This window comes from Larus michahellis, chromosome 10 (assembly GCF_964199755.1).
Source record: "Larus michahellis chromosome 10, bLarMic1.1, whole genome shotgun sequence".
Lineage (NCBI taxonomy): Eukaryota > Metazoa > Chordata > Aves > Charadriiformes > Laridae > Larus > Larus michahellis.
This window is the reverse complement of record NC_133905.1, coordinates 10,389,745-10,511,054: the sequence shown is the minus strand read 5'-3', so window position 1 is coordinate 10,511,054 and position 121,310 is coordinate 10,389,745. Positions and strand designations below refer to the sequence as shown.

Here is a 121,310-nt window from a genome sequence, read left to right as displayed (position 1 = left end):
ATTCTTTGATGCCTCTTAATTCATTATTTAAGCAGCCTGCATTCTGCTTTACAAAACGCCCTCCTCCCCGGTAACTTAATGTTATCGGTTATTCTTGTATCTGTGTCAGCAGCTTTCCGGCAGGCCAGGGGCAGGGTGGGATGCTCCGGTCCCTCTGCCCTCGCTCCCTGGCGAAAGGAGCTGGGCAGCCAGAACTGGAGCGCCACAACTCCAGCCTGTCTCAGAGGGGGAAAAGGGTTTTAGGGCAAGAGTTGGCGGGGCTCATTGACAGGGCTTTAAACTAGATTTGAAGGGGGATGGGGATAGATCCATGCTTGCTAGCAAAAAGCCTGGAGGTGGCATGCTGGCACTAGACTTGGAAAAGATAGGGGGCGTAACCAGGCTCCTTAGGAATAAGTCTGGGGGTGGCAGAATTTCGGCTCCCGCCAGTAAAAAGGAGAAAGGACCTATAGCCCAGCTGAAGTGCTTATACACTAATGCACGTAGCATGGGTAACAAACAGGAGGAGCTGGAAGCCATTGTGCAGCAGGATAATTATGATGTAGTCGCCATCACAGAAACGTGGTGGGATGACTCACATAGCTATAGTGCTGCCATGGATGCCTATAGGCTCTTCAGGAAGGATAGGCAAGCAAGGAGAGGCGGGGGTGTGGCCCTGTATGTTAAGGAGTGTTATGAATGCTTTGAACTTAATGATGGTGATAATGAGACTGAGTGTTTATGGGTAAGAATCAGGGGCAGGGCTAACAAGGCAGATATCGTAGTAGGAGTCTGTTATAGACCGCCCAATCAGGATGAGGAGGCAGATGAAATATTCTATAAACGGCTGGGAGAAGTCTCAAGATCGCGAGCTCTTGTCCTCGCGGGGGACTTCAATTTGCCGGACATCTGCTGGGAATACAATACAGCAGGGAGGGAACAGTCTAGAAGGTTCCTGGAATGTGCTGGGGATAACTTCCTGACACAGCTAGTGAGAGAGCCAACTAGGGAAGGTGCCCTGCTGGATCTGTTGTTTGTAAATAGGGAAGGTCTTGTGGGGAATGCGAAGGTTGGACGCTGTCTTGGGAACAGTGACCATGAAATGATAGTTTTCGATTCTGCGAGAAGCAAGGAGAGGGGTCAGCAGAACTGCTACCTTGGACTTCCGGAGGGCGGACTTTGGGCTTTTCAGGAGCCTGGTTGACAAAGTCCCCTGGGAGGCAGTCCTCCAGGGCAAAGGAGCCCAGGAAGCCTGGATGATTTTCAAGAAGGAAGTCTTAAAGGCGCAGGAGCAGGCTGTCCCCATGTGCCAGAAGACAAGCCGTCGGGGAAAAAGGCCGGCCTGGCTAAACAGGGAGCTAGTGTTGCAACTTAGGGAAAAAAAGAGGATCTATGGCCTCTGGAAGGAAGGGCAGGCCACTCAAGACGACTACAAAGAGGTAGTTAAGCTATGTAGGGAAAAAATCAGGAGGGCCAAAGCCCAGCTGGAGCTAAACCTGGCTTCTGTTGTCAAGGACAACAAAAAAAGCTTCTATAAATATATTAGCAATAGCAAGAGGACTAAGGATTATCTCTGTCCTCTAGTAGATAGGGCCGGCAACATAGTGACCAAGGATGAGAAAAAGGCTGAGGTACTTAATGAAGTCTTTGCCTCAGTCTTCAGCAGTAGGACCAGTTGTTCCCTGAGCACCCAGACCCCTGAACTAGAAGACAGGGATGGGGAGCAGAATGAAGCCCCCGTAATCCAAAGGGAAATGGTGAGGGACCTGCTTCAGCACCTGGAGGTGCACAAATCTATGGGGCCAGATGGGATCCACCCAAGGGTATTGAAAGAGCTGGCGGAGGTGCTCGCCAGGCCACTTGGTATCATTTATGAGCAGTCCTGGACAACCGGGGAGGTCCCAGCTGACTGGAGGTTAGCAAGTGTGACACCCATCCACAAGAAGGGCCGGAAGGAGGATCCGGGGAACTACAGGCCAGTCAGTCTGACCTCGGTGCCTGGGAAGGTCATGGAACAGATCCTCCTCAGTGCCATTACACGGCACATGCAGGAGAACAGGGTGATCAGGCCCAGTCAGCATGGGTTTGTGAAGGGCAGGTCATGCCTATCAAACCTAATATCCTTCTATGATAAGGTGACCCACTTAGTGGATGAGGGAAAAGCTGTGGATGTTATCTACTTGGATTTTTGCAAAGCTTTTGACACTGTTTCCCACAGCATTCTCCTGGAGAAACTGGCTGCTCATGGCCTGGACAGGTGTACTCTTCGCTGGGTAAAAAACTGGCTGGATGGCCGTGCCCAGAGAGTGGTGGTAAATGGAGTTAAATCCAGTTGGTGTCCGGTCACAAGTGGTGTCCCCCAGGGCTCGGTGCTGGGGCCGGTTCTCTTTAATATCTTTATCAATGATCTGGATGAAGGGATTGAATGCACCCTCAGTAAGTTCGCAGATGACACTAAACTGGGCGGGCGTGTTGATCTGCTTGAGGGTAGGTTGGCTTTGCAGAGGGATCTGGACAGGCTGGACCGATGGGCTGAGACCAGTGGTATGAGGTTCAACAAGGCCAAGTGCCGGGTCCTGCACTTGGGTCACAACAACCCCATGCAGCGCTACAGGATTGGGGCAGAGTGGCTTGAAAGCAGCCCAGCAGAAAAGGACTTGGGAGTGTTGGTTGACAGCCGGCTGAATATGAGCCAGCAGTGTGCCCAGGTGGCCAAGAAGGCCAACAGCATCCTAGCCTGTATCAGGAATAGTGTGGTGAGCCGGACTAGGGAAGTGATCATCCCCCTGTACTCGGCACTGGTGAGGCCCCACCTCGAGTACTGCGTTCAGTTTTGGGCCCCTCCCTACAAGAGGGACATTGAGGTGTTGGAGCGTGTCCAGAGAAGGGCTACAAAGCTGGTGAGGGGTCTGGAGGACAAACCTTATGAAGAACAACTGAGGGAGCTGGGGTTGTTTAGCCTGGAGAAGGGGAGGCTGAGGGGAGACCTTATCACCCTCTACAACTACCTGAAAGGAGGTTGTAGAGAGATGGGGGCTGACCTCTTCTCCCTGGTGACAAGTGATAGGACGAGGGGAAACGGGTTCAATTTACGTCAGGGGAGGTTTAGATTAGATATTAGGAGACATTTTTTCACTGAAAGGGTTATTAAACATTGGAATAGGCTGCCCAGGGAGGTGGTGGATTCACCCTCCCTGGAGGTGTTTAAAAAAAAAGGTAGATGGGGCACTGAGGGACATGGTTTAGAAGTGGCTCTTGTCAGGGTAGGCTAAAGGTTGGACTCGATGATCTTAAAGGTCCCTTCCAACCTCAACAATTCTATGATTCTATGATTCTAACTCCAGCAAAGCACTGGAGTGCTCAGGTGATGCTCAGCTGTGTGGTGCTCTGGAGCCCAGGAGCTCTTCTGAGTAGGAAGTGTCTTGGTGGCACTTTAGGGAACGGGGCACCGCGGCTCTCTGTACCCGGCCGGCCGGGGGAACCGCGCTCCTGCTGGGACCTCCAGTCCTGGCACATCGCGTCCTGCAGCAGCGGCTGCATTATCACCGCTGAAATGCGGGGGATTCCGCTTGGAGTACAAAGTATTCCTTGCCTTGTCATTAATTACAAAGTTGGATAACTGTCAACAGGAACCATTGCAGCTGAAAAATGCGTCTGTACATTTTGAAGTCTGAGCGATGCTTTGATTTGAATTCTTGCCAGCAATCCGTTTGCTCCCTGGGCGTCGTGTTTGAATTGATGCCAAATGTGCCATTTCTGCCCCCCCCCAGTTTTGTGTGTAATGTCTACATCTGGGAATGGTGAGTGAGGAAGGAGTCATGCTTATTTGTAGCACTACTTTTCCCTAACAAAGAAAACTGTGTACTTAGATCAATGCAGAATATTAAAACATTTCATTAAAAAAAAAAAAAAAAAGCAAAGTAAATCAAGAGGAGCACAGATACTCCAAACGTCCTTCTAGTGCCCTTGGTTGCAAAACTGCCCTGGATATTATCTATTCGATGTCTTTAACATTCCACCCAAAGAAAAACTTGGGAATATTTTACCTTATGCTTCAAAGAAAACATTTCCCAAAGGTATGTAATAAATCAATCATTACTTAATAACCATAATGTTTTCCTTTCAAGTCAGGAACTCATGAGAAAGTCTAGGATTAAAAAACAAAATTGACAGCTTTCTGGTCATTTAATGTAAATTGTATTTTATTGATGAGATTTGAAAGCATTTAATGTTAGCTAGGAGCAATGACATCAGCTGAGGATGCTGTTGTGACTTGGAGACAATAGTGGGAAGTACAAACCCCGTCTGCCTGGCAGCGGCTTGGGCTCAGCAGAAGGGACTTGGCTGAGGACACCTCAGACCCCACTGACTCGAGTCCTCAGCTACATTTTTTTGCCTTATGTTTTACGAACACTTAACAATTTTGCTTATTTTCAAGACTTTCTGGGATTTGTCTCCTCCTCATAAAACAATGTTTACTTGTTATCATATTTACTTTCTAACTACTCCAATATCGTATTTACACAATCGAAACTCTTCTGTTGGCAGATTACTTTTAACCGAGGAGTTTGTTAAAGTGTTTTTCACGAGGATGTGGGCATTGCAATGCTGTATCAGAGCGCTGCTGTACCAGAAAGGTTTCTCCTGAATGCAATAACACAGCGACTTGCTCATCAGACTTTGTGCGTGGGACGTTTAAATGAAGAAGGATAAATAGGAATGTGGCTGCGGACCCTGTGTAGATCCTTGTGCAAATCCTGCTGTGGGCGAAATCCTGCTGGACACCGATGTCTTGTAAAGTAAGTAGAGCACGTTCCGTGCGGTGTTGTTGTCCCCCAGTGTATCTTCCCGTTACTTTTTAAATTCCTGTCATTGAAGTTCTTTATTTAAGTCTTTTTTTCTTATTATTTTTTCCCTCTTTACTAAGAAGAGATGCTGAGTTTCTCTCCCTGGGGGCAGGTGTCAACTTACCCCCAGGATATTCTGTCACCTGTCTCCTCTTGGAGTTAACCAACCTGGACTGCTTTTTGGTAGGTGTGGTTTTTTTTTTTTTTTCTTTTTTTTGGAAGGGGGTACACTTTGGATTTTTGCCATCAGTCCGAGCTGGAGGGTGGGGGCTGGCACAGGCCACACTGAACTCTACAACTCGCCCCTCCTGGGACGTCAGCGGTGCTAAGATTGCGTGAAAGGAAGGGGCTGATGTCATTTTACATGGTAACATTTCTAGCAGCCACTCTCCCAGCCAGCACGTCACAGGAAAAAGTTTTGGCAGGGGTATTGAAGGAAGCTCAATTTCATTTTTTTTCTTTTTCTCTATTAAATATTATTGAAAGCAGCTTCCAATGAATTAAGAGACTAATGTCTACCGGGGAGCAGGGCTGCGTCGTGCTCTGAGTGTGTGTGTTTATTTTTCTGTATTTTCATGCAGATTTCCCGAACCCCTGGAGTTTTTCTAGCTTCTCTCTAGTATTTGACATTTGTTCTTTGTGTGCTTTTCTAGCTCATTAATTTATAAAACATCAATGGTGATGCAGGTATTTGATCCCCTTAAAAATTAACCAGCTATGCCTGTCTCTTAACCAGTTCTTGAGCCACGGCCGTACTCCCTCTCTCCTGGATACTTCAGCTCATCAACAGACCCTCGCCACTGCCTTTGCCCAAGACCTTTCCAAAGATCACACGATTTATATGTAAGTTGCCCTTATTTTGCAGATTAACTTGCGGAAAGGTGCGGTTTTCCTCTGCAGAAATATATTGCACACCTAGGTGTGTGTAACGACCTCTCAAAATAATCAACTACTTTGTGGAAGGTAAAAAAAAAAAAAAAATCGTGGCTGGGAAATGGATTTGTCTCGCGCATTTCTCACTCAAAAAAGGGCGACACCTGATGATAATGAGAAGGGGTCTCCGTGCTAGCGGCTCACTTGCTCTCTCCTTGCAGAGCTTTTGGGTGAAGCCATTTGGCCCTGGAAATCTGCACTTTCCTCTGCGCTGCTGGCACCTCTCCTCTGCCCGAAACGCCTGGGCATCCCCGATGCCCAATCCAAGACTTGAATATCCTCATTTACAGGACTGCTTGATTCCTGTCCACGTTCCCAATTTTTTTTTTTTTCTTTTTAGTGTGATCTCTTCCTATGGGAGGTAAATTATGTCAGTGTAATATACTGCAGCCCCTAAAGCCTAATGGTCCGGGCAGAGCTTATTGCTAAACTTTGGTCCCCAGGAGATGGGAACTTCCAAAAGCTGACTCCGAGTTGCTAAGAAACAGCTTGTCACTCTGGCAGGGCTGTCATCAGTTGCATACAAGTAATTAGGAGTTACTACTGCTTTATTATTAACTGTTTGTTGATTTTTCAAAAATGATTTTCCTCTCTGTCCCTGGAGCCCCCCGTACAACGCATCTGGTGCATCTGCATCAATTAGGTGTTGTCTGTGTGATTTTTTTTCTTCCCTTGGAAACTTGGTTTCCAGAGGCTCTTTCTGGTGCTCTAGCCATGACCTAACCCTCCTTTGCTGAATAATTCCTACCGAGACAACACAGTTTCCCTGCTGTGTTTTCCACGCTACCGTGTTTCAGCAAGGCAAATAAATCAGGCTGTCTCCCATCACCAGGCAGCCTTCTTTGCTCAATTTTGCCATTCCATTTCTTGCTTTATTGAATAAGCATGTATTTATGTACCTCGTGTCCTTTTTCTGCCTGCCCGTTTTTATTGAACTTCTCTGTCGGCCGCACGGTTGGGTCTTCCTGACAGGGGTTTGGATCTTAAAATGCTATTTCTTCTGACCAGCTGTCACTTCTGTCCTAACCTTGTCCCATGAGATCTCTGTGCATCACTTACGTGTCTAGCTCTGCCTGCCTGATCTAAGTGCCCCCTCACCTTCTCCTCAGCTTTTAGTTCTAACACCTAAATCTCGCTGGTCTTCCTCCCCCTTCTCTTTAGTTAAGGTGACCCTCTGCTTTTTTGGCACTCTCCAAAAACCAGCAGCGACGCAAAATGATACCTCCACAGCTTTGTGCTTGAACTGCTCTTTGTGCCGGTCTCTCATGCAGGCAGTGCCGAGCCTGTGTCCACAGGGTGGGGGGGGACCATCAGGGAGGACACTACTGCACCGCCCTGGGCTTAGATCTTTTCCCCAGTAACAGAAAGACAGTCTCCAGGCACAGACCTACGGGTTTGTTTTGACACGTGTCAGTCTGCAATAGAGCCGTAGAGTGAACTGCCAACGGTCCTTGGCTGGGCGGGTGGAGGGAGCCTCGTGCTCCGCTTTGCTGGAGCAAAAGCCCCTTTATAGCCCCTTCCAGTACCTAAAGGGGCTACAGGAAAGGTGGGGAGGGACTCTTCACTGGGGAGTGTAGTGATAGGGCGGGGGGTAATGGTTTTAAACAGGAGGAGGGTAATTTAGATTAGGTATTAGGAAGAAATTCTTTACTGTGAGGGTGGTGAGGCACTGGAACAGGTTGGCCAGGGAGGTTGTGGATGCCCCATCCTTGGAGGTGTTCAAGGCCAGGCTGGACGGGGCTTTGAGCAACTTCGTCTAGTGGGAGGTGTCACCCCCCATGGCAGGGTCTTGGAACTAGATGGTCTTTAAGGTCCCTTCCAACCCAAACCATTCTGTGATCCTATGATAAACACCCAGTGGCAGCGTGGGGGAAGATGTACGAGTGTTACCCCCGCAGTGGGGATCTGCTCTCGGCTGATGTTATCCCCCACCTAACGAGTTCAAATTTTAGGACTGGAGGGGAAGATTTTTCCGTGGATTCACGAGTTTGGGAAAATGCCACTTGGTGGGATTTCCCCCCTCCATCCCAACTCCCGATGTCTCTTGGGAGAGGACTATGGAGCTTTTGGGGATGTAGGAAAGCAGAAAACCTTTTCCCTAATGGCTCGTATTGCTGCTTAGTGGCCACCTGCCAAATTTGATGTCGGGAGATGCCGAGATCTGTAGGGCTGAAAGTTGGCGTATAATGAAGGAACGTCAGGATGCGAATGAGGTTTCTTGTCCTTGCACAGCTGAACGCGCGGATGTTATTTATAGCTGCTCACTTGCACCATAAGCACCTGTAGAGACTTTACTCTTCAGCCTCTCAGTGGAATCACAAATGACAGAAAGAGCTGAAGATGTAATGACCCTTGAGGTAGGAGAAATTATTTACCAAACCATAGATAAGGCAACTGTTATCTCCTGTACTGTGTTTAGGGCACCCAATCTATTGCAGATGTTACCATAGTCATGCTGTTTAATTTAAAATTGTCCGCATTCCTTATGTCTCAAATACTTTTCTTGGGAAACTAAATCCTTTCATAACCTAAATGCAGCAGAGGAGATGAAAACGGCTGGTTCGTGGATGGATATGGCCATTCCAAGGGAGCTTTATGTAATTGTTTTTTAAATAGAAATGCTTGCTCTGTTTTTTTGGGTCTGGTTCATCCTGGTTTTGTTGTTTGCCATATGTTTTCTGACATATGCTCCTTGTCTAGCAATAAAAAGCTACCAAGACTAAGAAGCCTTCGTTAATTTGTAGCAGGCATAGCAAGAGCTCTTCTCATTTTACTGACTTTGCAAACTCGGTGGCAAATATAATATAATAGAGGGATTATATAAAGGAGTTCTTACCAGTGGTTTCCTGGAATAATTTTCTTTGTGCATGGGTCAAAAGGATAAGGATTAACAATACTATTAGGTATTGGAGACAGTAGCCCCATCTGTTTATCTTTAGCTTTTAAAATTTGTCTCTTAAAAGAGCAGGTGATTCTGGAGTGGGGCGACCTGGCACTCTCTTGAATGGAACGTGGTCTCTACTCCCCAAAACCTCATTCACTGCAGACAAATCTCTCGCCACCAAACAGCCAAGAGGTCTGTCTCCTCAAATCGGACAAGGATCCCAGCTTCGTCTGAGGAAACTGATTTATACTTGCAAGACATTATACGATTGGTCACCTTTTTTATATTTGCATTCAACTGCAATGCCGGGCAGCGAGCTGTGTATGTCTGTCCAATGCGAGCTTTATTTATCCCTCACCAATCACATGTGAACCCTAATTTTAGTTTTCCTTCTTCTGAGACAAGGTTTTGGAAGCACTTAAAGGATGTTGGACACATACAGCCGCAGACAGCCCTGGGGATGAATTTCACCCACAGCTTTGTCAGTCCTCTGGCGAGACCCACGGTAAAGAAGAGGGACCATTTACCCGCAGATCCCGAGCTGTTCTTCCTGCGACTAGCACTGCTGCGCAAATCGGGGCGTTTTCTATAAAATGCTACTGTACAGTGGTAATCAGTCCCAGGCTAATGGAGTGGCAATCAAAGCTGTCAAGGAAAATGATCTACATGCAATGGCTTGATTATATTTGTCCTGAGATACTTCTATGCTAAAGGATTTTCAAGTTTTAATCAGTCTGCATTAACTGTGATGCTCTTCCAGTTGATCATGGAAAGAAAGCAACTGTTGATTGTACTAAAAGCATTAAGTGACCTTTGCTAATTAAAAGATAATGTCAGTGCAACTAAGTGGAGTGCCTGGGTCTTCAGCCTTTTAGATAGACATTAAATGAAAATCAAAGAGTTTGTAGGAAATAAATGTGGTAAAGGTAAGAGACTTGTTTGTGGAAATAGCAGGTCATGTTTCAGTAAAAGATGTTTAATCCATTAATGGTACCTAATATGCCATATAACCTGCAATTTGTTGAAAAAGAACAAGCTGCCTCCCCAGTTGTGAGACATCTTCACTTACTCTATCTTGACTGGAGCCTTTCGCTTGGGAAAGCCTATGATATAGTGAGTCCAGTGTGTCTCTGTTGTCCATAAATAAACTAAACGCGTTTTCTCACAAATGCGTGTCACCTTTTAAATGACCCAGACGTTCAGTGTTAAGTTCTGTGTTCAGGAATAATGTAGTCAGTGTCTACAAATGCAGTCTTACTTGCCTTTTTTCATTAATCTTCGTGTCTGGGAGAGAAAACAAAACAGGTGGAATAACTATGTGCAAGCACATCCCTTATTCCTTGGAGACTGTAAATGGTAAACAGCCTCTTCAGCTTTCTACATTAATATAGATGCAGAATGAAACCCCTTTGGACAGAGAAGCAACGGCACAAATTCTGTATGGAATTGCCTGAAGGTGCTGCCTACCATTGTCCTCCAAGGAGCCACGGTGGCCAGAGAGCTCTTGGAGGAAATGCCAAAGCAGTTGGTAAAAGTTTGGTATCATTCTTCAGGTTCGTGCCTCACTCTTTGACTCCTTTCTCTGTGAGAAGGAACAGAAGAACAGTTAAAATAATTTTTTTTCATGTGGAAGAAGTTAAATCACATATGGGAATAGAGAGAGGAATGTAATGGTTCAAACTCTAGTGCTCGAGAATGAGCTTGGCTCCATGCGTAAAGCAGAGGCTTCACAGGGAGGAGAGGGGAGGTCTCTGCTTCTCTTCAGATTAGAAGAAATGTTCTTGAAACCGAAGGTAATCTCTTCCCAGGCAGTTTGTAACTGAGCTTTACAGCTGCCAAACTGTATTTGGTCACATTCAGCATCTCCAGCTGAGGAGGCTGCAGGGTGAGGAGCAGCCATGTCACCAGGGTGTGAAGGCATCCAAGCCAGCCCTGGCCTCGGTCTCTGTCAGAGGCTTTATCCAAAGTGTCTTTCCAGGCAGAAAATGCTCGTTCAGCCACCGTCCTGAAAGCTACAGGGCGAGGTGGGCTGAGTCTGCCTGGTGCTGCTGATCTTTTGGCCAGGAAACCTGTGCTGGGATGAGCTGGTGAGCTACAGACCCAGCTATTACCACTCCGTGCCTTTCATGCCATCACACTGTGGGTAAGAGATCCCCTTTGCCGGCACGTGGCCCCTCCTGCCCTCGGTGACAGGCGCGCGGGGCCAGCTGGCTGTGGGAACAGCACCTCGTGCACGGCCATATGATACTCACCTCGGATGAGGCAGCTCGGTAATTGCCTCTGACAAACGCAGCCTGGGCCCATCGGTGCCGCCTACGTCAGGCTACCGAGAACAGGACCAACGTGCAGTTCTCCGCTCCGTCAGGCTGGAGAAAGTCGGAGGCACGGACTGGTTTTGGGGTGCAGGGGGGAGAGCAGCAGCACCGGCACCGTGCCTGGCACCCGGCCTGCGTGCACAGGGGGCTGGTGGCTTCCGAGCAGTGTTTCGGGGCCGGGGGTATCCTCTTGGTCAAAGAGACTAACATGATGAGGGGGAGGTTTTCCAAACAGAAAATAGGGATATTTCTCAATGCCACCTATCCTTCTTACAAAAAATATCATCCATCTGAAGGGAAATCTAAAAGGGGGGTTTTGACACAAATATTCCCTTTATAGAAGCCTTTTTTTACCCTCCCAGCCTTCTTGGCAGGTGAAATTTACATCTAGTTATGGGAAGCCCTGAGAATTTCACTTTGGGAAAAAAAATAAAAAAATACCCTTTCTGTTTACCCTGAGCACTGAATTTCATGGAATCCACCCCTTTGTTGTACTGTGGTCAGAGGCCACTGCCGATGGGCAGTTCTCTAGTCTCAGCAGTGCCTGATGCCTCACTTCTCTCTTTGATGTTTTACAATAAGCTCTTATTATCAGTGGTTTTTTTTTTTTTTAAGACCAACATGTATACCTGAAGATATTTTAAAGAAGCTATTTAAAAGGTTGTAAAAAATAAAATAAATACTTGGCATCAAGATTCTTGGAGTGCATGATGAATATTTTAATAGTTAAAAATGTAGCCAGAGAGAAATGAAATGATTTAGTGCTCTAAATAAATCTCTTTGTGGGTTTTAATGTGCAAAAATGGACAACAATGGCTTTAAAACCTCTCCACAAATACATCTGTGCCCTGATAGACTTTGTATATGTTATATCCGTAGCCAGTAATGGTCTGTTCTATCTTTTTAGATGCCAAGGGGAAGGTATTACACCAGTTTTTCTCCTCTAGGACTTTGCGTAATAACCTTTAGGTTCTGAGCAGAGAGTGTAGACCTTTGGGAAGATGGTCATGGTCGTAAAGCTCATCCTCAGCACCTTTGTTCTCAGAGGTTTTGTATCCTGTGTTGGAAAGTGGAAACCAGAGAGAGGAAAATTTTGGGGAGGCTGGAAGGGGAAGGGAGAGCTGGGAGAGGAACGTTCCCGTACAGAGTGGCTCAGGCAGCAAAACATTTTGGGTATCTCTGTGCTCGCACGACTTGTAATTGTCTTGTGACTGTAATAAGTTTCAGCCCAAAATAGAAAATATTTGGTTGTGTCGCTGCTTAACATTTCAAATTCTCTGTCTCATGCGCACGTCCCCCTGTAAGTGGAAAAAAGAAGCTTTTTGTAATATCAGCTATGACAGAGGTGGAGCACTGCTTGAGATGTCATTCGTGTGACTGATCAACGTGCTAGCTAAGAAAGCCTTTAATTTTTTATTTTTCTTAATTAACCAAATGTATTAGTGGCCATGAAACGTGCATCTCTGAGTTCCATTTCTGTAAAATACTCTTTCACCTGAGCACGAGTCCTTCAGTCCTGCTGCAAGGCTGCCTTTCTGGCAAATCTTCCTGCTAATTGAGTCTTCTATATTTTCTTCCTTGCTTCTATAGTAATTCCTGTTGCTAAATGTAGCGAATGCAGTTGCTAAAATGACGGTGCCAGTGTAACTTATTAAAATTACATAGAGTAATAAAAATGTGTTGTGTATAAAAGGATACGGAACAAAGCAGTAAGACACAATCTTTTAAGTTACTTCAGAAAATTCTCTAGTATCTATAACATGGGCAAGCTATACATTAAATAGAGTTGGGTTTTGTCTTTGCATGTTCTCTAAAGCAAAATGTTCTGATGCCATACTTTTTACGCTTCCAGCTTTCCTTGAAAAAAATGAGACGGTGAGAGATCTGCTCACAGGTTTTTGATAATTTTGGAAAGCATCTTGGGTTTTTGATAATTTTGGAAAGCATCTTGGGTTAGATGCTTAAAAACATAGTGTCCGCAATCATAAGTCACTTCTGAAAATGTATGTGGGATGTTTGTAACAAGGAGCACTGAAAAGATTAAATTGTATGAAGTCCACTCTGTATCTAATCTATAAATTCATTAATTTAGCTCATAATGTCCGTTTCCTTTTTTTGTTAAAACAGTAAAGTAATTGAGAATCAATGCAATAAATAGAGCTTTTGTCACCTGCTGGCCCCTCGAACTCATAGTAATAAAAATAAACAGTTTGAGTTTTTTCTTTCTTGTAGCAGGCACTCAGAGGCTGGATATGGGAAGTGTTATGGGAAGTTGGAAGAGGCACTAAACAGCACAGATGTAAGGTCAGTGTTACACAAAAAAAAGAGTTCAGTGCATAATCTGAGCCCTTGATGGAGAAGATATGGTGAAATGTTGACTTTAATTGCCATGGGACATAGATTAGCAGATGGTCCCATGGATAGACTGCTCTCCATGTCTATAAATAACATAAGTTAATTTATGCAAGATCTTTCTTTTCTTTTATAGCTATCTCCCAACGTGTCAATATCTTTCTGGCAAGGAAGTACCCAGCACTGGAGCTAGAATATAGGTCCTGTCTAAAGCCCTGGCATCATGTGATTATGTTACAGCAAAAAAGCATCTGATCAAGTAACTCATGATTGAAAAGACAGGCTGTGACAGCCTGAGCTGAATGCACCTTCATTTCAAAAATAACTATTGGGTATCTGTAAGTCAGCTGGAATAATAGCTCTGAGAAGTGGGGAAGGCAGCACGGCTCCAAACGGGGTCAGGGATCTTCCCGCGGTTTCCCATCTCGGACTGGCTGAACGGCGTTTCGCTTTGCAGATCTCATCTGCCTTCAGCTGCCACCTCCCCACCGCTGGATGAATTTCTCTGCTTGCAGATAAACCTCATTGCCACAACCTATTGCTTATAGCTGCTCTTTCCAGCTGGTCCTGCACAGCTTTGCTTGGTCGCATCCTTCCTCTCCCACTGCCAGTGTGCTCAGGTTTTGGGACTGGTCCCTGAAGCTGCTGTGCTGGGAGATGTTTGCCCAGTTTAGGGCAACCATGTTAACCTAACGCTGTTGGGGTCCTGCTGCTCCTGTCCAGCAGCTCGATGTTCAGTGGGACCAGCGCCTGCTTTCTGCCATCTCACGGGTCTGGACCTTGAGTTGCACTGTGGGACCAGCCACGACTGGAAGAGGTGAGTGGTCCTGCTGTAGCTGGTGGAAAAGCTCACGTCTCCGAGTACCCTCCATCGCTCTGGCCGAGCAGCAAAAGCACTCGCAGGTAAGTGGCCGAAGGGCTTTGGATTGGTAGCAGGTACAGGAGATGCTGCTCCCCTAAAAAGGCACCTGCCATCTCCCGCACGGGTTGGTGGTGCAGCCCCTGCTCCTGCCCGTGCAGCAGCCGCCAGCCTCCCGTCTCCAGCCCTCTGGATCCTGAGTTTTGCCTCCCTGTCACGTAAAGCCCAGGTGTTACACCTGCCTCTCAGCTCCTTATCACAGGAACTCATTTTCCTTGTTACTGGGCTTTCCCAGGCCTCCCATTCAGAATCTCTCTGACAATAGTTCCTGTAAGGGAAACCTCACTTTTTGGTTCGTAGCTTTGTCTTCTCTGTCATTCAGGAAACCTCACGTTGGCAGGCTTGGCTGCAACTGTTACCTAGCAATCGGGTACCAGATTCCCACCAATATTTATACCTTGTGTTTTTGTGCCTCGTCCAAAGAACTCTTAGAAAACCCCACTTTTAAGCACATACATCCATTTTTGTGCAACACTTAGCATTATAAATCAGCTGAGTCCAAGCAATCTTTATGTCCAGTTCTCCCTTGCTATTACCTCGAATTAAAGAAGTACTAATAAATAAGAAATAAGCAAAGAATTTGCTAAGCTGCATGTGTAAGTACAGGGAACATTTTAAGAAAGAGCAATTTCTTTCCCCAGCAGTAGCACAGGACTACGCAGCAGGAAGGCTGAGCCATCCCTTTGCTCACCCCCTGGACAGGTAAATGAAAATGTAACAGGGGACCTGCCGAGTGACTGGCTTTGTGCCATCTCAAGCCCGATGCCCATCAAAATCAGCCACCAGAAACAGGCATTGGAGGATCAAGGTCCAGATTCTGCTCCACGATAAATCTAACGCCGCTTTGGTTCAGTGGGGATATTCTAGATTTACCTACATGTAATTTAGAGCAGATTTTGGACCCCGCTCAAGAGCATTATGCCTTTCCCTACCGGAAGGAAGATTGTTTCTGACCTTACTTAAACTAAGCAGCTTTAATCGTTGAGTATGGAAACACCAAGACTGGGCTGGGGGCTGGGGACGCAGACATGGGAATCCTATAATCTTTGGTTAAGTTGTAATGAAATTGTCCAGGATGAGAGGGAAACAGATGGAATCTGATTAATTTCTCACAAGTGTAGACCTCAGCATCCGATGGAACATATGTGGCGAGCAAATGTCACTCATGCCTCCAAAGTGCAGAGAATATCACTATTGTCAGGATATATTCATTGGCATATTGGCTGCTGAACTCCCAGGGGTATAAGGATGCTGTGCATTACATTTAGTCCTGAATTAAATATTCAGAGGCAGAGATACCTAACCCTTTCCTGTACGCCTCACTGGTTATTGCAGTTGAACTTAATGAATTGAAAGAGGGAGGGGAAGGGAGATTTTCCTCCTCCTTTGTAAATCGTTATTTACTGTGGAAGGAATATCAAGACGGCTTGATATTTCTGCTTTACAGAGTTCAGTCGACTAGCAATACAGCCCGAGTTAGGGAAAATAATGCATCTTTGAGCTGTAAATGAGCAGCTACGCTACTTTGATCTCATACTGATAGAAATCAGAGCCCAGCTCTGTGTTTGCGGAGTTGTTCTGGGTTTTGTCACGTCTAAAATCTATTTCATGTAATTGCATATTTAAAAAAAATGAAGTTCATTCATTGATTGCCACTATATTGTTTAAGGCAGGTAAGATAAGAGGCCAGAGCCACTTGCTTTTGTCTCCTTGTAGTCTTAGGAAGGGGAAGAAGCTCTGCATGTGAGTAAAGTGAGGCCCCATCTGTGCCGAGGAAAGAGATTCATTACAGCTGACTTGTCCTGTTAGAATTACTGCCCCAGACTGTTTCTTGGGAAAGGATGTCACTAAGATATCTATTAGAGTATTTCATCACCAAACTTGGGAAATGAATTTTGAGCAGTGGGGGGTCCCGTGTAGCTCAGGCTCTGCCCCTAGATAACGCTCCCCCCTTTCAGTCAATCCCTTGGCAAAACCAAGCAACGTGTACATTAATGTCTTCTCTTTAAAAATTAATTCCTTGTTAGAAAAATGGGAAAAAATAGGTATTTGGCTCTCTGCTTCACTGTGTGTTGAAATTATATCTGTCTTAACTGGTGCATTCCCCTGTCCCCTTTGGCAAACACCTCTCTGGCTCACATTACGGGCTGGTTTGTTTGGCTTAATGATCTCCTTTTTAACAAGGGAATGTACATCTTTGGGGGAAGCTGAATCGCCTCAAAATTATTTCTGATTGAGGCAAATGGAGCTGATAGGGCTGGGCAAAGTTGGAGACATCCACGTTTGCCACTGTCATAGACTGTCTAAAGCGTGCCCGCTCGCTCTTTCTAACGCAGCGGTTTTTGTTCTAAATTGAAGCTGCAGCAAATCTCGGTAATAGCTGGGACTATACTAAACGGCACCCATCTTCTAAAGTCATGACCTTCATTTTAATTAAGACCCTTAGTGTTGGAAAACTTGACCTGAGATTCTTGTTTCCCTTTTCTACCGTTTAACATTGCGACCTGTGTTGGCCTACAGGCTCCTCTCGGCTTGTGAAGCACCGCAGTACTTGTTTGACTTCTGCGCTCATTAGAGACAACTAGTAGTCTCTATGCTTAAACCTTTAAAAATTCTAATAAGACAATCAGAGTCTCATTCCTCAGGAAGATGACCGAGTGTTGGTTTTGCTGAAATTCCTGAATTTTTGTTGACATTGGTTGTTTTCAATAGCTTTCACCTGTTGTTGCCTTAATTATGTGCCAGATGGGAGGGAACAACTTGTGCATCTGCAAAATTTTTGAAGAGCAGAGCTATCCCTTGTCGGTTGGAAACTTCTTTTCACTTTTTGTGCTTTCGACATGGTTCCTGACAATGCATGACTTGGAGTTTCCTCCATGAAGCTGTTATCAGTGCTAATGGGTCTAGGTTTGATCGTTGCTTGTGGCATCAAGACTGCACAAGGCAAAAATCACGTAAGTCCTCCACTGATCTCCAAAATCACTGGACAAGGTCAGATTGGCTCTTTTTTCCCTTGTTTTATGACCTGGCACTGGAATTTCCTTGAAATGTGCAGTCCCCCCTTTGGCATCCTGGACACTAGAAGCTGCGCTGGGACTCCTTGGCCCATAAAAGTGGTGACATTGCAAAGCTACAGCGGGACTTTTTTTGACCCAGTTCGTGTTGCGTGAAAACCTCAGAGGCTCATGATGCCATCCCAGCTAAACACATGGTTTGCTGAATGAACCTACCTGCTGCTTTGCTTGGCACAGGGTTTTGTGGATAACCAGGAAAGCCTGAAGCCGCAAGAAGAGGTGAAGTCAAGGAGAGAGGGGGAAGATGGATTTATAGGCAAGCTAAGATGGTGGGTGTGGAGATCTGTATTAATTAATTGTAAAGCTAGAGAGAAAACGAATATACAACCAATACAGAAATAGCTTGTGGCTAAAAATAGTTCCCTAAATCAGTTTAACTGAGATAAACTCAGTCAAGTGAAGCCATTTCCAAGGTGCGGCATGATGAGAGAGGGACCTGAGTGCGCGGTGCCTTTGTCTCTTCAGCCGAAGCATCGCACATGAAAGTCCCAGTTGCTGCTTCCTGTGTACAGAGGACCAGTACAGATATTAAATTGGGGCATAATGATGAATGAAACTGTGGGATGTGTCTTGATTATCCCAGGTTTCTAATGTATAATTGAATTATTTTGGTAAGTATATTTCAAGCCCTTTGATTTCTGGCCTCTGTTTTTAATTACTCAGCCCCCTCTTGCCCTTGCGCATTATTATGCTGTTCATTAGCATTCAGTGAGACTACAGAAGTTTGACTTCTGAATAAAGTAGCGTACAAAAGAGAAGGGATGCTTTTTATCTTACCACTTAATAATTTAAATGGAACTCTTTTCTTTAATCAATGTTTAATAGTACAATAGTTGTTTATTTAAACTGCGCATTGCCTAATTTTGCAAACAAAAAAGAGAGGAAGGATAAACACGTTTAGAAATGATGAGCTTTGTAACCATTGTAATCTTCAAAAGATTTAAAATATCTACAGCACTTATAATGTCAGTTCATCTCAACAAGACAGTAACACGGGCCTTGAATGTATCTGTATCTTTTAGGCAGCACTAAGTAGTACAAGCCTGTTTTTTATTTGAGGGAAGCAGAAAACCTTGCTAATTGCAAAACTGAAAGCTACTCAGCAGCGTTAATATTGTTGGCATGACCGCCAGCTGTGACGATTAGGATGTGTGACAGAGGGAGAGATAATTTGATCACAGGCCTCGGGACTAGAAGCTCCTGCGTCCTGTTCCTTCCCAGTACACCTACAAAGGCAAGGAAAATACAGAGAGGGATTTGGGTCAGCCCCACAACGCCCACACTTTGTGGGGGGGGTCCTGCAGGGTGCAGCGGATGCCAGAAGGACACATGTAACACCAGGTTGCGGGAGGGGCTGGGAGCTCAGACCCAGGCATTAACATGTCAAAGGAAACAGCTTTATGGGGGGTTAGTAATCAGGGGTGGATACACTGCAGGTGTGATGCTTGTTCTGCATCATCCGCAAAATGTGGCTTTGGACTGGGACTTGGTCACTGTGAGGCAGCAAGTCAGAGCCTGAGCCATGGCAAGGTCAGGGGGATCCGCAGGACCCAACATAAAAGAGATGGACTAAAGCATCTGTCCCTCTGCTTGGCTTCCTGTAAAACAGGAATCGATCAGGGATATCTTGAGGATTTAGAGATATCTGGAGACCGCTTTGGAGGCATTAAAACTAGCGAGCATAATATCTGCATTTCAAAGTACTCTTTGGACATTACTTAATTCATTTTGACAGCAACCCCGTGCAAGAAATGTGGCTGCCTCCATTGTCTGGATGGGAAAACTGAGTCTAAGAGACGGGCCTGAGACAGAGGTGGTTGGGGAGGGAAATGTGGGTGCGGGACAGCAGCAGGTCAGGGGGAGCAGTGAGCTCCTGTCTCCCACGGCTCAGCAGCCTGGTTGTAGGAGCACCCATGGCAGGTAAACTGCTCCGTCCGCACATACCAGGGGGGTGTTGAGCCTGCGTAATCCCTGTCTGATGTCCTGACCAGCCTGCTTTCAACAGATTGTTCCCCAGGCAGCAAGACCAGACCTTTTTCCTGCTGATCTATGTCTCCTGTCCTCTAAATCTTTCCCTTTCCCCAGTACATCCAGTTCTCTCCCTTTTCCCCAGATCTACTTCTCACAAGCCTTTGTGCAAGCTTGGAGCTCCTTCCCTTCTCTACCCATTCTCCGTCACCTTTTCTAGGCTCGCTAGAGGACTGGAGGGGTGTTAATTGTCAGGAGCACTGGGCAAGAAGGTGGTAGCTCCACATGTAAGAAATGAGATGGAGAAATGTGATCTGATACTTGTCCCCTCCTGTTTTGACTGTATTGTAGCTCCTGTTGATTAAAAGAGCACAGATGAGTCATGCTAACGTGAAATGAGGGAGAGCTGAGGCTGGGGGTTTGGATCCTTTCTTTCAGGGTAAATGAATTTATCCAAGATGTGAGAGTCTGTTACTGTATTATTAATTTACAATGAACTGTGATATAAAAGCTACAGAGATTTTTACTGGTTTTCACACGTACACTAGAAAAGTTGCACACGGACAACTTGAAAGGCAATATGCAGTTCCAAATCAGTAGCTGAAGAGTGATTTCCTGTGATAAAAGCAGCCTGCCCCATTCCACAAAGGTGTATTTTCAGTGGTTCTTCCAATTTAAGGAAGGTTTGTCTGTGATGGTGATGATTTGTTTCAGTACATCGTTTAGGGAATATAGCCAAGATCAGCCTCCCGTTGCACTGAGCTCCATGGTCACTTACGGTGAGACACTGCCCCCTCTCATGGAAATGGGACTAATATTTATAGGTATTTAAATGCCTAACTCCCACTGAAGCATATATTTGGACAGCACTACTTAAACAAGCACCAGAGCTATAGAAGAAACTGAGGGTATGAAGTGAGTTGATAAAGGTTGTACAGAAACTGTGTCAGAGTGAGAACCAGGATCCGTTTCCCAGTGGCTGCTCAAAAGCCTGTCGAAGTGACCCCGGCTTTGTAGTCTGTGAAACACCATCTTTCACTTTTTCCATTTAAACTGAATTTTTGAAGGGGGTAATTTATTGATAGCCCGTAGGACTGCGGTGTGCAGGGCAGCAGTGATCAGACACGCGATAAGAGGCTTGGGGAGGTCGTGGCCCTGACCCTCTGCACCCTTCTCGAGTTGCGGTTGTCTCCAAAAAGATGCTGCGAACTCTGTCCCGGCTGCGAGCTGAAGAAACATCTCCTTTCTCTTCCCTCGGCTGAGCAGCGACCGCTTGGATGCTAAAATAAGGTGAGGGCTCAGCTAAAAGCCCGGGCGGAGCAGGGCGTGCGGCTCTGCCTCCGGAAGGCAGCGCGATCGTCCCCTGCTGCATCCTGGCTGCCCGGAGCCGAGGGAGGAGAGGGCACTTTGCCCAAACAGTTTTAGCTCCTGCACTTAACGTGCGCGGTGGAGTCGTGTCCTGGGGGGGCGGGAGGAGGGAGGGTGAAGGGAGGAAGCAGGGAGCGGGAGAGAAAGAAAAGCCGTAACACTGTGCGTGTGCTTCCTCCCCCGTCTCTGAGGAGGAGGAGGAGGAGGAGGAGGAGGGGGAAGCTCCGAAGCCACTTCGGGCGATGCGCCGCTCCGTGCGGGAGGTTGTGCGGAGCATCCTCCTCGCAGCTTGAAAGCCGGGTGCGCTCCCCGCTCTGCCGTGGGTGATTTCCCCCCCTTCCCGACACGTCTGTTCCTGCCTCCCTCCCTCTTCAGCGCAGCATCTCCTCGGGCGCAGGCGGCGGCCAGGTAAGAGGTACCCGGGGAGCAGAGCTGGGGCCGGGCGGTGCGGGGTCGGGCTGCCGAGCTGGGGGGGAGGCTGCCGAGCCGGGGTCCCCTCCGGCTGCCCGGGCCGGTGCTGGGCTCTGCGCGTCCCGGGCGGGCTGGAGGGGGGCGATCCGCGCTGGGGCTGGCGGGGAAGCAGCTGCGCTGGGAGAAGGAGGGCTTAATCTGCGCTGTAACTCGTATTTAGGAGGGCAATTATCGGGAGCTCGGTGGATAATAGTGACTCATGTGTTCCCGAAGTGGCCATCTGGGTCTGGCAGGTTGCCCCAGCTGGGCAGCGGGCTTCTCTCGGCATCAGGCAGACCCCCTGACCGGCAAGGGGCTGGGGTATTTGGGCTTTTAAGTAGGTCTGTAGGGAATCCTGCGGGCTGGGCGAGCTCTGGCACTGTGAGGTGCCTGCCCGAGTGGCAGTCCCGAGCACTTCAAGTATTTGCGTTGTAGTTAAATATATCTGTGTACCACTCTCTGTGCATGCAACTCATTTACTGCTGTAGCTACTCTAGTGATAAGGATGTCACAAGCAAACGGACAAGCTTGCTTTGTAGCTATCTTTGTAGCTATCGCTCTTACCTTTTTTTTTTTTTTTTTCCTTTTTGAAAAGTATTTACTTTTGGCTACTGATTTTATAGCTGCTGAAATACTTTTATTTCCCAGATCAGTTGGTTTCTCACCCCTGGCACTTTTACCTCTTTGAGTGGGAGATCTTGAAGCTTTCCTTTTTTTAAAACAGAACTATAACAATACACATTCCTTTCAGTGAGGTATATTTGTCTTCTGACCCCGCCAACTTCACTTTGACAAAAATAAAAAGCTGGAAATAATCACTTAAGAGATCCGACTTTCCCTGTTTCAACAAGTTGCTTTATTCTCTGCTCCAGTAATTTCCTCTAAGACGCGCGTTCATTGTCGTTATGTAGGTGATGTGGTGATATGAGCGATGTTAAACCTGCAGTCACTGGGGATTAATGCATGGGCATGACATCACCGACAGCCAATGAGGTGATGGTTTTGGACATGTACTGACCCAAACTGGCTTCCAAACTGATGTGGCGATCCTGCCATACTCCTAAGGAATAACGCAAGTTTGGACAAACGGAGCGGTTTCCTAGCACGGTTTCATTGTGTTTCTCAGTCTTGTGCCCTCCTCTGGGACAGGTACGGTTCATTAAACAGCCACGTGCATGTGGTTAGTCTGGCTGATCAAAGGTTTCACTTCTTGGGAAGAGGTTATTGAAAATGGACATGTTAGTTCCCTGGTATAGAGAGAGACGATGTGACTGAGCTGGTTGCTGGCAGAATACAAACAGCCACAGAGTTCTCAGCCTCTGTGGCAGGAAAGCTGCCAGAACAAGGGGTTTGAGCACACAGTGGATTTACCTGTAGTAAATTGCTTAGTGCCTGGAGTAGAGCCGCTCACATGAAGGTAGGCACAGACTCCGCGGCAGGGGAGCGATGAGGGAACCCGTGCAGGTGGGTGGATGCTGGTGAGGCAGAAAAATGTGTGTTCCCAGCTGCGCTAATGGCTCCTGCTGCGCTCTCGCCTTCACCCCAGGACCTTGGTGCCTCCGTGTTGCCAAGGTCTAGCAGGTTTGAAGCCCTTGGCCTCAGTTCCTGTTACACTGCTGTAGGGTTACTCAGAAACTCAGCTGTCTTGGGTAGCTTTTGCAGACTCACACCAGATGTTGCCAAGCACGGTCTCTGAAATGTGCATTTCTGAGTTCAGGTTGCCTCCTCTCTCGAACGTTTCGTTAACCTCCCTCATTTTGCAGCAGACTCATTCAAGTCCCCCGCAGGTCAGTCAGGGGCTTCCCCGCAGGCTGTGTGCCCCCGCTTTGTGTCACCATCACAAATATTTGCACACAAATCACTTATATTAGCTTAAATATTTTCTGTTTGCCCGAGACCTTAGTGTTGAATGTAGATTTTTGGGTCCAGATTTCACCCCTGAAGCCTTTCAATATTTTTGTTTGTAATTTAAATATATGTTCAAATATGCCCTCCCTTATCAGTGCTGCTACACTGATAGCCATTTATATTGAGGGAACTACGTAGAATATTAGCGGTATGACTGATGTGCCTCAGAGGTGTGTATGATTCTTACGCCTTCAATGCCAATAAGACATGACAGAATACATCTAATGAATTACCTTTAAATTAGAAAGCAGTAAACAACCCATTATTGGATTAGAGGAATATTAAAATTAGAAGAACGTTACCGTCTTTTGATATCCTGTGGCATATTTTTACTAGCTAGGAAATGACACGGGTTACTGCAGAGAGAGAGAGGGTCTCTAGAGAACTGTAATGATTTTCATCTGTGTGAAATAGATTTATTTTTTTCTAATGCTATTACTATCTTATGTTTAGATGATGCTGTAGCAGATTTCTTTTTTTTGCCTTCTAGTTTCACATTGATGTTTACTATCATTTTTCTGAGTGACTTCAGTGCTTGTGGAAGGTACAGGTTTGATGTACTCTGATAGCTAAAAGCTTCTAATTATTGAAGAAAAACACAGACAAAATGATACAAGAGGCTTGGTGATAGATTTCAGTCCAATACTGAAGAGCCTTCTGCCTTGCCAGGGTGCAGAGATAGTCTGGGTCCATGCCACTTATTCCATGGCCCCTTTTCTTGGCTGCCTAGAAGGCTGCTCCAGCTCTGGTAATTCTGGGATATGATTTAAATTGCATAAAAAGATTTCTGTTGACTTCGCTGAGATTTCTATAATTTCCTAAAAACTAGATTAAATCCACCAGTTCTCCCGGTCGTACACCTCACTTTGCAGGCGTTACCTGGTGTCGCCTTCCAGATGTGACTGCCCTGGATTAGATCTGAATTGGCAACTGGATGGTGGTACTTGTGTGGCGCAGCTCCTAATCTCCCCACACCAATCTTTTATTAATCTAAGGCCAACACCTGCTGTCCTCTCAGGCAAGCTGCCCAATTAAGGACTGGGCTTTGACTGAAAAGGGCAGAATTTGGCCAGTACTCCTCAAGTGTTAGAAAAAATGTACATTTAAGAGATAAACACTAGTATATTTGATGGAAAGCAGTTAATTCTCAGGTTCATCTATAATGAAATTTCTTATAAAATCTGGTTCTTGCAATAACACTTAGCTCTGGCCAATGAAAAATTAAGCCCTTAATCTACAGCTAAACTTGAATTTGTTGGTGCAAGAAGTGGTTTTGTTGCAATATCAATCTTAAATAGCACTCTAAGTCAAATTTTTTATCCTTTTTAACTCACTATTGATATGAATACGGAGGAACAAGATTCCTTAGAGTGCTAAGCCTCATTCCAGTCTCCTGAGGAAAGTCTTGAGGATACGGTTTTGTCCTGGAGTTTGGAAGCATATTCAGAATAAAGAGCTCTCCTATATATATACATAAACTTTTTATCCAACGTATTGGATTTTGCTGGTCTCACTCTCACAGTTTATGGCCCTGGGACTCCTTGCCCCTTCTCAAGGTCTAGTAGAACTCCCTCAGCATCTCTTTATCCCTTTGAAAAATTTGATAACCGTGATGCAAGCGGTTGTTTTGAAGCCAGTGCCAACCCTGCAGATCAGAAGATCGCAGCACGCTCTCACCTGAGGTTAGGCAGTGCGATCTGAGCTGCTTTGCACGGGCAAAGCATCCTGAATACTTGCAAGCTATGGGGGTTTCTATTGGTCTGTGTCACTGAAGACTCTTTGCTATTCTAAAAAGGCTTATAAGGAGGAACGAAGGACTGAGGATTTCACCAATTTTGCTTTATTTTATACTTTCCAGCAATTATTTCGAAAAGGCTGTGAGCTGAATGCCCAATTTTCTTGGACTTGGTGCAAGTATGCCAGAGTAAAGCTCAAATGAAGGAGTATCAGGTATCTCAAATGGTAGCCTGTTGCTTTTATTGCCCCTTCTGTTGTGTTTCAATTTCAGTTACACTTTACAGGGAACATCTATGGAATAAAAACTCTAGTGGGGTCAGGCCTTTATCTTCAGAGAATATTCCCTTCTGCACAGCATTAGTACAAATTTTCTCCCTCCCTACTTTAAAATAATAGGTATGTTACTAGTCAGGAGAGATATAACAAGCAAGTATAAATATATTTAAGAGGCAGCACTCCCAGCCGTGATGGTAAAAGTCTGGGTAAAAAACTTATCCCCAACCCTTGAAGCAGAGCTCTTGCCCCTTTCTGTTCTCCAACCAGCCACTCCCAAAGCTCTACTTAGTCATGCCATACATCCTTGTGAACAGAAGGATGCGGTATAACTGGAGTCAGCCTGGCCTTGCTCGTTCTGGAAGCAACTAACCTCTTTAAAAGGAGAGAGCAGGACTGTTTTTGTAGCCTGCAAGAAACTACTAACTAAACTAGAAGCATTTGAGTAATGCCTGGATATGGATAAACTGGTTAATACAAGTTCTTTTAGCTTTTTAAAACAAATTGCAAGTCTCAGGTTCATATTTGCATAATTCAGGTTATTAATTCATGTGTTTACATTTCCTAAACCGTGTGCCAAATTCCCATTTGGCACAAGTTTCCGAGTGCTAATCTGAGTGTAAAGGGGAAAAGGAGAAAACTGAGTTGTTGTAGGCAGCACTGAATGGTTAGTGATTTTTCTTTTCAAAAAAATTAAACGAGCTTCTTTTCTTCTGAGTCATTCCAGTGTCACCTCAGGTATTCGGTGAAAAATTTGTAAATTCTTAATTGATAGGGTACCCAGCCTTTTGTATGTGCATCTCTGGGATTTATATATATTTCAAGTTAATAAAGCTTCCAGCATACATCCTGTGCATGTGTAATTAAGGAGTGGCTGTATTTGATGTCATTTGCTCTGTTATCTAGATTCCAGTTATGGGGGCGATGGTATTTTATGTTGTCATCTGCAAGCAGGGAACGTCCCTGCGTGAATGAATCTGTTTGAAGGACCAGGTTGTGGCTGTCTTAGTCTAGAGAACATAGTTACTCACAGATTTCTTTGCTGCTTCCATTATTCAATGAGAATTATGTGTGTTTATGATAGTCCAATCGGCAAATAGAAGTGCATTGCAGATGTAGATATATTGTGAAGTACAGCGGTTTACATTAATAGGGAGGATTTATCTTGTTGCAATATTGAATTTATGATGCTAAGCTGCGATATTTTCCTGTTTCAAGATGTTATATTGCAGTGAGCTGATATCAGGGTGATAAAATAAATGTTTCTTTTTTAATTTAAGCCACTGTAACATGCTAATAATGTTGGAGACAGGAAGAAAAATGCCTTACTTCAGAAATGAATATAATGATTATTATGATTTCCTACCAAAATTCATGTAACTTAGACTCCTAAATGAAACTTCTTGTTTTGTTTAATCTCAAAAACAGACGTGGTTGAGATCTTTAATGGAAGTATGCTTTGGTTACAAGCCATGGGGTTAATATGCCCTACTTAAATTAGTCTTTAAGACTCTCTCTTCCCTATTATTCCGAAAAGGAAATAGAGAATGCCATAGTTGGTGGTGATGGTCTGGGCACTCAGGCAGCCCACACTCCTTGCTGGTTTCCTTCCAGTTTCCCGGCAAATGCTCAGCAGACAGGGTTACTAGGAAGGAAGGAGGGGTCATCTCTTCCCCTTTGCTTTTATCTCCTCTTCTGGCCATTGCCAGGGACCGTGACAATGCCGGGGCCATGTTCAGGATACCTCATTGCCCTGTTCCTAGAAAATGCGATAGAATGTGAAGGACATCTTCGCAATGCCCCACACCTCTCTTCCACTGCCACCTGCGCACTATGAACATCAGGTCCCACGGGGAACCGGGTGAGCCTTCCCCCCACTGCACAGATACGCTCCTGGGTTGTGCCCCATCGAGCACGTAGGGAAGGGGATTCTTGTCAGCCACACTCCTACAGCTGAGCAGAGGGAAGGCTGTTGTGGCTGGTCCGCTCCGAAACCCACGCCACTGCTTTGTCCCCAAGGAAAATGGGGATGCAGCGAGCCAGTGAAGTTAATGTTGGTCAGCTGGTGTTGTTATTATGAGGCTAAACCTTTTCCTCTTTGTACATATGCAGCTGTGCCTCACTCCATGAGTGTTTTACTGATTTCACTGGAATTGGCCTAGTGTGAATACAGGTAGCTGTAAAAGACGGATCCTGACCGTGCGGTGGGCTCGTGTTGTCTGCATTGCCATTTGTACTGAGCGTTGTCAGTTTAATGACTTTGAAGCCCCACGGTTAGAAGTCAAGAGCTATAAAATTTTCCCCAAATACATGTCTGCAGCAGTGAGTGGACTTGCACATAAAACAGGCCATTGAATCTGAAAAAGGGATTAGTAATTCTGTGCAATATAGAAAGACAGTCATATGTGTGTATTCCTGTTACATTCTCAGTCAAACAGTGTCTCAGAACATTTGAACTAATATCTGTTATTTGAAAGAATATAAGAAAGTGTTTGACGTTGGCTTGTTTAGCTGAAAGGTGCTACTGGAGTAACAGTTGAACTGTGGAAATATTTAACAGTTATAGGGTGTATAGGCTTAACTGGGGCTGAAGAGGGAAAAGCAAAATATTTTAGTACTAAATTGTCCCCATATTTTTGGTGTGCTGCTAAAATGATGCATTCTGCTTTTCTTTAATTAGAGATGTGCTTCTGTTCAGGGCAGAAAAAAAAGAACAAAATTTTGTCAGAAAAAGTTACTTTTAAAAACCTGCATCAATTGTCTTAATTTAAGAGAGTATTGGATAAAAAGGATTCTCCCTCCTTTTCTACACCAAGTTGACACAGAGGGATGGATCTGAGGCGAAGCAGAGCAATTTCCGGCAGAATTAGTGTAACCTTCCGCCTGAGAAATGAATAGGTTCATTTGGTTCATTAACTGTTAGAAATTAATTGGTATTGAGCTTATCCACATACTTAATGGCATTTCCCTCCAGAACATTTCCTTCCTGTAGATGTTTCTAATGTATTTTTGTGAGATATATATCAGTTTAACAATAGAATAGACATAGAAGCCCTAAATCTTTAAGAATAATTACTGTTTATAACTCTGGAAAAGGTGCAGCAACTTTAAATACGGTTACTTACTTTGCCAGTGTGCATCATTTCCCTACGACATGCTTCTGGATGTGCTTGCGCTCTCCATGCACCCCAGACGGAGATGAGCTGTGCTCTTGGGTGGATGCACAGGTAGCTGTGTTTACCCGGTGTCTTCACAGCTGTCTATAGAAATGAGAAAGAAATCAGATATTTTCAGCAAACCTTTTGGTTTTCACATGTGTTACACATTCTTCTTGAACAGAATTTGCAGCCCTGAATAAACTATTGTTGTTAAATCTTGCTTAGAAATGTAGTGGATACAGGCAGCTATTTGTAATTAGCATATTTGGAATATATATAATTGTATTATACCTGAAAACTTCATACACCTTCTGTGTTTTCCTCATCTAAGAAGAAAAATAAAGACTGAATAAAGCCAAACTGGTCTTGTTTTAAACGCCTTTTTCTACAGAAGTAACATCTTCTGTTACAGTTAATGAGCATTGTTGTCTTTTGTTTAAATTCTTTGTTACAGAGGCTTAGAGCAAGAGGGCTTTAATAATAAAAAGGCCTTCTTCTCTGGAATGTCTGTCTGATAATAGCCTGTAAGATTTAAGAATAATACTGTAAAATAATTGGTTTTCAAATGAATAATTGTGTATAACTAATTGGAGGGCAAATGGAAAATCTGCATCCTCCAAACAAATGTAGTGTGTCTCTTTAAATATCCAAACAAATTCTCCTTCTATTTTTCCCACCCTCAAGATGAAAAATAATATCAAATCTCATTCAGGTTGTACTTAAATATGACCAAACTGATAATTAGATTATTATAGAGAAGGGCAGGATAGCTGGAGGATATGTACAAGGTGCATTAGTCCCGCAAATAGACGCTGATTTACTTATTGATAGTAGAGACACGTTTTAGTCACTTTATAGAATTAACAATTGATCAGCTTGTTAGGTTCTAGTCCTTCATAAGCACAGCATGTTTATTCATTATTGTCATTACATAGTGCAAGCGGCTGAGGTCATGTTCAGTAAGGCAAAATCTAAAAATATTTAAACTTGCTTAAATATAACTTTTGCAACAGGCAGTTTTTGAGCATGCACTGATTCTCACTTTTCAGAAATAAATATAACTTATACCTGTCTGGTTAATTGGCATTTCATTTACATTTTTCAGAACCGTCAGGGTATTTGTTTTCCAAATGCCAGTGATTCAGGCTTGTAAAAGTGTAATAAGATGGGCAACATAAAAGCATTACTTTCAAATTGCCTCGGTCACTGTAAATATATATCGATATACAGTACTGCAACTGATAAACTAAACGCGCTGCTGCAGGAGAATGGAAAGATGTTATTCCAATAAATATATTCATGATTGTTTGTTACTAAGCGTAAGTTATATTTTCTAAATCAGCATTGACTTAAGCTTGAGCAAGCTCGATAGCAAAAATTCCCACAGAGGCTTCTCCTGCTACATATGACTAATATATTAAAGAAGATAAATAGTCATTTTTAAAATTTATTACACAGTAGGATTGAACACAAGAGGAAACCATTTTACAAATCTGAAAGTTAAGGTCACCCTGAGAAGAAAAGGACACTTAAGATGACTAGAAAAAGTCTGCTTCCTCAAGAAATTGAGATTCAAAGTTTACTCTTTTCATGGTGTCTTTTATAAAGCTTTACAATCCCAAGTGTAAAACCAGAGTCTGTTTTGATGTGCAAATATTTCCAAACTGTGTAGTGGATAGCTGTTTAGACACTCGCATCTAACCAGTGCCGCAGATTAACTTCCAGTCTCATTCATTACAGACTGTGAAGTTTTTTGATAGTGTTTTTTATAACATAATTCAGTATTAGGAATGAACTCTCTAAAACATTTCATTGAACTTTTCTAATAGTTTTTAATAGTTTTCTCACTTTTCCTTTTCTATTTAAAAGCTTTTTTTTAAAAAAAATCCATTACGTATATTTTAGTCATACTGAACACCCTTAAGCTTTTGGTTCATAATTCAGACTTCTAGGAGTATGAAAATGTGCTCAATAGTATTTTCTTAGGGCTTGTTAATAAAGTTAATGAATTATTTTTCTATTAGACTGTCTTATCTTAGCTAATACTGCTCGCTTGTTTGAGCTGTAGCAAATCAGGACAACATTGATTTTCTTTAAGAGATGAATAATGAAAGATCTACATTTTTAAATATGTAGATAAAGATAAGTGGCTTAATTAAAAAATTATCAGTGGAAGGTAGTAAGATGAATTACCTGTTTTAATTTGTTGTATATGTCAATATGCTGTAACATAACCTGGACTATTACATAAAACCAACTTATGATATCCTTTTCTTTAATTTTTAGTGTGATTTCATAGCGTCTTCAGATGCTTATTCTTTTGAAAATTGCTTAAATTCTTGGAACTATCTACCCCAACTTCAGCTTAGGTAGGCCGTGACCCTGCGGATGTTTAATGCCCAGTGCAATGCAGCCTGATGAAAATAGTGCTGCTCTGATCAATAGCAATGTTTGCAGGTGTTGCCTTTGGTGGTGGAAGTCAGGTTATGGGCCTGATTGTTCTTCCACTGACTGGCAAATTCTGCTCTTTTATCACATGTGCTATGAATACCAGGGCTGGCAAAATTCCAGGCTAAATTGCTTGCTATTTTTTTTTACTAGCTTTACAAATTATACATGATGAAAAAGGGACATCTCGGGGCCTCTGTCTTTCATCCAGTGTTGCTTTTGGTATTGTGTAGCTCTCTCAGAGTACACGATGTAGAGGAGGAGCTGTTAGGAGGAGCTGCTCTATGAAGACATGGTAGTTGATCTTATCAAAGGAGGAGATAAACAGCCTTCTGCTGGAAGGGCTGCTCTCTGTCGCAAACTGGTTTGGGTTTTTTTTGGTCTCACGTAACAGAGAAAGCACCCACACAAGTTCCACTGGTGGATTCCCTGGTGGGAATAATTCTGTGTATAGTACTGTGCTTTCAATAAGAGTTTCACAATTCTCATGCTTAAATTTTAAGTGACTCCCAAGTCATGCTGGTTTTCAAGCTTCAAGATCCTGTTTTTCAGAATATATTTTCTCAGATCTCAGTGCAGCTACAAATACATCGTTTGACAAGCATGGCTGAGCTTCTGGTTCAGGTCTTTGGGTCACTGCCTTTCTGTTGCAAATGCATTGTCCAACGGTTGTTTTGAAGGTTTGTTATTCCTATCTTTTCTAGACATCTCTGTTAGCTTTCTAGGGTAAGACAACAGCTGGTTCATAAAGATTTTTGGAGTTTGCCTTCTCCTAATGCTAAATTCATGGCTGTCCTGTTTGAAGTAATTCAGGTGGGTGATGGGAAAGAGGGGTATGTTGTAAGTAGGCTATTCTTATAATGGGAAGGGACCGGAGAGACACTTTATAAAACCTCTGGGTAAAGTATTGGTTGGTAGATAGGACATGAGCCGAGAAGTCTGTTAGGGTGTCTCTGTAGAGCTTCCATGGGTCGGTTTGACAACTTGTGCAAGCAGATTTTACTCTTTGAGATTCTACCCAGCAACACCCAGACAAACTGCAAAGCATTGAGGGTAGACTGGTGCTTCAGGCTTTACTTTGTTTTATCTTTGTTTTATTCATTTTGTCTTGCTTCAGCTTTTGATTAAACATAATACTTGTGTCAATGAAATGAGTAGCAAACACCTGCCACATTATGGATTTTGCTACGTTACAAGTAATGAATGGGAGCCAGTGTTCCTCTTTCAGAAGAGGAAGACTGCCAGAATCAAAGATGTAAATAAGAGCCAAGGAAAATTAATTGCAAACTTGTCAAGTCTGGTCTGTCTGTATTTTTATTATATGCTGCTCAGCAGATCTTTCTTAGAGATGTTTAAAAAATAAAATCCTGCTCCTTGTGTGAATTCAGCTGAAACTTACTCAGTCACAGCAGAGATACCGTTACTGGTCTTCTGTGCCAGCGGAGCAACCTCTGGATTTTTGCTTTCACTCTGAAATAGTTTTGCTCGACACTGTACAACACACAGACAGGATATGGCTGTGGTTTTGTGCTTTGGGACATGAGTCTCAGGACACAGGGTGGCCAGATGTCTCTGGTGGAAGAAAACTTCAAGTGGTCTCAGAAAACCTAAAGCCGTGTCTAGACTGTTGCACTGGAGCTTAAGCCAAGCTTGAGCACCATATTCAGAGAGCTCTGCTAACTTCCAAGCAATGCTAAACCCAGCCTGGTGTGTCTTCTCAGTTCAACACTGCTGCTTCTAGCCCGAATGCTGACAAATAGCATGCGGGTCTTGGCTTTTAGTGCGATGGCCAGACTGCTCGTGATCTCTCCCCACACTTCTGGGTCTCTGCTGGAAGGGGATGCGCTGTCGTTGAATGATCTATTTGACCATACATCCTCCTGAGTGAAGAACAGGAAGCTTCAGAAAGTAATACTTTCCAGTTAGGGTGAGTATCATAGGAACATTCCATTATTAAATTAGAAATTTTTCATATTCTTGAAGACCAGATGTTGATTCCTTCAGGTTAAAAAGGCAATAGATTATTTATGCAATACTGCTATTCTCGGGTAATAAGTTGGATGGTGCTATTGCAAGCAGAGAAATAATTAGGAATCCTTGTACAATGGAGTAGTTAAGTTAAAAAGGACAAAATCATGGTTTAAGAAACCAACTGTCTTTGGCTGGAGTGCAAAAGTAACTTAAAATAATAAACCACACCCTCCAATGGCCATTTATTCTGTTTTACGCAGTAGTGTCAGTATACCGAACAAGTTATGCCGTCTTCCTGACGTATAGATGCTATAAAGCACTTCATACTCACAAATACCTCCTCAAAATCGTACAATTTGAATGAAGCTGAACAGATAAATGCCCAAATCCTATTTGCTTAAAGCCATCGGCTTAGAAAAAGAAAAAAAAGGACCAAGAGGGTAAAATAAGGGTGGTTGCATGTTCTGAAAAATGTCCTTTGGGTGCTTACCGAACTGTATCTGTGAGCACAGAAAGGAATTTTGACCATGCCCGCGGATTTTAGGGGAGCATAGAGGTGGGCAGGACTTCATCCCTGGTTTAAAAACATGCGTTAGACTAAACTGTCAGGAAATAGCTGTGTGAAAAAAAGTGAGGCTTGCCTGAAAATAGTGCAAGGCACAGCTCTAAATTAAAAGTCTGTATCTGTATTTTTGGATGCAGTGGTACCCTCAGGTGAGTTCAGTTACCTGCAGCCTCTCTTGCTAATCTTGGCCAAAACACTTGTCATTTGCGAGGAAAGGATTTCACTTGGAGAGGGGAAAATATAAATCTAGTAAGTGATTTTCCATTTCCTTTTTTTTTTTTTTAATTAGTGTTGCTGTTTTGCATTTAATTAGTGGCCAGTATTAAAGTAAAAGGCCTAACAAATTCCTGCTACAGTCCTTGAGATGTAGTACATTTTTAATAACAGCAGTTTTTAATCTAAAACAGACCTGTGACTGTCTTTGCTAACGGCCTTTCTGTTTGTGTGGCTGTCTTGCCTATTGCCAGGCTATGAAAACGCTTTGTGTGATAACCCTAGAATTTGAATCAATGATGCAACCACTCCATAGGCCTCTTTAAAAATGTATCTCACAGTGCAGGAAACTCAGATGGGAACAGTTAAAGTGAGAGAGTTTCACTTTTGTGTTCCAGTTCATCAATCTTTAAAGAGACACTAGTAGGTCAAATGGGTCTAACACTGATCGATTTACAAGAAGAATCCCTTTTTAAAGTGAATCACAATTCATCTCCAATGGGCAGTTGAAAAAATAAAATAAAAAGATACAGCCACTGGGGTCCTGGTGGGGGAGTACTTAATTAGCTCAGCCCCTCACACACTCTTTAGTTAGTCGCCCCTTAGAATCCATAATCCAGTCTGATCTGGTTTTTACAGTCCTTTACATTTTTGTTCAGTTAGCTCTTACTGGATCTGAGTACGTGTATTTGACTAATGCCTACCATCGAGAGGGGCATCCCTTCTTGGCTTTGAGGACAGCTTCCCTGCAATGTGATAGAACAAAGCACGTCTGTCCCCGAGTCTTCTTACCAAAGGCTGCTTGCTAATTAACTGCACCTTAGGAGTACACATAGGACATTGCCCGGTCACCACCCCGAAAGGCAAGTATCTGTTGAACAGCAGTTCAACAACAGCACAAACCAGCAGTTGTCTCAGGATCTAGCGAAGTGCTCGTGATTGATCTTGTTTTCCTGTAAGGATGACCGCATTTGAGCTACAAGCAGCGTGCTGGTAAAGGTGTACGTGGCAACAGGATGGAAGGAAATGAGGCACATTGAGGGAATATTTTCATGGGATTGTTGGTGGGGAAAGCTACTGGAAAGTTGTATGTGAGATGGAGGGACTCTGTTTAGTTATGTTGCCTATCTGAAATCACAGAAAGGTAGTATCTGCTGAGACATTTCATACCTGTTGCTAACTCTAATAGGATTGAAATTTGGAGGTTGCTTTTTTTATTGCAGTGAAGTTTGAGTACCGTTTCCCTCAGGACAGTATTCAGAGTTCATCTACTCAAAAATGGAAGAAAGGTGTATTGTGGGGATCTGAAAGACAAGATTCCACGAATAGTCAGAGATCAGAGAAATGGAAGACTCCTGCAATATATTTCCTTTTAAAAAAAAAAAAAAAATCAGCAGAAATAACTGAGTGTCTGCCCAAGGTGGCTGAAAATATTGGTTCTTATTCAGATGCCAATATCCACAACATCATACAAGCTCAGGAAGTGCAATCCACAGAAAGAGCAATTGCAGCTACTTGCTTTAGCTCTGCCATTGTGAACATGACTGCAGACAACTTTTTTTGGGGGGAGGTGAGGGGAAGCCAACTGCCAGTATGGGACTAAACCTGGAGGTGGGAAAATCTTCAGAGGGAGATTTGGAAGGGGGAGAGCAGGGCAGTGCTGGCTGTGACAAGGTGGGCTCAAGGAAGGCTTTGGGTGACTATCTGTGGGAGCCTTTGTGGAAAAATATTAAGTATGGTTCAGTATTTTCTATTTTGTTTCCCTACCTCTCTGGCAAACAGTATCTCATTGTTTAAACGAATGAATGGAATGTGCCACCAAGTTAACTTTTTTTTCTGTGAATCTTGAGATTTTTTTTCATAAAGTCCCAGTTTTCTGAATGAAAATAATTGAAGGAGATTTTTCTTTTCTGTTTTCTAATTATTTTAAAGAGAGTTAATAGCTCTCTAGTGGTGATGAGAAGCTGATTAAAAGCTGATTGTTGTCTACCCTGAAAATAAACAAACAATCAACAATTTATTACTTTCAACAGATCTCGCATCTTTCAGGCAGTTGTAATTGTCTTCAAGTGAGGTAGGAAAAGTGGGGGGATCTCATACTTCATTTCCAACCCTGAGCATTTCAAAACATAATCAAAATTATGCTGCTTACCCTCCCCTCAGCTCCTCCCATCAATCATGCACATGGTTATGTGATCATGAAGCAGCTTGTGCAGGAATGAAGGGGCAACAGAAAAACAAAAATCCATCCCAGGCAGATTGGGAACTGAAAGGCTAAAGCACAGCCTTCTCTGAACTTTGTGAAAAAGACTTTTTTTTTTTTAAATGAATGAAGAAGATGGTTCCTAGCTTTAGCCATGAAAAGCACATGCTGTTACTTATTCAAAGCAGTGGTCTTACTTCAGACACACCAACTGACTGAGCCTCCTGTATGGAAACGTGCTGTTACTTCAGCTGCGAAGGAGGATCCTCTGGCAATTCAGGTGCTTAGGGGGAAATACCATGCTAACACCTTCTTCACTGTTTCTGAGGAGCAGTTATCAGCTTGTTGGGGCTGCTGCTGTGCTGTCTTGGTAGTGCAGTGACAGGAAGGCATCTAGGACTGTTCTTACCAATCCCTCAGCACTTTTTGGTGTTTGCTCCATTTTCGTTGCAACAGTAGCTCTATCTGGCTTCCTCATGCCTGTGAAATGATGAAACCAGCAGCCAGCAGATGATTAACCTGCTCTAAACAGGGACACCTTTTTTCACTGTTGATCAATATATAACTCAAGTGAGGTGTCTTTCCCAGAGGAGGCAGGGAGAGATGCTGGGCAAGCAAGAAACAGAAAGTGCTGAGAAGGGACAGCGAAGGCGGCCTGAAGGATCGGGCTGGAAGAGGAAAGGGTGAAAGGAAGAAGGAAATTCCTTCTGGAGGTGAGAAGGCAAAACGTAATTTATGGGACTTACGAAATTCTCTTGTATCAGGGCATGCAGTAGCTGGTACTGCTGGAAATTAAAATACCTGAGAATGAGTGTTACCTTATGCATTCATATTGGAATTTGGAATTTTTCTGGTTAGAAGGAGAAAGATATAGGCCTTCAGGAGAGAGACAGAGTCACTCCATGTACATGTCAGTGGTCTGCCGGGGCAACCAAACCAGCTGGGGCATGCTGCTTACACATCACAAATGATAGATCTTTCTGAAGTCCGTCCGCTTTTTAAATTTGCTTTTTCTTCTGGCAACATAATATTGATTCCAGGGCCACAGGACCAATGGCTCAGGAGATAATTAACAGATATATCTATCTGCTAATTTTTCTTCTTGACTCAGTAGTAGGCTGCTGTCAGGAATTAGAAAACATTATAAGACTCCTGGTATCTGAAGAGCACAATATCAAACAGTGTATAGTTACAGGCTCACCCAAGTCTCAAACTCAATGAGCTAAACCCAGCTGTGCTGTGCCCACACTGTGACTGTGGTGCTCCAGTTAGATCCAAACAGGCAGATACTTCTCCATGGTACAACGTTGAGCAGAGGTCAGAGTTCAGGACTCAAGACCAATGCCGTCAGTGTTGGAATAGGAATTCAGTTATCCGTAGCTCAGACAGTGCTGTGTACAGTGTGCACTCCGTGTGATGGTCAGTACTTCCATTCGGCGTGATGTTGCCAAACCACAGAAAAGCAAATACAACTTTGAGATTGCTTCTGAATATGCTTTTTCTTTTTTTTTTCCTTTAACTAAGAGCAAGACTGAACAAGGTTGGGCGCTTGTTTGAAGTGAAATTTTTTATTGACCCAACTCCAAGTCTTCATGCCATACAAATGCTTTGCTAGCTTATTAGCAGTATTTTACCTCTGTCATTCAATTACAGAAAATGAGGAATGATATTACCCTCCCCCCCCTTTTTTTTTTTATAAAATTTTTTAGTAACAGTTCCTGAACTGATGGGTCAGGAACCCGCTTCTGGAATTTTCCTATTCAGCAGAGCAATGATTTTTTTTTTAAATAACTTGAGGAGCAGGCTCCAATAAGCAAACAATGTTTTCTAACACTGAATAAAAAGCTTGTCCCATGGCATGAAAGTCAAGCGACAAAACAAGATCACGAATTTGGGTTACAGCTTTTTGGTCTGTGCCTCTCCTGCAAAGAAGTTTTGTTCTTTGCGACAAGAGATTCTGTATGCTAGGGGCAGAATTTTCAGCCAATTCCAAGCCGACTGTTCTATCTTTGTACAAAAATGGGAATATCTAAAATGTTACCTTTCACTTTGCTAGTAGTTGTCCTACGTACTACCCCGGGACTGGCAGAGAGAACAGAGACAGCACACCACAAGATATTTTGCTATTGGCATATGTAGTTGATAAGACAGGTGCTAAAAATGTGCGTTCAGCCCATAATTACACTTCTGGTAATTTAATGCTGTATTTATGAAATGCTTTTCATTAGGATCTTTTAACAATTAGTTAATGAGTCCCAAGTGGAACAATTATCCCATATACCCAGACAGTTGGGATTCTTCATCAGCCAATGTGCATCCACTGCTCATAAAGCATGTTTGTGTTCTAAAAGCAAACCCAGCTATTCTGGGCTTTCCTCTTGGCGCGTTTCATAAATTGAAACAGAAGCAAAGACCAGACTACATTGGTGACAGAAATGGACAGACCCTGTTGAAATTAGAGCCTAATACAGTTTAAGGAAGCAAGAGTGGACGTGCTGTAACCATTTACTGTAAATGAGGTGTTTTGGGGAATAACAAGAGAATACAGTATCCTAACGCAGCAGAATCAGAAAGAAGAAAATTTGGTTGCATAAGGATGCTCAGAAGCACCAGAAAGATATCTAAATATAACACAAGCTGACCCTGTCTGCATGAAAAAAAAAAGTGTAGGAGGTATTTTCAGTTTCTTTCTGCCACAGTTTTCTCCACTAACCTCTGACTTGATGACTGTCTGTGCTCAGGGTATTGAGGATGACACTGTGAACAGTGACTATTTACCTTGCATTTATATTCCAGTGCTTTTGTTACTCCAAGGCATAATGGAGATGTAGTCCTGCTACAGACCTCAAGCAAATATGTAATCCAACCCTATGGATGGAGAAGGGAGCCTTGACCATCCCGTGGTGTTCAGCCAATTTAAAAAACCCTCCATCGAAGCAGGTTCCATCAGTTTTTTGAGCAGCTTGTGCCATTAGTTTCCCACACTTAGACACAGAGAATTTCTCCTTGTACACACACCAGATTACCTCTGCGGGACACTTAATTTATTTTTATGCTATTTGTAGTAGCTTCAGAGAACTGCTTCTTTAAATGGTGCCCTTTTTTTAAAGCAAACCTCTTCAAGGAGACAGTTTGCATCTCCAATAAACTCTCTTTTCTTGACTAAACAAACACAGCTACTTCAACCTTTCTTTACTGCTTGCACTTGCTGAATCTCTTAATTTTCATGTAAATTCTTTGGGATTGCCTCTTGTTCTTAATTTGAATTGTCACCCATAGTCAGTGATCATCCGCTTCTTGCAAGTGAGCCCTGGGCTGGCTACCTGGCACCCAGAACAGATCTGGGACCCCCAGTGCATTATGCAGAGGCACAAACTGCCGTGAGGCTCCCTCCATCCTTTCCCTCCCTTCCCCAGGCGATCTCTGCAAAATAACCTAGCAGCTCACCTGGGTCCCTGGTGAGTGGGAAGAAAGGTGAGTGACCTGCTCTTTAGCAGCTCAGTTATCTTTTCCTTCCATGGGAGGAGTTAAATTCCTCCATCAATTCAGGGTATAGAAAACAGTGTCTTACTGCTCGAGAGAATCTGTGCAACAACTTCAATGCTTTGCAGGTAAACTTTACAGTAGGGGAAAGTGTGCATTTGCCTTGTTTGAAACATGCTACTGAAGAGAATTCCTTCAAAGATGGTTCTCTCCATGTTTTATGGCGTGCTGCCCGCTTTACGTGAGTACTACTCTGCTTCTGGGAGGTCAGTTGGTGCTGGAGCGGGGCACTGTCTCCGCTCTGCCTCCTCTTTGAACAGGGTTGAAGCAATTCCTGTGCTTCGTTGAACACAGCGCCTGCAAGTCTGCCCATCTCTTAAGTAGGCCATACACCAGGGGGTGGGGAAGACTTTGAGCTGTAGTGAGGGACTGAAAGAACCTGGATAATCACAATGAAAAATTCTCTCTGATAAATGTAGTTGAAAGAGTTGAAATGCTGGGCTGTAATGAGGAGATACCCTGTGTTGGCTGTCCAAGTTGGGAAGTCTGTGCAACCTTAAAAATGAAACCTTGATGACAATTCTTACCTCTTCAGGCATTTACTTTGGCAGAAGGGTTCTTTGTGGGATGATGATGAATAATAAATAATGCTGTACGGAAGAAAGCGTCTATTCTGACTCTACTGCTAGAATAGCTGTACTTTACTCTCTGGGCAGTCCTATTGGTCTGGGTGGAATTCTTCCTGGAGGGAAGATGTGGACTTGGTTTGAGTTGAGCGAGCAGGTTCTAAAACATTTTCCTAAAAATTAATTTTTCTAAATGAGATTCTATTTAATTTAGGTGATCCTCTCATACACAGCGACTATACTTTTGAACTGCAAGTGATCAGTTATTTATGCCAGCATAATTCATATGCTTCATTAGCAAGACTACTTCTTCTTGCCACGTAAATACCCTTTAAAGCTGTGGGTTCTGGTGACCACAGGTCCCCAGAATATACACTGGAGTTAGTGTATACGAAGAAGGTACTGTCCCCTTGCCTGGAGGGGACCTGAACTAGCCCCTGTAGTTTGCATTGCATCAGGTTCTGAGTGGACACCTTACTTGTTCTGCCCCAGGAGAGGAGGCAACAGCTTTGATTTCAAACTCCTCCTTACACTGTGCGAAATTGAGATCTTCTGGCAGTCTTTTACTTCTCACTTTCAGTCCCTTGCTTGAATTTGTTTTCTGATTCTGTGCGCTGCGGTTAGTGCTTCTGTGTGACCCGAGCTCCACTGGATTGGACTTAGAGACCACAAAATCTTACTTAAAATGATTCCAACTGAAAAAGCCTTTCCAACAGAGCGTCCACCCAACTCAGGATTCTCACTCTGGTAGAATTAACTGAGGAAGGCTAAGGTTACTAGGGCAGAAAATTAGGGTGGCTTAGCCATGTTTTTGCAGTCCTACCAGCACATCCTCTTAACGTAATCATAACGGGTAGAACGTTTGTTCTCATCTCTAAAGGAGACAGTGAAGACAGCTGTAGCCTAGGGAACTCCAAATGCTGGTGAAGGCAGAAATGTTTCCCTCAAAACACATGGCACGCAGGATATCTGTCTGTGTGTGGATGGTCCAGCTGCTGGTGTGGTTGATAACTCATGCTATACGGATATAATAGCAGTTGAGTACTCCCTTCTTAGGAAGCTGTAGGTTGTATTTCCTTTACTCTCATTGGCATTGATATCTTTTCCACCTCACCTCCCCCAGTTGTTGTTAAGTGAGATTTTGAAATATCCCCGTGGAAGGGGCTGATTAGTGGTGATAGACTGAGTTGCTCCCAGCCAAGATTGATGTCATAAATGCAATGTGATGTCATAAAAAAACACTTCAAAAATTGCAGGTGATGAGTGTTGGGAGTCTGCTGGGGTTTGAGAGGTGCTGGGAACTGCTACGGTTCCCCGGTGATTTTTTTTTTTTGCTACATGTCTGGCTTTCTTAAAAGTGCTGAAGCACACTTGCAGTTTGCTGCCACCTCGTTTAGCTAACTTTCATGCTGTTTGAAGAGCCTTCTCAATTCACTTTGCCTTATGGAGCTTGATGGCAGGGGGGTTTAGAATTAGATGATCTTCAGGGTCCCTTCCAACTCCAACCATTCTGTGATTCTGTATTATCTGGCCTCCCTCAGTGATACCTGTAGGGAAGCAGATGCAGTAGAAAGATTGGTTTTTATCCTGGGAGCAAAGGGTAGAGGAATTTGGCTCAATAAAAGTTTACGTCACTACGTGCATAACTTTGTGTCCTTCCTCAGTTTGCATAGTGCCTTCCTAGCTGGTGTAACTGTTACTCGATGTAATGACAGGCAGAACCGAGACCTTTAAGTACTTTATTTGTCCCCGTGTGATGTGCCAGCCAGGTGGACATGCAGGACATGTCAGGAGGGAACATGAAGTACAAGATGGAAGGTTTGTTACCTCCGTTTCTGGTGTTGATAATCTGTGATTATTGTCTCTTCTGAGGTTCACTTCAAAATACCTGATGTTGAGAAATTGGCAGTGATGCAGAGAAGAGCTGCATGGTGGATTTAATAGCGCAAAGGCTTCCAAGGAGAGGCTTCCTCCATCTCACTTACGTGGACGTCGGGGACGTGATGGCGGGCTGGGAGTGTGGGCAGCGATATTGGAGAGTGGTGGGTGCTTTCATCTGCCAGCAAGAGGCCTAATGAGATCAGATGCCTAGAAGGAGAAGCCGGACAAATTCAGATTAGAAGCCAGGCGCAGTGTTTAAAGTGAGGTTAATTAACTGTTGGAATAACTTAGCTGTGGTGAATTTACTGCAGCTTGAAGTCTTCAGATCAAGCTGAAGTTACCTAACCTGATGCAGAGGTTTCTGGGAGAGGGTTAAAGGGTGAAATTCGGAATCTAGACGGCATTATTTCCCTCTGTCTGGCCCGTTCCTGTGGGCTCAGGAGGGGCCCTGGGGAAAGGTGAGGGACCCTGAGGAGCCATGAGGGACCCACCAGGCCTGACTCCCCCTGGCAGTGCCCGCAGCCCGGCTCCCTGAGAGCAGAGCGAGCGGAGGAATCCTGTGACAGTGGTGTGTTAATATGATTAATGACAAAACTTAATTTGCACAGACAGTTCGTTCTCGCACAAAGGAGCGCTTGCAAATTAGAGGCTTTGTGGCCAGCGGAGGGGATCTCTCTGAGGGCCAGGATGGCTCCGGCGGGGAACAATGCGCCGGGCTCGGTGGAACAATCGGTGCGCGGTGTACGGATGAGATTTAATAAGATTTCCGAGCAGTGACAAAAGTTGGAAGTGTTTAATAGCTGGCCGCTGAATTATGCATGCGGCCTGGGTCGGGGACAGCGCCGTTGTGGGGCGGCGGGAGGCCGCCAGGGGGCAGCAGCGCCACGCCGCGGGGCCGCCCGCCGCCCTCAGGGAGGGGAGAGCCCCCTCCACCCTCCCTCCCTCTCCGCCGCCCCTCAAACGCGGTTTAGTTCCCGCAAAAATAAAGCTATCCCACACGGACAAAACGAATTCCCCCCTTCTGGCCCTGAAAGTGCCGTGGCCTGCCAGGCCGGGCCGAGGAGTGTCGGTTCTTCAGGCGTGGGCCCGGCCCTGAGGGGCAGCGCCAGCCTGTGGGCCTGTGGTAAGCAGCTTCAGTGGAATACAGGGCTTCTTGCAGGGATGTTGCTAAATATCTGTCCAGTCGTTTATCCCTGAAATGGGCACTCTGCGTTAGTTAGATGGTGTGTAACAGGTAGAACTGGCCAGGCAGGTGTTTGCTTTTGCTCTTTTCTTGATTTTTGTCTCTATTTCCCCTCAAACGCGAATAGCAGCCCTTTGCAAATAACATGGAGTGACCAAGCTAGATCTCTTTTTTTCCCCTCTTTTAAGAAATTGCAGATGTTTTCTCTCAGTTCTTTATTCAGTGGGATGTAAGAGTTTAATAGGGCTGACAGTGGCGTTAAACTCTCCGTCTGGCAAATTGCCCTGTGAAGTATGTGGTGCCCGTGGTAGCTCCCTTCTTACCAATTGCTGTACGGCATCACGGAATTTCAGAGTTGGAAGGGACCTCTAGAGATCATCTAATCCAACTCCCCTGCTAAAGCAGGATTGCCTAGAGCACATTACTCAGGACTGCATCCAGACGGGTCTTGAAAGTCTCCAGAAAGGGACTCCACAACCTCCCTGGGCAGCCTGTTCCAGTGCTCTGTCACCCTCACCATAAAGAAGTTTTTTCTCGTATTTGATCGGAACTTCCTATGTTCCAGCTTGTGCCTGTTACCCCTTGTCCTGTCACTGTGAACCACTGAAAAGAGTCTGGCTCCATCCTCCTTAAACACATCCTTTAGATACTTGTAAGCATTAATAAGGTCTCCCCTCAGCCTTCTCCAGGCTAAAGAGTCCCAGCTCTCTCAGCCTTTCCTCATAAGGGAGATACTCCAATCCCTCAATCATCTTTGTTGCCCTTCACTGGACTCGCTCCATCAGTTCCCTGTCCCTCTTGAACTGGGGAGCCCAGAACTGGACACAGTATTCCAGTTGTGGCCTCACCAGTGCAGAGCAGAGGGGGAGAATGACCTCCCTTGACCTGCTGGCCATGCTCTTCCCTATGCAGCCCAGAATTCCATTGGCCTTCTTGACGACAAGGGCACATTGACTGCTCATGGATCATTTACTGTCTACCAAGACCCCCAGATCCTTTTCTTCAGAGCTGCTTTCCAGCAGGTCCACCCCTAACCTATACTGATGCCTGACATTCTTACTCCTCAGATGCAGGACCCTACACTTGTCCTTGTTGAACCTCATTAGGTTCTTCTCTGCCCAGCTCTCCAGCTTGTCTAGGTCATGCTGGATGGCAGCACGGCCCTCTGGGGTGTCAGCCGCCCCACCTAGTTTGGTATCACCAGCGAACTTGCTGATGGTACACTCTGTCCCCTCGTCCAGGTCGTTGATGAATATGTTAAACAATGCTGGTCCAAGTATTGACCCCTGGGGGACACCACTGGTTACAGGCCTCCAACTCAACCCTGCTCCATTAATCACACCCCTCTGAGTCCTGTCACACAGCCAGCTCTCACTCCACCTCACTGTCCCCTCATCTAGTCCGCACTTCCTCAGTTTCCTAAGGAGGATGTTATGAGAGACAGTGTCAAAAGCCTTGCTGAAGTCAAGGTAGATGACATCTGCTGCTCTGCCCTCATCCAGCCAACCAGTTATAACATCATAGAAGGCTATGAGATTGGTCAAGCATGATTTACCCTTGGTAAATCCATGTTGACCATTTCCAATAACTTCCTGCTCCTGAACGTGCTTGGATATGACATCCAGAATGAGTTGCTCTGTTACCTTCCCAGGGATGGAGGTGAGACTAACCGGTCTGTAGTTCCCTGGGTCCTCCTTCTTGCCCTTTTTGAAGACTGGAGTGATATTGGCCTTCCTCCAGTCCTCAGGCACTTCTCCTGTTCTCCATGACCTTTCAAAGATGATGGAGATGGAGAGTGGCCAAGCAATAACATCTGCCAGCTCTCTCAGCACTTGCGGGTGCATCTCATCAGGGCCCATGGACTTATGTATGTCCAGTTTGGCCAAGTGGTCTCTAACCTGATCTTCCTCTACTGGGGAAAACTCTTCCTCTCTCCAGATCTGGAGGGCCTGGGATTCATGAGGGACAGCTTTAGCAGTGAAGACTAAGAAGAGGAGTCTTTTAAGGGATGCACTGTCTTTATTTTAAGGGAGAAGTTATTAAGAATGGAGAAATTAAGGCCTTTTAAATAAGTAATGGACAGAGGTTTTCTAAATTATTTAATAGCTTATTATGAAAGATGGCATAAAATGGTTTAGTAATTTATTCTTTACAGAAAGTAGCCGTAAGAAGTATTTTACAACATGTAAATATTGGTAGGAAAAGTACCTAATTTAAAATGCTATCTTATTCCATCTGTCAAAGGAATTATACAGTGCCCATACAATTTTCCAATAACTTTAGACTTTTATTGTTTCTGTTCTTGAAACACTTTCCTGGTGTAGGGAAATGCTATTTATTTCCATTACCCAAGTTCATAGGCACAGAGACAGTCTGTGCTGGGTCTGAGGTGCAGCAGATATGACCATTGCCAACTCCCTTTACCTATCAGAACCCACAGCCCTAGCTGGGGCTTGTGGCTTCCCTAAATATTGATGTGGGAGAGTTTTGTGCCCTGAAGTGCAAAGAAGTTGTTGTTCATGGCCAGCCCATGCATAAATATTGGGAGCAGAGCCCTTTGCCGTCTCCCCGTTCATTCTTCCCTCTTTTCTCTTTTTTAGCTTTGCAAGAGATGGAAGTGGGGGTTCAGTTGCCTCCTGGCTAGAGCTTGTTGTATAAAAACGACCCCTTTCTTCATAAGATTGCTTTCCATGGGTAACTTCTGTTCAAATCCCTCTTGTGTAAATTAACCCTGCTGCGTTCAAGTCAAGGACTTCAACCACAGAATTCCAGCTGTTGTCAGATGTACTGGGGCCTCTTGGGAGGTGATGCTCGTTTGTATTTTGTTTAAAGTGGCGCTGGGTTTGCTCACAGGTGGTCAGTGGGAGGACTGGTGCCTGCTGGTGGGAGCAGCTGCCCTCGCAGGCCACGCTGCCCCGGTGCAGCTCCTGGTGCAGGAGGTCAGGAGCAATTTGCTCGTTTGTGCAGCCCCCAAATAAGCAGCTCTGCTTTTCCAAAGTAGTGCTGCGCCCTGAGGCAAGGCAGGGACCAGCACCGCTCACAAAATCCATGCAAAACATGGTTTTGCCATGAGAAGCTTGGAATATCTTTTACCATTATTAACCAGGTGAGCCTCTTGCTTCTCTTCTGATCTCCCTCCTTTATTAAAATAAAGCAGCTGAATCTCAGACTTAAGATTGCTCTTTAGGAGTTTGCCTTACGCTCGCCTCAAACAGCCCTATTTTCTTAAGAAATATCACTGCCTGGAAAGCATCAGAAAGCCCCAAGATATGCTGGTGGCTGTATCATCTGCTTCTTTTGCTGTATCCATTTAGTTAGAATGAGTTAGAATAATCAATACTTCCTTGTCTTTTACCAGTGTTTAACATATGTTTACAGAACAGGTTACACCTGTAGATGCATCTACACAGTTGGGTTTTTTTCCTCTCTAATAAAAATTATGGAACAGATAAGCACTAAAACCTGTGTTAGTATATTGCAATATTGATTTCTGCAAGAGCAGTGTAAGAATATATTTATCTATCTGTCCTATTATGAAATGGGTAAAAATGTACGACGCAACCATTTCAGTCATTCAATACTATATTGAATAGCCTGTTTGTTTGCTTTTTCTCAATAGGCCTTTTAAGGCACACTGATTTTTTTTATTTATTTTATGTGTATTTGTGGAAGAAAGGCTTAATAGAGAATGGCAGCACTTTGTCTTAAAACATCTCTTTGCCCACATTTTGTTTTGATTAGAACTGTTGCATTGTGATTTTTGGCTTACTCTGAAACTTTCCACATTGGAAAGCAAAGACAGAGTAAAATGTGATTAATTATAGATTTCTAGGCTGGTGCCTCTTTAATTCCAGCAATTACTCTATTTTCTCATGGTGTTCTGAACAGAAACGAGTGGAGTGTATTCAGCCAGGGCCTTTCCTGTCCTAAGCTTCTGAAAGGTATCTGCCTATGTGCTTTTATGACCCCAGAGCTGCTTTGCCTCTCTAATGTGATAGTGTAATTTTGTGTTTCTTAAAAGCAAATTTCTAATTGATCCAAGGAAGAGTGAAATGAAGAGAGTGGTGGAAGAAGATGAGAAAAGGTTATTGTAATCACTCCGTAGGTGAAGACCACATTATTATTACTCTCACAAATTGTGCTGTGTTGTGTTTTCAATAGCAGAAGGTCAAGTTGAGCCCAGGGATAGAAGTGAGAGAACAAACATAAACAATAAAAGTGAAGAGACTCGCATGTCTATGAAATGGAGTGTGTGAGCTCATTATTCTGTGGAACATGTGTCAGTACTGCTGCAAAAGTGTCTCCATATAGTGATTTCAAAGTGTAACTTCTGGGTATAGGTGGGCTGGGTGTGAGATGTGATGCTTGAAAGAAGTAGAGACAAAAGTGTCAGAGGGTGCTGTAATACATTTATCACACAAACGCAATCCTATGGATGTGACCTTACGGACCCTCTGCTCCTGGGGCAACGACACTCCAAAGGCCTTGGCCGAATCTTTCTGACGGTAATGAAAGCTTTCCCTGCTGTCTTTAATAATCTCTGGTTCAAATTGTTGGAGGCTTCCTGTAATCGGGTGGAAATCTGTTTGCACCATGGTGGTGTCTTAGATCTAAGAGCTTTCACAGCAGTTTGGTGGTGAGAGGGCACGTGGTTATACAGACACAGTGAGCTGTACACATTATGTTTGTAATTTCCAGTATGCAAACTCTGCCTTTAGTTAATGTAGTGATATTTCAGAGCTGCCTCATCACAGTTTCTCTGTGTTTTTGGAAACAAACAAATGAAAAGAGCAATATGACTGCTGCCTTTTGCCTTGGATTGTACTGTAGATGGCACTGTGAAACAATGATTTTTGGTAACGAAGATCTATTTCACAGTACCATTCCAGACGTTAATTGCAGTGTAATATGGCTTTCTTTCTAGGTCCCCAAAGCGAAGGAAAAATTCTGAAATGCAGAAAGGCTTATTTGCTGCCGCAAATGGGAATCTGGAATAACTATGAAAAACACACTGAAATAATTGTGTTTGACTGGAACAAAATTCTTGCAAAGTCCCCAAGGTAAGAATACTTTTTATCTTTCAAATGACACTGAAGATTTGCTGTTCTGGTTAGCAACAATATCCACTTGAATCCAACAGAGAGCGAAGGCTTGACATTTCTGAAAGTGGCAGCCCACTGATGCTGAAGGGCTCAGCACCCCTTGCTGCATCTGTCTGCCAAATTTCATTTTTTTCCCTGCATTTTTAAAGATCCCTTTGTATTTCTTTATGTTAGCGGGCTGAAGACTCATGTCTTGTCTACCTGCAAGGCAGCCTAAAGTCTGCAAATACCATATAATTTTAATGGCACTGGATGCTTTTAGCAGCCTTTCAGTTTGGGTATAACTAAATTGATGCTTTGTAGTGATACGCTTATTCCTGAACTTGAATACACTTACAAAGGGGTTGGGTTACCCTGTTAGCTGATGAAACCTGGTTTCGCATTCCCTGTCTAACATGAGGTCCATGGCTTCAAAAGAGTCAAACTCACAATCTGCAAAAGGCTTTGAAATGAGATCAGCATACAACTATTTCCACCAAGAGCAGCTTTGCTCCTGCACTGGGAATGGTGGGAACACCTGGCTTCACTTACATGCTGAAATCACAGCTGTTGAGCATGTGGCGCATGATTTGGGACTAAATACCTGTCCCTTCTATCAACTCACAGCAGAAAGGGCATGCTCAAAATGTCTCATCTGTGGTATTTAATTCCAAGGGTTAAATCCTGTTTTCAGTTGCACCTCAGGAAACCAGAAGGAAAGCCCCTGTCTTCATTATGGTACTACAAAGTGACACCAAAGCTGGGGTCTCCACTGATACATAGATCAGTTTCCTGTGTTTGCACTTAGAGCAACAGAGGGATGGTATTGCAAGACAAACAGATGATGACTTCCTACTTAGTGGTAACTGGTGCATGAGGTGTAAGCACTGTGTTTCTTAGGGAGAGAGCAAGGAAACTAAGGTTAAATTCAGCTCTCTGCTCAGGAAAATGAGATTCAGTTACCTGGGGAAGATTTGGGTGACTAAAATCTGAAACAGTAGGTTGATTTCAGAGTTTACTGGCATTTCAGAGCTTATTAGTCCTTAGACTAATATTGGATCAACAGCAATAATAACAACATTATGAGTTTCACAGTGACTCAATCCCATTAGCTGCAGTAGCATTATGTGGTTCAGCTGGGTGCAAGAGGTGAATTAGGTCCATGCTTATTAGCTGAAGTGTAGCTGCTCTGAATTAGCCTGGGAGTGCTCCTTAACAGGATACTTGTAGGGTAGGCAAGGGCCAGTGATGTCTTTATCTTCTGGGCTTGACTTGTGGTTGCAGAAGTTTCCTGTATACTGTTGCAAAAAAGCCTCTGTGTGTTTCTTCATGTACTACTTCATTTGTGTTCAAGCTGGCAACTTACCGGGCTCAAAACAGGACCTTCTTAATGCAAGAAAAGGTATCTTTTTGCCAAATCAGTCCTTAAAATGCAGCTTCTTTACATGTAATTTTTTTATTTCTTAAATCTGTAGACATGTTGAGTTATTTTTTAGCAGTATCTGTGTAACTTTTTAAAGAAGTTTGTAGGCTGGAGTAAAGTTTACAAGGACAGCTGAAGTTTTCAGCTGGGTTTTTCACCAATGTATTTTTTTCTCAAGTGTAAAGTAGTATTTGTTGCTAAAATATATTTACACACAACAGGCTTTTGGTTTCTTAACTTTTGATATTAATAACTGCATTTCTGATTTGTTTGGACTTTATCAAACGTTTGCATTCATACACAATGAGAGAAAAAAATTGTTTTGTGATGTGCGAAAGGAAAAATTACGCAAGCACTTTTAAATGAGAAAATATGGGATCTGTTTTGGTTTCATTTGTAGATTGTTATCAAAGTTAAAACAGGATCAAAGTGCTTCACCTGGCTTTATTTTTATTTTTATTTTTTAAACTATCAGTCTATTCGGCACTTGAATATCGTATTAGCTGAATAGTCTGAGGTATTTTAAAGATACACAGATAAACAAATTATTTAGAAAATACTTGGAAGAATCAGAACTGGCATCTGCAGGGGAAAGAAGTTCCCAAAGGACTTTTTGGCGCAAGTAAGCATGCGTATGATAGGCTTGCCCAAATCCCAGCGTGCTGATTAACTGCAGACTAACATCACTGCTATGAAAGCAGTATTTAGTTCAATTTATGCAAATCTATAAATTGCCTTTAATTAATTTGATGTATTCCTGCTTACAGCATTTGCTGAAAGTGTGGAACATTGTATCTAAAGGTTCAATTGCATAATGCCCATTTATGTATTGCATGAGTAATAAATCATTGTAACTGATTTTAAGAAAATGATTAGATTACCTTTCTAGGTGATGAATGGCATAACATAAACTATTGAGAGATTTAATTGTAGATATTTGCAACAAAATTACTGAGGATTTGTGGTCTTAGTTCTAACACTAACACGAATATGACTAACAACATACCTTCTCTAGAACAACTGTTTTCTGTAATGCAGTTTCTAACACCCTGGCAGAGCAGTTAGTCCTTGCATATTTGACTGAGGTGCTGGTTTGGTGCGTGTTTAACCCCCAGCAAACTTACTGATCTCCAGGAAAGCTAGCAGATGATGTGGGCTTGGGAGATACATCCAGTTCACGTGCATGGCTACATGGGAGTTGGGAGCTTTAGCAAATATATTCTGAGAAGCATTAAGTAAAAATGATATTTTTCTCTGATGTTTCTATGATTTTGAGGCAGGTGCAGAGTAAAAATAGTAGCACAACTTATAAATATGTATATTTAGATTTGAGTGGGGGTGGATCTTAATCAACAAAAACCCAAACCCAACCCCTTATCTGAGACTTATAGAAATGTGTTGTACTCATAATGTGTTATTATAAATACACGTTGGTGGGTAATATGATGTGTGATAGCCATTGCCTTGCTTCTAATTACAAAACATGCTTAAAAAAGAATTGATCCCAACCAAACCACGAATATGATTTTGTCAGTGTTGCCTTGGAATAAGCCATATTATTTATTCTTCGGCATCTTTTCAGCTTTTCCTTCCCCGCATAATTTTTACGTTATTCCCTACTCACATTGTTTCACTCAACTGTTCCTTTTCTGCCTCCAGGATGAGATTCTGTGCCAAATCAATGTTTCTATCTGACTGGCTCTTTCTGGTCTATGTGTTAATGGTCTGCTGTAAATTGTTGTCCGCCTCTAGCCACCATCCCCGGGGGCACACAGGTAGGAGCTTTTAAACTCATTATATGCTACTGAGACCAATTAATGCTGCTTGCAGAATGTTAGAACCCAATTTTTAGCAATGGATAATTGATGAGGCTGTTGACAGCATGTTGTGATCAGTGCAATGGGTTAAAAAAACCAAAACAACAAGAAAAAATGAGTTGTTGTAAGTTTTCATGGTTTTTATCTAATAATTTTATGTACTGAATCTCACCAGGGAGTTTTTGGAGTGACTTCATGACTGCTAGGGCCTTAGGATTTGTTTGTGTCCTTTTGCTTTATCCTTATCCAAAGATATTCTGAAATGTATCTTTATCTTCTCCCTCCTAATCCAGTTGTTATCAAGAGACTTTACAATGGTATCATTGTCTTTGGTGGGCAATAGATCAAAGCACTCAGACTTATGTTAGCCAGTTCTTTCACTAAGTAACACAAATAATGAACTGTGGTTTAATTCAGCTTGTGGTATGTTCCTTCTTTTCCTAACCTGAGGCAAACAGAAAGATACTGCATTTAAGAGGATGCACTATTGTAGCAGGGTATATCTACCAGACAAAATGTAGTATCTTGTTATAAATGACAGAAATAGCTCAGAAGAAGCTGGGTTGGCTTCATGAAGAGATACCAGACTGGATTTTCGAAGCAACATCTCTGTGCTAGGATCATGCAGAAACATCAGCAGAAAGAAATATAGATGTACTAGTGCTAATGCAAAGATATCGGTGCAAGTCCTAAAAATGGATAGCTGCGTTAGCCCTACGTCACTTTTGATCACAGAAGAGAGAGGTAAGTTAACAAAATACTACCTGCGTTTACAGAGAGGTCAAAAGTCTGGCTGCAACACCGTGATGAGATGACTGCATTCGCAGTACCATAGTTAGCTTCATGCTGGTCTGGGGATTTCTGCAAGTGTTGCTATTTGTGTTGTAGTCTCATTCTTAAATTAGGTGTAATGTCTTAAATCCATATGTAATGTTCTTAGCTCTGAGCCAGACTCTTGTGGGTCCAGGTCTAATGTTAGCATCCACTTCAGCTCAGTGCTAGGAAGTGGGGATGCATTTGTTAGAGGCTCCGTCCTCCAGATGAGACAATCTATTGATCTCTTACCTGGCTGCTTCTGGTGATTGTCTAGGTAGGAGCTGAAGGCTCCTCATGTGCTTGCCAAAATCTCTTCAGTCCTGGCAAGCAGGACTGACTCTGACCTGCATGTAGCTGCTGTGTCTGTCTACACGCTCGCAGCACATCAGCAGTGTGTGTGTCTGAGAGCTACACAAAACACATCCTTGCCTTACCCCATCACTAGCTCTGTGTTCCCTGGTGCCGCAGAGCACTCATATGTGTTTGCCATAAAATGCAGTCACAGGTTATGGAGAATAACTGACGTTGCAGCAAAAGCCCATAAAGTGATTCCAGTGAATACAGTGTCAGAGCATGATCCATATTACCATTTTGCAGGTAGCTGTTATGGAAACTAGTTGCACCACTTCACTGAGGAAGGGGCTCTATGCACAACGACAAGTTAATTAGGCCCTCTTGACCTTTCCTGTAAACAACTGCTGCTTAGCAGAGTATTTCAGAGCTGACTACACAGCAGAACCTGGAGAACAGCCTTCTGCAGCTTTTGTCATTCAGGGAAGAGCCTTGTAAAAAGAAATGTTATTTTTGTCTTTTAAAGATACACTTTGCATGTGGGGAAATACCTGTAATAAGGCAGTGGTGATCCTGTGTTGTGGGCTTGTATGATGAACACTCATGATGTGTTATGTAAATTATGACAATCTTTTCAACATAACACTTCAGAATGCTTGACTACATACTTTTAATTGACAGCAAGAATTCTTTACCCTGTATCAAAGAGTCACCGTAAAACACCGTCAAGCTGCTTGACTGTTAAGCAGGTTTGCATACTGTGCTTTTTCTGGTAGGCTAAAGAAAGGTTCTGCTCTTCATGAATAGTTTGATCAGATTACGGAGCTCTTTTTCAAATAGATACCCTGAAGCTGGAGCCTTCATGCACCTTTGTAGACTATAGTGTCATATTCTTCCCCAGACATGAGTTTCTCTTATGTGTATGTTGAAGTGACCCCTATCCCACTTCATGATTCCATTTAGCAGGTGAAGCAGTCACCCATTTTTGATTCTCCATCTTTCTGTGTCTAATGTATGGCACCGTAGAGCATTTAGAGCATTTGGGGGGCTCTCCTCAAGGGGCCTGCATTTCCCAGACTCATCTTTGCTGTTTGATACAACACCTAGATTGACCTTCTAATGTGTGATCAGGTCTGTGACAGAATCTGATATGTGAGCAAGACAACATCTTGTTCGTCAGGAAAGCAAATAATTTAGAGCTTTTAGTGTAGCCTGTTTTGTTTAATACAAATTAGCATGTTCTTGGATATCAATTGAGATAAAATTTTTGCAGTCAATAAACATCTTTAACATTTTTCAAAGTAAAAAGTCCTGCAGCACATTAGAGGGATGAATTCAAGCTTTGGGTTTGGCAAAGGCTTTGTCCTGTGTTGCTTAGGTCACGCAGCTGCAACCTGACAGGTAGGTACTGAGGTGGGAAATACACGCATGAGGTGCCTAGCCTGGGAAACTTTAGGAGGAGCTGGTTTTAAAGAACATGCTATGTCTGCTCCTGAAAATCAGTATGTTTCAAGCTGCGTACTTGACATCACTAGTCACTTTTGACAAAATGCTTACTCATTAAAGCTAAGAAAGTTTATTAACCAAGAGCAGACAATAGAATTTAAGATGAAAAAAAAGTGGGGATTGACTGTTTTCTTTTCAAAATACAGTCATTTTTAAGGAGCCTAATCTGGGAAAAGACAATTATTGACTTTGGTCATGTTAGATGGTGCCTGAAAGGATGACATTCGACAGCTGTCTCTGCAATATTCAGACAGGAACAGAGACTAGATCTTTAAAGACCAAATAACCATTCTGTTTCTGAAAAGTTGGAGAGAATGCCATTGAGCAATCCCTTTGACAAAAAAGGGCTCTTCCCTGTAATAAAGTGTAGGACAGACCTGGTTCTTTCTTTTGTTCTGCAAAATATTCACCACCATCAAATAACTTTTAGTGGAGAAAGAGACTCTTCAGTCTAGCAAGCTAGTCCTGCCATTGCTTTGAAGCACTGTGGTTCTTGAGCCCAGCTTGGAGGCTGCAGCCTATTTTTCATTCGAACACCGTAATTCCTTTGACTGGCAGAGTTAACTAGGCAAAAGGTAGAGGAGAAATGTTCCTTCTCATTACTGTTAGATCACTGAAGATGCTGCTTATGCAGATTGTTTCAGCAGGCTCCCCGTATATCTATGTAGAGTCAGAATATTCATCTGACTTGTTGCTCTGAATTACCCTTTTGAAGAGTTTGTCTTTTGCACTGACAATAGCTGAGGGAAGCATAAGCACCAACCTTACTATAGCTATTTAAAATTGGGCAGTATTTCAGGCTCCCAGAGTACCTAACTGATACCGATATAACTATCAATTCCATGCTGTGCTGAATGAAGCAACATACATTTAGTACCAGAAAAGATTTGTTTTCACCTCACTGCTGTAAGTCAGGATCCAAAAATGATGAAGCATTGAAAAGATGCTTTCGCAGGTCACCTCACGGGGAGGCTGGACTTATAGACCATTAATTGGTATAGCCAGCTGAGCAGTTTCTGTCATGAATTACCAGTGCAGCTTGGCTTTTTTGAGGCTGCTGTGTTTTATTTTTATGTGATGATGCTCACCTGAAATGCTTACAGCCGCCTCCTGCTTGCTTGAAGGGTCTAGATTTTTGGGAAGTCCTTTATTATTAACGTGCCTAGAACCCATGTATTTAATAAACATCTATAGCTTAAGGCAGGGCCAAATTTGTCTCTGAATTGTCTTACACAATTCACATTTTCTCTTTTCTTTGTGATTTCAAGTGAAGGCTTCAGTGGTAACCCAAACAAGTGGTTTGCTCACTTACTATACCTGCAGGATCACAGGGTTAAATCACTGTATTTGAGTGCACTGGGACAGCATGGTCTTTTAGCCAACTGAAGGAATAAGTAGCAACTTCTTTTCGTGGAGTTTATTCCTTGTTGCACTGCAGACAGTTTAATTTGCAGGGTTATAAGAGGTTAAATGGGAGAAGTCTTGTTAAAAAAGGCAGTGGCAAGCAAATATGCGTGACTGTAGAAACTGGGAAGTGGGTTCAGGAGGGAATTATCACCAGCCTGAGCTGTTGTAAACTCTACATCTTTACTTAGTGAAATCCATCTGGAAATTTGTAATTTGCTGCCTTACATCTTAGAAGTGATCTCCAGCAACTGGATGCTGTCCTAGCTGGTTTTCAGAGGACTGGTGATTTCCATCACGTGTGAAAGACGAGCTGCTTTGCTGAGCAGGGCCTGAACTTGGACCTGAGATAATTTTCTGGGATTCCACAAGTGTTCTCCTTTGTTTCCTTCTGAATGATGCTTGAACAGGGAGAGATAGATGTGTGGGAAAGCTCAGCTTGTGTAGGAGTAATCTGAGTGAATAATGCAGCAGTGTGCTTGACACTGAAGACAAAGGCTCTCCTCGCTCCTGCTCCCTTTCTCCCTTGCTCTGTCTCAGGGAAAGCAGTCTTTTCATAATGCCTCTGTCTCTTCTTTTTTGTCCTTTTTTTGGTTGCTGTCTGAAGAGGCGCTGGTCTAACCTAGCGGTGGGATGGTCAAAGTCATAGAAACAAATCTCCTGTCATTTGGTAGTGGCAGCTATTGTATGTACATGGACCTGATACAAAGATCTACCCTCGATAGATGGCGAGCCAGACCTGCAGAAGGCAGTACAGAGGGTATGTGTTGAACTAGGTGTTTAATAATTCTTTTCTGTGTCCCAAACGGCAAAGAGAAGTCAATACCCTTCTGGAGGAGTGGAAGAATCCCACCCCCAAACCTAGTGACCGCTCTAACACACTGGGAAAGTACATACTTCATTGCTCTCTGTTAGGTAGCGAGAGAGGAATAGCAGCCCAGAACAGGTAAAAACTTGATGAGTTTTCAGCATGGGGTGCGTTATCATAAAGAGGGCATCAGGTGAAGAAGGGAATGAATACTGCATTTCATCTGAAGGATGACGAAGGGATTCAGTGATGCTTTTGGACAGGACTTGGGGGCTGAGTGGCAGGTGGGCCTAAATGATACTGGGAAAGTTCCAGCAGAAAGTTGCTCCTTTATGCACAAAATAGCAATTCACATACCAAGGCATGTATCAGACATTGCTTTGGTCTGCAGGACACTCTGAGTCTGCTTTTTTTTTTAAACTTCGAACATGAAATGTCATTGTCATCTGGAATTCAGACCTGTTAATACCTCTTGATCATACTTTTGGTTTCAGGCAGTCTGGAAGCAGACTGGATTGTTCCATATCAATTGCAGGTTTTCACAACTTTAAGGGCTTTATGGCCAGAATCCTGTCCCCATTGGAGTTAGAGGAAAAAAGTCCTCCCTTACCTAGGCTCCAGGACTTCATCTACTTAAGTGAAGGCTGTGTGTCTGAAAAATGCATTAGAAATATTGCTACTTTAAAGGAAAAATGGAAAAAACAGGATTCTGGTTCTCCCCTTGTTTTTGGGTTGGAGCATCATTCTTCCTAGCAGTGGTGTTGGATTGTCACAGGCATGGTTCCCAGTTCCACCAGAGGGCCCTGCAAGGCCACCAAAGGGGCTCCAGTGCACAGCCGCAGACAGGAACCGCGCTTGCTTCCTCGTGATTTAAATCATAGCTGTACACTTTACTAATTAGAATTGTGAGTACTTTTGTATTTCAATGGGTCAGACATGGTTAGTGCACAATAAGCTTTAGCCCTTTGTTCTATTTAACTCCTTTTATGTCTTAATGTTTTATTCAGTGTGTTATTTATGTGTTTTATTATCCAGCTTCTAAATATAGGGTAGCTACAATATACAGCCCTGGCTGTAATCTCTGCAAGTAATATAAGGTAGGGAAAGCAATATCTGTTGACCAATAGGTTCCCTTTAAGACAAAAAGGAGCAGAGGTTGCTGTGTGGAGTTTGCTGGTGTATTTATTTTTGAGAAGAAAAAAGAGGAAGAAATACTTATTTTCCTTTTATTTTTTTTTTCTTAAATAACAATGTGACTTTTAATACATATGACAGATTTTGACAATGACTATGATTTGGATGCATAGCTATTTTACCAGTAAGGAGCAATTCAGTGTTAATTTAGTCTTTTATAGGGAAAAACATAACTTCTGTTATTGTTTTCCCTGAATGTGCACTTTAACTGTGTGGCATGTGATTGTATATGAAAAGGTGCATTCCAGGGAGTCAGGGGGAGAAAAATTACAGAGAAACCAGTGAATGTGTAGGTTTTGTGTATCATATTTTATCGTGTTTTAAAAGAGGGGGGAAGTTCTGTAACAAAAAGAAGATTGAGTCTCATCTAACACGCAAATGGCCAAGTCCAGAGTATCAGTCTATATTGATTGGGGAGGCTGAAACCAAGCTCTTTCCTGCAATATCAGTGACCTTATTTTAAAACCATTGGGGAAAGCTTGTGAAAATACTGTCTTTATCTTATTCATTTCACTGCAGTAAATGATAATTTACATTCTGTTGACCAAAATTCTAACTAGGAAAGCTTTCTTTGCTCTTTGTCTTTTTTAATCTACTTCTCCTAAACTAAGAACTTACATTATAAAAATTTTTTATATTGCAAATGGGTAGGCTTGTGCTAACGTGGGGAGAAAGAAATGGTTGGATTAGTGAAAATCCACAAACAGGATGGAAAGCATCTTGTCCTCAGTGTTCATCTGGGTGAAGCAACGCAACAGAAAGCGGAACGCGTTCTACTCAGGAACTCTGCTCTGGGTTTACATGGAGGTCAATATGCTGAGTCCTTCAAAGGATGGATGCTTGAGTGATGAAGGCAATAGATTGAAATGTAAAGGGCTTGCATTGAGTTTCTTGCTCTGAAATGATTAAAAGACCTGCCTAAGATGAAGTCCTGACCCCACTGAAGTGAGAGTTTGTGATTCTTCTGTGATTTAGTTTCCAGCCTGCTCCGGATATGTCATATGGTTTTTGGTCCCAGCAGAAAAGTTAGACTTCATAGTTATGATTTTATTAACACTTAAGCCAGTCATTCTTACAGAATTCATCATTCAGTGTTTTGCAAATCACTGCCATTTTGAGGGATGGAAATTGCTTTAGGGCCTGTTCTGCTATTGATCAACATGTCTGTGCTTACTGCATGGGCTGCACTGCCACAGCCTTACAATTTCATTAATTGTAATAGCAGCACAGAGCCTGTCCCAAACTTAAAGTCCAATTTTAATGTAATTGTAAGGCCTTGTGCTACTGGAGAGTTTCATCCCAAACGAGTGGCTGCTTGAATAAAAGACCATGGAAATGGGCAGCAGTTCCTGTTGACTTGGTTTTTAGACTTGGTCTCTGTTTTTGACTGTGCTACCAGATGAAGGGTGATTGAGAAGCAGGCTAGGACACGCTGACCCTCTATGCTGGCCCATGGTTTTGGCTGTAGGTGGGTGCAAAATATTCACCCTGTATTTAAAAGCAGAAAATTAATTGTCATACTTGGCTGTAGCATCAAATGTGCCCCATCTGTGCCTAGTCCACTCAGACTGCATGTAGAAGTGCTCAGCTCTGTTCTCATGCCAGGCATGGTATTTTTCCCCTGCCAGAGAGCTGCCCCTCAATGTTAGTTTGAAAGTTTACAGTGTTTCAAGGACATGTTTGAGCAAGCATTTCTTCTTGGAAACCAGAAAATGTTTAATTAATACTGGAAGAACCTGGAGGTGGAATTTGTTTGTGGGTTTTTTTTTTTTTTTTTTTACTAACACTTAAGTGTTTTGTTGGAGGAGCCACCTCCAGATTGCTGCTGATAGCCCTTTGCTGCAGCTGTCTGTTTTTCAGTGTTTGTCAGCGTTCTTACATTACTTCAGGAGAGTGACAACTGGTAGAGGACAATGGATTCTAAATCAGGAGATTAAAGATGTCTTGCAGGGTTCAGCAGGGTAATCTCTCCTCATCAGACTGGAGATGCTATCCATCAGCACAGGAGTGGAGGCTACACCTGACATTCATTATCTTCCAGAGCAGCAATCTTTAACGATACCCTGTAAATGACAGAAGTTATGAGTGGAAAATTCTAGGATCAACAGTTCTATTGCTTGGTGTTTGGTCTGCCTTTATTTATTTTTTTTTCTTTGTTTTAATTTCTACTTTTGTTTCCCTAATGGACAGCATACATATGCCTTGCAGTCCAGTGATGGTCACTATTCTTTTGATTTATGTTATTGTTTAAAGCAATAATGACCAGATAAGTGTGAGGCAGGATTTCTCTTAGCATTATTTACTGCTTGCATCTTCCTGATACCAGTTCTTCCATTAGTTTTACACCTGTGTTTCCTTAAAGTAGCATCCTAAAATGCAGTGAATATTTTGGAATAAACAAATTTCTCTTACTGTCTTTTTGCACAGAGACAAATTGTTGCAAGTTAGCTTGGTGTGTTATACTTCTGGGGTGGAATGGCAGGATCTGTGTGTAACAGATCATGATTGTGTTAACAGGTATTTGTAGGGTGTTGCCTGTAGCTGATTTAGTTTCCTGTTGATGCCTGATAGCAAAAATGACATTGTAAGCAATTGTAAAGCATGAATTTAAATGTATCAAGGTAGTTTTTCCACGCATCTTATTATCAGGTTGTGTGTAAAAGCTTAGAGTATCTCTTGTGCTCTGTATATCTTTTCTTCTATAGCGCCCTTATTCCTTGGGAGATTTCCTTCTACATAGCAGGAAATAAAAGTTGATAGAGAGCAGGCTGACCTTTCTTCTTCGTGCTGCCCCTAGATTGTCACTAGACAGGACGTGAGTTGAGGGGGTTCAAGGGCTCTAAGTTGGCATTAGCCTACTTGGTTAGAGCACTAGTGTCTTTCAGCAACAAACAGTGCAAAAGGGGAGAGAACAGCATGACAGTCCCTGATTCGGAGCTATGCCTTTTGTAAGGTACCAGATTGGATCCAGTGCTCTTCCTAATCCAGTGCACAGCTGAGACAAACTCTCTTGAAAAAGAGCATGGAAATACCTGTTTTCTCTATAAATACGTATTTACATCTCTCTTAAACTATCCTATGCTTTATACAGTTTGAAAGTATCGAGTCTTTGTGACACATTCCCTCCCCCTGTCCCCCTGTCATTTGCACTGTCGAGTCATATAATAAAAAGTGTGTTGAAGCTCTGGAAGTTATGGAACTAGGTTATTGCATTTCATGAATACACAGTAAGCGTGGAAACACTCTGCACCCCCCTTTTTTTTTTTTTTTCTTTTTAAATGAGATACAATAAATAATTGGTCACCAACAGGAATGGTGACTGGCCTCTTATGACTCTACCATTTTGAGGAGATGAAACGGGAAGATCTTAGGCTTTATATCATCAGTGATGTTTGTTGCTACTGCTAAGTATTCGTAGATTGTCTTTAGAAAATATAATTTACTGAAAGTATGAAAATCAAGTCAGAGTATAATTTGAAAAAAGTGCAAATTATGTCAGTTGGCATAAATCACTCTGGCAATATGAGCGTCTGGCCCAAATTGTGGATATGCTAATGATTTCTGTCTATTGAGTCCTTTCAGCAGATGCTGGTATTCCTCCAACTTGAAAAAAACAAACCAAAGCAACAAGAACAAAACCCCCTAAATCAATTGAAATTCCTCATCTAAAACAGTTTGAATATGGAAAGAGGTCCCCACTGTTCTCTAGGTGCTCTCTGTTGGAGTTAGTGCTGTTGGAGCGCGGAGGAATTAAAATATAACTGATATTTTCTGTGTTTCTAAATGCATCTTGCTTAAAAAGAAAAAAAAGAAGCCTGATTGCACTGGAAGTTGCCTTTTAGGACTGACACTTACTTGACTGTGTGTTCAAAAGAGTTGTCTGGTTTTGGAAGTGCCCACTCATAATAGAGTTTAATAATTTACTTGCATTGAGTTAATTTTTCAGGTTTTGTTCTACTTGCAAGGTTTAGAAATGGGGAGGGAACAATATAGTGGATTTTACTCTCAGATCTATGCTCAATTTTTTTGTTGTTGTCGTTTGAACTACATAGGAAAAAGCACTAGTTTGACATTTCAATTGGAAATATTGTGGCAGGTGTGGTATTTTTCTCCCCCCACCATACATTAATTTTACTGGAAATGCAAAAAACCCACAACTTTGTGTTGACATTCTTTAGAAATGGAGTAAAAATGCTGCCCTCAGCAAAATGCAATTTACTGCAAGGGATGCCATAGTCCCCAAACAAGGAACCAAGATAATTAGTCTACAACTGACAAATAAGTCTGCTATGATAATGTAAAGAAACATCCTTTTATCAGACTGTATCACATGGTAGTTTGTGCCAAGCTAGAGAGAAAAGAGAGTTTACTCTGAAAACATGTCCTCTTCTGGGGGAACAAACCTAATCCAGCAGTGACTATGGAAAGCATTTTCCTGACCCTTCCCCAGTATCAGGGGATTTGGATTAACTGAGTTCTGGATCAGAACCGAGCCCCAAGTGAGGTTTTATTCAAATAATTTCCATTTTTCTTTCAGCTGTAGCAAGAACTGCATCAAAACAGCATGAAAAAGAACTATGGCTACAACATGACCAGTTTACCAAAGGGATAAAGGTGATCCAGCATTCTCTATGTATTGCCTCTCAACAAAAGAGAGGGGTCTTTGCCCCAAGCGCTTCAGTCTAAACAAACAGCTATATGCTGGAGTAACTATCCTGGCAGCCAGACTCACTGAAATCAAAGCAATACAAGGTGTTTGTCAGTAGAACATGAAGTGCTTTACAAATGAAGTGAGATTATTCTTGTTCAACAGATGGGCTGAAACACATGTGTGCATGGTGAATGTTTCCAGGTCTTGGGAACAAATTGGACTCAGTTGCAGAACAGTGCCAGACCTTATATTTAGATTGCCTTGCCTGGGACTTAGTGGCTGGGCTACTATTTATGCAAACAACACAGAGCAGTACTTAAATACCACCACTGCACTGTGCTGGCCAGCTAAGTGAAGATACACACCTGCCAAAGCTGACAAGTGACCAGCAAGCTCCTTCCCAAACTTATTTCCAGTATTTCCTAATTCAGAGTCCATTAGACGAGTTGGTCAAAAGTCCATGCAAAGAAATGGCATTTTTAAATTATTATTAAGATTTAGCATTGAATGCTAAATCATTTACTCTTACAGTTATTAAGTTTTGCTCACTGTATTTTATTAGGGAGTATGACATAGGCTTTCAACCTGAGATCTGTTAGATAATAAACGGTATTACCAAGGTCATTCCTTGACCAAGGAAAAACTGCATATTGTGAAATGATAAATTCAGTCAGGGGACAAGCAATGGAAGGATGTCTGGTTTGTTGCAGCCTCAGCAGATGGTTGTAATGAGACAAAGGATATTGCTAATTGCCACTGCTCTTATATTAGCATGTTCACTAAGAACTGGTTTGCCACTTGGCTGTGGGGATGGGGGAGAGAAGTGAGGTCCTTCTGTCTCAGGTGAATGAGGTGATAAGACAGTCACTGCATACCGATAGGCTGATACTCATTTCATGCAGAAGTCAGTGCGAAGCACAGGTAACACTAAGGTAACTAGAGTGGAGAGGCAGTATGTACTGACCTCCAGCAGGGAAGGGTATGACCACCCTTTCAGTAATGTCATGAAGGCTCCCTGCTAAATCACAAACAATGCTAGCTGACTGAGGAGGAGGAGCGGGAGGAGGAAGCATTGTTGCATCCTGCTCAAATCCCCTGTGAGAGATGCAGTGACTGTGACACTTAGGTGACAAAACTGTCTCTCCATTCACTACATAGAAAGCCAGAATGCCAGGGCCCCATTCAGACTATGGCCCTCCAGCTCAGGTGGTGCCCATCTTAGGAGGTGCCAACAGCACTCTGGCACTGCCCCATTGAAATGACTTGTTGATAGCATCACTCTTCAGGGCATGCAGACCTCTGAGCTTCTCCAGGGACAAGGGCAGTATCATTCCTCACCACCATTTGGCCAACCTCAGTGGTAGAAACTTTAAAAATAGAATCAAGTCCTAAGACAGAACCAAGATGTGTAACGTTCTGGTTGCTGCAAAACAATAAGCTGTTTTTAGTGAGACACCATTCTTTCCCGGTAAAGTTGGAGTGACTGCTTAGTTGAAGAATGAGATTACAGTTTTAAATGAATGCAAAGGTACTTTTTATACATATATTGGAGATACCACATAGGGCGAGCAGCGTGAAAGGACGATGCTGATCACTGGAGTTGTCTGGGTGCTCTGATGTGTTTAGAGGCCTGTGTTTTAACCGATGAGTTACGTTAGCATATGAGTATGTATTTCAGATCTTAATTTCATTTTGTGTTAATGGATTTCTTAAATACCCCTGTCTTGCCGTTTCCTCTTTACCTTTTTTCTGTATCTGTTTGAAAATCAATAAGTAGTATTTTTTTTTTTTAAAAAAAAGGTCATTGATGTTATAACATGCTGTAAATAAAGCATTAAGCAAAGAATTGATGACTATAAAAAAAAGACAGTATGAAATACACAAGGATAAACACTGTGCTTCAATGAGAGTGTATAAAGAACAACATCGAATTGCAAAGTGCTCTCTGGGGCAATGAGAGCTACTAGTTATTTTTTGCATAAATCTGATGACTTAGGCTATCTGCTCTGTGAAAGGAAGATAATGTCAGGCTGATTGATAGAGTGAACAGGACATGACAGTCTTTAAGGAAGAAGAAAGGCAGAAATCACTTTCAGTGGAGACAGGATCTCATGATGTCATTGAGCACTTGATAAGCCAATTGAAATTCAAAAATCGCATTTAAACTACTGGATGATGAAATGAGAGGGAGATAAATAGGTCTGCACTAATGATTACATACCCTCTTGACTAGAATCAGAGATTAAATAATATATTGTACATTTTCAGTTAATTCTGCTGTCCTGTATCCAAACAAGCATTAAAGTTTAAAACACGGTTAAGCAGTAACCTGGTAGAAATCTGTAAAGGCTGAGCTTATTCTTTGTTATGTGCTGTGCAAGTCTTGTCTATGCAATGCTTGTATGGGAGTCCAAATTACCAGGGCGTTAATGCTACAGTTAATTTTTTTAAAAGGTAAAAGAGCTTTTTGTGTTTTGGTATAGAGGCAAATCAAGGATATCTTTTTACTGACAAAACGTAACTATCTTAAATTAATCCTTCTGAAATTAAGCACTGAGAGGATCATTGGTTTCGTGTCTTGTTCAGACAGAGCTGAACTGAACATATGGCAGAAAATAAGGGCAGATATACTGGCAGATTCTCTGTAGAAAGCTGACTTGGTGCCTGGTGCAAATGCATAGCAAGTAACCACAGAGCAGCTCTAAGTTTTGCCTGTGACTCCAGTGGAATTTTTTTTATTGCACCTGGGACTTGCTGGAGAGTATAGGTGTTCTCTTTGTATCCCTGCTTTTCAGGAAGATTAACTGTACAAGGAGCACAACGTGTATCAGTCTTTCCAATTGCTATACAAATCCCAAGATAATCAAAGAGTTAAGCTGGTGTGGATGAGTCCTCAGTAGTCAAAACAGATGAAATGTGAATCATGATTCATCCATTCTGCTGATGCTGAATGTCAGTAATGGTAGATAGTGTCTACTGGGCCACAGATCACGCACCTCCTCCCATGCACCAAAAAGAAGGCATCATCCCCTTCTTTGTTGACTGCTACACCACTGCTGCTGTTTGGGAGAGCTCTGTGTAGTGGGATTTGATGCTGCAGATTAAATGATAATTTTATGTTGCTTGTAGTAATTTTACAGGAAATATACGAAGGTATGAAAAATATGGCCATGGAGAAACGAGAGTCAGTCTCAGTAGCATCTCAGTCCCACAAGCAGAGAGCTGATTGTGCAGCTACACTGCTGAAGAAAGCTTTGTCTTTTCCTCTTTCCTAGTCCCAAGTCAGTCTGTTTCCCCCTGCTTGCCCCCCGTTCTCCTTGATTTGCTGGAGAAGTTCTTGCCTATTGATGTCTTGCCGTAGAGTCCTATTAGCATTAGAAATTTATCTTCTTCATAAATTGCCCTGTAGACTGTACCCTGACAATTTGAGTTGGCTTTAAATTGTTGTCACTGCCTCTGCTTCATCATCCACAAGTAATGATGATGATAATGAAAATGTTATGCTATCATTTACCAATTCTGAGGCCCTCTGTTATCTATGAGGAGATGCTAAGTAGATATCAGAGTCTCATTTTGCTCTACACATCTATATTCTGAGCTCCCAAGTACTGAAACAAGGCAGATGCAGGTTTTTAAAGCCAGATTTAACAAGATATTTAGATACCTATCACTGCAGATTAGCAGCCAAATGTGTGTATGCGAGGTAGTTGCTGAACTTCCATTTTTAACTGCAATGAAATTTGTAGATTTGAAGACTTGCAATTTGTGATAGTGTAAGCTGAGATCCTTCATGTTACAAAGCTCTGTGTAACCATCCCTCTGTCAGCTCCAGCATCTTAAAACAGCTAAACAGCTGCAGGATGGAAGCGGATCAAGTCCACAGAGTGATTTCGCAGGCAGCGCCAGGATGAGCCGGAGTAGCAGAGTGCCTCTTTTGTCCTTGCGCAGAAGGTGCAGACTGTTACAACGGTTTCTTATTCAGCACCTGCTTTATTTTACTTTCTCTGAAAACTTTCGTCTTCGAAGGCATTGGCAGCAAGGTGCAGAATAAGCATCAATCTGATAATGACTCAGACTCAGCCCTTGTTTAGCCATCGATCTTTACTCAAGTGTTTTGTACTCAGCCTCCCCACTGGATGGCAGCAGCAGAACACATCCATATATTCCTTTTCTGAATAAGGAGTGGGACTGTCCAAGTTAGAACGTATTCTCCCAGCTTTCACCTGACCTTCTCCCTACTTAATCTTCTGTTATTTGCCTCTGTGTATCCAGGAGAGGATCAGCTTGATCTTCAGTTTTTCTCTTCTCACGGTGTCCAAGAGTGTGCATTGCTGTACTAGATCTCCAAAGAGCCGGGGGGATGAGTCAGGCAGTGGGTAGGTGATGTGCCCCTCTACCTGGTGTGGGTCACACTTGCAGCAGTGACCAGCTCGGCTCGCTGAACGTCGGGCAGAACCTTACCTGGAAAGGGAACTGAAACTGAGCATGAGCGTTTCCCTTCCAATTTTTATTAGGCTATATCAACAGCAATTAAAACAGGCAGGTATTTACTGCCAGATAGCGTGGACAAATAATTTAATTTCCCACTACTTAAAAAAAGATCCTCATCTTAGCAGCTTTTGTAATTAGATTTGACCTTGAGCAATCCCACATTCCTCATGTTACTTGAAGCAGTATCTGAATTTTTGAGTCTCTTTAAAATGTAAATTATGCTACTTAAAATATGTAACAACATCTTGTGTCTTTATAATATAACACATTTCTTAACTAAATGTCATGATTTTATGCTGAGTGCTCAGACCTACAATACTTTATATGTGTGCCAGCATTTAAATGGGATCCAGCTCACCTCCGAGGCTAACAATCCATTGGGATGAAAGTGTGGGCAGTTCACCTTGGTGTCAGTGCTGTATTTTTCAGCGGTTTGTGTGCCCAGTCTGTACAGTAAGAGAAAATAGATTTGTACAGCTAAGGCACTTTCTGCAGTATGAGAAACTCCCACAAATATTAAAATTCTAAAGATAGTGACATTTTTGGCTATCTAAAGAGAGACTGAACTTCAGTCAACAGAACAAGAGCTTTTTTATTTTTTTGACTTTTGGTTTCTTGCAACTGTATATTGAGAGTTGATATTTTTTTGATTGTTCTTGACTAATTAGTAAATACTGTAGCTGAAATGATACACTTTTTAAAATATCACACCTGCTTTCTTTGGTGATGGTTCTAAGTTTAAGAGGAAATACTTGTATTTACGATGGGGTGAATATGGTATTAAGTGGGTAGAATAAAGATGGTGCTGTTTGTTGCAAGCAGGAAATAAGAGATCAAAACACAGACTATTTCCCCAGAGCATCAGGGCCTATAAATGCCACAGCAGTGGCACCCAGTGACTGGATTGTTAACAGTAATTCCACAGCAGTTCCTTTTGGATACGTAGAAGACACGTAATCCCAGCCACGGGTCCTGGTGGTGGTGCTAGACAAGAATGAGGAGATAATAAAGTAAGGAAAATTATTTTGTGGGGAAAAACGCAAGCTTGGAGCTGGTACAGGCTTGACCTCTATTATGGCCCTCAATCTTGGAATGAAACAAGATTTTGGCAACTTGTTCACCTTCTTCTGAACTTGCTTGCAGATATAGCGACACAAACCTGTTTGAAACTTATCAACACAAGCCATGTGTGCTGGCTGAATGTATTATCTGATGCTGCACTATGGAAATTAGGCTGTTTGACTTATGGGACTGTCCCAGCTGTTGAATTTACCTGGTTAGCTTAAAAGGCTGAAGGAAAAATCACTTTGAAGAAGGATTTTTTAGAAATAAAGGAATCTCTTAATTAGGGTTAATTGTATCATTCAGAGAAGGTAACTGGTTAGCATTATTAATCTAGCTCTGTGATTGACCCGTTGGGAGCGGTGCTGTGTATGCCCCAGGTGACAAATGATGGAACATCCATGGAGAGAACAGAACATCTTTAGCTGGCAGACACATGAAATAATGCATATGAAATTGGGGAGTCTAAGGGGAATTTGGGAGTTTTAAGAGCACAGTATAGATGTGTACTGGGATTATCTCCTGTACATTCATTAGGAAATGATACAGTATAATAAAGGGACGATTTATTTAGTTGTAGTAGTTGTGTAAAAAGGCTGCTGTTAAGTAGATCCCTATGTTGGTGTCTTGTTCCAAGTATTGGGATTAGCTACCGGTGGCAAGAACAATGCTTTGGGTTTTGTCCTGAGCAAGTTGTTTCTTCCTTCTCTTTAGTTAGTCTGTTCCATTTTGGTTTGCTCTTGTGTATTGTCATACTTGTCAATCTAATAGTCCAGCACATTCTGAATTAATTATGAAATGCTTCATGGAACTGGGAACTGTTGCAGAGAACAAGAGATGGCTGAGTCTTACTGTGTCTAGTGAGATGGTTTAATTCACTGTGCTTTCCAAAATGAGAGCCATGTGTACATCTTGCATTTCAAACATCTCTTAACCCTGAATGACTAAAAGTTCCTAAAGGAGCAAGACATGCATAATTTTACAGTCCTTCTGCCTGTCACTGACTCCCTGGTAATTTTGTGAAACTGCTGGTCCAAATCCAACCAAATGAAAATCTTAAACGTGGTAGGGTTTCTAGGAATCTGAAGAAAACCAGCAATGAGTTACATTATGGTCCCCACTAAGAAAAAGCTACAGTGTGTAGTTGTGAGGGTTACTTGTCCTGTGTGTCCTGGCACCTTGCTGATTAGTACATCTCTACGCTGGAACCAGTGCTTGTGTTATTGTAGTCAGGGGGCAGAGAAGATGCCTGAGCACTGTGAAGTGGATGAGAATGGAAATCATGGCAGTGATGTGGGGTAGGGACACAAAACAGACATGTTGTCATGGATGCCGCTTAGTGGAACAGCACAGTCAATGAGGGATTATTTCATACAGTTGCCTCAAGAAGTGAGGGTTGCCTCTGAAATGGGATTTGGCTTGTTTATTGTCAGCAAATTTGGTTTTTTCTGATGGGACAAGATGGTGATGATTTGAATGCTGGTTTTCATGGCATTGCCACTGTGAAATGGGCCAGATATAAGATTGTGGGGCAATTCCACCTGGCCTGTGGTGATAGCGGAGAAGGAAGCAGATATTGCACTAGCTTGAAAAATCCAGTAAATGCATACATGGGCAGCTGCTTATGGCTGCGAGCTATAGCTGTTGTGTCATTGTGGACCATGATACCAACACTGGGGTCCATCCTGCCCCCCCCAGCACAACCATTGCCAGTCTCATATGTAAGTGTCCAACTCACACTCGATTTCTGTTCCATTAGATTTTGATTATTAGATATGATCCATTTGAGTTAGTAGCAACAAATGCTGAGCGGGAAAGGTCATTGTTTTAAATGGTCCTGGGTCACATTTTAGACACTTCTGAAAATCCTATCTGCAAAGTCTGACTCTTATTAGCCACTTTTATTGTATGAGCAATGTCACTCTTCATCCTGAAATGACAGGGAAACACCAATGGCAGCTTGCCTATTGCATCTCGTTAATGTTGTTTCATGTTCACTGCCAAAGTTATAAAAAGTATTTAGCAGGATCCCATAAATAATTGCAAGCTGAGAACGGAATAATGATGGAAAATAACTGTTTAGTTAGCCAGATCATTTAACTGCAATGCTATGCATTGCCAGGAAGGACGTATTCCAGGTTGCTTGCAGAGCCTCTGTTTTGAACCTCCTTGAAATCTGGAGGAAGTCTAATTTGAGAAATTTTATGGATTTCTTTATGTAATAGTTCTAAGAAGCCTTGCCCCCAGTGACCTAATTATGTCACCTGCATGCCGCACAACTTTGTACTCGAGCAAGACTGCCCCAAGGCATGTGAGCTTTGTAGTGAAATTTTTTTGTAAATTGGATTTCATCTTTTCTTCCCCCCCGCCTTCCAGTACAAGCTGCTGACTTCAATATTTTACCTGAGGTTGGAAGCTCCACTGATTTTTGTTTTGTTTTGTTTTTTCCTTTCCAAAAGGCCAAAGATGCAATGATAAGACTCATTTGTCTTTTTAATCTTTACCTTGTAATTAGAGCTAAGAGAAGCTGGAAAGAGATGCCAGGCAAGTAAGCTCTTCTCCTTTAAAATCTCTCCGGGCACATAACTGAATCTTGGGAGAGCTTTAAAGGAAAGCAGTAATGAAAATCCTGCAGAAAAAGACAAATAAGCCAACAAAATTAAGACTTAAGTGTGCTATTTTTATTCAGGACTGGGGGTAAAAAAGACTCTGGTACCTCCTAGGTTCATTCTCAGATAAAATGTTTGAATCGCTAATTATTTTTAAACGTTCTTTTTGAACAGATGAGCTTCCCGCTTTGTTTCTGCCCCACCAATTTTCCCAGTACTAAGATTTTGGGTGATTCAAGATGATGTTGATCTTACTTGGAGGTTTTGGAAACATTTTACCTCAGCTTTGTTTGAAAACCAGGTTGTTTTTTTTTTGTTTACTGTGAGATATGTAATTTTCCTGAAGTTTTGTTTTTCTAGAAGGCAAAGCCCCAAAACACAAAACCCAATTTACTGAAATGCTAGAAATTGAACAGCTGTGGAATTTAGGCACCTGGATCCCAGAAAGTGTTTGAAAAGGCCACTCTTTTTGCTCAGGCAGAGCAGTCACCATCATCCTTGTGCATCAACTGCAAAGGAGGTGATGGTGGTGAGAGAGACTGAATGGCAAAGGGTCAACGCCCCAGTACTGGTCTCTTAGGAAGCTGAAATAACAGTATTAATCATGCCTTTGGGCAGGATTCTGCAGTCTTATGTCTGTAGATTTCCAGTGGTAGGGCAGCACAAAGCTGCCTGCATGTACAGATCTGCTGCTAGGATTGCTCTAGCACAACAGATGCTTTGTCTCTAGGAGATGCATATGCAAAATCTGCATTATTTGTTCCCTTCTGAATACATCTAATGCAGTGAACTCCAAAGACTTTCTTTTGCCAACTGATCCTCTAAGAGTCCCGTGACTTCTGCTCTCAGTGTCTTTTTCCTTAGTCTTTAACTACCTTTGTTGTATAGATACTAGTTCGTAGCATCAAAATGATGACTCTGAACATTGCCCTGAAATAGACAAAGATGTTGTAGAACTAAACCACGTTTTTTGTTGGCACATCATGCCGCGCATGAGACTTACTGTTTTGCATTCCTTATATGAGAAGGAACATAAACCTCATCTTGTGCTTTCATTCCTGAGGAAAAATGAAAACACGTGTTTCTGAACAAGATTTCTTTTGATCAGTCAGGTACCCAGTTAAAAATGAAACTCAGGCCCTTCTCTGCTTATGTAAGACTAGCTTTTAGTCTTTTTAAGGAAGAGATGTCCAGGTGAATACACAAGGCCCTAGCTGGTATTGCCTAAAACTGGATTATTCCCCCCCTCCCGTGGTGGGGCCATGAATGGTTACCTTTCCCTCATTTCTCTCTCTTTTGATTGGATGTGGAAGATTGCAAAAGTGGTTTTCTTCTTTTCCCCTAATAACTGTCCTCTGGTTTTTTTGAAGTGAAAGGGTTTGGGTTCTTTCGTTGTTTCCGGTGGCTTAGTGAAGGCTGCTCTCTCCATTATCTTAGCTGGAAGACGAGGCTGAAGATCAAAGTGACGTCATCCATGGTCTGAAGAGAGAGAAGGACAAATAGCAGTTATGATTTGTGAGCTAATGGTAAATGATGGCGATTTTTATATTTCTAAAACTAAATTTTGGAAATTAGCAAAATCCTCCGTGATCAAGGGTGTTCTTAACTATGCGCCTAACTTAAATGTATTATTTTTTTCAGTAACGGCAACAAAGTCAATGGACCTGACTTTTTTTTATTACCTGTGCCTTCATGCAGTCACTGCCCTGGTATAAATGCTATCATTTGGACGTTAGCAAGCAGCTGTAAACCTCTATTCCTTATTGCTCCCTTGTAACTCTGTGCTATGATGCAGCTCAGCATGCAGATTTTTGAGTAAGGAGAGGCAATAGTTTTCAACATAAACAAGTCCGCTGGGTCACATTAACCTCCTTCAGTCTCTGTGTTAAATAATTAAAATAAACTAGGTAGTGTTTAACTATACGTATTTAGAGGCTTACTGGAGGAGCTTATTAGTTCAATATCCTAACACAGTGTCTTAAACCTTTCTGAGCTCCAGGATCCCTTATTAAATATTTAGTGCGTATTGCTGAAAAAGTCAAGATTTGCTTTATTTTTTAGAGGCAATTGCTGTTCTCAAAATTCTTTTAGCCTGTAAAATACTGGCCATCTATAAATAGCACTGTTCTCAAGTTGTCATTTCTTGCCACCAAGAAGTATTTTTCATTTGTACTGATCTTAATAGCACCCCAGGAATTAATATTTGCAGAAGACTCTGCAATGCATCCTTGCTGTATTCTATAGAACCACCTCAAATACCTTTTTAAGCAATTCGACAGCAGCTCCGTCAGTTAGAAAGAAAATGCATGTCAGCTGCTGACTGTGGTTTGGAGATATCAATATTTCTCCTCTTCTGTTTCCAAAACTGTCAAAATGAAATTAGTTAATTGGTGAGTATTTTTGTGTAGTTGCTGTGGGATAGTAATTATTGGTGACAAGGGCTGCTGGATGTGCGCTAATACAGTACAGCAAAAGCTAAAATTTGAAAATATAAGGCATTATCCTGCAATACTGTTATGACTAGTCATTTTGCCATAGTCTGACTTGCTATAGTTTCAAACCTTCAAGGTCTTCGTGCCAGGAGAGAGAAGTTTTTGCTTTGTACACAGCAGAGTTTTGTAAGACTTGCCATAGAGATGAGCAAAGGCAGCTCAGTGGATTAAAATAGCATCAGTGATATCTCTTGTCTCTAGGGTAATGAGTTATGAGCAAAGCAAAGACCTCCAGGAAGAGTTTTGTTTCTGTGGAGTCTCTATTAGATGATGCTGTATAGTAAACAAACAACAAATTGTTTCACTGAGTCCGTTCTTATTTTGCCTAATTGCCTGTCTTGGTTCAGAACTGGTGAAGATAAGACATAAGGCACGTCGTATTTACTTTTACACCAAAGGACTGATTGCTTACTAAAAGAAGCTAGACAATGTGTTTTCTCTCTGCATGTAGCTGGAAACTGGTCATTCCTTGCTACAGGCTTTTATTTAAAGATGTTAATTCAGCACTTTCGGTGGTGTTCTATGGTCTGGGGTGTCAGGTGAGAGAAAGAGTCCCTGTGCAGTGTCAGTGAAAGCATCAGCTTGTAGTGTGAAGGTATCTGGACAAGCCATTTACAGAATCCTGCAAACAAAGATGTTTCCCTCTTCTAACAGTAAACCTCCATATATTGTCTGCGTGCCTTGAAACATAAACTATCTAATAATCCACCTCTATACAAATGCTTAAAATAACTTAAAAGCTGACAAAGGATAATGTGATGGACCGGCAGCATGTTGAATCTCTAATATAGGATCTATTCATCCCAGTAATTGCCATCCACCTCTCATCTGAGACTTACCTCTTCTTTAAGCAGTGAATCGTGATCAGCCATAACACTGTTCTCACTAATATTAGGAAGGATATGTGAGAAATTATTTTAAAGAAGGTAGTCCCAAGTTTAACAAGACACTTCATGCACAAATATGTCTGATTTTTCACTGTAGTATATGTCTCACTGTAGTATATGTCTCACTGTAGTATATGTCTCACTGTAGCTTTATGGGGTCTAGATCAACAGAATTTTCCTCTTCTTTACTGCAATTTTTACTGAAATTTGATGGACATGTAAAAAGTTAATTTAAAAAAATAATATCTTTGGTTTAAACTGACAGGAACATTAAAAGAAACAGAAATCTATTCTCTCTTACCCAATTCCAGTTTTTTAAATAACAATATATTACCAAAGTTCTTGATACAATGTCAATAGTTTTAAATAAACAAAAAAGGAAAAATGAATTATGATGTTCAAGAGACTGCACCTTTTAATTTCGCAGTGCAAAATACATTCCTGCAGGAGATAAACGAGGCTGTTTTTTCTAGTCCATTGAAAGTAGCTGTCAAGTTTGTTGCCAAATAACATGTCTGATTTCATGTCTAATAGTTAGCAAAATTTAATGAGTACAAACTGAACAATGGAATGGTTCTCAGTAGGAGGGTAACTGAGTTCTTCTTTTGACACACCCCGTTGTTCATTTTATTGTAAAAGATACCTATAGGTGGCCATTCAGTGCTCTCAATGCCTCGCCTGTGTTAAAGAATGAATGTGAAGCCAGGGCACCTTGGAAACGAATCCACCCCAGCTCACAGTCTGAATAGATTTCAAGAGGAGGAAAAAAGGGTGGCCTTTGTAGCTAACAAGAGGGCGTTGGTGGTCTGAGGTTTTTACTATTGATACTTAAGGTACTTGTACCTAAAGTTCTGGAAGGGAGTAAAATTTATACTAAATACTGTGATTCAGTCCTTCAGGTGCCTAACTGTTGCAGTCAGTTTGGAAGCCACGCTTGAAACTTCTCCAAGTTTTTCTCCTGGGAATCATTTGCCAGCTGGGATCATCAAAACACAACCTGCTGTGGTCTGAGTGGGCTTGATGGAGAGAAGTCCTATCACACTTTGAGTGTCCCATCCGCAAGCAATGCAGAACATGTGGCTCAGGGACTCTCTTGTGGATGTCATCTTTCTTGGAGTTGTCACGGTACTTGGTGAATTGCATTTGCCTACATCATTGTGATGGTTCCGTTGTTCAGGTCTTGTCGATAAGATGCGTTAGAGTTAAAACAGTCCGTGAGGAAAAGGTGACTGAAATTTGTCATTTAGCCACCCCATGTGGAACTGTAAGTGCTAGGAATCGATGTATGTTCTGGTGCTTCCCTGCTTTTTTAGTGAACTTGGATGGCAAATTTCCTTTGGTAAAAGTAGGATATTTTAAGTGAAGTGTCAGATGTTTTTAAAGGTCATACCTGAACGCCCAAGTCTTCAGACTTGGTGCTGAGCCTTGTAAACCAACACTTAGCGTAACTTGGCATTAGGGATACTTTATACATGGACAGATCAAATTCTGAATGTGGTGACTGTCAGCTCATTGGTCTAGCTTACTACGTAGTGTTGAGTTATTGTGATTAAAGATAGATCATTATTTTTCAGCTTCTCGGAGCACGGGATGCTTGGAACTTGATATTGGAAAACCTGTTTTCTTGTTTATAAGTGAACTCTTTTGGGGTTTATGATAACCTCAGGCTATCTGCCACCAATTTCAGAATGAATAAAAAATATTCATGCTAGATGCATCCGTTCTTATCATACCCAGTGATTCACAGCAAAATCTAACTTTTGCTGTATTTTATTGTTTTAAACCCAATAACTATTTTATACTCATTCTAGAATCTTTTAAATCTTCCTTCTCTTTTGCCTATCCCTTAACCTTTGCCCAAAAATAAAAGGAAATTTTGCCTTAACTTCTGTACTGACATTTTTACATCCTCAGAAGCAACTTGTTGGAGAGCTCAATTAAAATTTTCTTTTATTTCATATGTAATACATGAGTAAAAAGTAAATGACTTGGGTAGAAGTATTTAAACAGGAAGATTGCAGGCAATAAATCATATATAACATGACAAAAAGATTTTTCAAAAGCCATTTCTTTGTCAGCATTTTCATGCTGAATAATGCCATGCCTTTTGCCTAACAATAAATTTTTTTTGTAATATTTTTAAAGCAAAACTCAAGTTTCTTATTAATGCAGAAATGTAGGTATTCTTACATTACAAAATTCAGACTATTTCATTAAAGAAGTTATGGCATGGCAGTCCAGGTCTGTGAATAATTGTCCTTAAATGTTCTGTTTGCCAAGGTAGAATTAAACTGAACTAGCCAGGACTGTCTGTGTGCTGACAATTAAGTTCTTTTCACATGGAAGTGGTAGCACAGAAACCAATACATTAATTATATTGCTTAATCTCAAATAGTCAGGTTTGCATGCTCCGAAGGTGTATAGTCACTGTAAAGAAAGTCTTGTAATTTCTTGTGCTCGAAAGAGGCACTTGTAAATAATTACAAGATGCAATCACATGAAAACAGGAAGCCTCAATGGAGTAGTAATGAGATACAGAGCCTTTCACCTCAAGGTCATTGTTTCTCATCCAGATTTGCTTGGTAGTGTTTGGAAGTGCCATTAGACAGGTGGTTAGTGTGAAATTAGTTGGAAATCTCAGGGCTGTTAGTAAGTACATATCCATCTAAGAAAAATTGCTGTGGCTGCGGTTTTCTTTCTGGCTGTCTCCTTCCCTCTTATCTAGATAGGAGACAGAATTTCTGATGTTTTCTTGTATTGAGCCAACTGTGTAAGATTAATGTGATTCTGGCCAGTTTCACTGCTGCTGAGAGCTACCTGCTGGGCAGTGATGATGTTATCGGACATGAGTCCTCTGGTGTGGGCACCGTAGGGAAGTCGGCAGAGGGATGTAGTAGAGTAGTTCATGTTTAAAGGGAAAGCTAGATGAAGAACAGGGAGGCAAGTGTGTGGTATAGACGATGAAGGACTTCACAGCTCATTAATGACAGCAGCAGTGATGCAGTTGTTGCTGACTTCCGTTGTGATTTACCACAGATTAAACTGACCTTTCTTGGGTTCCCAGGCACTTCCAGCCAAGGGGTCTTGCAGAGGACTCTGCCTTTATGAAGCTGATACTGGTCTGTAGGACAGCTATCACAAGCAATGCCTGTTGGTCCTTCCCTCTTGTGGGGCACTGAGTTAGAGGAAGTACCAGAAGGACACTCTCTGATGATGTCCACAGACTTTCAAAATTAGTTACCATTTTGACAATTTACCTTGCCAGTGAGGCAACGCATCTTTTAAGATCAAGAAAAGCCAACCACGCGAGCAGAAACTGTTTTCTAATGAGTTTAAGTCAACACAGTTTTTAAAGGTAGGAAAAATAAGCAGCGTAACTGTTGATTTGGCTTTTTTTGTTTTTTTTTTTAAATATGATCAGAAGAAACATTTTAAAAGTTTCCCCTTTGTAATGTGCACACTGCAAGAGGAAAAACCCAACGATTTTAATTAGAGTACCATCTTTGTGGAGACATACTGGAACTAATGACAACTGTACCAGGTCACCTTTAATCTTAGTCAGAGAGGGGAGATGGTGGAGCATTGCTGTTAAAGTCAATGGCTCTTGGGGGAGGCTAACCAGCCTTGTGTAAGTTAATGGCATGCCCGCTCCTGCCACCTATGGCTGCTCCATTATCCTTGAAAGCAACCGTCAAATTTGCACAGCTTTAACAGGAACATCTGCTTCTCTCCCCTAGTTGTTTCCTTCACATCTGCAGTGGCTGTGACAGGGCACGTGCTCTTCTTCATTCACCCTGGTTGCTCTGACCTTTCCTGTGGCTCATTTTTTATGCTCTGCCTCCTTAATGACTATTCTAATTCATCTCTGCGTTTGCTGATAGTCTCATTAGGGCCAAGGGAAAATTCACCAGGTGAGGAAGCCTGTTGTTTTCTGGTAAGAATAAAAGTTTGTCAAATCTGACAAGCTAGCTGGGATACTTTAGAAGGAAAATTTCACTACATTGTTTCTGCAACTTGCCCAGTTGTGACAAGTGTTCCTGCTAAAAAGGGCAATCCCTCTCTTCTGTAGCGAAAGAAGTATGTCCCTTTTTCCGGATGACCTGTGTGTTTTTTTTTTTTTTGGCCAGGTTCTAGAAAGATGTTCGGGTGTCTTCCTGCTATTTAAACATCTCTTTTCCATTGATTTCAAATAGATTTCATTGATAATATAAGAACTGGATATCTAATGGCCTTTGGGAATTTGAGACTTCCCCTTCAATTCTACCTCCTTTGAGCCTCCCATCCGAATATGCTTTGCCAAGTGTCCTTGGGACTAAGCCAGTGACTGTATTCCCACATACAGGTGTAGGAAAGTCCTGTTATTGCTGCTGCTACATCACAAAACAAATGTGTTCAGTTATCAGGGAGCAAACTTCCATCTCATGGTAGAAAAACCCCTTCCAAATACAATAATCTGCATGAGTCAAGAAGCTTCTTAGTCCTTTAAGTGGTGACACTGAGGCTTGAATATCATTCAAGGATTGACCTGTCAGACTTTCTCCCAGAGTTGTAGTCTTTTTCTGTCAAAGCTAAGACATGGTGTGGAGGGAGACTTTTGATACTTTCCAGTTTGTTTCTGTTGTACAGGTTACATGATACAGTAGCTTCTATACCACTTTAAAGTCATATTTTAATTTTTCACTTTGAGCTGAATGGCTTAATTAAAATGGATAATCTACCTAATCATTGTCAAGGACTGTCCATTTTAATAAGAATGGAAGAAGGGTTGTGTTCTCTGGTGCTTGGAAGGGGATCTGTGGAACAGGAAAAGAATGTCTTAATTTCAGACTTTAGTCAGTTAGAAGAGGCCCAGCTAAAAAGTAAAATTACAAATCAGAAAATTGGTTCTGTTTTACCTCAAACCAGGACACCTCCAGTTCTTCCATTTTTGAGAAGGGTCTGTTAATGCTCTATTTTTACCGTTTCATATAGCTTTTTCATAGCAACTCACATTGTAAGCCTGGGTGAAATTTCTTTACTGTTGCTAGTTGTCAAGTGAAAAAAAAACAAATTTGGGTAGAACAAACAGTATACTGAGTGCAAAAAGGCATAAGATCATAGTTTAATAATGTAAATAACATGGAGGAAATAAGGTGAAATATCAGCATGGGATGTGTATTGTGGCAGTGTCCATTTGTGCGTGCACCTAGTTATTGAGCACAGATCTCCAGATACGGCTCTTCGAACTGCACTTTTCTGGGATTTTCTTGCACCACAGCCTGCAGCTGACATGTCAAAATTTTAGATTTGCACCTTTATTCTTAGGTAAAGAAGATTAAAGAGTGAAAGTTGAGAGGCTCAAGAGATCTACAGAACCTTGAAAAGAAAAAAAAAAAGTATTAACAGTGAAGCTTTGAAAAAGAGCCATCAGTATGAAATAGGAAATGTACAGACCCTCACAACTTCTGAATTCTGACCTTCTTTTTAATTACTATTTTATCGTTAGCTGTATAAGTCAGGGACATGAGTTATAATGTGGGCCTATGGGAAATTGTTATCAGGTTCTGATTCTCATTTTATTTGATTGTGACTGTATTTTATTGTTGTGTCTTTCACTGTTACAGTGTAGCATAAAATGATGGGCACTCTGCAGGGTTATTTTTTTTTCATATAAGATAAAAAACATCATTCAATAATACTGACTACAAAATAGTCTGTTGGCATTCTGGAAACCTCACTTACGCTTTGCACTTATGGATATAATAGTTAAAATATCTTAAGTTCAATTAGCTGTTCAGCCAGGTTGGCTACAGTCTGCACATGCTGAAACCATTTAAAAGTCCTCATGCCACTCAGAATTAAAAATGCATTTGTGCAATTTAGTTTTATGACCTGTTATTGCTTAACTGGCAGCTGGATCTTATACTTGGACTGCCGCAATGCTTTCCTTGTCCATTCCATTAGAATAAACCCAAGATAACCATTACAGCTATATAAAACCTGATATAAAATGAGGCAAACTGAAAATAATTAATCAGTGGTGATCAAGACATAGGGGCTTTTCCAGGGATTAAAGACCAGCTGAGGAGCTGATGGCCTGGTGCCCGGTGCATTAACTGATCTGATTGCTTGTAACGTTTCTCAAAATTCCATTTGCCTGATTTGCCTATCGCATGAAAATTTCATCTCACTTCACCAATGAAATGTATCATTCAAATTTGCAATCTTATCCACTGGTCCTGTTTTTTTTGCAAAAGACAATTCTTCTAGTAGCAACAAATACTGTTGCATGATTTTAATAAATACAGAGCAATTAAGTGAACGAGAGATTCACTGCCAAAGTCAGTCTTTTAAATTAAGACTGTCAGACAGGACAACCAGAAAAACTTTTGTGAAGTACGCCATTTGATGACAACAGTTATGTCTGGATCTTTCTTTAGCAGATTCTCAAATGAGGGTTAACTAATGAATAATTATTCACTTGTCTACCTCTAACTGCCAAATTCAGGCACAGTCCTATTACTGTACAGTCCCATAAAAGTAATTTCATTAAAGGAGGGAAACGCTCCTTTGCATTTAAAAAATAAAACTCAGAAAAGCAGAAGTTCTTTGTACTTTGTAAATTTGAGCTGTTTTGAGCACTGAAATGGAACAGAGTACAAGTTCCCGTGGTTGCCATCCTCAGTTTTACCCATTATACTTGGACATGAGAATAAAGATTTAATTTTCGCTTGAAGTGAAGAAGATGCTTCTTTCCCAAACATCTACATTGTTTTCTGGCAACTGCCCTTTGCTTAATCTGCAGAGCCTAATGACTTAGCTGACAATTGCTGTTTCATATTCTCTAAACAAATATCATTCTTGTCTGATGAATGACCTTGAACTGGGTTAAAAATACCTCTGGTATTTAGTAGATTACAAACTTTCGTTTTACACAGCCAAGTCCAAAATGGTCATTTGATGTTTCAGGTGATAGAGGAATGCTTGGAAGGTCACAAGTTTTTCTTGATTTTTTTAATTTCTTAAACTTTAGGATAATATTAAAGGCACTTCTGTCATGCCAGGCACGTGAAGGAATAAATTGTGCAAGTCCAGCACTGAGTTTGGGTATGGTGAGCAGCTGCAAATGGCAGCAGGCCGCTGGGGACAGCGAGCTTACCGGGGCCCTGATGCCTGCTTGGGCTGCAGTGATGCTGTCTTCGTCAGGATGGCTTCTGCCGTCGATGAAGAGCTAGTTACGGATGTGGATGGGATAATACTTCCCAGTTTGCAGTCCCACGTATGCTACTTTTGCTTTCCAGTGGCAAGGGTGAGTCTGTTTTTAGAAGCTCTCACAATTGTGACAGAAAACTTAATTTTTTTCTCGCAAACTGGTGAATAACCGTAAGCCTGGCCTATACAGATGTGTGTGTACCTGTGTCATGGTTTCAGCTGGGATGGAGTTAACTTTTTTGCTAGCAGCTCATACAGTGCTATGTTTTGGATTTGGGATGGGAATATTGTGATAGCACACTAATGGTTTTGGTTGTTTCTAGGCAGTCAATGCCTTTTCTGCTCCTCACACTGCCCTGCCAACAAGCAGGCTGGGAGGGCACAAGAAGTTGGGATGGGATACAGCCAGGACAGCTGCCCCCAGTTGATCAAAGAAATATTCCATGCCATATGACGTTATGCTCAGTATAGAAAGCTGGGGGAAGAAAAGAAGGAGGGGGAGACATTCAGAGTAATGGCATTTGTCTTCCCAAGTAACTGTTATGCGTGATGGAGCCCTGCTTTCCTGGAGATGGCTGAACACCTGCCTGACGATGGGAAGCAGTGGATGAATTTGTTGCTTTGCTTTGCTTGTGTGCACGGCTTTTACTCTACCTTTTAAACTGTCTTTATCTCAACCCACGGGTTTTTCTCACTTTTACTCTTCTGATTCTCACCCCACATCGCAGCTGGGGGGAGTGAGTGAGCGGCTGCGTGGTTCTAGCTGCTGGCTGGGGTTAAACCATGAGAAACTGCTTTCTTGAGGCAAGCAGAAATCTCTCTGGGGAACCAGTTTCATTCTTTTTCCCTTTCTCTCATGATAAATTTGTGAAGGAAGGAACAAATGAGAGAAAAAGAGTGGTCCGCATGTAATAGTGAGAGGGAATGTTAATAGGACATGTGGGAAATACTTCTGTATTAGAGAGCACAATGTTGCTCATTTGCTACAAGATATGATGGAAAACCAAATCTTTCCCTGGTATTTTCTTCTCTGCCTCACCTAAAATAGTCACACAGTAGAAAGATTCCCACAGGAAATGAATAGCACCACTTTACTCCAAGGTACTTTATGAAGTTTTATGCTTTTAGATTTCATTTGTACAAATGATATGTGTGCTTGAACCAGGATGAATATTACTGCCTGGCTGAAAGGCAGTCCTTATTGATTGACTTCAGCATAGCACTCCAGCAGGTAGAGAGGCTCATGTTTTAATTTGTTTTTGCTTCCAGGTCACTCTTCATCCACCTTTCTTTTCATTTGCAGCAACTTTCCTCTCCTTCCTCCCCTATTTACGGCACCTACTTCGGTCTCAGCTGTTTTGATTTATTGACCACTCAGATTTAATGCTTCGTTCCTTGGAGAAGTCTCAGTGCTTGTGTCTGATCTAAGGTCACCTATGCTACTTATTCCAGGGGACTTTAATCTCCATATGGATGTGACCTCTGACACTCGCCAAAGAATTCACTGTATTACATGATTCTCTCCAGCTGTGTCAGCATGTTCCTCCACCTGCACTAAAAGGTTATGCTTTTGATTTCATTAACTTTTTGTGTCTCATTATCGGGGTTTGAGGTCACTCACCTTGTTTTCAAATACACATCTAGATCTCCTATACCCCTAGGGTTCCTTTCAAATTGGTTGCTTGTTTTGAGAGTTTTTGTTTCCTCGGGTGTCACTTCTTGCCCAAAACAAGCTAAAGTGGTTCAGTGCTGGTTCCGTCATTATCCAGTTAAAATGCTGATTGTGATTTTGCACACACTATACTACTAACTTCCACAAGTCACAACTACTGACTTGTTGATTGGAACAAAGGCTGTAACTTTATAGGCTGTGAGAAACTCTTTGGTTGGAAACCTGCACATTGGGTGAGCATCAACCTCAATTCCTTCATCTGAGAGATCCCTGTGTCTTTGCTTACTTGCTTCGTTAGAGATTCTAGCTCTAGTAATCACAAATACTGCTATGTATTTGAGGAGGAATGTGAGAGTAATGGATAGCAAACTGGATGCCTTGCTCCCTTTTTTGTGTTTGTGTGCTACCTCTTACTTTGCCTATTAGCATGGGCGGGTTATTATGGGAAGCTATTTCTTGTTGAACTGGCCTTTGGTGGCACTTCTGGAGTATCTCTGAATATCCCCTTAATGCTAGCAAGTGAAAAGATAAAACTTTACAAGTGAAACTGGAATGAATTGTATATGCAGAGACAATTTATGAGAAAGTACATATATAAATATTGTATATCCTTGAGGAAGGAGAGCACCTAAGTCAGGACCTTGTGACATGAATGTGAAATTATTATGAAAAAAATCCAGTGGCTGATGGAATGGTAGTAGAGCAAAACTCTACTGAAATTCTCAGCCTAGAAGATGGTGTGTTAATTTTACCTTCCAAGTGACTTTTAGCTTCTTCTCTTGAGAATAGGTGTCATCTTTAGAAATACCTCTTCCCCCCTTTCCCTCCTGCAAAAACACCCCATGAGGTAGAGAGATTCTCATAAATATGTCTGGTAAAAAAAAATGTGAAAAATAGCAAATGTTATTTCCTTATATGTGTTTTTCTAAGAATATTTGCCTCTTGGTGTGTGCTTCTGTGCGTTCATATATTTGTAAGCAAAAGCCAGCATGAGATGAAGGTGGAACAGATGATGAGCTGGCACCAAGCTTCTTGGTGTGCTTTCCTCTTCCAAACAGCATGAGTGCTGACTTCTAAACTCGCTTGTTTCTCTTACTGTTGTCTGCAACATTAGGTTCCATAGCCATTCATCTCCCTATTGACAGGCATCCTCTTCCCCTTTAAATAAATAATGCAGTTGATTTTGTGCAGACCAAGCTTGCTGGTTTTGAGGCTTACTGAAGAATGTGCTGAGATAAGGTCATATTGTCCTACTGTCCAGATGTGCTGTTCTCCACAGTATTAGTTGCTTTCTTCATCAGAGAGGGCAGCTTACGAAACAGAGATAAAACCTCCCTTTAAATATGTATTTTCCATATGTTTCTTGGCTAAGAAATTAGAAAAAGAGGAGGTTATTTGGGATTTTTGATAAAGGCATGCTGCCTGTATGTATATGGCATTGAAAGAGTACTCCTTGGGAGTGATTAGAATTAGTCACAAAGATGAAATGGATGTGGATGGAATTGGCTAGCAACCTTCTGAAAGCCTTCCTCTTTCTTTGATATTTTCCTTGTAATTTTGAAGTACATAACTGTGATGTTTGATATTTTATTAACAATAATTGTATTTTCCTCTTTTCATTTGAAGGTTTCAAAGAGTTTTAGAAGCATTAATTGCATATTTGCCCCCTGAGTTCTGTGAAGAAAGTGAAAATAAGGTCTTGTCAAATAAGTTAGTTGAAAAAATGTATTAAACTGAGAATAAACAGTTCAGTGGTAATTATTCAGTCAACTCTACTCACAACACTCATGCTGGCTTGTAATGTGCAAGTCTAATAACTTCCTAGTTTATACTTTCTTGTTCTTCAGAGATGGTTGCCTTCTCTGAAAACTGTGAAGGCTGCCTAGCAGCTCTACACAATCTACCATCTTCTGGGCTGGAAAGCCCACGGATAAGAAAGAAATGGTCACAGAGCCTTTTTGTGGCTAGTCTACGAGGTCATTAGGAGGCATTCTGGATGTGGGCACCTGAAGGCTGTTAATATTTGTAGGTCTTTTACAAAAGGCAACACAATTCATAGCAGGGAGTGTCCTGGAGGTTGCTTCCATTAGAGACCCCTATCCTAGTATATCTGTGCCCTCTACAGAGAGACAGGGAAAGTGTCCTTAGTGAGCTTGAATAGCGTTGGTATTTCTAAGGAACTAAGCTGTAAAGAAATTGGGATGTGGAGAGAAACACATGTGCTAAACTCCTTATCAGAGGTAACCCAGAGCTCCATAGTTTTCGACATTCAACCTCTGTCCTCCACAGTGCCTGGCTGGTACACACCCCCTCTTTGGTATGCAGAAGGTGTTCTAGGACAGGAACCTTTCTCTGGTACTGTTGCTGATAAAACGTATCTCTCCTTGGAGAGTTTTCTTATTTAAATGTGAAGATGTAACTGAATTTCAACTGCAAATATTGACAGCCCTTAGGTTGCAGATCTGAATAGGCTTACAGGTGAAGAGCTCTGAATTTATGGGCTTTTTATAAGTGAGCCCAAAGGGGCTTTGCTCTCCAGAGCCTGGCTTTCTCCCTATCTCTCATTGCAGTTCTCCCTGAAATGGCTTTCCTGATGTGTCTGGCATAGAATTCACTTACTGCAGTCTTCACACTTTAAAAATTCTTCGGTCCTCTAATGCCTTGGTTCCTGAGAATCCATTGATTATAAAATATTTTAAGACTGTTAGTGAGTTTTTCTGTCATTATGCTTTCAGCTGTACCTCAAATGTACTTTAAACTGAGATGAAGGTATATCCAGTGCAAGATGGAGATTAAAATATAAAGGACAGTATTCTTATATTCTTTCTGTTTGCCACCTTTGGGCACCTGAATGTAGATACAACAGGTTTCAGTAGATCTAGGCAGAGAATGGACTGAGTTGATGGTTAATTTTTGAGATATTCTATGAGTTTTCTTAAGTCTGAAAGGCACTCTGTAAATTGAGTGCTTGCCCTCTAGGTTGCTGAACGCTGCCAAAACCAGGACAGAAAGCTAACGTGGTAACACTTAGCATTTGTTCAGCACCTGTTCACAGATGTGTTTGAATATTAAGAAGAAATGCGTATGGTGTTCAACAGAATAAAAAGTGTTAAGATGTGCGTGAACAAGGAGGAGGAAATATAGATGTGACTATATAGGAGGGGGAAGACTATTACAGGGGCAATCCAATTAATGCAAATGATGCATGCAGATGTCTTTGGCTTTTTAGTGCCTTTCACTGTTATACTGCATAAGAGCTGCGCACTAGGGACAAGGAGAAGAGCGCTGTCTTCTTTGCATGGCAGCAGTATTTTCAAACCTTAGCATCCTACCCCTGCCAGCAGATGGAGAGGGGACACCTTCTCTTACCTGCTTGTATAGTTGCAAAGTGTGAATAAGCATATAGTAAAGCGCTACTAAGCCGAAGGATGCATTTATGAGGTAACTTAATTTTGCCTTCTGCAAACATCTGTGTGCCTGTTGACTCCTGGCACTTCAGGGGAGCAGTGTCACTGCTTTAAAATTCAAACAAGATAATTGAAAGCGAGCCCCAGGTTTTTTTGTCTGTATGCTCAGGGCCAAACTGTTTGATTTATTTTGGTATTGACTTAAAAGCACTGTTCACCTAAAGGAAGCAGGATTTGAGCTTGAAAATAGACATTCTTTCAGCTACATATTGATCATTGGAGCTGAATCTAGTCCATCCTTATGATATACCTTCTGAAAAAATAGCTTCTACTCTTATCTTGACATCTGATGTCTGGTGAATAATGACTTTAATTAGAAAGAAGAGCAGGCTACTTGGTCTTTTAGACGAGATACACGGCAAACTCATGTATGTGGCCTGAGCAGTTCCAAATTTTTGCTTTTTCTTCCCTCCTTTATAATTCCTTCTCAAGAGACAGTCCAGACTGTGATCTTGCTCTCCTGAAGTCAAAAGAAATTTTGTTGTTGACTCCAGTGAATGCCGCTGTAAGCACTGTAGGAAACCAATGGAAATTTTCCCTGTTTAGTTCAAAGGGATTTGACTCAGGCTGTAGATCTAATAAATAAATAAATAAACTCTCTTAGATGAACAACCTCATTTTACAAAATCTTTTCTGTCAGAAACCCTGGCCATCTGATTATTATGTCCAGACAGTGTCATGTGAGGTGTTTTGTAGAGCAATTTTTTGGAATGAAGAGGCATGGCCAAGTTAATTTTCCTATTTGTGTATTTGTTTTCCATACTGACTTACAGAGAAGCTACTGTCCTACAAGCTGGTAGCTTTTTTCAATTTTTTTCATGTTTATTATGATATGGGTATTAGGTACTTGCATGAAAATTCGCAATCTGCCAATAAGCTTATTACAGTAGCTATGTAAGACACTTTTATGCTGTCTTCAACATTTTTCCAACTTTTTGTAAAATACATATTATACATTTTTCTGCTGTAGCATGTTTTTGCTTAGAAGAACAGTGTAGCTTTATTCCTCAGAAAAAAGAAACCCAAAACCACCTCTGCATATTTAATTTCTTTTTACATGTTGAGTGCACAAAAGACGACTAAATTTTCTTTCCAGGATTGCATATACACAGTTTCTTGTCCATTGAGGTTGTGCATACAAATTTGGCAACAAAAGCCAGGCAGCCCTTTAGCTGAGCTTGAAATACTTGTGAAACCAAAACACATACAGCAAAGGAACATTGCTAGGCCAAACTTTTAAAAAGTTAGATATATATATTTGAATACTCTCATTATTTTGGACTTCCTACACCCAGAAGCCTAAACTGCATTGCTAACTCTTCAAAAGAGTCACTTAACCCATAAAAATTTGTGTCCCCAAAGTAGTGATCTTAATTACAGAATCACATAATGGTAGGGTTGGAAGGGTCCTCTGGAGATCATCTAGTCCAACCCCGCTGACAGAGCAGGTTCACCTAGAGCAGGTTACACAGGAACGTGTCCAGGCGGGTTTTGAACGTCTCCAGAGTTGGAGACTCCACCACCTCTCTGGGCACCTGGTTCCAGTGTCCTGCCACCCTCAGGGTAAAGAAGTTCCTCCTCATGTTTAGGTGGAACTTCCTATGCTCGAGTTTGTGCCCATTCCCTCTTGTCCTGTCACTGGGCACCATTGAAAAGAGCCTGGCCCCATCCTCTTGACACCCACCCTTTAAGTATTTATAAGTGTTGATAAGGTCCCCCCTCAGTCATGTTTTTTCCAGACTGAAGAGACCCAAATCCCTCAGCCTTTCTTCATACGAGAGGTGTTCCAATCCCCTAATCATCTTTGTAGCCCTTTGCTGCACCCTCTCCAGCAGTTCCCTGTCCTTGAACCGGGGAGCCCAGAACTGGACACTGTACTCCAGGTGCGGCCTCACCAAGGCAGAGTAGAGGGGGAGGATGACCTCCCTCCACCTGCTGGCCACACTCTTCTTGATGTACCCCAGGATGCCATTGGCCTTCTTGTCCACAAGGGCACATTGCTGGCTCATGGTCATCCTGTTGTCCACCAGGACTCCCAGGTTATTCAATAAAATTTCATCTATATGGATGTAAGCCTTGCCATATTGCATCAGACCAAGGTGTTCTCTATTTCAAAATCCTCTATCTGGTATTAGATAGTAACAGACAGTGTAAAAAAAAAAAACAAACACAAAAACAAAAAAACAAACAAAAAAACCAAAAAAACAACCAACAACAAAAAAAACCCAAACAAACAAACGAAAACCCAACCAACCAACCAACCAAAAAATCCCTAACAAACCAAAGCATGGAATGAGTAGGAAACAGGACAATCCTCCAGGCTTGCCACTTGAAGGATTTGTCTGTTTCTGGAGTGCTCTCCCTTTCACCTTCCTTTCTTTAGTCTGCTGTACACCTACACCAATATCTGTACCATAGCCTCTTCTCGTATAAGGAGCCCGTACTGCTTTGATGATGAATATTTTTATTATTCTCAGCGTTGTCTCTCTGTCTAGCTCCCTTATTAAAAAACCCACCCTGTTCTGTAGTGCTGCTAATTTACAAGGTGCTTTACAAACACAGATAAGAGCCATCTAAGGCCCTACTCTAAATAAGATGAGACAAATGCAAGATGAAGCACTTGAAGGCTGTTCAGGAAATTGAGGACATGGAAATGACTTATGCAAAGAGGAGAGGGGTTTTGTGAGAAAGGGTTTTAGGCAGGGTAGAGAGTAATTTTGGCAGTGGACGAAAGTGGTTGGGTGCAAGGAGCAGTGGAGCTAAGATGCAAAAGCGGGAGTGAGGAAGGGAGAGGATGGGAAAATAAACTCAGAGAAATAGGGGACAGTGAGTTGTGAGGAAGGACCTTTGAGAGGAAAGCAATAGAATAGAATATTTATCATAGGTTTCTTCAAAATGGGCTGGGAGGGAACTTGGGAAATCTATATAGGTTTCTGTGTGGGGTTTTTTGGTTGTTTTTTTGTTGTTGTTTTTGTTTTGGTTTTTTTTGACAAAATTTGGCTATCTATGACAGCTTTTCAGCCTACCTTGTTCTTAGCCTACCTGCAATGATAGCCATAGCAAGTACTGCTTACATGTTTTTATGTAGAAAGTTTCCCTACTATTTAAGATAAGTTCCATTAAATATTATCCTGTTCATTGTATCCATTTATGAACAGAAATAATTAAATATAAAACCTAATGCAAGACAGGAAGCCAAAGGAAAGGAGGAGTGTGCTCTGTCTGTGGATGTCTTCTTGTCTAATCCATCTAATTGACTATTCCAATCTCCTTTTCTCCCTATGGCTTTGTAAGGGCCAGGGAAGACAGATTGAAAAATTGACTTGTTATGATGACCTAATCTTTATTAATAAGAATAGGATGAACTTGGGAATAAGCCAGATCCTACAAGATGCTTTGCCCCTTTGTCTTCTTGGGATTTAAACTGGCCTTTGAGAGATTTGGTATCTTGTAGGACTCTACAAAGTGGCTTTTTCTTTACGCGCTGGTGTTTTGTTTTGCTCTCCATCGCTTATCTCTGCAATTATTAGGCCAGCACCAAGTCAAGCAAGGGACATGCGAAGTTGTGGCAGTGCATCGTTGCTGCAATAAGAACCGGATTGAAGAACGATCGCAAACAGTCAAGTGCTCCTGCTTCCCGGGGCAGGTGGCTGGTACAACAAGGGCTCAGCCCTCGTGCGTGGAAGGTAAGGAGTCTCCTGCTCACTCATGATTCATTAAGATTGTTTGAAAGTTTAGTCTCCTTGATTGTTTGACTTCCCACTGCCTCAAAAGCATAATCCTTCCTTTTGTTAATTTTGGAAACATCGCTGTGCATTGATGATAATGAGCCTGTGCATAAATCTGTGTGTAATTAATCCTCTTAATATATGTACTCGTCCATTTCATGTCTGTGCCAATAAAACTTAATTTTTTCACACAAGAATTCTCCTTTAAAACTAGTCTGAAAACAGCATAAGCCAAGAAATTCAAGCTTATGATATTAACCCTTCCAGTTGTCTTTAGACTTAGCAGCTTGGCTAAAAACTCACTGGATAGTAAATGCAGCCCTAAGACTGGGCATGCAGATAGTGCTGGGACACCTGATTTTTAGAGCTGTTCTCTAGATGATTGTTTCACCATTATATGTGCCTAATGGTCTCACGCCAAACATCAGTGCTATAATGATGCCCCATGTCTATTCAGTTTCATGTGTTGTAACGCTAAATACATTAGAGTTTGGAGAGCAGAGCAAGCATACTGCTGCACAGGATGCAGCGTCTGAACTAGGACACCTATCTGATGAAGGAAAAAATGTGGTACAGTTGCCTTAGTCCATCGCCTTCCTGGGTAGATGTTGAAATCCTCACAGAGCTCAACATTGCCATCCTTACACTTTTAGCAGTCTAACGCATTTGAAATTAAATTGATTGTATACACTAAAGCTGAAATCTTACTTTGACTGTAGTGTTAACCAGGCATTCTGAAGCTATATAAAACTTGCTTCCTGGAGGTTCACTCTGCACCTCGCCCCCACCACTTTCCTGTCTGGTTTACCAGCAGTTCAGAAACTGTGGGTTACACAAAGTGTATTCCCTGGAGAGGCTGCTGCTCTTGTTGTAAACAGTTATTCCAAGAAAGATTTTTTTTTTTTTTAAGAAAAAGTCTAACAGCTATTAGATGCAACATTTCACTAATTCATAAGCAAGATCCTTCTATTTTAATTCTTTCTCACACAAAATTGCAACCATTACAAGTTAAATATAAAACAAAAGCTTCAACATCCAGTTTTTAATCTAATATTCAGAGATATTTAGTTTTAAACAGAAAACTCTATATTTATGCGATGTGTCTGATTTTTTTTAAAATTACCGTTTTGAGAACCTCTTATTTAAGAAAGTTTTTTTTTTTTAGGTGCTTATTCTTCTCATGCCTTGTAAAAATAATTTCACATACAACAGATAAATACAAGTCAGGCGTTGTTTTAAACTTGCTTAAGGATTGCAAGGGTGACACTGTCATTCTGTGATAGAAAGATATAAATGCACGATACCGTAGACGCTTAGTTCAGACAATGCAAATAGTTGCTGAAAGAATTTAGTAGCTGTTTTTTCTTCAAGTATAGTTGAAATTAAATATGACAAAATATTATAAATTTAAGATTTTGGTTTCTAAAGTTGAAGCCTTTGATTCCCCCTCGCCCCTTAGAGTAATGCATTCACATGCTTCGCTTATTTTTGCAAGCATCTGGGACTGCAGTCAGTGTTACTCAGTTGCTGTTGCACAGAAACTGTAACTATCTTTCCTTAGCCTCAGGATTAGATGTGTTTTTTCCCACTCTCTACATATCCTTCAGTAGGCTTCTACACTGTGGAAGCCAGCAACAGTTTAGGTCTTGAATTTGCATATTTCAGTCTGATACAGACATTTCATTTTCTTTTCCAGCACCTTTTTACTGAATGCAGGGCTGCTTAATTTGCCTGTATTTTGCCCTGAGCTTAAAGGGAAGGATATGCCCAAGGCACAGACTTACTTTTCTAACCAAAAGAAAAGATTTTATAGAGCAATTGGCTTGTAGTAGTCTTTTAAAGTATTTTCTTTGAACTTCAGACCTTACCCAGTATTAGTTATCGTTTACGTTAGGGCAGCAATTATCTCATGCATGGCATGCACATGGTGGTTGGTAGCTGTAGTTCCTACCTCAAATGACAGAATCATAAAATATCTCAAGTTGGAAGGGACCCATAAAGATCATCGACTCCCTGCTCCTTGCAGGACTATTTATCAAACGTATATAATATTATATGTGTTCCTTTTCCAAGTTAAGTAAACGTGGCCTGTCCACCTCCATAAAGACCAGTGATTAATGTCTTTAGCAGGATAGATAACGTGTCATGACTCTTAAAACTAAATCATATGACTAGGAGTGTCATTGAGATGCTCCTTTAACTCTGAGAGGCTTGGTGCCATGACCACTTCCCTGGGGAGGCTGTTCCAGTGACCCTCCACCCTCAAATTATTTATGTGCTACACTGTGTTTGGACAAAATAAGAAAACAAGGTAGTTCACATTCATAAGTATGTCTCCAGAAAGTACCACCACCCACCTCTTGTGTCAGACTACGCAATTTTTAGTTATACACATAGAGATGTTCTTACCTATTGGAATTTTTGGAAAAAAGTAGCTTAGTGCTTATTAGTTTTTATAGCAAATATGATTAAGTATGTTCTATTTGGATTTAGAAAATATGTTCTATTTGGATTTCAGCTTCTTCTACGTGCACTCAAAAGGAAAATAACTCTGCAAGTAATGCTGGAAAACAACAGTAAATAGGATGAAATCAGTCTCTCTTATGTCGACATTGCCTGTGAACTTTCCGGGGTTTGCGCGTTTCAGCTCTTCTTGGGCAGTACCAAAAAGACCATTAAAGCAGAGTAAATGGGATCATATTTCATGTTCTATGTAGAGTAGCGGCCTTTATAGAGCTATTGGAATGGAATTATGTTTTCCTTTCTTGACCAAACAAATCAACGGTTATATAATTAAATAATTACAATTAATTTTGTTGAGATCTGCATGGTGATTTTGCAGAAGTCTGCTGCTTCTTGCTGTTTTTAAATGAAAGTCTGATTCCAGGAAACAGAGTTGATTCTAGCTTTCCTTTAGGCCAGGCAAGCATATCACTGGTCATAGATTATAGATGCTCCATGAGAAATTAAGAATACCACAAGAAATAGATTCTCACAGTATATGGAAGACTGCAAAGGTCTGGGACTTTAGCAAAATCTAGACAAACTGTACTTACATTCTGTTCTGAACTCAAACGTGACGTTTGAGCAGCTTTCTGCTATAACCTATTTGGATTTTTTCCCCCAGTAAATTGTAACCAAATTAATATAAGCCTTTCTCATTTGAAATTTATACATCTGGTTTTAGCATTTTGCAGATTTTTAATTTAGTTGGGTATTTTACCTTAGTTTTCTCAGTCTTGCAACATACGGGTTTCCTGACCCAGATCCCAGTGGTTTCAGTGACAGCTTGTTTGTTAATCTGGGTGAGGGTAGAGCCTAGTTCATCAGACAGAGCTGCTTGTTGATGAGTATTGGGCGTTGTGCCCTTTTGTGTATATAGGCCATGAAATAGTCTTATAGAGCCCATTATCATGTTTTTTAGGATACAGTCATAGGCCAGCTGGATATTTACGTTTTGAAATAGGTTGATAGATGCTAAAGAATTTTACACAAGGTCAGATTTAAAGCAGCAGTTTATTGGAGCAGCATTATATGTTAAGGCTAAGCCCTGCTCAAGGAGATGGAGAATTCATGTGCCAATATTCACAGCTACCAAAATTTCAGGAAGGCCCCCTATTTGAGTCAAGGCAGAATGGTTGTTTGCATAATTACATTCAGGCATACACCTACATGTAGAAGTGACTTTTTTTTCTTGTGAAATGTGCTAAGGAGGAAAATAAGTACTTTAGTGGTACAGAAGAAATGATAGACATCCAGGTGAGTTCCAAGGAAAAGATGTTGAAGTGGTGCAGAAGGGAAAGTAAAAGCTAGTTAAAACTTGCAAATACAGAAAGTGAAAGTCTTAAGTGCCTTGATTGCTACAAATGAGTCCTTTTCCGTGTGGTGCAGTAATATTATGTTGTGGGGCCTAACTGACATTTATGGAGTGCTTTGCATTTCTATAGTGTCTTTCATTTCGGAAACTTTAAATATAGGTAGTAGGAGAAGCAAAAGTACTTCATTTAAAAAGAAGGATATGAAGGTGAAAAATCAATGTTTGTTGTAGACTGAGATCTTCCCAGCATTTTTACAAGGACTGTAAAATCACTTGTCATAGCCTAGATGAGAATACAGGGCAAGAACTCTTTGGGTCAGGATATTTTTTGTCCTTTGTCCATGATAACAGTTACATAGATAATTGCATTTTGATTGCATCCAACAAGAAACTGTCATTTGTGTCTTTGAACTTAGTTGTGAAAGCTATTGACAAGCATTGGCAAGCAAAAAAAGCAAGGCTAGTTCTTCTGTACACGTGCACACCTCATTTTCCTGGGCGTTATTTGAGCTTCCAAGCACAGGCCCATTGATACTTTGAGAAATGTTGCTGTAGATAAATTGAGATGCTAAACTCAGAAAAAAAAGCAGAGCATATGAAAGAAAGTTTTTAAATATGTAGAGAGGACATACCACGCAGCCTGTAAACCCTGCCTTGAGTTGTAGCTATACTACTTGATTACAGCTATAGAAATTTTTTTCTTAGTGGAGGTCAAACTGTTCTTCTGTCAATGACTAAATTGCATTTAAAGTAGTCATGAAATTTTGTTTATCTCCATTTTCTTTATGGAAATAAACATCCTCGAGTAAGTACTTCCAGCTTGTCTAACAGCTAGTGCCAAGAAGATAAAACATTAATAACTTTTGTCTGTAGAGTAGCTATCTCCACTAAGTGCATTAAATGCTTCTAAGTAAATCATCACTAGCCAAATCATCTTGCATCCAGGCAATTCTATTAGCCCTAGAATTCATGAGGAGTAAACGCTCAGATTGGAAAAAATGTGAATGGGACTAAAGAATTGTTTAAAAATTTTCTGTAGGGCCAAAGAGCCACAATGAAGAAAAAGGACAAGTTTGGCTGAAAGCCCATATGGGTTCCAGACTGAAGGGAAGCGAGCATATAGAAACAAGAAAACAAAAAATCAGTACATAAGAAACAGATAAAAGAAGAAATAGCTGAGAAGATTTCCCTCCCACTGTTTTTGAATGGATTTCAGAATACTTGAGAATTCAAAAGGATGCTAATGCTGTGTCAGTATTCAAAGAAAAAAAGGAAATATACAGTAGAATGAATAGTGTACTGGAAATTTATATGGAAGAAAGCTTAATCCATTGCACTAGGAAAGACATCCGTATTTGTCCAGACTAAAGACAATATGAATTTGCTTGTTCAAATAGAACACACAGAAATCCTTAACAAGAAATATTGGCCCATAATGCCTGAAATATTGACATTGTTAAAGCTGAGGTGGATCAGTGTCACAGTTCTCCTTTTGGTAAGTAACAGGATGAGGAGGTACTTAACTTGTTGTTAACTAAAGAAGGTGCTAACCAACACCTACTGGGATAAACTTTGTTTTGTTTTTTAATTCTGATCCTGGGTAGTTTAGAGTCCTAACAAGCTGGCTAATAGATCTCTGGTCAGTTGTTGTAATTCAAAATGTATTTCAGAATACTTGAGATATTCTAGAAGTGCACTAGTATTGTGCCACTTTGGCGAGGGTAGGCAGCATGGTCTAGATACTTAGGGACAATTGAGGCTGATCTCAATCCTGTGTGAATAACTGAGAAGCTGATATGATATCCCATTAGCAAGGAATTCCTGGAGTAGAGATCACAAGAGTTTATGTGGCTTTCTGAAAAGAGATTTGACAGACGCTACTGATTCCATTTCAAGAGGAGTTTTCAAAACTAATACAGATAGTTTCTGGGTTTAATTCATGTAAACCCGGGTTTTTGAAGTTACCTTGGAAGATAATGTATAGTTTATTCAAGTAAAGACTTGGTTACTAAATAGTCTAATTAGAAGATTTAAGTCTCATGTTTTTGTAAGCTATTTAATTTTGAACCACATGCCATTGTGTGCACCGCTCGGGGTCAGCTACCTAGCCTACCTCAAAAACACATCTCTCCACAGACCCATCAGTAGGAAGCAGTAGTCAAATAGCACACACCTACTGGGATTTCACAGTGCTTAGCTCTACACCTCACACTCTACAACATTTTTAGTAATGACCTGAAAGCAAATATAGAATCTCTCCTGACAAAAAAATGTATGGGTTTCATCCAGTGGGGCAAAGGAGTAATTAATGACAAGCCCAAGGCAGTCATATGGCATAGACCTACTCAGAGGAAGTTGAACCTCTTTGAAATAACTGTCTTAATAAAGACAAACGTGTTGTGGTGCGAAACTGAAGCTCAATCATCTCAGCTTATCAGGCAGAAGATTGAAAAGTTACTTGATTGCAGCACGTTCCATACCTTCACAGGGAGAAAATGATGATTACTAACAAGTGCTGTAATGCAGGAGAAGAACGCATAATGGAAGAGGAAGAAAAGTAAGGCTGTGTGTTTCATGCTGAGATTGTTTAACTGTCAGAAAAAATGATAATGGGAGAAGTTTTTCTTCCCTGTTCTAGATTGGCTGGGAAGACACTATGTAGCCAAACACAAGTGGGGACACAGTGAATTGCATGAGACAAGATGAGATGATGTATTGACACCTTTTGGCTTTATTCTCTATGAACCTTTTGTTTCCATGGAGTCACGTTATCTAGAGAGCGATGTCAGCAGAAGAGTTATTTCTGGCAGAGTTTCTGGCTGATTTCCAGCAAGTCAGCTGGCTAATGTCAAACTAAAGCAGTCTCCCTTCATGTGGGTGGTTGTGTATGAGGATGACATAGCTGCTCTCATTTCTTAGAGAAGTCATCTGTTGAAACCTCTCCAAGAGTGCCTCAATCTGAAGAGGAAACCTTTATGTCCTCCAGTTAGTCGCAAAGTTAAAGGGACAATAATGGTTAAAGAACTTAAGCTATGAAGATGAGCCTAAGGCTCTGATGGAGAATTTTAATGGAATAATCTCAGGGGTGTGTTTGACACAAACAGCTACAGCCAGTTAGGACGTATAGATCAGCAGAGTGGACACTACAACTACAATGAAATTGAACATAATATGGATGTAAGAATTAGTGGATTGCTACAGCAAAGAATTGGGGATTTGCTGGAAGCTAATGGAATGAGATCTGTATTAAGTATTTCAAAGTGTTGCCATTACTCTGAGGAGAGGTATCTGCACAGAATAGAAATCAGTCAACAGAAGGGTAGGAGTCACTCTCTATGAAGGTGTCTAAACAAGAGATGAATAGAAGGTGAACTATGTAGTCTATTGAAGAGCTTGTGGTTCTTGTTTGAGTTATTTACGGAGCAGTGCTTCCCATTTTCATATGTGCTTGTTTTAATAGCAGATGGTGCTGCTGGAGACGATGGGCCAGTTTCACTGTTTTCAGTTCCACAGGGTCCATGTGGACCAGGAATTTGCATGGGCTCAATTGGTCAATAATGCTGTGTGAACTCGCTCCTGTGCTGCGCTTTTGGCCAGTCAACTAATGCCTTTTTTTCTTTAATCGGGTGTTAGGAGCAGGTTGATGCACTTTGTATAGATAAATAAAATCTGCTGTGTTTGGTGCATTTTCTGTGGTCTCAAAATGTATTGCACCCAAACCAATATGCAGGAGACAGGTGAGTGAGAGGTGGTTTTCAAGGTCTGAAGTTGAACAAATGAGCTAAGGTCCAAATGACTGGTGAAAGGAACCATGCGTTTATTTTATAATTTTATGAGATTGAAAGAATAGTTTATAAAAGCCAAACTGGTGTTCCAGAAGTATATTTTTTATAGTGCTTTTCACATAGGCTTAGAGTGAAAGTGCAAAAGTAATTGAATAAACATTTCAGCAATATCCCGATGTCAGCTTGCCTGCTTGTCACCCTAATTTGAATGTTGCAGAAGTACGAATCTACCTTGAAATTAAAAGGAAAAAAAGTGCTTTAAAAGAAGTAGATTAAATTATTTTTGTTCATTTCTTTTGGATGTGGTATCTTTTAAAGCATGCAGTTCAATGTTTTGTGCATGTAGTAGCATAATGCAGGCTAACTAAATCAACATTTTAAGCTATATTTTGTTTTGAAATCCAATTTAGATTATGTAAGGTTATGAACTGATATATTTCATAATAATTTTCTGGGATTTGATGAATCCCATGAACAATGCAAAACAGAAATACATGCAGAGGTTTGCAGCTGTTTGTGGGAAAATATATCTGTTGTTAACAGCAGTATTATAAAGTCATGACTACATTGTAAAAATAACAAGCATGATCTTATTAATGAAAATTAGCTTAAGGCTAGAAAATCAATAAATTTGCAGAATTAAGGTGTACTACTGTAATCTTCCAAAACGTACTGCAAAACTGGCAGTGTAAGTGCAAGTAGATTCTTAGTTAATAATCTAATGTTTGCCAGTGGTTTCCACGTTCTTATCTGCATTAGTTGCTGACAGACCTCACATGCTTACATCTCTGTGCAATTCTATTTTCTCACCCAGTGAAGGGAGAAACTGGCATTTCTTCATCCAGTCTCACATATGCATATCTGGGTTAAACAAGAAGCCTTAGTTTCATTCCACCTTATAGCAGGTACTTGACTGAAGCAAGTAAATGAAGGAGGCAAGTCGTCTCTGTAGTCAGTGGAGATGGAAAGGCACTTCCAGAGGCCAGTTCAAATGTTGGAGTCAGTCTCTGGCAGTGCTTGCCTATCTTCATGCATATGGCATCTACCATTCTGTGTGCTGGTGAAGGTTTTTAGCCACATTTTTAGCCACATTTTTAGCCACATTTTTAGCCACATTTTTAGCCACATTTTTAGCCACATTTTTAGCTCAAACACAATCAATGTGATTAGGTATTAAAGCAGTAACTGTTGGTTCTACTTTTGAAATCGAACAATTGAACGTTTCAGAGACAACCTCCCTAATAAAACTGACAGTAATAAAAAAAAGACTGTTTCTCTTTCCTATTTCTTTTTCTAGCTTCCATTGTCCTACAGAAGTGGTGGTGTCATATGAACCCCTGTTTGGATGGAGAGGACTGTAAAGTACTACCAGACTATTCAGGTTGGTCTTGCAGCAGTGGAAATAAAGTCAAAACCACAAAGGCAAGTACAGAGATCGCCTATATTTAAAGGTGGCAGCAGTCTGCTGATAGCACTTGCTTATTGCATTGCACCTGCAGGTGTGAGCAGCAGTTCTGGACTCCTTAATGTTTTGGAAAGTGACGATTAATGCAGTTCTCAGAGAGGGAAATGTTGGATCAGAACTGCCCTTTCACTGCCAGCCTAGTTAAGTTACTGGGTGCTGGAGTCAAACTGAAGAAGGCCCTGCTTCAGTCTTCAGTGAGCAAAGAAACTGTTCAGCTGTGACTAGTGCTAGAGTGATAATTGTGTTCCGGGATCAATTCTTCTGATTGCAGACTGACTATATGGATCCAAGGTCTTTACCGCTATCACCTAAAGTTAGATTCCCGTGCTACTGGAAAGCCCTTTTAGCTTTTGAAAGAAGTAGCCTGTCTTGAGAGTTGAGAATCTGCACTGACACCGGTGGGAACTGTGCGACACTGAGCATCACTGGAAATCAGGCTTGTTCAGATCATTTCTAATTACAGGTCATCCTGTAGGCTGCTTGTTTTTTAAAAAATATACCATCCTATTTCTTAATTAATGGCCAGCAGAGAGAAAATATCATGTCTTCTGTCTGCTTAGCAATCGAAAATGAGTTCAGTGCATTGAAGTTCAACAAGTCATAGCGAACTGCACATCTAAATATATCATAAAACAGGAGTCTTTAGCAGGCAATAGGAAGGAAAGACACATGCTTAGCTTTTCCCTTTACAGCCTCTTTTAGCTGGGAATGAATATTGTTCATTAGGTTACAGTTTGAGTTAATAAGCAAATACTGACACCAAATGTTGTTTAATAATGGCTGTTCTAACGAGTGAAAACTGTGCTAATTTCTGGATGAAAGAGAAAAGTTGATGGTTTGGGCAGCTGTGGTGTGATATCAGTGGTCTAAAGCCCAGCTACAGACATTACACAGTGGCAAGCTCGCTGGAAACATCTGACCAAACCAACCAGTCTGGAAAACCCTATTCCTTTTTTCAAGATCAGAGGAATTGTTGGAAATCAATGTTATTTACCAAATGCCAAAGATGTAGTCTATGGTGTGCCTATGTCCAGCTGTTCTCCTGTGATGGATACAACACCCACATATTGACCTGCACTCTCTAGAATCACTATGGGTACTGGCAGTCAATTACCAAAAGGTATAGATCACCCTCAGCCTTTAATTTTTTTCACAGGCACTGACTTTTAATATATGTAGGTAAATAATTGTTGTAACATTACACTGAAAGGTGAGACTGTCAAAGTAGGAGTTTTAGATATTGAATAAGACAACTTCATCTCTGGCCATAGCAGAAGAGAGCTGGCACTTAATACCAAAAGGACCTTGTTGGAAAAAAATAAGCCAGGGTTAAAGACACCTGATATTTTCAATAAATACTAGAGGGATGAGGGGTAGAAGAAAGAACTTTATGTTGGCATTGATGACTATAGGCCTGAGGCATTCATTCATGCAGCTGTCTCTTCCTTCCTATGAACATTTGCCTTTTAGTTCATTGAGGTCAACTGACCACATGAGTCATGTAGCCTGTGTTCATGGCTCTTGCTCTTAAGCAGTGAAAAGAGGCAGCCTGAGTCAGTGGGAGTTTACTAATAGAAGGGCAAATTTGGCATGGATCATTTATTTTATTATCCATGACAAATATTGCAATGAGCAAACTACAGAATATGGTAATGCATTCTGATGAGTTTAGGGATGTCTTTATAAAGCTAGAGTCGGACAAATCATCCTGCCTGCAATTAGACCTGTGCAAATTCATCAACTGCAGTGAGTTTGTGTGGGTCTAACAGAGGGCAGAGTGTAGCAATATGAGTCCAAATGTTGTTTCATTAAACTCTTCCTCTACTTTGCTGGGATGTGGAGTAATGCATTTTGCATTGATTTTTATCACCATAGGAGATGCCTTTGAGGGGCATTTAATTGAATTGATAAGCAAATGACTGGCACCTGTGTGTAGTTGTGAAACAGTCGACTGTATTACTGACATGAGAACTGTTAATTTTCCTTGCATGGTTTTGTTTTCCTTTCACTGGCCTGTGTTGTTTTAGGTTTGAGCATGTTAAGATAGGCCTGTATTTTCTTGTGCATGCGGTTAGCAACAGCATAAGGGAGATCCTGATTCTGATTGGGGTCTTGGAGTACTGCAACAATATAAATGTAGATAAGAATAACGAAGTTAGTGGTTAAACATTACACTGAAATGACACAAGAGAGTCCTAACCTTTCACTAGTGATTGGCCATGCTTGAAAAGGGAATGGGCAGACATCCTTAAAGGGCAGATCCCTTAAAAAGGTATTCCAGTCTCTCCCTTTATGATTACTCTTTGCTAGAAATTCTTCCATCATTTGCTGTATGTGATTTACGTGTGGAAATAATTACTTTCATGCTTTTAAATAATTTGGGATTGACCCATAAAAGTTTTTTTTCCATGCATTTACCTGTGTTGTTACTAAGTGAACCCTGAAGAATTACTTTTGGGGGCTGAGACTTAACATAGCTGTATCCTCAGTAGTAGTGACATTCGTAAAATCAGAGGACTTGTCATAATATCACCAAGCTGTTTTAATCCTGTAGTTAGTTTTTAGTATTGTACCTTTTGAGAATCCGTCTGAAATCGTGAAGTTTGTCTTTCATTGGTCTAAGTAAGAAAGGACATGCTTTGTCCAAGATTTTGTGGGTGGGATTCATTGTGCCCAGCTGGAGGCATGTTTCCATCCAAGCCAAGTTGTTTAGGATTCTTCAAAGTCATGTGGGGAGAAATGGGTGATCTCACAGCATGACTGTGCCCATCCACAAGAGTGTTCCCACGAGTACTTCTTTCTCTCTGCTGTGCCTTAAGGAAGCCCTGGATGACAATCTTGCATGTAGATGTCTGCTTGCTAGACAGCAGAAGCTGTGCCACAGAATCTGTCCTGGCATCCGTATTTCCTCTGTAGGTATTTTCCCTGTCTTGTGGGTGGTTTTCTCTCTATCTACCAAGATGTAGTTGTTGCACAAATATAATGAGTAATAGTAATCCCAGATTCTGAACAAAAGCTTGTGGCACAGGCAATATTCAACTGGAAGGAAAATACAACGGAAAGAAAATTTTCCTTGTTATAAGGAAGAAGAAAGTATGATGTAACTTATTTTTTTATTTTAAAAATGAACCAAAGATTTTTCCAAACTCATCTCAATCAACAAAATTGGTATGAAGTGCATTATTAGAACTTTACACAGAGGACTGGATGAACTGTCAGACCAGTAGTCCAAACCACACAGCAACCTGTGTGTCTCAGTGCTGCGATACTTAAATCAGAAAGACACAGCAAAACCCTTGTGGACAATTACAGAAAATGCACACATACATGAAATTCTTCCAATTTAATAGTTGGCTTATGTCTAAAACACGAGAGTTGAGATCCATTCTGTATTAATTTTTTTTTCTATGTTAGGTAGCAAAGATGATCTCATTACCATTTAAATTTCTAATCAATTTTCAAAGCTTTTTAAGACCCTTGGATCAGTGCTAGTTGGGACAATGATTTACACAGATTAATTATATGCTGAAAGAGGAAATGCCATTTAATCAGTTTTAAGTCCTCTATCTTTTCATTTTGTGAAAATATTAGAGTAACTGAAGTCTATGAAGCACAGGAGACTCCTGATGCTACTCGGTATTTAGATGAATAGTTAGTAGCTGAGTGGGACAGTTAAAACGTGAAAAGCTGAAGAGCTCGTATCGTACATCAGTTACCTCAGGGAAGGAAATAAAAACTTCTCTATGCTGTGTGTCTGTTTAGTTTTGTAACACGTCTCGACACTACAGAGCAGAGCTGACAAAGCTTTCTTCCTTGCAGGCTGCCTATTCGCATCCATTTCCAGGGTGGGAAATCTGACAGGACCCCTTCTTGCCGGGAAGCCAAACCCACCGGGTCTGCACAGTGCTGTGTGTGCGCATTCAGGCTCACACATACATCCCTGCAGCACCCGAGGGAGTGCGCGTATGGTTGTAAGGGGAAGAGACCCCAGGGTCCCACGGGAGAAGTGCTATCTGGGAGTAGCTTCTCCTGCAAGAACAATTGATCCCCTCTGCAGACCATGCTCTGTCTGATCCCTAGTTCCCCCCCATAAGATGGAGTGCTAGGAATTGGGTAGGAGTTTGTGTGAATGGTCCTTTGGGATTTCAGTTGTACACGTGCTGTAGGCATTGGTGTTGAATGCTAAGCAAAATAAAACAGAATAAGATTTCTGTGAAATGTTGGTGGCAAATTTAATAGTAAATGGCCGTTTTTTTAACCTGCAAATCTCCCTTATACTATTGAATAATGGTGTAATTAACATTTGCGTATAGGTTCTGTTTCTCTGCAAGGTATGTAGGTATGGCTGGGGCAAGTTCATTCATGATGTATTCATGTGTACAGTTACTTTGCAAAAACAAAGCACATACTATCATCCTTGTTTGATCAATTCTGTGTAGGTAACTCTTTCCTCTTCTTTTATAGGTAACACGGTAGCAAAGAATAAACCTGTGGGTCATTACCAGAACAATGGCATGTGCAACTGTTGCTTGGCTGTTACACAGAGACCCTTTTTGTGGTGATGCTATTGACTTAATTCTTTGAACTTGCAAAATTAGTCAGCAAAAAGGACAATACTTCTCCTTTCAACTGTGGCTGCAGTTCCTGAACCTGGATTTTGCTGTACAGAATGGTACATTTTAATTTCACAAGAAAACGCAAGGAGATTTGGTTCTACCTGAAATGCATCTTGGATTCCGAAGGACCTGACACCTGGCAGAAATTCGTGGAAGAACACACCTGAACTTCTGCGGTGCATCAAGGATAAGACTTTCTTAATGACACTAAGATATGTAAAGTTGTTTTAAATGAGTTTAGATCATGAATGTAACCTAAGGAGTCAAAGAAAGAAAATGCTTATGTTAGAACTGATACGGATGATCTTAAAGGTCTTTTCCAACCTAAATGATTCTGATTTTTATGGATTGGTCTGAGGTACTTCTCACATACAGTACAATACAAAAATACAAAGCTGATCCCAATGCTAAATGAGTTGACGCGACAGTGTTAGTAAATGATGTCTTAGTGTATTTTCAGCTGTGACGTAGTAACTATCAAGGTTGTATGAAGGTGAAAAGGTGGAACTTACAAATCAGTAGCAGTTGTTATAGGGCATACTTTGGTTATATCTGTGCAATTAGATTTATTTCCTTAGATAGTTCTAGGTGGTTTAACTTTTACATTCATAAGTGATGGCAGGAAAGCATGAGGAAGAGACAAAATTTGAAAGTAGACATAGTTTTTCTTGTCCTAAAATAAATCCATTCTCTAGGGGAATAGCAAAGTATACATATTCTTGCCTCTTTGAATCTAGATATGGAAAAGAATTTAGCCATTAGCTAGAAATATTAATTCAATCCCTCAAAAAAAGGAGAGCATGCTTGTACTGCTTAAGGAAGGCTTACTGGAAGGAGGGTAATTTGTTTGGATTTTCATAGCTTTGGTTATAACCTAATAGGTAACATACTTAAAATTCATAAGCAAAATTCTAGATAAAAGCGAATCTTCACTTTCAATTAGTTCTTGTTCAGAATTATTATAATAATTAAATGTCCAGTTCCTTGACAGACTGAATTTCCAAGTGGTTACATTTTGTGACACGTAATTGTTCCATATTATTGTAGATGCATTTCATACTGTTTTTCTTATTTGCCTGTTACAGTTTTTTGTCATTGGTCTTCACAAATAGAACAGCAAGTAGAGGTGAAGCTGTAGCCAGTCTGTTCCCCATTACATCATTTTGTGACGTAAGATGCATTGAAACAGACTAAAATGCAAGGATGCAGATGGCTATCATGCAGACGAACTGCTGCTGACCCAGCTACTGAATTCATTGTTATGCTTTATGTAAATATTAAGGTAACAATGTATATCTAATTTTTATATAGACAGAAAAGCCAAAAAAATAAAACAAGTGTGTTCTACTGATTTAGGTCATTGTGCATAAGCTTTCTAGTTTATTGGAAAGATAGCATCAGCAGTGTGAAGCTGTTCAGAGTAATAGTTGTTAGCTTTTGATTTGCTGGAGTGAGTGGGAGTATTCAGCCCAGGTAATTCCACTGAAGTCAGTGGTGGGAAGATCTGGCCCTGCGTTATTTGGTTTTGATTTCTCTGGTTTGGTTCACTATCAATTATGTATTTGATTACAGCTGGGATCATGGTGGTCATTGTACTCGGTGAAAAGTAACAAGAGATTTTCTGCTCTGTGCTTGGACAGCTGAACAGTTAATAGACTCCGCTTGCTCTAATGAGCTCTATATTCCTAATATTTTTCCATTGTTTTGGTTTTCTGATTAAATTTTAAAATTTCCTTTATTATTTCTACTGTTTCTGTGTGTATGTATTGGACAATATAATCAGCGAAGATCATTTTCATTTACTATTTGTACAATGTTGACCTATAGCTGGTATTTATTTATTTACTTATTTATTTTGCTAACTACTCTACAAAGGCATAGTAAAAATCATTGCTGGGATGTTCTAAATGGGCAAACAAGAGTTTTAGAGAAAAGTTGGTGGTTTTTTTCTCATTTTTGAACACAAATACAGAGAAAATAAGTTACTTGCCAGTGATTATACACTGGATTTGTGGGGGAATTGAGAACATAACCAAAATTTCTTATGTCTATTTTAGTCTTTCCCATCCAAGGCATGTTACATGCCTTGCCATAGCCACCTGGAAGGTGCTTTCGCTGCCCCTGAGGAAGGGGGAAATTACAACATAAGTTTGATAGCTGAGATTATGAAATACAGCCCAAATGAATGACTTGCCTTCCTAAATCCTCAGCCCATGACAGAGATTATATATTCCTAAAGCAGCTTCGTTCCAGAGGATCTTGGGTTGATTTACAGCTTTTTCTGACTCATTGCACAAATGCTGTAATATATGCCTCTCTCTTTTTGGAGGATTGCTGCTTCTTCTAATGCCGTTGTCTGGCATCTGACACCAGCATTGCCCTTCTGCTGAGCGATAGCAAAATTGAAGTCTTCGCCAGCAGCTCTGTTAGTAGAAGAGATCAGCATCCCAGATTCTTGGTGTGTTCTCTGTGTAAATGGTTTAGTTCATGTTTATCTACTTGTTCTAGAAGAGCAGTTTTTGTAAGCAGCGTACTTGCAATCTCTTAGAAACCTCAGTTTGCATCCCACTGCTAAGTTTCTATGAGGCTAAAATCCATGTGTCATCATGTCCAGCTTTTGTTTGGGCAGGCATTGTCTCCTACAGTCTGGTTCAGAAAGTAATCCTCTTTGTCTTAAAGTGGCAATGTTTTGCCACGCAGTTACTAATAAAGATTGTCGCAGACACTCCTCTGATGAGATACTATTCTAATATCCAAGCTGAACTGACTCATGTCCTGATTATACCTGTATCTTATTTCTTAACTGTGCTCTTTTCTCCCCTCATTAGGATGACCCCGATGTATTTTTCTTCACCCGGGTGGCATTTCAGTAGGCATAAAATAACCACAGCCTCTTCGTCTCCTTTTTTTTCTCTGCCTATCTTTGTAGCCTTCTTTGCATCCCTTGCAATTTAGGTGAATCTTTTTTTGAATGAGGATTGCCAGAATGATGCACTTTATTTGACATCTGCCATTGCCAGTTTTCTAGAGTGTCATTAGCACTTCCCCATCTCTGCTGCAAACGCTTCACTTTCAACCGCCTATGTTACTTTTGCCTTTTTCGTAGTTACGTCACGCTAGCAATTCAGTCAGCAAGTATTTGACTAATATTCTAGGCTTGCTTTTTTCAGCTCATGCCTCCTTGCTGATAGCGTATATTCTTCCTGATTCTACTTTGGAGAATGGCCTTGAAGTTTGTGAATGTCACCCACCATTACTCTCCCATGCTGCAGTGATGAGGTGCTGCCTGTTCCCTGTGCTGAGGTTTTCTGTGTGCCTCTTTGCAAGGCCATGGTCGAACACTACCCAGACTGACGTAAGGAACTCTGTCCTGTCTCATTTTGAACAAGAAGTACCGTTGTTCACTCTTTAGCCAGTTCCTTACCATTGTCCTTATCTTCTCCAATTAGATAAAGAAATATCTGTGGTATCAAAATAAATGCTTTGATATATAAAACTGGATTAATGGAATTTTCTTTATCTAGAAAATAAATTATCTTAATAGAAATCCCTGCAAGGATTCTCTTGTATCCTACAACTCTGTTAAATCCATGATAGATTTTATTCCGTTTTCCATTTACCTCTAAGTCTGTTATCTTCAAGGATTTGTGTTAGAATTTGTACCTAAAGAGAGTGAATAAAATTTTTCCATTTGCTGTAAATTTTCTCGAGAGTTAGTTCATAACAAACCTACAATAATAGAAAATGTCTTTGAAGACTAACAATTTGCTTGCAGACTCAACATACCCTGAGGTAAGAGAACAGTTAAGACTTCTGTCATAACAATAGACGCTTCTGTATCTATTGAAAATATAGATGATCCTGTAACAAACTTGTAACTGTTTAGGATAAATAAGTGCCTCTAAACTGTGGTAATGTCATTTAAAGGACTGCTTTTCACAGCACAGCGTCACCACGCACTGCATTGTGGTAGTAATTCTGGGCAGTCTCAGAATGGATCTGCTCACCTTGGAATTTTGAATATGCTGCTTATGTCGAGCTCATGAGGATTTTTTTTTGAAGGTATGGCTGCAGGGATTCTCACTGCATGGAAATGAGACTCCTACACCTTAAAATGTGGAGTATGCACTATTTTCCACTTCAGTAACCGTAGTGTTTAGTTGGAAATGAGATTCCTACACCTTAAGATGAGGAGTATGTACTATTTTCCACTTCAGTTACTGTAGTGTTTAGTTGAGCAACTAGATCCCCTTTGCAAAAGCAGGATTATCTAGACAATGATAAAAGGCAGAGGTTTTTTCCAAATTATGACTTTTCCTTGATAAACAAGCAGCATTTCTCCCATTGATTTTCATTGTCTCTTTTGCTTGTTAAACAGTTACTCTTTTAAAAAAAAAAAAAAGCACCTATGCAATGTTTTAAGCTTGGACTTTAGAGTCTAGAACCTTGTTATGGGTATGTCTCAGTTACCAGATTTTTCCCATTTGGATGAAAATTCACAAAGGTAATTGATTAGGATAACAGCCTGTATCAACCTTCAAGAGACCTATAGCACTTTATAAAGTACTGTAGCTTTATTATTGTTATGAGGACAAAGTCACCTGCCAGGAAAAATTAATATTGCTGTTAGAACACTTCAGGGGCCATTCCACCCTGCTGTGTGTGTGTGTGACGTTCCCATTAATACTAATAGAAATTACGTGCACTTGAAGAGCAGTTTTGGTAGCATAGATAAAAAGTTTGTTCGTTACAGTCATTTATACAAAATGATAGTCAATGAAATTTTGCCAGAAAAATCACTACAGGCTACACTGAGTGTGAAGGCTCTAAGCCTGTGAAAGGCCACTGTTGCATGTTACCAGCCCAAGATTGGTCCTGGAAATGAATGTGTCTCTCTGGTCCTTTGAGATGTAATGCCTTGCGAAAGGTGCAAACATGAGGGAGACTGAATGGAAAGTCAACTCTGGCTTCATTCTTCTTGCCCATGTCATACAATGAAGAACGAAGATTGTGTATTTAGTCTTTGTATGCCTTTCTGGGGCTGAAGTTCAGAGACTTATAAATCCCTTCTGGCCAGTGTAAGCTTTTAATTTTGGAAGGTATCTAAGGGCATGGTCAGATCACAAGTGATTAAGCAGTGCATCTTAACAAGATACTGGTCTTTAGCTGAAATGCGGGTATTACACATACTTGTGGTCTGTGGAGATACTTCAACTGCTATGAAGGTTGCAGCTGGGGGGCAGTAACTTTAAAAAAATATATTAAGTCTCTGATTTACAGTTGTCTGCCTCAGCTATAATCTGCATTGTACCTGCCAAGTAGTGGTTATTTAGGGACACTGGATGATCCAGCACTAGCAGTGACTTCTTCATTTAGGGTATAAAAGGGTTTTATCTTTGTAAGTGAAATTTTGCAGAACTGACTCTTTCCATTTAGATCTTGGTATTTAGCCATTGAAGACTTCTCAGCAGAGGAATAGGAACACAATGTTTTGTCCACTCACTGGAGTTATGTTTCACTTCATGACAATCTGCACTGACACAATATTGCACAGATTGGTAAGGGCATTTACACAAAAATGTATAAATCGTAGGAATCCAGTATGCCTTCTGCTCTTTAATGTATGCACTGGGGGAAGGTTTAGTAATCCCGCTCTTGGCTATAGAGTCCTTATTTGTGTTCTCTGAAATTCAAGTTTGTGGGTGGATGCACTTTCTTCACATACTTTTTTTTTTTTTTGTTAAATTTGAATCATCAGGGAGTTGTTTCACAAAAATGCCTTCCAGTCAGGAAACTTCTTGCTGAGTCTTCTGAGTAGAGGGAATGTTTGGTTCAGACATCAAAAGAAAGCTAAGAGGGACAAGGTTCATCCAATCCCACAAATGATCTCTACAGGGAGCCCGAATAGTAACAAGGTAACATTGGCAAGATACTCCTTAAGATACCTTGAGATATTCCATATTATTTATATAAAGGGTTATTCAATAGACTTTTCAAGGACAGTTGGCCTGTAGCCTTCATATGCCTGAGACCTGAGAGCCATAATAAATGGAAAAGTAATTTTCATACATCTTAAAGGCACATCTACAATGCCATCCATCAGCCACCACAAGAAAGAGATGAGGAACACTGCAAAAGTGGAAAAGTAGCCTAAAAGAAAACAAAAAAAATAAGTACATAATCTATTTGTCTGCTGCATAGGAGTATGCAGATACACCTAAGCTTATGCATTGAAAGATTTTTCAGTTTACAAAAACACAATAATTTTTTCTTTACCACATTTTTCGACAAATATGCCCATTGCTTAAAATTCACTAGAACAAGTGATTTGCAAGCAAAACTGTCAGCTGTTTGCTTACCCTTTAAATTAAGTGGCTCACAAGTAATCTACTACAGTGGTAAAATCAATGTAAAATGCATTACTCTAAGTCCCAACAAAATAAAATAAGTGCTTTGTAAAACAGCACTGGTATTCACAGGACTAAACTCTGCTGCCACTTGGATTCATATGAAACTCCCGGAGCTGATGAGTTCACGCAGGTCCAGACGAATGCACAATGATGTTCTCTAGTCTGTCTTTTGAAGATGTGCCTGCAGACAGCAGGAGGTATTAGCGAATCCGCGAGGAATATTGCAGGAAGAGTACAGAAATGGTACTGCTACTTTCAAAAACTTTTACACAGTCTTTGGAAAGTGATTGGAAAACTACTTCATTCTACTTTAGACCATGGCTTTCACAGCCTATGGATGCGACCCTACCCCTGTAGAGAACATACCTGTCTAACAGTGGTTCTCGGCGAGCTGATGGCTTGCTGGCAGTGGTTAATGAACATTGATTTGACCGAGACTGTGCAAGTCGTAATGTGACTGTGCTGAGGGTCTAAGTATGTATTTCAGGTCCTATAAAGAAGAGGTTATGGGGGTACTGTGCACCCTTAGCAGCCCAGATTGGTTGGGGGATGTGTGAAGGAATTGCAATGTCTCTCCACATGGTGCTCTGTCCCGAGACATTTTCTCTGTATGTGTGCTGCAAATGCGTTCCAATCTTCTGTCAGGAGGAAAATACAAACAGTTGCAAAGGGGATGTGAATTCTTGTAGCAAGGGCTAAAAAGAACATTTTTTGTCACTTTAAGTAAAGCAGACAAGGTAGTATATCCCACAGGACACTAATGAGCCACCTGATAACACCAAGTGCTCACCTGACCTCTTGACACGTGAAGCGAAGATGACAGATGTACTGTCAAAATACAAATCTATCAACTTCATCATGTAAATCTACCCACAGATGCTTTACAGTAGAGATCTGAGGGGAAACAAACATTTTAACTTACAGAGTAACCTTGTAAACAGGAACTTTTTACAAAAGACTCCAGTTAATAATTTATGAATAGTAACAGCGTCATGAGAAAAGGATACCAAGCATTGATTTTTGGCATTGAATGACAACAAAGCTAATCCCCCAGTTTCCACAGTAATGATGCACTCACAGTTCTAGTGTTGGGGTGTATTGATATTCATAATGCATTTGCATAAAATCCTGTGTCTCGTCTTTTATATTATTCATTTTGTGCTTTCCATCTCTTTCCCAAATGTGTTGAGTTTGCTGCCTTAAACACACAGACTTCTATTCTGCAAATGGGAAGCATCTCAGAGTCACTTCAGGATGCTGATTTTTGCTCTTTAATTAGGTTTGTAAAGAGTTTGGTTCTTAGAGCAGGAATTAATTTTTTTGTTGTTGTTTATAAGTAATTTATTGTGACCTCTCCAAATGATAGCACTTGCCCAGTGTGAAGACAGTTAATTTTCCAAGATGCGACGAGCATAGTTTTTAATTAGATTGGGGTAATCATGTCAAAAAAGGAACTTTTATGAAGCACACAGATATTTGAATTCTTTTAGCAAAAGCTCTTTTTTTTTTTTTTTTTTCTTTTTCATGATTGAAAATTAAGCCTAGCAACAAACCAGATCTGGGCTGCTGGAGTTTAGGCAAGAGGAAAATTTTTGAGCTGTTTATAATATTTTTCAGGACTCTGCTCACAGAGCTGCATTTGTGGTACAATATGTTTATCTATGATGAATGTATCAATATTTTAGCTTTAATTTTAGAAAGGTTCTATCCAAATATCTGTAAATACTTTTACAGAGAAACCCTCAAAATGTGGGCTGGGTATAGCTCTGATTGTCGTCGTTGCGTCTTTGCTCCCTTGTGCCCTTGCTCTTTCTCCATTTACTCACCCATCAGGTTATCTCGCTTAACACAACAGGTTGTCTTCCATGAAGGTCATAAAGACCTTCATAAAATTCTTCATCCTGGGTTCCTTTCCTGACAAGCAATGATGAGGAATGGAGATCTGGGAATCAGCAGGGCGCAAGTAACTGAATGCTGAGGCAGATGTCTTTGTAGTGCAACTTCTGTGGCCCCCAGCACACCAAGATGAGTTCAGCACATTGACTGCTCACTGGTCAGGGTCCAGTCACTTCGCCTTTCCCAAGGTTGTACCTCCCAAGCTTTGCCCCTCTGCTCCACTGCTGGGAACATCACACATGGGCAAGGGCAGAGGAGAGAAGAGAAGAAATGTTTGGAAGAGCGGGGGGAACAGGAGAAGCTGCACAAATGGATGGGCTTGTACTGGGTGAAAAAGGAAAACTGTAGCTGTTGGTCTCTTCTCATGGCTCAGGACAGAGGCTTGGCCACATCAAAAACCAGCTGTCCACCACATCAAAGCAAGGCTCTGGCATTGAGCAATGACGGGACAAGTTCAGTCCCTTTTGGACATCCTCTCTTTGGGAAAAGGTCATGAAATGGGAAGGCTGGCTGGGCTGTGTGGGGAGGTTGTGCTGTGTTGTTTTGACATGATTTCATGAATGAAATCTTTGTTTATTCATTCAAGCATCCCTTTGGAGTTCTGTAGTCACAGCATGTAAAAGGGGTGGGGTTTTCAACACGATCTAAAGGGCCCATAAGCACCTTGAAGATATTTTAGTTAATAGTTCTGATGAGGCTATTTCAGTCTGTCAAATCAAATTAGACTTTGCTCCTCCTTTAGAGAGATGCACATTTGTAGACCTATGGTTTAATGGACCGATGGCAATTTTAGAGATGCTACAGTCTGCTGAATTGCTGGAGGTGCATTGATGGGTTAGACCCTATAGGCCTATTTCAAGCCATTAATGTTCACCGTGTCAAGAATATTTCAATAGAGTTATGTTCCTGGGTCATTGATCTGGTGATCCATAGATATATAGAATTACGTTCTGTCAGACAAACTCTGCAACTGAGGCAGGAACATTTTCTCTATTCTCCAACAATATTTTTTTACCTTAGGAGAGTCTCGATTCAAGGATTGCTTTGGAGATTCCAGAGGTTTTTGAAATGAAGGAATGACATTATTGAGCCTGCTGAGGGTGTTCTCTCTGCTCGATCAGTGGCTATATAAATGAATAAGTAGCCTCTGAAATTATAAACTACATTATTTCCTTTCTTAACTTTTTCTACCACAGCACAGTACTTCCTGGGGTATGATTCGTTATGTTCTCAAATCTAGGAAAAATCAATAATTGATGAATAACAAAGTCAATATTTTTTTCTTTTTTTTGTCAAGTTCCATAAGTGTCCTGATCTGTATCATGAGGATCAGGTCTGAGCTGATTTCAGGGAGTGGCCAAGCAGGAGGCTAGGAGAGAGGGCTTGAGAGAAATGCTGGATTTGGTTCTGCTCTTAATCAGAGTCCTGCAACGGAGGTTGTGTTTGAGATCCAGTTGCAGACTGTGTTACATACGAAGAATGACAAGATGGTTGAATAAATGCACATAGTGTTAAATGCAGTGGACATCCTAGTGTGCATGTTTATCAATAGAAATTCTGCATGAATGGTGGAGCCCAAAGGTTTTCAATCAATGTCTGAAAGCCATTACATCCCTCTCTGCTTTATCGCTTGTAACAGTGAGGGCTAAGAAGCCTAGGCTGTACCCATTCTGTCCCCGAGGCATGGGTCCAAGGGAGAAACCAGACAACAATGTCTGCCTAGTGTGGATTCCTGTAGCCCACCTGCCTACAACTCTCTGTCTGCTGGGTAGTGAGTAGGTAATGTAAGATGTAAGAAGCTTTGCCAACTTGTCTGTCAAATATTGACTGTGTGCAGCTACCGTGAGGCATTACAGGGAAAACTTGGCTGGATGATAAAAGCTACGTCTATACCATTCCACCCACGATCTAGATCCAAATTTTCCTCACTCCTGTTCTCCTTTGCCTTCCCTTTCTTATATCCAAACTGTGTACAAATGCACATTCAAAAGGCAATGGAGAGGTACTCATTAAAGCTTCCTGCACTGCTGTTGCATGGACAGGATTTGATGAGAGCTGTTTTTCCTTTCAAAATAGCATATTATGCTCTTCAAGGACATTTACAGTATTGTGCAACAGGGAAAGTTCTTCATAACAGCATTTAGTTCTCACAAACAGGTGCTGCACCATGGTTTCCCATAAAGGACAGGCTTAAGATTTGCCAACGACTCCACAGCTGCAACCAGATGCCGTAGTGACCCAACACAGCCATCCTGAGAGCTTATGGGAAGCTGTTCTCGTTTACCTGTGACTGTAGAGATCACATCAAGCCACTGTGGAAATCCATAAAAGGATTTCCTTTTATGAAGCTGGAAATGCTTTTACATTCTAATGCTGCAGTGTGCGTGGCACAGCATAACTTGCATTATCACTTTTGCTGTTTGCCCTGTTTATAGTCCCTGTTGGGACTGATTTGGATCAGTGGTGAATGTGTGCTGAAGGCAGGCAGACTAGCATTTAATGCTGAGCCCAGTGTCAGTGGGGAGACAGAGGTGGAGATTTTCCAATGGCAGGTGATAAGCTGCTGGCTTTAATCAGCCTCTAGCACTGGCTTAGCCAGTTGGATGCTGCAAAGGAACAAGGAGTATCCCATATTTACCAGTACTTTGCTTATTTGCATGGCAGGGAAGTACTGAACGCACAACGTTGTGCTGCCATCGTGTTGCAGTAAGGAAGAGACAGACAGTGCTAGAAGAGAAGCTGTGAATCTAAATGCTCCTGATTTCTTTTATTCCTCTCCCCTATGTTTCTAAATTAGCTTGATCTTCTATGGTAGATTGATGTTGTGTTAACTGAAGGCAAAATGTCATATTTTATTACATATTATGAGCAGAAGCGCCCTTTTACTTTCCTTTCTTTAGAAAGGAAAATTTTAGATTTGCAGAGGTGTTACTTTAAGACATATTACTGAAAAATCTGAAATTCATTTATTTAGCTTTATAGGCCAATACAAACTCTTCTGACTTTGTTTTTTGTTTCTGCAGCCCAAGGAGACTGTCTTCTGTGGCCCTGGAAATGTCTCTGCAAATCTTAATAAATCCTCAAACTTCAGTTAATGTCTTATGTATATTAGTCACATGTGAATTTAATCACCATTATGAGAGCCTACCATGGGTCATGGTCGCAAAAACCATTTCCCTTGGAAATAATTACCCTCAGCTGCAGTATAATGTGTTAATAGAATTGCTTTAAAGCAGGATAGCAGCCCTATTAACACTTGTCAGTGCTCTGTGTATTTTCAGTATGTCTTTCTCTTCTATTGTGTACCATTAGAATGGAAATGGCTTGGATGCAGTAAATAGTCTGGTACAGGCTGGCAGCTGTGAGCAATGAACTGACAAGTGATTTATCCAAAAGGAGACATCTAACGCTCCAAAGACGGTTGTTTCCTAGACATACTTGGACTGATGCAAGGTCCAGCTCGGCTGCTGAGGATGCTCAGGTGAAGCGGTCTGTTTAACTGCTCTTTCGCTGGCTGCTGCTTGGTGTTCGTAAGAGCTGCTGAACCAGGCTGTACAGCTGCACATGCCAGTAATAGCCAATGGTGAGCTGTTCTTTGTTAAAATGACCTCAAAACCAGAAAAAAACCACAGGAAGTTGTAGAGAGTTGGGGGTTGGTCTCTTCTCCCAAGTAACAAGCAATAGGACAAGAGGAAATGGCCTCAAGTTATGCCACGGGAGGTTTAGATTGGATATTATGAAAAACTTCACTGAAGGGGTTATAAAACATTGGAACGGGCTGACCAGGGAAGCGGTGGAGTTACCATCCTTGGAGGTATTTAAAAGATGGGTAGACGTGGTGCTGAGGAACATGGTTTAGTGGTGGTTTTGGCACTGTTAGGTTGATGGTTGGACTCGATGATCTGAAAGGTCCCTTCCAACCTAGACAATTTTATGATTCTATAAAAATGGAACAGAAGTGTGAGCAGGAGACTTCTCAAACCTGTTAAGAGAGTGTGCAGGTGCTCCTCTGTCTCCATCTGTCCCAGTAATCCTGGATCCTCCTGCACAATATGGAGCTGCTTCAGCTGGTTGGAGTGAGAGTGTCCTTTCCATGCCTACACCAAATGGCAATGGTGTGTGCTGGGGGGCTTTGGGGTGAACTCCTTCAGATGGAGAAAGCAATTGACTCCCATGTCCCACATCCTGTGAAAGAAGTAAGCAATGAGCAGTATGAGAGGTGTGGGCAAAGGGGAGAATTTGCAAATCATCTGGATGGATGATGGTTGCGCTCAGAAACAGCATTTATTTTCCATGGCATCAGCAATCGTCCTTCAGAAAACACTCTGTTCATTACATTAAATTTGAAGCAATTGTAGAAAATGCATCGCTGTAGTTCAGTATATTTTTGCATTGCTTTGCTTTTGCAATTAACTTGTTGGCATAAAAGTCATTATCCAATGACATCTGGGAACAAAAAAATGTGTTGTCTGGGGCAAAGGAATTCTGCCCATCTTTGAACCAGCCATTAAGACAAACACTTATCTGCTTTCGTGCAAACAACCTGATCACTTTTTTGGCAATTTAAATCAGCTGGCATCATCACCCTGCTTCCGACTCCATCCCAACGCCAAAGGTTGATAAGTAATAAAGGTTGCAGTCAAACCTGACCTAATGCAGGCCTCCCAGAGCTTAGAAAAAGCTCACAATATTTCAGCCACAGCAGGTGCATTCTGTAATCCTTTATTAAAAACTCCTGCCACACACCCCCCAACATGTGATGGGGTCTCATGCAGATTAAATCTGACATGCTATGAAGTCACTACAACCTTTTCCTTACTCCTAATTAAAGGAAAGCAAGCCAAAAAAAAAAAAAAGGAAGGATGAAGTACTTCTAAACAGAAATGTGAGGCAGGTGGGCAGAAATGATTGTGTCGTGTTTGGCAATGACTAGGCCTGAAGTTCACAAGATGGGGAAGGTGCTTGACCTACTGTTCTTCCTGTGTGTGCGTTTAAATTAAATCGTAGGCTTTCTGTGAAAGGTAACTGACATTGTTTAATTAAAAGCCTCTCCTCTGTTCTACCTGGACTTCTAATTCCAGTGCAATGTGTGGGCACACGGTGCTTTGTCTTCTCAGGGTATAATTAGACTCGGTAATGCAGCTGTCCTGTTTACAGTGTAAATCCCCCTAATGATAAATGGAGTAGACTTATGGAGAAACCCTGACGGTACTTCAGACAGGGAGAGTGGATGATCTTTGCAAATAGCTGGTGGGTAGAAAGTAAATCATTATCTGCTAATAAGCCTCTGATTGCTGGGTGTTTTATACTGTGGAAGATTAGAAAACTTGACTTTGCTTTATATTAGTCCCAGCTGCAAAGATGGAGCACGAACAGGGAGTAACTAGTTTGTTTATGGGCAAGATTCTGACCTTGCATCTTGAGAATCTCTTTGAGAGTTCTTGTTATGCTGGAAGCTTTTAGCGACAAAAAGACTTTAGAAATGGCTAGTCACAAGTAATGGGGAGCACCTTTAGCTACCTGTGCTCTGAAAGCACCCAGCAACCTCAGTCAGATGCAAGGCACTGCCTAAGTGCTCCATAGCCAAATAACGGGAGACCTCTGTGTCCCCAGAAGCCCGCAGAATGAGGAGATGGAGTAGCTCAAGGCTGGGAATGAGGACACGCTTTTACCCTCATTCATAGGTGTGGATCTGGTTCCCAAGGAGAGTAGAGCACGCCAACCGCAGTCACCGACTTCTGCTGAGACAGAACTGGGGGCCAAGGAGGGGGAGGTCACTTCAGCTGTCAGATCTCAGAGACCAGAGACTGCTCAGCGGGAAAGAGATGAGGAACATATGGTGTGGTGGGAGGAGGTGACAGTGGTACTGAAGAGCAAGAAATATAATGAGAAGTAAACTTTTGGTAGGGTGCCGACTTTAGGAGATGCTGTGGCAGAGGGCAGGGACCGGTGAGAGCATGGCTGTGTGTGCAAAGGAGAAACAAAGTGTGTAAGGATGGGAACCATGAACAGGGATGAGTCTTGGGAGAGAAATCAGCTTCTCTCATGCTTGTACTTTTCCTGGCATATGTCAGCCTGGAGGCCACTGGAGTTCTGATGTGAATTAGAAGAGCATTTTGAAAGATGGACTATCTATGCCCATATGTTGCTCTCCAGAGGAATAAAACCGGGGGCCTGTGCTGATTACTCTCTAGCTTTGATTTTGATTCAGGAGGAGACAGGAGCTATTCGTCTGGCACACGTGATTGTGAACATACAGTCCTGGAAGGAGGGACAGGCCATGGGAGGAGATGTGCCACCAGCCCTCATGCCTGGGGGGCCTCAGTGGGCCGCAGGAGTGAGACAGGAGTGGCTCCAGGAGAAGTGAATGGGGAGGAAGCAACTGGTGAGGAGTTCCTTCAAAAGGACTGAATTCCATTTCTCCTTGCTCCATGCGTTCAGCTACGTGGAATCTGTTGGACTGTATTACTTTTGTTATGTAGTTACACCAAATTGTCTTTGTCGCTGGTACAGCTGGTGCACAAAAGAATTTTTTCTGCAATGGCTGATGCTGATCCCAGGTGTGCTTAGCTCACCAAGGAGACAACCGTTTATCAGCATGTTCCCTGACCACAGCCAACGACTTCTGGATGCCCAAAGCTCTGCTAAAGGAATTGCTCCAAGTGGTTTACGGTTTCTCATAGAGTTTGTGTGTCTGTTACAGGTCAATGGAAATTGTTTTCCTAATCTATGAGAAACTCAAGATTTGGAAAATATCTTTGTCTCAAATTAAGACAGAAAGCCAAAATCTCAACAATTTTCATTCATTAGCTGGGGGAATTTCAGAGGAGGAAACTGGTTCAGTTAAAAAAAAGACACTTCAGTAAAATTGCGATTACTGCAGTTTGAGTTCAGACTTTTTTGAATTTAAAAGAAGTATTTGCTGATCGTCATAAATTTCAAAGGAAGAAAGCTATTATATATGAAATGCAGTCTGTTTCAAGTAAAAACATGTATAAAAAAGTAAATTAGAATCTTTTTTCCTAAGTAACAAATTTTTGAACTATCCTTTATATACAGAATGTTTTGATTAAGGTAAAATGTCATCTTCTAATGTGTTTCCTCAAAAAATTCCATCCTGTTGTCCTCATGATCTAACAACACTCTTCAGTGGCTTTTTGCCAATATGTTCTTTTATGTATAATTATACTGAAATTATGTTAAAAGAAAAAAGTTTTTTCATAATGAAAATAACCCCAAGAGAGATAAAAATGGATATAGAGTTGTAAATGAAATGCTCTGCAAAAAAGTGAAAGTTGTACTGCAAGTAAATCCATGCTCCACTTTCAGGTCTGAGATGGTAATAAATTGAACACAGAGTGTTACACAGCCAGTGTCAGATATAAAATATATTAATCTTGTCAGAGAGTGTACTAACTCTCCCAGATTTATGATCAGGTGCACTTAAGTGCTGTTCTTCTCATTAATCTTGATTTACAAACAGTAGCCTTCAGAACAAGGGGTCAGAAGAGACAAGAGAATCATAGATGTGTCACTTAGATAACTCACCTTCCCCAGCTACCCTCTACCTTTCAATGACATCCTTCCATCTTTAATTACTGAAAGGTCTTTAATCTTGTCTGCTTAAGGGCAGAATATGATGAATGTGAGGGGATGCCTGTGCTACTCCGAGTGTGTTTTTAACATCTGATGCCATGGACGTTGGTGGGAACAGCAAGATAATTGCATCTACCACTAGCAGGACTCGATGCTGAGAAAGTTCAGCGGGAGAGGGAAGTTCTGGCAAGAGGAACAAAATAGGAGGAGAATGGTTGAGGCTAGTGAAAGCAGCATTCTGAAAAAATGCAGTTCCTGAAGAAACGGCGTTTTTGAAGTTGGCTTAGCAACGCATAAGATCACATCCATCTGCAAAAGACTGTCCCTTTGTAATTCTTAAAAGTACGGGGAGCTGGAAAACCAAACTTCTTTCAATGCAAATAAACCTGGTACTTCCACTAGTCAATACTGGAGACAAATCAGTCTTCCTGCACGCTGGTATACTAGGTAGGATAACATCACCCTGGACGCTTGTCAAGGTGGTTGAGCTGGAGGAGTAAATAGCAAGCTTCCCAAATCTGTTTTTAATTCATAAGAGGAATGAACCAAAGAATACACATAAGGAAGCTGCAAAACTGCCAGATGCGAGAAGGTAGGTGTATACCAAATGAAAATTATTTTTAACTTCCTCTTTGATAATGGTGTGTCATAAAAGAAAATTGTCAAGGATGGATTGAAGCACAACTAAATTGTGCTTGGCTCTTGTTTTTCTGTACTTTCTCTAAGGGTATTAAACTGCTGGAGCATCTGTCCATTGTGCGCCAGTTCAGTGTCAGTGTTAAGTGTCTAATGGACTTTGTAGAGCCTCTTCCAGTTCTTCACAAAGGGAGTAGAAACTCATGACAGTTGCTAAGGTGAGGAAGTTGGGAAGAGTTTTGGAATGAAAACAGTTACCTGAGTCATGCATTAAAGTTAAGAAGTAAATCCACCTTAAAGAAATTATACCTGAAGCATAACAGAATCTGGATTTGCCTGATCTCCACTAGAAAAATATTCCTTAGCTATTGATAAAAAGGGCCTGTTTTCTCCACAGCTCTCCTAGATGCTTTGTTCTGAGCTTTAAGACCTCTCAAAGGAGCACGGTTGCCATGGGGGTTCATGGATGAAAATTCAGACTTTGATGTGGTTGGGTCTTGAGACACTAATTACTTTGAAAAATAGGACTGGGGCCTTAAATTGGGATCAGATGCTGACTGGGAGCTATGGCAAAGACTTGAGCAGAAACCCAATACGCCCTTGGCAAAATAAGCCATAGAAAAAGCAGTTGTTCCCCATTCCCAGCTGGCTGGAGCTGGTGTACAGTTCCCACATTGAGCTTCAAAACACGTTGAGTTATTATAATCCAGCCCAGAGGTGACAAATTCATGGATTACTGATGCCACCTAGGCAGTCAGACTTTGCAAGGTGTCAGACCCAAGGCACAGCTTTGACAAATGTGGGCAGCATGCTTTCCCACAGAGGGGGAGACGATGTTTCCAGGAGTTGTTTAAAGAAATCGTTCTTCTCATCCTGTATTTTGGCTGTGCTTGGATTCATTCACTTCAGCCTTGCTTGGATTCGGTTCAAGCCATCTGTTCCTCTCCAAGAGCTATTTTCCTGGAGGTGTTCTGGTGTGCTGTTGGCGTCAATGGTTGTATCCGTGGAGAACGAGGACACTGACTGTCATCCCCAGACTGTTGGTAACCAAGCCTGCAGCACCTCTCCCAGTCATCTTGTATAATTAATGGAGAGAAGGAAGGACTATGTGGACGCCTATGGGCTGTTCAAGGAAGGGAGAACAGAACCTGTCTCCGCTTTTCGGTTTGCTGGACACGAGTGACAGCAACTATGTTGAGGATGAACTGTCTACTTCTGGTACATACTGATATTAATAGTTTCTTCAATCTTTGTATGAAAGGCTGCAGACTGATTCAGGAGGATGGTGGTGTCCACCGGGATATCTTTGGGTGTCAGCAGAGCTGCCTGTGTTGTTACACAGGCTATATCCCTCTGTGCTGTATACAGGATGTTGGCCAACGTGATACTGTTGGCAGGTAGCAGGGAGGTGGTAAGAGAAGAATGCATGTAAGAATCTTCAAGGTCAAGGATCAGCTTTTTAAAAGCTCGAAGAAACTATTTATTTTTGAAAGAAGTGCTTTGAAGACTTTTTTATTATTATTATTTACCTCGAATCCTGGCTTTCTTGAAAAAGATATTGTTTACTTCTGTTTAAAATATGGCATTTTTATTCTTCACTGACTTTTATCAGGCAGGAAAGTCATCGATCTCTTTCACATATAATGACTCTAATTTTTATTTTATTTTTTTCAGAACTCGTAATGATCTGGCATGTGTGATGGGCTGAACTTAGCTGGAGCAGAGAGACATAAACAGTTTGCTTGTAGGTGAAGGTTTCTT

At 41.5% G+C, this 121,310-nt stretch overlaps 1 protein-coding gene across 4 annotated transcripts; it reads left to right on the top strand.

Annotated features, from left to right (window-relative positions):
- The first annotated feature begins 36,176 nt into the window (after positions 1-36,176).
- Positions 36,177-104,325, top strand: TAFA4 (TAFA chemokine like family member 4). Of its 4 annotated transcripts, none has more exons than XM_074602624.1 (6): positions 36,177-36,278; positions 47,663-47,798; positions 50,902-51,017; positions 89,131-89,286; positions 98,228-98,311; positions 102,860-104,325. In XM_074602624.1, exons 2-6 carry the CDS (start codon positions 47,719-47,721, stop codon positions 102,955-102,957), a joined length of 534 nt encoding a protein of 177 aa, XP_074458725.1. In that variant the 5' UTR covers positions 36,177-36,278; positions 47,663-47,718; the 3' UTR covers positions 102,958-104,325. The 4 variants fall into 4 exon arrangements, with proteins under 4 accessions (XP_074458725.1, XP_074458728.1, XP_074458727.1 ...); XM_074602627.1 differs by having other exon boundaries at positions 98,228-98,352; XM_074602626.1 differs by lacking the exon at positions 102,860-104,325 and having other exon boundaries at positions 98,228-98,379.
- The last annotated feature ends 16,985 nt before the right edge of the window (positions 104,326-121,310 follow it).

Excerpts from the sequence above, each read along its gene's own strand:
- TAFA4 (XM_074602624.1), top strand. The coding sequence starts at position 47,719 with ATGGGAATCTGGAATAACTATGAAAAACACACTGAAATAATTGTGTTT. Across the intron at positions 51,018-89,130 it reads CCATCCCCGGGGGCACACAG|GCCAGCACCAAGTCAAGCAA; the intron begins GTAGGAGCTTTT and ends TGCAATTATTAG. Across the intron at positions 89,287-98,227 it reads TCAGCCCTCGTGCGTGGAAG|CTTCCATTGTCCTACAGAAG; the intron begins GTAAGGAGTCTC and ends TTCTTTTTCTAG.